This window comes from Brassica napus, chromosome C2 (genome assembly GCF_020379485.1).
Source record: "Brassica napus cultivar Da-Ae chromosome C2, Da-Ae, whole genome shotgun sequence".
Taxonomy (NCBI): domain Eukaryota; kingdom Viridiplantae; phylum Streptophyta; class Magnoliopsida; order Brassicales; family Brassicaceae; genus Brassica; species Brassica napus.
Genome location: NC_063445.1, coordinates 15,722,264 through 15,866,442, shown reverse-complemented (window position 1 = coordinate 15,866,442; position 144,179 = coordinate 15,722,264). Strand labels below are relative to the sequence as shown.

The window sequence follows — 144,179 nt, the reverse complement described above, 5'->3', positions numbered from 1 at the left end:
GGCAGAGGTGGCCGATTTGGATACCGAGGAAGAGGACGTGGGAGATTTGGATATCAACAGAATGGAGGTTACTATCGACCACAGGAGAGAGATGCATCAAGGGTAGTATGCTTCCGGTGTGACAAGATAGGACACTTTGCGCAAAATTGTCCCGATCGTTTACTAAAACTTCAAGAAGTACAAAGTGAAGAAGAAACTATGCATGAAGCGGACGAGTTGATGGTCAATGAGGTCGTGTATCTCAATGAACGGAATGTCATACCAAAACAACTCTTCACCACAACCGGAGATAGCCTGTGGTACCTAGACAATGGCGCTAGCAACCACATGACCGGGAATCTCGAGTACTTCACAAAGATTGATAAAAGCATAGCCAGAAAGGTGAGATATGGAGATGATTCTCGTATAAATATAAAAGGAAAGGGATCCATCCTTTTTAATACATCAAGTGGCGAAAGAAAGATACTCACCGACGTATATTACATTCCTGATCTCCGGAGCAACATCATAAGCCTCGGGCAAGCTACAGAATCGGGATGTGAGGTAAGAATGAAAGAAGATCACTTGTTTATCTTTGATCGAGATAAACATCTGCTGGTGAAAGCAAAACGGTCACCAAACCGATTATATAAAGTGGTTATGGAGGTAGAAAATACGAAGTGTCTACAGATACTCCACAAAGAGACATCAAAGTGGCACTCTCGCTTGGGACATGTAGGTCTAAGCAATTTAAAGATCATGGTTAACAAGGGTCTAGTGATCGGTATGCCGCGTTTTGCCATTGAAAGAGAAACATGCGAAGCTTGCTTGCGTGGGAAGCAAATACGAAAATCATTCCCAGAAGAAAGCTCATACCGTGCAACTGAGGTTTTGGAGTTATTACATGGCGACCTATGCGGTCCTATTTCGCCACCTACAGCCGGTAACAACAGGTACGTATTTGTATTGATCGACGACTATTCAAGATATATGTGGACCATAGTAATGAAAGAGAAGAGTGAAGCTTTCACCAAGTTTGAGAAGTTTAAAGCTCTAGTTGAGCAAGAGACGGGAGCAAAGATCAAAACACTACGAACAGACAGAGGAGGAGAATTCACTTCTTCAGAGTTTAATGATTACTGCGAGAGCTCAGGGATCAAACGTCACTTAACAGCACCATATTCGCCGCAACAAAACGGAGTTGTCGAAAGGAGAAACAGAACGCTGATGGAGATGACACGAAGTATCCTAAAGCACATGGACGTTCCAAACTTCTTGTGGGGAGAAGCAGTGAGACACGCAACGTATCTTATCAATAGGATAGTAACAAGGACCCTGCTGTTCCAAACGCCATACGAAAGCTTAAAGGAAAAAAAAACCTAATATTGCCCACATAAGAGTATTCGGTTGCATTGGTTATGTGAAGATAGACTCACCGCACCTGAGAAAGCTTGACGATCGTTCTCGCGCTCTGGCTCATCTTGGAACAGAGCCCGGAAGTAAAGCCTATCGACTAGTCAACCCAATAACTAAGAGAATTGTGGTTAGTAGAGACGTAGTTTTCAATGAAAGTCAAAGGTGGAAGTGGTCAGATGAGAAGAAAGAGGGCAACAATATGTCTGGTACGATAGACTTTGGTTTCAAAGTAATTAGTGATCAGGATATTTCTCAAGACGAAGGAGATGTCAAAGCGAAGGAAGAAGTTTATGATGCGACTCAAAATCCACAACAAGAGGCACCAGTGGAGTTGAGGTGTTCCTCGCGTGTGACCAAGGCACCAAGTTACCTCGAAGACTACGAGTTACTTGCTGAAGAAGATGAGATGTATGAGACACTATGTGAGATTGAGTGTGAACATCTGTTAATGTTGGTGAACGAGGAACCATGGAACTATGAAGAGGCACAGGAGCTAAAAGTTTGGAGAGATGCTTGTGAAGATGAGATTAGATCAATAGTGAAGAACGAAACTTGGAGCTTGGTCGATCTTCCTCCAAACTGCAAAGCCATTGGACTAAAATGGATCTTCAAGGTGAAGCGAAATTCTGATGGAAGCATCAATAAATACAAGGCGAGGTTGGTTGCCAAAGGTTACATACAAAAACATGGGATAGATTTCGATGAGGTCTTCTCTCCAGTTGCTCATATAGAAACCGTGAGACTCATTATTGGGATAGCGGCCTCTCGAGGATGGGAATTGCATCACCTAGATGTCAAGACCGCCTTCCTTCACGGTGACCTTAAAGAGGAAGTGTTTGTGTCTCAGCCTGAGGGATTCGTCATCAAAGGAAAAGAGACTAAAGTCTATAAGCTAAGGAAGGCACTCTATGGCCTTAGACAAGCCCCAAGGGCATGGAACGAGAAGCTCAACAACGTAATGCATGAGTTAAACTTCAAACGGTTCCTTAAGGAACCGTCACTGTATCGAAAGGAAGAGCACGGCTGTCTCTTGATTGTAGCAGTATATGTGGACGACTTGCTTGTGACAGGTTCAAACATGGACATGATAGTCGGTTTTAAGAGAGATATGGCAACAAAGTTTGATATGTCTGATCTTGGTAAGTTGAGTTACTACCTTGGGATAGAAGTTACTCAAAGAAAAGGGTGTATTGTGTTAAGCCAAGAGAAATATGCGGCAAAGATAGTAGAAGAAGCTGGATTAAAGGAATGCAATGCAGTATACATACCTATGGACGCGGGACTGAAACTTTGCAAAGCAGAAGAAGAAGCGAGTGTTGATGAGATGGATTACCGAAGGAACATTGGATGCTTGCGATACTTAATACATACAAGGCCTGATCTTGCGTGTAGTGTTGGTATTCTAAGCAGGTATATGCATAACCCAAAGGAGTCTCACAAGGCTGCGTTGAAGCAAGTGTTGCGCTATCTGAAAGGTACATTGTCATACGGACTGAAGTTTGGTAAAGCATCGGAAGAAGGTCTGGTTGGGTACAGTGATAGCAGTTATAACGTTGATCCAGATGACGGCAAAAGCACCACAGGCCATATATTTTATCTCGGTGGGAACCCTATTACATGGTGCTCTCAAAAGCAAGAAATAGTTGCCTTATCTTCTTGTGAGGCAGAGTTTATGGCTGCAACAGAAGCATCTAAACAAGCAATATGGTTGAATGATCTACTTGGCGAGGTGCTCGGATCAAAGTGTGATAAGGTGGTGATGAGAATCGACAACAAATTTGCAATAGCATTGTCCAAGAATCCAGTATTCCATGGCCGTAGTAAACACATTCACACAAGATTTCATTTTATAAGAGAATGTGTCGAAAAGGGCTTGGTAAGCGGTGAGCATGTCGCCGGAGTGAAACAGAAGGCAGACGTACTTACGAAAGCATTGGGGAGAATCAAGTTTAAAGAGATGAGAGAGTTAATCGGGATGCAAGATGTGTCAAGAGAAGATTTCAAGTTTAAGGGGGAGAATGTTGATTTAAACTTGAAGTAGCTTAGGGAATAAGCTACTACTTTCTTATGAGATTAGGAAAGAATATATGTTAGAGTTATCTATAAGAGGGGTTTCCTAATGAGTTTAGGAACTTAGTTTTATATATAAAGGAGTGTTGCATAACTTGTGAGATAAGAGAGAGCTTTAGTTTTGAGTTATTTTCTAAAGGATTGAGAGTTATAATAAAGAGTTTGAGTTTGAGATTAAGTGTTTGATTCAATACAATATACTCTTTCGCCATGGACAAGGACTACTCAAAATGTTTAACCGAGTTTTGGAACTCCCTACAAACCAAGCACATATTGGTTCCATCGATGGTAGAATTATTAAACCTACGACAAATCCTGAACTTGCTCGTTGGACTGCTACAAACTATATGATTGTTGGTTGAATTCATAACTCTATTAACCGTACCATTAAGTCGATTGTTACCCACGTTCCTGATGCTTTCAATCTTTGAGAACCATTGCAATGATGATTCTCTGTTAAAAATGGAGTTCTTAAATGCATGCTTGGGGATGATACTACTAATTGAAAACAAAACATGAAATCAGTCCTTGAGTATTATGGTTGGCTTTCCAAGTTCTGGGAAGAGCTTCAGAATGTTACTACTGCTATTATGTATACTTGTTATGCATCTTAAGCAATCGAGAAAGAACAAGAGGATGCTCGAATCCATAAGTTTCTTTTCAACCTTGATGAAACTCGTTTTGCTATAATTCGCCCTCAGATAATTGATGAAAGAACCCCTTCTCGATCTAAATTCTGGCTACTCTCGTGTTGTACGAGCTAAACAAACTATATATACTATGTTTGTGAAAGAAGCTAAAACTAAGCAATATGCTTCTCTGTTCAAACAGATTCTTCAATACCTTCTCTACCATTGGTCGCTACTGCTATTACTCAGTGAAGTCGCGATCCAAATAGTTTTTGTACACCTTGCAAGCATAGGGGTCATGAAGCGATTGAGTGTTTTCTTCTACATGGTTATCCATATTAGTTTTCAGAACAGCAACAACTAAAACGGTCTACTTCGTTCTCAAATAAGCGAGGTCGTAGTGGTCGCGTCTCAAACTCTGTAGGACGCAGAAGTGGGAGAGAATATTCATCATGAACAACTCATCTTCAGTGATAATAGTATATCAATGAGCTCTTCCGATCAAATTGTTTTTTGATCAATGTTTTCCAAAACCAACAATCTAAGCGCTCTACAGATCGGTTGTCGGGTAAAAAAAACTAACATATGTTATTATTGATACATGCGCTTCTTACCACATGATTTGACGGGGTATTTTTCTTTAATTCGGGATGTTAAAGACATTATCCCTTCTTCGGTTATGTTCCCAAATGGAAGAGATTCTCGTGCCATCAGAACTGGGACAAACTACACCTTAGTTCTCACTATTTTTTACTCAATGTTTTATATGTTCTAGATTTCAGTTTTACATTGATATTTGTGTCAAAACTTATTAAACAAACCGGCTGCACTGCTATATTTACTGATATATGTGTTAAAACGGACTCTAATTGGAGCTAATTAAAAGAGATAAGGATTAAAGAGATTTCCTATTATAATAAGTACTTAGTTTATTTGTAGTTATCTACTTTACATTCTCCATTTAGGATTATGAATATATATATATATATTCATAATTTATTCCCTAGATATTATTTAGAAGTGATTTGATTATGTATTTTCACCACAATCATTCTAACAAATAAATGATGACATCAATACTATTAAAAGAGAAGAGTCTTAAAAATCTACTTATATAAGATTGTTGGACCTGTTATGAACCGATTTGTGAATGCCATAACGAAATAGGCATATTTCCTTTCTACTTAGACAGTTTCATTTTCCTTGTATGCTTAGGATTTCATTTTCCTAATCACTTTATGATTTGTATACTTTCCATTTATCTATGACGGTCTATTGTAATTCCCTATATATATAAAGGGCTCCATAATTATGAGAAATAGACAATCTCTTTCTCCCATTAATTTACAACACGTTATCAGCACGATTGATCTCTAAAACCCTAAGATAAAATATCGACCATAAACCCTAAATCTCTCTCCATTGCTAAAACCCTAATCTATATCGATCATCTCTCTTTGATCATGACCCAGATCTGTATTCAACCACTGATCTCAACAAGATCGATCTGTGGACTGATCTCTGCAAGTTTCAGTACGCCTCAACTATTCCAGATTGTACGATCAGCCTGTTCCAGTCCGTGATCAAACTGTTCCATATCTACGAGTTCTTTGACTGCAAGTACCAGCTCGCGTACCAATGATCCCGATCAGCTCAACCTAAGCTGATCTCTATCTGAATCTCCATCTCTCTCTCTCTCTCTCTCTCTCTCTATCGATAAACCCTAATCACTTTCGATCTCAACTTGTACCCGATCTCAGCTCGCGGACTGCAACGAAACAGTTTGGACCAGTCCGCGTAAGGTTCCAGTTTGTACCAGTCCACGTAAGCTCATTCTCTTGGTGGTCCATTCAACCCATCAAAGGTTTAAGGTATACCTAAACTCTAAGAACCCAGAATCGAATGAACTAATGTTCAAAGTGAAACCCTAAAATCTGTATATCCTAAATTACGTGTGCATGGATTGTTTTATTTGATTGATTGAATGTTTCTTTGAGGTTTAAATCCGTGTGAGTTAGGATTGATAGTTTTCATAACCTGACTGAATGATTTGAGGTTTAATATTGCATGTTAGAATCTGTTATAATATAAACCCTAATTTGAATTGATAAACCCTAAAATAGAATTCGTGTATTGGATAATCCGAATTGAATGTTTTGAGGTTTCATATTATACTAGGTTGATAGTTTCATGATATAATCAACTGTTCTGAGGTTTAAGATTATTTGCTAGAAGCTGATTGATTGATAAAACCCTAATTTCGAATTAAAACCCTAAACCCTAATTTGCGTATTCCTAAAATCAGATTGCTTGATTCCAACTTGCTAATATCAGCCTTGAAACTGATAAATATCAGCCTTGAAACTGATTATTAAAATTGATAGAATCAACCTTGAAACTGATTGTTTTGGTTTTTCATGATTGAAACCCTATTTTTGGATCGAAACCCTAGATTGTGTAATGCTTGAATCCGTTTGATTATTTTTGATTATTGATCCAATTGCTAGTCTTGATAAAACCTAATTGAATCTGATTGTTAGTCTAGCTAAATCTCATACCTGAAACTGATTGATTAATTGCTAAACCTTGATAGAATGTTTTAATATTACCCTTGCACATATAGAATCCGATTGCTAAGATTGAGTGCATCATATCTACTTGGCCGTGTGGCCAGTTTGCATCATATATCATCATGACCAACATGTTTATGTTATGCGCATGATCTGATTATTATCACATTTGCATGATCTGATTGTTTTAAATTGAGGTTCCATAATTCCACTCATGTACATATAGAATCAGTATGATAGGTTTGCATTATAACCATATGGCCGCATGAAAACATATAGAAATTGCTTGTTTGGTCGATACCCTTGCTTGATAAATCTGTGTGACTTATTATGCATCATATATCACTTTGGCCGTGTGGACTTATTGCATTATATCACCTTTGGTCGTGTGGCTTGTTTGCTTATTAGAAATGTATTGACTTGATAGCATGTGTTGTTTATGACTGTATGTTAAATATTTTATGAGATCTAAAATTGATTGATATATGATTTGAGATGTCGAAAATCAACTTGGATTTTGCTGCCCTAAATCTCTCAGGAGATAATTATTTGAAATGGGCACTGGATACTGAGTTTATCCTAAAGTCAAAGGACTTGGTGAATGAATCACAAAAGGCGATAATGCCAAATGAGAAAGATTGATACATGACAATATTAATTATTAGTCATCATCTTATTAAGAGTCTCAAATATCAGTAACTGACTATAGAGAATCCTATAGACCTTTGGACAGAGTTAAAAAATCGAGATATGATCACCAAAGAACGGTGTTATTACCAAAGGCCCTATTTGATTGGAGGAATCCCAGAATCCAATACTATAAGTCCGTGGATGAGTCTATTGTTAGCTGAGCAAAATAATGGATTACTGATGAGAAACAATGAATTGAGACCTTCTGGATTAACCTCATTACCTGATACCAATAAGACCGCAGAAGAAAAGAAAAAAAAAGGTAACCATGTCCAGAAAGATAGACCACACGGCCATGGCCGTGGAGGGTGCCGTGGAGGGTGTGGGGATCACTATGGCAGAGGCCGTGGGTATCAACCCAATTTGAGCCATGGTCAAGGCACTGGCCGTGGTATATCCTTTAAACCACAAAGCTCGACCAAATCAGTGTGCCATAGATGTGGAAAGGGGAACCATTGGGATAAGATATGAAGGACTCCCAAACATTTTTGTGACCTCTATCAAAGAGAGACTGAAAGGGATGAATCCTGAAACCTACTTGGTCTATAAAGATGGTGAAAATAATTTCGAACATGATCAAGATGATCTTATGGACAGGTTGATAATCTGATTTCGACATCAAACTTGTGTGATTTCTTTGCTTGTATGCTTTCTCTGATTTTTATCTCTTTGAATTTCTTTCTATTATATTGTCTGCTTAGATTAAATGAATGAATGATTTTTCTATATGAGTATACTGAAAAACGCCAATATAAGTACTGAAGCAGGTATCGCCAGTCTGAAAGAAGACTATGGCTAGGCTAATATATTATTGCCTAAGGGTATGCAACTAGAAATCAGTGATGCCTTATATTCACCCAGCTCTAAGAGCAAGAGCAGCCTATTGAGTTTTAAAGATAAGAATGAATGGTTTCCATATTGAAACAATGGCCGAAGGAAACAAAGAGTTCCTTCAGATATATGCATAAAATCGCCCAAGGCCATAATAAGTCCTAAAGACTATATATGCATTCTCTACTGACCTAGACTATGCATATATCAGTATGATAGAGGCTAAAAGCCTGCGAAAATATACAGTTTATGGCACGACCGGATTGGCCATCCTGGTCCAAACATGATGCGAAAATTGATATTCAAAAGGCACACATTAAAAGATAAGAAGAGTTATCCCAAAGAATCTCACGTGTGTAGCATGTACACAAGGGAAACTCATTAGGCCATCACCAGTAAAACGGCTACGAGCCCCTTTTTCATAATAAAGACTATATGTCTAGATAATACTGGTGAATACATGTCCCAAGCATTTAAATGATTATGGTATGTCCATGGAGGTAAGTGTGGATAATTCTGTGATACATGTCCATACCAAGAACGGCTTGGCCGAAATCTTTTATTAAACGCATACAACAGATTGCTAGACCATTACTTATGAGGTCAAAACTCCCAGTCACAGCTTGGGCCACACAAAATTTACATGCATCTAAGTAATACGCATCAGGTCATTTAGTGAGCATAGATATTCCCCATCGATTAGATAAGGGGTCAAGAGCCAGACATATCCCATCGTAAGACATTTGGATGTGTCTTCTATATACAAATTACTCCACCACAGAGAACTAAGATGGGACCTCAAAGGAGGATGGGGATATATGTTGGATATGATTCTCCCACGATTATTAAGTACCTTGAGCCAAATATGGGTGATCAGTTTGAGGCCAGGTATACGGATTAGGGGGAGAAAATAATAAGCTGGTAAAAGAGTAAAAGAGATTACATGGAATCAACCATCATTGTCTTGGCAAGATCCTCGGACTAAAGAATGTGAACTAGACGTCCAAAAGATAATACATTTACAAAAGCTAGCTAATCAATTGCCAGACTCATTTGCTGACCCGAAAGAGAGTGACTAAGTCATATATACCAGCTTATAATGCACCAATTAGAAATGAAGTCCAAGAAGGACATAATCAAGTTGCTACAGAGTCTAGACAACGTTTGAAACGTGGTAGACCGATAGGTTCCAAAGATAAGAATCCTCGGAAACAAAAGAAATGTGCAGAGAATGATAAACAAATCCGAGGTCGAGGAAACCATCCTAGACATGAAAACAAAACCGGCGGACTCTAAGGTACCAAACACTGAGGCTTGGGACGCCAAGCTTCAGGGTACTAATGGTCCTGATAATAATGAGTTTGTAATCGATTATCTCATGTCTGGAACATAATGGAACACATAAGAATGTCGACACATAGATGATATATTTATACACAAGGTAGCACTTGAACTAATGGATATAAACAAGGATCACGAACCCACGTCAATATAAGAGTGCGCACTCGTAAGATCAGATTGGATTAAATAGAAACGTGGAGTTAGACTATTTAAAGAAGAGAGGCGAATTTGGTCATATAATATAGACGCCATATGATATAAACCAGTGGATATAAATGGGTCTTTGTGAGTAAGAGAAATGAATATGAGAAATCGTGAGATATAAAGCACGGCTTATTGCACAAGGATTCTCACAATAGACCAAGAATAAGTTATGAGGAAATATACTCCCCTGTGGTGGATACATATACTTTTAGATTCCTAATAAGTCTGGCTATATATATAAGAAAGGAAATTAGATGGTCCACTGGATAAAAAGATAGAAGTACCAGAGGTTATTGAGCTCAAAGATAAAACAAGTTCTCAAGAACAACATTGCATAAAGAAATTCGAAAATATCAGTGTATGTTGATAATCTGAACCTCTGGATACATGTCCCAAACAGCTGAATATCTTAAGAAAGATTTGAGATGAAAAACCTAGGCAAAACGAAATTATGTTTGGGTTTACAGTTTGAGTACACTAATAATAAAATCCTTGTGCATCAAATGGCATATACAGAAAAAGTACTCAAAAGATATGATAAAGAACAAATTCGTGTGCATGGTCCAATGAGAGAGGATGAAGAAGTTCTTGGTCCCGAAATGTCATATCTCAGTGTCATAGGAGTTTTGATGTATCTGGCAAGCTACACTAGGCCAGATACATGTTTTGTCGTGTATTTACTATCTAAACTTAGCTCATATCTGACCTAAAGGCACTGAGACGGGATTAGACATATATTTTTATTTATTTTATACTAACCATCCCAAAAAATGGTTAATTGGTTTTGTTGATACAGGTTATCTATCAGATCTCAGACAAGTTATGAAACAAACCATCGCAGCAACATTAGCCAAGAAATTCGTGAGTATTTTTGGCCGCAGGGTTGGAGGTCCATAAATCAATATGTACGATCAGATTGTGGTCGATGGTAAAGAAAGACCAACTATCATGGGGCAAGCCGTAGGCGCGTGTTGTCAAGGTCCATTCGATCAGAGTATAGGATGATCAACGGCTACGTAACATATTCTACCCAAGTTTTCTTCACCAACGAGTTCTAGAAGACGAGAGGGGTCCAAGTACTTCATGTTCATTCAAGTGACAGTTCAGAAGATCAATTCATCAAGTTACTTCCAACATCAGCCTTTCAACGAGGTTCAAATCAGGGGGAGTAATACGTGTTGTACTCTTTTTCCTTATCCATGGTTTTGTCCCACTGGGTTTTCCTGGAAAAGTTTTAATGAGGCAACATCCAAAGCGTATTACGAGCTCTTATGGCTATAACATTCAAGGGGGAGTATTATGAACTGATTTGTGAATGCCATAACCAAATAGGCATATTTCCTTTCTACTTCGACAGTTTCATTTTCCTTGTACGCTTAGGATTTCCTTTGCCTAATCACTTTAGGATTCGTATACTTTCCATTTATCTATGACGGTCTATTCTAATTCCCTATATATATAAAGGGATCCATAATTATGAGAAATAGACAATTTCTTTCTCCCATTAATTTACAACAGGACCCTTTTATTAGACTTAACTTTTATTTTGGTCTTACCTTATATGTCTGTAACAATATGTTACTCAATAACATTATACCATATATTTACCCAATTTTTACTCCTTTTGTTAGTTAACGACTACAACCATCGCATATGTTTTCATTTTTAATTTAAAAGTGGGAATGCAATCGAATATATTACAACGTAATAGACCTATTCTCTCAAAGATATTCCTTTCCTTTTCTTACTCATATTAAATTCTTCTTAATTCTTTTTTCTTTTAACGTCTGATTAATTATGCTATTACAACGCTGAGAAATATTACATAGACGATTCTACAGCCGACATTTCTACCGACATTTCTACCACCAGAAGAAATACACGTCTGACTGCATCACTCTGTGCCGCCCTATGAGATCCATATTCGATGATACGCCAAGTACCATGCCGAAGACCTCTTGTAATCCTTTTTCTCCATCATATGCATGATTTGCGTTTTCTGGAGTTTGAACCCAAGACCTCTGGATGTAGAAGCATTAATGAACCCTTAATCAAATCACTAGACTAAGGGAGCTTCTAAATTCTTTGTTAACAAAATCTATGAACAATATATTGTTTTTAACTTCCCGTAACATCCTCACTAACATTTTCCAGTAGGCCTGGGATTTTTGTCCGAACCGAATGGGCCGAACCGGTTTTTTTCGGTTTTCGGTTCGGTTCGATTTTTAATTCGGTTCAATTCGGTATGGTTTTGAAAATTAATTCGGTTTTCGGTTCGGTTCGGCTCGGTTTTTGATTTTCAAAAAAAAAAAATTTAAAACCCCAAAATAACCAAAAATAACCGAAAACCCGAACCGAAAATAACCCAAAAATAACCGAATTTAACCGAAATAACCAAATTTAACCGAAAATATCCGAATATTTTGGAAAAATTATACCAAAATTAACCGAAAATTTAAAACTTTGGTTATTTTCGGAAATAAAATTGAAAACCGAAATAAACCGATAACCGAACCGAACCGAAGCGAAATTTCATTCGGTTTATTTCAGAATTGTTTTTAAAAACTTCGGTTAACCAAAAACTGACGGTTCGGTTCGGTTCGGTTTCGGAAAACCGAAGTCGCAGGCCTATTTTCCAGCATTGCAAGGTATTTAAATGAGTATTGTTGGATCCAATTTCGGTCAGTACATTAATGGGCCGCGATCAAAGATATGGGCCTTAAGGAACTGAAGCCCATAGCAAACATATCGAGCTCGAAAATGAAGACTCCGAGGTCCGGAGATCGCAGAGCAGTTCCGGAGATCGCGGAGCAGTTACGGAGTTCACAAAGTCGACTTACTATAGAGAAAGGAGAAGAGACATGAAGAGGGACACGTTGAAAACCCCTAGAGAGAGCTACACACTTACATCGACCTTGTTCTCATCCCAATTTTAGATTCTTTCTTGACGGATATCATTTGTATCACTCTATCTAGTTCAGCTCAGCTCATTGTATTCGATCTTATTCGTCAATAAAGTCCATTTTTACCCACTGGAAACTGTTTAACATCGTTGTATTCTAAAGATACCGTTGCCTACATCATTTGTCTTCCCTAGATCAAACCCCGATCACTATCAAATACTTAGTGTAGATTTTAGGTTCTACATTTTGGCGCCGACTGTGGGGACGATAAACGAAAAACATCTTTGCTAAGAAACCGATCTAAGTTTCCTAAGCGTGATTATGGATCCCAACCAAACCGTCGGAACCACACCCTCAAGAGTCAACAACATCGATCCCATCGGATCCAACTCGGGACCAAAGCGACACCAGCTGGGTTAACGGGAGCCAATGACGCGACCGGAACAACCCAGATGCAACGAATCCCTCCGATCGGGACTTCAAGTCAAGATCGATCTCTCCCGATCAATCAGACATCGATCCCAGAACGGGTCGGAGCTCGAGTCTGGAATCGTCCCGGGGACAAACAATCAAACGATGACCTAACCCGATCTCAATTCAGACCAATTTCGCCGACCCCTCTAGCACAAACTCGAGAAGAAATGACCGAACTTCGAGGAATGCTCTCGTCTCTAATCGACGAAATTCGTAACCAAAGGATCGCCAATCAAACCATCGCTAATCGACTAGACAAGGCTGAGAGGGAACTCACAGAGCATCGAGCTGCAAACGTTCGAGAAAGAAATCAAAAGCCCCTCGATCTGTTACGAGGGACGTCGAACCCCCAAAACGCCGGTCTGTTCGGCACTCTGGAGATCCCAAGCGCTCGATTCGGACGCTACACGAGAGAGAACTCACAACGACCCCAACCGCGGGGCATGACCCACCGAAGCTTAAGCTATAGCGGAATGGACGAAATCGACACTGGGCTTCAACGTCCACGAAGTACTCCGATCCAATTCAAGAACGGATCAATGAAAAGGCAGGGGGAACCGAGAACACGGACCCTGCCGTCAAACCATTCGATCCCCAAAAATCGAACACCATCCACCACGAGGACCCTTCATCAGGCAGGATTCGATAACCTAACTGAACAAGCTCGGAAGCATGACCTTCATGCCCCCGTCAATATCGACCTCTAATGGGAAGGCCTAGGGATCCCGAGTGAAACCGGAGCGTTCCAGAATTATATCGAGAGGAACGACGCCGAGCTAAAGAGGATACATGCCATCGTACGTATGGCAACGAGCTCTACCCCAGATATCGACAGGGTCATCGAGGAAACAAGAAGAACTTGGTTTACAAACAAAATCGCCAGCGTGAGCCTGCATCATGTTGGGAAGTTAAAATTCCCCGAATACGCAGGAAACTCGGAGCCGAAGGCCCACGTACGAGCCTTCCGCCTAGCAATATCAAGAGCACACCTCACCGACGACGAAAAAGAGGCCGGTTATTGCCGCTTCTTCGCCGAGAACCTCAAGGGGGCTGCCCTCGAATGGTTCGCTGGACTAGAGGAAAACTCGATTGACAATATCACTCAGTTGGTATCTACGTTCCTCAAACAATATTCAGTCTTCATAGAGACAAGAGTTACCGAGGCAGATCTTTGGAATCTCAAGCAAGCGCCTTTTGAGCCGTTGAGAGCATACATAAACAAGTTCCGAGAAATCATAGCCAAGATTTCGCATCCGAACGAGGTCGTCACCCTAGCAGCATTGAAGAATGGCGTCTGGTTCTCATCCAAATTCAGGGAAGAACTAGCAGTACGAGCACCTATCTAGTTGGGTGACGCCCTACACCGAGTCTCTTACTTCGCCACCCACGAAGAAGAGGTCGCAGCCTTAAAAGAACAGTATAGCGCGAGCAAGAATAATGCGACTAAAAAGTCTACTGCTCCTAAGGAGCCAGCGACCAAAGAACAACATTCCTATGCAATAAACAACTCACCGCGAAAGTCTTCGACATACGAACTCAGCAAATATTGCGCCTTCCATGACCGCAAAGGCCATTCGACCGAAGAATGTCGAGCCGCGCTTCGCAGTCAGAACGAAAAGAAAACCACTGAAGAAACCGGAGAGGAAGAGGAAGAGCCAGTGACTCCAAAATCCAACCGAAAGGCCAAAGTCTCGACAAACAAAAGAGGCAGGGAGACCGAGCAGGAATCACCAAGCTCTCCACCCCCAGCTCCGAAGAAAAGAGTCGACATGATTTTGTGGGGGCCAAACAACAACACAACCGACGAAATCAAGAGCCAGACCGAATGGAAAATATGCTTCGAGATTACGGTGGCGATCTGCACATTGGAAAACCCTGATGAAGCTACTCTTCCTCCCAGTATCACTCAGTACCACCCAAACATAAAGTCGCCTTGCGGAAAAATCTCCAACTTTAAGCGCATGAACAAAATAACCGAAATTCGCGAGCTACTGGAAAAACCGATTGCCCTACAGATTCAGAAAAAAGACAGAATGCAGACCCTTAATCACAATCTGTCTGGGGGGGCAGAGACACTACCGACCAGCACTAACTAAGAGATGGAATTTTCCGGCCCACGACAAAGGCAAAAAACGAATCGACTTCATTTACGGAGGCTCCAAGCTCTGCAATTCGGTCAATTCAATCAAAGCGTACCAACGGAGAGCCAAAAACAACGTACGAGTGAGAGAGCCCCTATCAGGTCCCGATTATGAAATTACCTTCGACGAAAATGAGACCGCAGGTCTTGATAAACCACACGACAATGCTCTCGTGATACGACTCGGCGTCAGGGGTTGTGAACTATCCCAAGTAATGATCGACACCGGAAGCTCGGCCGATGTCCTCTTCTACGACGCGTTCAAAAGAATGAGGTTCACCAAAGCACTCCTAAAGCAAGAAAGAACTCCCCTCATCGGGTTCGCAGGAGAAACCAAATACTCCCTCGGATCGATCGAACTCGCGAAAACCGCTGGAGAAATTAGGAAAACCTTAGAATTCATCGTGATAGACCGTCCAGCCCCGTTCAACGCAATCCTTGGGAGGCCTTAGATATATAGCATGAAGGCAGTTCCCTCAACATATCACCAATGCATGAAATTTCAAACCCCGAAAGAAGTCGAGACTATCAGAGGAAGTCAGAAGAGCTCCAGGACATGCTACCTCGCAAGCTTCAAAGACATCGAGCAACACCCCTAGTCAAGCGGCCAAAACCAACAACAAACGTACCCATGTACACGAACCACCGAACAACAGACCCTGTCTCAGGGAAAATAATCGATCTACGTTATGACTTGATCCCTCGACGACGAGAGTATTGATCCCTCGACGACGAGAGTACGTAGGCAACTCACGAGACGAGTCCAGTCACCCTCCAACTACAAAACTCGGAGTGAGCAGATCACAACACCTGAGGAACAACGGCACGACAATATTAAACTGCTTTCTTTTCACAAATCTGTAACGAAACAAAATCCGACATATTAATAAATATAGTTCTTTGACATCGCTGTTCGAGCATATCAGATTTCCTATATCTACAAATCGCAAAACTATGACAGTCGACCAAAAACCAAGACCCTGATCAAGTCTTCGGTTGCGGCCAACTCCGCCAACGAGCGCGACGAAACTAGCAAACAAAATCTTTTGTTACAACATAACCATGGATAAAAGTATCTACAACAAATCGACTCACGGCTCCAAAAGTTCGGCCTCGCATAAACATAAAAATAACAGCAAACAAACCGGGACTCATGACCCCCTCTTTAATAAATAATAATAAATAAAGCAACAAAAAGGAAAAAGGAAAAACAGAAACAGAAAATCCCTAAGGCTACTCTCCGATGCCGAATTCACCATCCTCGAACTGACCACCCGAGCACTTCGTCACATCGTCACATCGTCCGCCGTAGAAAGAACCTTAGCAAAGAAATCTTCTGGTAGTTCCTCCAAAATGTGAGGCAGATCGAGATTCCCAACGGAGAAATCCGAAACCGCCATCACATCGAGCTCAGACCCGAGCTCGACCTCCTTCGTTCGAAGTCGCAACAACTCGTCCGAAGCCAGAAGATTGTTGTTCATGATTTCCTTCAAGAGATCTATATTTGCCATGACCTCCCTAAGACGAGCTTCACAATCAGTTGCGGCCTTCTTCTTCTCCCACTTCTCCTTCATAGATACCAACACATCCAAGTAGCTGTCCGCCAGAGCCTTTTTAGCGTCATAAGTTGTGCGAGGAAGGTCATCAGAGAACTTATTAGCAGGGGATTCAACCTTCGCTTCCAAAAAGGAAACTTGTTCGAGAGCCGATTTCCTCTCGTTACACACAACTCGCAGACGAGCTTCGAGCGAAACAACCTGATTCCCCAATTTCTCAGCAGCGGCCAGTTGAGCGGCATTGGCACGCTCTCGATCTTGAGTCATCTTCAGACCAAGCTTTAGCTCTCGAACGATCTTCTTTATCTCGTAAAGCTCGTCAGAGCGCGGGACGTCTTGCAGGCGCTTTTCCAAAGTCGCTGCGAACTCGTTGTTAGCCTCCATGACCTGGAACATAGCAAATCAGCACAGATAAAATGAACCAAAGATTCAACAAGGATCGAGTGTCAAAAAGAACGACTGTAGCATGAGCCACAACCATCTTCACATAAGCCTCGTGTTCCGTCATATTTCGCAAAGAAGGAAGCGGACACCCAGCAGGTTTGAAATGCCTCACCAAGTGAGCAACACTGTCCGGGTCTTCCGTAATAGGGCAAACCTTGGAGTGTGAGAACTGCCAATGAAACTGTTTAGCAACAGCCGCTACACCCGAAATACCGAGACGATGGTCCGAACCATTCGTTTTCGCCTTCTTCGGGGGGCGGTCACGCCTCTCAGAACCTGTTGGGCTACTCGACTTAACACGAGCAACAGATTTTTCACCCTCGCCTCTTGGGTTGAAGTCCGCAGAAGTCGGGTCTCCTCACAAAGAACTTCTGAGCGCTTCGCTCACGCCTCTGGATCGAATGCGTTCCGCATTAGGATTACCAGTTCGAGTTCGCACCCTATCAGAGTCGCGAGGGTTTGATCTTCTTGAAGCCATGTTCCTTTGACAAGCAAAACCGAAATTAAACGAAACACTATGGTAAATCCTAAAACAAAGTGAATCTTTATAAGGATCAAGGTCTCGCCGTATCTCAACGACCCAAACAAAGAGAATCTCGAAGGCTAAGGAAACGAAGATATCCCGAAACATTATGCTTATCCATTCAGAATATTCAAGATATCACGATCAAAGATCGCGGAAAACAAAAAGATATTAAACAAAAAAAAAAAGAAAAAAAAACTTAACTAGAAGCGGAATCATCGGGGACAGGCGACCCCCCGACTTGATCCACTGAATCGTCGGAGACTTGAGGAAGATCGAGCTCGGAGATCGACCAATCCGACACGGCAGCTGAAGCAACGTGATCCTCACAATCTCCTTCCATCTCCTTTAAACGAGCAAGCTCTGCGTCCACATTCAGACCCCCATCCTTGAGCTCGTTCAGAAGATCGATGTTGGCGATCACTTCGTGCAGCTGAATCTCAGCAAACACTCCCTTTTTCTTGCTCGTCCAGTTATCCTTCAAGGATTCAAGGATTTCTCAATACCGAGTCGTGATATCACGACGAGCAACGCGAGAAGCACGACGAATGTTCCGATCTCTCTCGACCTCGAGCGCTGTGATTCTTGCCTTCTGAGCAACCATCTGGGTCATAAGAGCCTCGTTCTTCTGGTGAATTCTCTTCCAATCCTCAGTGAAAGCCTTGATCTTTTCGGCATCCTTCTTCCCTTCTCGCTTGATGGCTTCGAGCTCCTTCGAAAGCCTCTTGATCTCGGAACCAATACTCTCGATTTCCTTGTCGTTCCGAGAAGCCACGACGTGATATTCCATCACCACAACGTATTCATTGAAAGCTTACATCACCTGAGAAGAAGTCATGATAAGCAAATAAGAACCTCGAAGCAAATTTTCAAGGAAAAGAAGGTGGGAAACGAACCTTAGAGCTCGCCACCGCAACCTTGGCGTAAGCTTCCTTCTCGGCTGAGGAAGCAAGAGATGGAAGACGGCAGCCTGCAGACCTCATGCGACCAGCGAGGGAAATTAGGTCACCTTGGGCTGCAAACAAAGAACCATCTCCCTCAGGAACAAACCTAGGACGAGATGGGCTGGGCAAGGCACCCTTCGACGACCGGTTTCGCTTGCGAATCACCTCAACGGTCTCGTCCTCCGAGCCAGTGCTCAACGAGACAGGAGATCGTCTCTCTTCCAAAGCGTTCTCATCGTCGGAGTCGTGAATCAAAATCCAGGAAGATTTTCCAGAAGCTCGGCCCCTCGATGCAGACCCGGAGGTGCGGAATGACGACCTCCTCATGAGCTGTCTAGTTAATCGATACGAACACTGGGCCTGAACAGAAGGAGTCGCTATGACTTCCTGTGAGTGTTCGGCCTCATCCTCAGAACCCCCAACAAGAGGGGCCCTGTTGATCCCCTCCGGCATAGTAAAGACGGTTCGAATCCGAGTTTGGTCGAACGAAGACCAGTTCAAACGACCTCTCCGAAGAATCCCGATCCAATCACGAATCCCTTCTTACATCGAAGAGCTTCCGGAAGGAGCTGAATCGATCAAAGAAAAATGAAAAGTTGAGTCACCTATTTCCCAAAGATAAAAATCGACACATAGACAAAAGAAAACTAACCGATATTCTCGGTCCAACTCTGAGGAAGCCGAGAGAAGTCGAATTCACCCATAGATGCTCGATCCAACTTGAAAACGAAAAATTGTTCGCGCCACATCTCATCGCGATAGGGGATGTCCTCGATGACGTGGTGACCTGGGCGCGGAGACACAAGGAAGGTACCAGGGTTCTGCTGGTTCTGCTTCACCAGAACGAGCTATCAGAACTCACTAAGGCCAAAAGAAAGACTTTCCTCCCTAGCCCTAACCAAGAAGGCGATAAGATACCTAAGAAAGTTCGGGAGGATCTGAGTAAGCGATAACCCAAGCTCCGCCAGAATCTCAAGTATCGGCTCCGGGACTGGGAAGATAAGACCACAGGAGTGAAAGAAAGAAAGATAGGCTCCTCAATAACCTTCCCGTACAGTTTCGGGAGTCTCAGTTGCGCCGGCCAAATCGAGAACGACGGCGCGATCAACCCCGTACGTCTTATAAAGATCCTCGAGATCATCGGTTGTTGTCGTCGGACGAGGGAAACTGAACGATGAAGACATCTCAAGCTCGGTGATCGGGAAATTTTAAGAGCATAAGTAAAACGAAAGATGCAAAAAGGAATTGAGGTGGAAACGTAAAACCTCACGTATTTATAACCATCCTAACGGCTCTATCATCATCCCCGAGAAAGATAATGATGACCTAGGTTTTGCCCTAGCGGCAGCTGATATAGCCGTTACGCGTTTTAAAAAAAAAGAGGAAAAGAGAGAATGAAATTTACGCGCCAAACAACGGTTTTCTGATAACCATCAAACAAAAATTGCATCGGTTATCAAACGACAAAACCCGAATTTATAACTAACCTCCTCTTTATTCTTTTCGATCAAATCAAAAGAGACTGGGGGACAAATGTTGGACCCAATTTCGGTCAGTACATTAATGGGCTGCGATCAAAGATATGGGCCGTAAGGAACTGAAGCCCATAGCAAACATATCGAGCTCGACAACAAAGACTCCGAGGTCCCGGAGATCGCGGAGTAGTCCCGGAGATCGCGGAGAAGTTACGGAGATCACGAAGTCGGCTTACTATAAAGAAGGGAGAAGAGACACGAAGAGGGACACGTTGAAAACCCTAGAGAGAGCTACACACTTACATCGACCTTGTTCTCATCCCAATTTTAGATTCTTTTTTGACGGATCTCATTTGTATCACTCGATCTAGTTCAGCTCATTGTATTCGATCTTATTCATCAATAAAGTCTATTTTTACCTACTGGAAACTGTTTAACATCGTTGGATTTTAAAGATATCGTTGCCTACATCATTTGTCTTCCCTAGATCAAACGACGATCACTATCAAATACTTAGTGTAGATTTTAGGTTCTACAAGTATGTCCCACGTAATCTTTTTTAAAATATGTTACATGCGATTTAGAAATTAAAACCCTTTTGGTTTTGGTGTTTTGGTTCTACCAATTCAGGTATTTACAAAGTATAATTTCGTTTCAGTTGAGTTAATTTGGTTTTTGGTTCAGTTCAGTAGTGAAGTTGGGTACGGTTAATATGCAAAAACAATTGGGTCTAATTCAGTTCCGTTCGATTTTGGTTTTCCGGTAATTACCGATTTATAGATAAAAATATCGGATATTTTGAGTTTTCAGTTTAAAATTCGAGTAACTCAAGTTGTTCGGATAAAAATATCTGATACTTCGGATAATTTTTAATATTTTAATACAAAATATTCGGGTAATTCGGTTTATAAATAGTATGTTTAGGATATTTGGTTATTTAGAAATTAAATATAATTAATAGTTTAAGCATATAATTTGTATTTTAAAAATTCAAATATCCATTTGATTCTCAGTTTGGTTTTAATTTTTTTTGGTTTCGAAGATATATGATATGCACGGTTATTTATGAAATTCATTTCAATTTTGATTTTGTATTTTTCATTTTGGTATGGTTTGGTTCGGCGTTCTGGATAAATATATCCAAATCTATACACTATCTTATATGGAAATTTATTTAAAATTTATTTAATTTCAAAAACAAACTCACGCTTTCCAAGCGCGGATCAAAATCTAGTGTCCTATTAAAAATGATGACATGGATAAATTATGACATTGCTTAACTCAATTATGACATAAAGTTCAATTATAGAAATTTAAATATAAAAAAATAAATACATGGTAGTTACTATAATTAAAAAAATTATAAGCAAAATAACTTAAATCTTAGATAAAGTATGTTATAAACTTACACACTAAACAAGTTGATAAAAATAAAAATAAAAATATTCATTTATTTTATAAGTACTTTATATATTTTCAATGTTTCTAATTAGAAACATTTATATATGGTAAAATTGTAATAAAATATTGTGTCCCAACCATATTTTTATAAATAATATAATATTTCTTTTTAGAAGTTATTATATGATGTTAAGATTATTTTAAGATTATTTATTTATTATAGATATTTACATTTTGACAAGATTTTTAGATTAAAAATAATTTACCCAATATAAAGAGAAATTGTCAAAAATACCACATTCATAGTATCATTTTTCATGTTTACATTAACTACTTTTACCTTCACCTTTAATGAAGGGTAAAAGACATTTACAACCATAGGATTAATTAATCTAGATTTAGGGTTTATAGTTGAGGGGTGGACTAGGGTTTTTCGATTTTTAAAAAGAATTAAAAAAAATAGTTCAAAAATTATAGAAAAGTTCGGATTTGAAAATGTATAATTCAAAAACATAAAACTTAAAAGATTCAAAGAAATTCATTTTTTTTTCATTTTTTTTTCTTTTTTTTATATTTTTTATTTAAATAATTTTTTTTATATATATAGAACAATGATATAAGAGTTTTTTGCCACTTAATAAAAAATGTATTTTTGAAAATGTCTCTTTAATAGTGGTAAACAGGAATAATGATACCAAGAAAGTGGTAAATATGAAAATTCTCCAAATATAAATTAGATATGATACTGTTAACATACAATACGACTATATATCAATAATTTTGAGAAACAAAATTGCTTTTTATCTTATGTGGGGGTTCCATCTTAAATTCATTTTAAATATTAAAAAGGTTAAACAAACTAAAAAAAGTTATAACTGTTCAATCAAAAAATAATCAGTTATATTTATAAATACGTAATAATATCAATTAGTTCAGAATAATTTAAAGTATGCTCAAATATAATATAAATTATAATATAAATAAGTAAGTATGCAAGTTAAAGTAAATTCAGACATAAATATAATACTCACAGTTGTCTCAAACTCGTAGTCATGCTTGTGATTGTTTTTCAGACAATCCTTGTAATGATTTTTTTCTACAAAAAAATTACAATAGCTTTAAGTTACATATTCATTTTTAAGTTATGTCTAAATTGATTTTTAATTTGTGTTTTAAAACACTAACCAATATAAGCTATAATTCAAAATAGCTAAACACATACACAGTAGCTTTCTATTGTTTATCTAAAGTTGAATTTTTTTTAGTTGATCAGCTATAACCTTTAAAATTAATGATATGTAGTCATATTTTATATTATTAAAATCATTTAATTTATATTTGATAAATTATTTTTAAAAACATATAAATCTAAAGTTTAGGTAAGCTGTTTTAATCTTTACCTTTGAAACTGAAACCAATCAAATAACGTATTTTCGTTACCAAGCTGTTCTAGATTCGTCGATTCGTCGAAAGTTAACCGCTAAATATTCACTAATAGATTTAATAGTTGATTTTCAACGGGTTTAAAATGATTTGCTCAATGAAAGTATAAGATTATTCGTGTGTAGCTAAAAGTTGATGACTGAAATGACGCATAGTGAATTTTAAATTTGAAAGTTAAGAGATTATTATGACGTTTCCCCGTTTTTTTCACGAAGTTCACTATATATTTTTGAAAACTAAAATTACATACATTTTCGGAAGAGGTCGTATTCCAGCTTTGAATATTTTCTAGAAAGAAAAGCTTTACCTAAATTAGTCAATAGACTTTCATTGTATTACAAAGACCAAAACAAAGGATACGTACTATTCAGCATACTCCAGATTATGAAAAGAATTCAAACTTTTATTAACACTGCATTTGCATAAGCACATTGAGTCAGTATGTAATGGAACAAGGTGATGCTTAAAAGGTTATAAATGGATTTCACCAAGCTTGATAGATTTTTTTCAAGGTTTTTTTCTTCTAAACTAAAAAGTTATATATATATATATATATTTATCCTTTTTAAGCTTCAAACATTTTCAAGATGGAGAAGCTTTACCAGAAGTCAAAGTACCTCTTTAAACAATGTATCCAACAGACCAATCAATGAGTTGTATTCAATATACGTCAAACTAAAATAAGAATACAAACTTTTCAAATAAATTTTCAATCAAATGTAAATCCCAACACACACAAAGGGATCTTAAAGAATCAAACTATTGTTAACTGCGCACTGATGATAGAAAAGAATCTCTGCATTTCACCACGAAGAATCTGAACCTGAAGAGACACCAAGAGGTTCACAAAAGAATAATCAGAATTCAAAAGCCAAAAGGATATGAATTCAACGTTCATAACAAAAACAAGAAAGCCAAACCAAAAGAACACCTTTCTCTATGATAGGATCACAAGCCCGAGATACAGCGACGCGCAAAGAAACATAAATGATATCATTCCCCTGAATATCAAAAACCAAATGGTCAGAAAAGAAGACGCCTTTCAGTTTCACTATTGTGTAATGAATTAGGACTAAAAAAATCTAACCAAATGACACCCCAGCCACAACCAGTGCAGCAAGGACAGATCTCTGCAAACTTCTCAGCATCGCTTGAGTGGACTCTCCGTGATATCAGATCATCATAGATATCTAATTTTCCATTGCAGCCAAAAGAAAATAAGAATTTTTTTATACTTGTTCATAAAATGAGAGAAAAAGTAACACATACCGTAAACTGAGAATAAGCTGTTCATCACACCTGCAATGTGAATCCGGTTTTTAATTTAAAGATGAAACTGAATGATGGAACTTTAATAGAGAGCTTACCAATAAAGAGAATGACATAACGGAGTATTTTGACAGTAGTTAACTCTTGTAGAACCCAAATGATAGCGAGGAAAACTATGAAACCTGAGAAACGTTTTCATTTACTGTTAGAAGTTTTTTGACCAACAAGAAGATGTAATGAGAGGAATCATGAGATAACACACCTATACAAAGACCACGAAGCGTCCACTGTCAAGATTGAAAAATTTGGATCTCATTTGTTTGATGTTAATGTGATAAAAAAAAAAAAAAAAACTGTTGGATAAGAGAGAAAAAGAGTTGACGTCTTACGTTCTTGGCAATGAAGAGGACGATGAATAAAGCAAGACCCAGACCAGCAGCAGCTATTCTAGCTGTAAGCAGATTGGTAGATGAAAGAATCAAAGCCATTCCCCAAAATGATGAGCCAAGATCTACAAAGCCAATTCAACAGAAACAAAAAAAGTTAAAATACTTTTAACCCATCAACAAAAAGTTGGACTCTGTTGTTGTTAATTTGTATAGAGGAGATAGATAGATAGATAGATTGTGGATTACAGCCAGCAGGTAAGATGAGCCAATAAATGCCACCACGGGTTGTTGTGGAACCTCCTTCATTTGCATTCACCTCCATCCCCTCTACCTATTGGTTCAAGAAGGAGATGGTTGTATTCAAACACATGGCACTATGCAAATTAATATCTCAATTACATACAAGAAAATATACACCCTCCCTAAACAGTCGGCGGCAGGGACATGTTTATAAACGCAGCCCTGAATAACAGCTCTCGCAAGAGCTATATATAATCTGTTTTATCCAGTCCAAGGGTAGTTACAGTAGACCTACTACATCTATGGCTTGAGTAGCTGAACTTGTGTAAGTAGTAGACTAACTGTGTGTCTTAGCTTCTTAAACTAATGAAAAAGCTGGTAGTATTTAGATATCATATACAAATCTGATGAAGCAGGGATAAAACAATGTTTGAGTTCAAGGAACCTAAAACTAGTCTGAGTGGCCTAAAGCATATAATTTTTCATGATTGCAGACTGAATCAAGATACCAATTAATATGATTCGTGCTAAACAGTCATAGAACGCTGAAACATAATTGCTCTCAAAGTGGATCACTAGTCAAGAGAGAGAGAGAGAGGCAGCTTGCTTACATCTCCACAAGTAAGCTTGCAAGCAACAGCATGACTGGCTTCGTGAAGAAACACCGTGATCAGTTTAAACGGAGTTAAAAGAAATGTCCTCCACAACTGCACACAAAAAAAAAAGGCACAAACTTTGAATCAAATTATTACAAGTCAACAAACATTAAAATCGGACAACTAGATTGCATGATTCGGATCTTCTTCAGTTGCATCGAAAAAAAGGTTCAGATTCTTTAAGATGGAGAAGAAAAAAGAGGAACTGACCAGAAGGATAACGACGGTGAAGATTCCGATGGTGATGAGGAACGCGTTCTGGTTTCGGTTACAGCAACCCCTCAGTTCCCAGTTCGGCGTAACCATCTTTCAAGTCTCAACTCAACTCCGGTTTCTTTCTTTCTTCTTTTCTTTTCGGAATCTGAAGAGTGATTGGGGAAAATTGGACGATTTTGATTGGTTTGGCTGTTGTTGTTTTTTTTTTAAATTTGTTTTCTTTTCTTTTCTAATTTTCTTCTTCGATTAGGTGACAACATCGATGACCAACAATGACCAAATCACGCGTTTAATTTTCCTATTTTTCTATCGCGATAACGCGTATTTTTTTTTTATTTAATTCATTTTCGAACAATTCTAAAGTTTTTTAGAGGCTTGTGTTCTTTGTTCTACTGGTACTGAAACTCACCACCATCTATTCTCCGAATGTACCTACTCCTCTGTTTGGCTTTACTTTGCTTCTCAAATCCGATTATTTCCTCCGATGGATTTGCACTCTGCGGCTGCATGGATTCTTAGCAACCAGCAACAAACATCCACCCAGGCGGCAACCATTCTCAAGATTATCTTCCAAGCATCCATCTATCTCCTTTGGAAGGAGAAAAATGCAAGGATCTTCGCGGGTATATCTACTTCAGCTGAAGGTCTCAAGCACAGCATTGACCGGTTAGTTCGCAACCGGCTCTTGTCCTTTCCAGCCACATATGCCGCTCCTGCCTATCTTCTCCAGTTCTACTTCTCTTATATTAGGCCCCTTTGAGGGATTCCAGCTTGTATTGGGTTGTTGGTGTTTCTTTCTTTTTTTGTTGGAATGAGTTGCTTGCAACATTGTAATTTTTTAAAAAATTGAAATTGGTATAAATTTTAACATTTTACCGAAAAAAAAAAAATTCTAAAGTTTTTTTTTGTTATTTAAATTAACGAATTTGCTTCTTGGCATCAAACAAACTTTCTGATGGAGGGCATGAACAAGATATCAGCTCGATAACTCTAGAGACATGCTTCTTGAAGAAGATGAATTTAATCGAATCTCTTTCAAGACTTTTCGAACAAGATGAATTGAATTAAATCTCTTTCAAGGTATAAAACACAAAGCTAGTTTATCAGAAGCGTGTCTTACAAAAGCCATAAGAGAGTTCATTATATAGAACTCTTAAACCGTCATTAAAATCCTTAACCTAAATAGAAAAGGCAAAACACAAACCCTAAGTAAAAAGGAAATAACTAAAACGGAAACTTATCGTTGAAGCAACTAGGATGCTGCTGCATCAAGTCCCCCGGGGTGAAGAGGATTCTTCTGCGAATCTTAAGGGACGTCCGGCGGAAAATATCGGGACAGGTACTTGACATTGAAAACATCAGAAGTAGTGATATCCGAAGGAAGGCGTAGTCGATAGGCGTTGTCATTTATATGTTCAAGAACTTCCACCGGGCCGATCTTCTTTGCCTTGAGTTTATTATACGCATGTGCCGGCATACAGTCACGAGTCAAAACCACCCAGACAAGATCGCCTCCGTCAAAGGCAAGCCGTCGACGATGTGCATCAGCTGCAATTTTATACTTTGACACCACAGTTTCCAAGTTGGCTTTAGTTTGAGCATGCGTCTCCACAAGCTGTTCCATGAATGTCTCTGCGTCTCCATGAAGACACTGGCGGTCTGGTAAGGTAGATAGATCAGTGGGCGCAAGAGGAACCAAACTGTAAACGATCTGAAACGGAATGAAGCGAGTACTCCGGTTAACAGCATGGTTATGAGAAAACTCTGCTTGAGGAAACTTTGAATCCCACGATTTGATTGAAGTTCCCACCAGGCTGCACAAAAGATTACCAAGCGAACGATTACCAAGCGAACGATTAGTAACTTCGGTCTGTCCATCGGTTTAAGGATGATAAGCAGAACTCATATCGAGGCTCGTATCCAGTAATTTCCATAAGGAACGCCAAAAAGGACCAAGGAAACGGGAATCTCTATCTGACACAATCGACAATGGTAACCCATGCAAGCGATAGATCTCGCGGAAAAATAATGTAGCGATTTGGACATCATCGGTTGTACGCTTACAAGGTATAAAGTGGACCATCTTGGAGAAACGATCGACGACAACAAAAATTGAGTCGAATCCCTTTTGAGTTCGTGGTAAACCCATCACAAAATCCATACTAATATCAGTCCACGGCTGTGTCGGTATAGGTAACGGAAGATATAAGCTTGCGTTTGAAGCTTGACCTTTAGAGGTTTGACAAATCACACAATGCTCCACAAATCGTTCAACATCCCAGCGAAGAGAAGGCCAGAAATACGAAGCTAAGAGCAATTGTAGCGTGCGATCTCGCCCGATGTGTCCCTCATTGTGAAGTTCTGAAATAAGTTATAAACGAAGACTGCATTACGGTATACATAATCGGTTGTCGCGAAAGAGGAACCCATCTTGTATGGCATAGGTCGTTGAAGATCCTGCTAACGCGGCAGTCCATATCGAACCAAAGAATGGGTCGGAAGGATACATGTCTGCAAAAGTGTTAAACCCTGGAATGGACACGTGAAGAACCGCGAGTAAACTGTGTCATCGGCTTAGAGCATCTGCAACTCGATTACTTTCACCAGACGTATGTTTGATGACGAAAGAAATTTTTTGCAGAAAAGCGATCCAAGACGCATGTTGAGAAGAAACTTTGTCTTGAGTGATGAGATGTTTTAATGCATTGTGATCAGTATAAAGGACGAATTCTTTGTGAAACAAGTAATGGCGCCAATGTTTGATTGCTTAAACAATAGCGTAGAATTCAATATCATTCGTGCTGTAGCGAAAACGGGCACCCGATATCTTCTCACTAAAGAAAGCGATAGGTCTACCCTTTTGGCTAAGGACCGTGCCAATGCCGGTTTTAGAGGAGTCACAATGTAACTCAAAAATCGTAGTGAAATCCGGGAGAGCTAGGTTTGGAGCCGAGCTAAGTTTCTCTTTGATAATGTTGAATGCCATTGCTGCGGCCGACGTCCATTGGAAAGATCCCTCGCGAATGCAATTGGTTAGAGGACCCATGATCGCACTAAATTGAGGAACAAAACGGCAATAGAACGAAGCAAGGCCATGGAAACTCCAAGCTTCAGAAATTGTCTTTGGTTCCGACCAGGACTTGATAGCGGAGACTTTAGCCGGGTCAACTTCAAGATCGTTTTCTGAAACGATGTAACCGAGAAAGTGAACCTAAGGGAGGCCAAACGCACACTTATTGAATGTAGCAAACAATTTATCACGCCGCAAGAAGTAAAGGACTTCACGCAGATGAGAGAAGTGGTCTTCCAAATTCAAGCTGAATATCAGATTGTCGTCGAAGTATACTACGAGAAATTTCCCGATGAAGTGTCTTAGAGCTTGATTCATAACACACATAAACGTACTTGGTGCGTTTGATAAGCTGAAAGGCATTACCATCCACCCGAAAAGTCTTTCGCGTGTTTTGAAAGCCGTTTTTCATTCATCACCTTGGCGGATACGAATTTGATGGTAACCGCTTTTCAAATCCAATTTGGAGAACACGCAAGAAGTTCCGATCTGGCCAAGAAGGTCGTCGAGGCGGGGAATTGAAAATCGATAGTGAACTGTAATTTTATTCACTGCTCGACTATCAATGCACATACGCCATGAACCATCTTTTTTTGGTATTAAGAGTGCTGGAACGGCACATGGACTCGTACTTTCGCGTAATAATCCTTTTTGAACCAATTCTTCAACTTGTTTCTGTAACTCTCCGTGCTCAGATGGGCTCATTCGATAGTGGGAGCGATTGGGGAGATTTGTGTCCAGGATGAAGTCGATTTGATGTTGAATGTCGCACAATAGAGGGAGTCCTGGAGGTAGATCTGAGGGAAACACATCGGCAAACTCTGTAAGAATAGCAGCAAACTCCGGACGCGGCTGGTGTGCTGGTGACGAGGAAGCATGCATTATCGTTAAAACAAAGACAATCTCTTCCTCACGCATAGTGGCTTCGAATGGTTTTTTGCATAACATCAGTAGCGGAGATGGTGGCACAGGTGGTGGAGTTATTGTTGATTGTAGGGTCGTAGGTGGGGCAGGCTTGAGAGTGAAGGTTCGGTTTTTAAACTTGAAAGTATAAGTGTTGAGAAAACCGTCATGAAGAACGCATCTATCAAACTCCCATGGTCGACCAAGCAGCAAGTGACAAGCATCCATTGGAACAATGTAACAATAAATTTGGTCATGATAGGCATCGCAAATGGAGAAGGCGACCAAAGCACGGCATTCGTTGGAGCCATGCTAGCTTATACGGAGCAGGGTGATGGTCATCTTGTAAAGAAAGTTTCTTCACAGCATCCTCTGCAATCACGTTCTCGCTGTTGCCTTAATCAATGATCAATTTGCACACCTTTCCGTCAATCGTAGAAGAAAGAGGTTTTTACGTTGTGGAAATTCATCCTCAAGACGAGGCGCCAGACAAGATCGTCGCAACATTAATGACACACCTGAATCGGCTTCAAGTTCCTCTGGGGTATCATCGCTGACGTCTTCGTATTCAACCTCGATATCGCGACCAGTGGAGTCAATTAGTACGCTTGGCGGTTTCGATTTGGGCAGGCAGACTGTCTGTGGCCGGGGTCACCGCAGGCAAAGCAACGAAGGACACCGGTTCGGGCCTGTCATGTTGGGTCAACGGAAGGATTTGCTGGTTCAGTTGTGGTGGTGATAGGTGATGTCGGATTCATTGCAGGCGTAGTGGTGAGTGGAGTGAGGCGTTGTTGGCGCGCTGAATTCCATGATGACAAACCAGATTTGTTTTTGAGCCTCTATTGTCCAAGCCTGTTGGTGAGCTTCATAAAGAGTAAGAGGATTAAACAAATTTAACGTGTGCTGGATTTGCTGTCCTAATCCACCAACGAAGCGAGCAACCAGTTGACTGACAGAATCGTGTAGGTCGATCCTGTTTAACAATAAGAAACATTTGGTGGCATATTCTTCAACCGTACGGCTTCCTAGACGTAGATTTTGTAATCGTTGAAACATAAGTTGATCATAGTTGTATGGCCAGAACGTCTTCTTCATATGTTTCTTCAATTTATCCCATGATGCAATCTTAGGTTTGTTCAAATGAAGTCTGGATGCTCTTAGTTGAGTCCACCAAGCTGTTGCTCTGCTTATGAATCGCATGGCTAACACAAGAACACAACTTTCAAGCGGAACTTGCTTGAATTCTAAAATCTCATCTACCGTAGCAATCCAGTCGAGTAGCTCCTCAGCCACTTGAGATCCATGAAATTCTGGAATCTCAAATTTGAAACTTCGGTCCCATTGTTCGTTGAGTTGAATGGGTGGAGCTTGTCGTTGATTTCCTCCGAGGAAAGCGAAGGGATTTGCATTGTCTTCATGATCAGATTGTTCTTCATCGTGTTCCTCAGTTGGGGCAGCGTTACGTTGGGCGTTCAGACCTTGCATTGTTTGTGTAAGTTGAGCAATTTGTGTCTGCATCTCTTCCATCGTTCGTTGCTGGATTTCAGCTTGGGTTTCCTTCTTGGCACGGGGATGGGCGCGTATTGAAAACATGTGGTGTGGGTGAATGTTTTGCTCTGATACCAACCTGATGGAGGGTATGAACAAAATATCAGCCCGATCTAGGGTTTTCGATTGAAAACTCTAGAGACCTGCTTCTTGAAGAAGATGAATTTAATCGAATCTCTTTCAAGGCTTCTCGAACAAGATGAATTGAATCAAATCTCTTTCAAGGTATAAAGCACAAAGCTAGTTTATTAATTATCAAAAGTGTGTCTTACAAAATCCATAAGAGATTTCATTATATAGAACTCTTAAACCGTCATTAAAATTCTTAACCTAAATAGAAAAGGCAAAACACAAACCCTAAGTAAAAAGGAAATAACTAAAAAGGAAACTTGTCATTGAAGCAGCTAGGATGCTGCTGCATCACTTTCCCATTACTAACTTGCTACAGCTAAGCTAACTTGAGGAGTTAACCAACATGGTGCAAAAACGTTTACAAAATCCAATCTGACTTCACGTGATCTGGCACCTTTTGCAAGGCTGTCCGCACGGATGTTTAAAGATCTTGGGATAAAAGTTACAGAGTAAGAGTTAAGAACATTAAAGTTGGCTCTTATTTCGTCAAGGTCCACTGCCAACGATGGCCAGTCTTCCTCTTTTGAAGTAGCTTCACCAATTGCTCAATGTCGGATTCATAATGTATATCCATGTGTCCAGTTTCAGCATCTCTTGCGCCGCCCATAGCAGTCCCTCAGCTTCAGCGTGTAGAGGTGATTTTGATTGGATGTCGCCTCTCGTCCCGTATAAGCAAGGAACGCCACCATCAAAAAGTACGAACCCCAACCCAGTCTTGTCACGTTCATTTACCAGGAGACGTCCACCTGACATCTCCATCTTCCCCGATCTTCTCTCTGTGTAGAAACAAAGTTTCTCGGTTGTTCTTCTTCGTCGTCAAGCCCGTTATCTCTTCTACACACTGGGCCAATTTCCAGCTCTCCGCTTCTTGCGATGCTATTTGAATTGTGTCTAACGGAAGGATATCTTTATTGTTCAAAACTTTTTCGTTACGATCTTTCCATATGTACCAAATGGTCCACAGAAAACCTAACATCTGTTGAGCACTCACTCCACGTTGCTTAGCTCTGAAAAGGAGATAGTCAAGATTCACATATAGAGATTGACACGGGAAAAACCCCGGAGCTGTGGGGACAGGGAATAGCGCCCAGCATTGGAGGGCCGGGGGGGGGGGATTCAAAAAGTGTGTGATTAATGGACTCCACCTCTGCTCCACTTCGTACACACGAGCTATCTCTGGTGCAATGGCGGGATTTTAACTTCTCTGCAGTTGCTAGATACCTTGAGAGTGCTTGCCATAGAAAGTGCTTGAGCTTCCTTGGTGCCTTCAATTTCCAAACAGCTTTTTTTCAATCTTGTTGAGCTCGGTTCAAGAACAGGGGCATATGTATTGTTTCTTCTCATGTCGTGAGCTACACTGTAGCCAGATTTCACCGAATATAATCTGGACTTAGTATGGTCCCAACAGAAACAATCCCTTCGTCCTGTCTTACTGATGCGTATCGAGAGAATAATTGGGATATCAGCTGGGTCTACAAACTCGTGAAGCATTTCCAAGTTCCAGGTCTGAGTGTCATAGTCTATAAGATGGTGAACACTTAGGTTTGGGTCGCAGTTCAAGCCATTTCCATTAGCTGGGCGCGCTGGAGTTGTTAGGAGCCAGAGATCTTCCCAGACATAAGTATCAAAACCATTGCCTATCGTCTTCCTCAGTCCATGTTGCAAGATCGGGCTTGCCGCAATAATGCTCTCCCAGCCGTTGGATGGATTGGACACAGCTCCAATATTCAAGGGATTGGAGTGCCTGTAATATCAACCCTTCAGTACTCTTGCGAGCAGGGAATGAGTGTATTTTAGGAGCAGCCAGAACTGTTTTGCGAGTAAAGAAAGATTAAAATCTCTAAAGTCTCGAAACCCCAATCCTCCACATTCAAGTGGGACACAAATATTATCCCATGCAACCCAGTGCAAACCTTTGTTATTACGCTTAGTACTCCACCAATATCATGAGACTGCACCTGTTAGGTTCTTAGTAATGCCTTGCAGTAGCAGATAGCAGGACATAACATAGGTAGGGATCGCCTGAGCTATTGACTTAATCTGAACTTCCTTACCACCATTCGAGAGGAGTTTTGCAGACCATAATCAGTGGTTGTTCCATTTGCATTTTTTATTCATTTCTGTAACACACAATAATCATTAATAAAGAAAATAAAACTTTATAAGCAAGTATATTATGATTATATATTTTATTATAAGCACACAATATTCTATATTACACAATAACTATACATTAGTTGTTTTGAGAACAATACTATTTTGAAAATTGAAATACATAATAGTAATAGTTATATGGTATCACTGGGTATTATTGAGCTTGATTACAACAAGCATTTAATTATCTCGATGTGTAGTATCATTGAAATCGCCGATAAAATTAGAGAGATTCAAGGTATGTCGAAGTTGTACCCGCAAAATGTTCATTAAGATTCACTTCCTTTACCTTGCCATTGATAGTCTCTTGTTACAACTTACATAGGCGTTGAAGAGTTCGACACACTTGAAACCAATGTCCATTCGATCCACATCTGTAACAGACATTCTCATTTTTTCGGGTATGGTTTTCTTGGGCTTTTTTTCCTTTTACTCGATCAGATCGATTCCATGTGTTGGATCCCCTTCCTTTTGGATTGTAACTCCTTTCATGACCACGTTTAAATTGATGGCCACAACCACAACCACGGTAGGAATAATTTCCTTTTTCCGGATTTTTTACATCCGTTGCATTTACCTCAAGAAATGCTTTGGCTCTCGTGGGTCGGTATTGTTGTTTTTAATAAGGAGTTCGTTATTTGTCTCCATTATCATTAGACAGCGAGTTTCATGAGTGATTTACTTTTCTTTAGTATACACTAGTTTTCTTAAATTATAAGAAATTGCACTTTATTTTGTTATTTATTTGTATTAATTTAGAATTTATTATCTATAATACTTAGATTAAAATAAAAGCTACATTGGATAAGTGTTTATAATGAAACTATATGTTTAATATATAATTTTATCTTAATATTACTGAAAATAAATACTTAATATCATAAAATGCTTATCTTTTTATCTAATTTAAATATTTCATTAAATAAGATGTAAAAATTAATGATTAATGTCATTTATTTTAAAATTATGGTATAATTTATTTTTTAATTATATATTTAAATATTTTTATAAATAATATAATATATATTGTGCTCCATATTAATTTATTTGTTAGATCGGTCCCTATATATATAACAATATATATATGTCATAGGAATTACATCCTTGATATAATACTTTTGTTCAGTTTACATGGTGCTAAACCAGCTTTCTTTCCTTTTGAACAAAACCATAAACTTATTATGAATAATGTGGATTGCCATTAACCAAGACAAGAAGAGATGGCCAATCAGGCCACGACCAGGCCCAACCACAGCCGTGTCCAAGAGGGGAGAGAGAGCCGACTACAGGTGAGAGATAGGCGGCTTAGAGAGAAAAGGAAACCATCTTTCTTTTTTCCTATTAGATGTTATCTTTCCTTTTATGTATTTAGTAGATTTCCTATTTCATGTAGGATTAGGATAAGTACTCTTTCCATTTATCTCTATCTTGTAATCCTTATATAAGGAATCCTTTTTGATGATTAATAATATACACTAAATATTCAGTCTCAAACCCTTCGTTCACAAAGCGTTATCAGCACGAGGCTCTAGACCCTGAGACAAAACCCTAACCTAAAATCCGTCACACATAAATCTTAATCCAGTCGTAACTTAAAATCAATCTATCTCTCAAACCCCGAGGAACCAGACGACGAGCCACATATCAAATTGAAGCTCTGGACGAGACGAATCTATCAGCGAAAACCGTTCGTCAATCCGATCTCAGACGCGCCCACACTCGCAGAAACAATAGACGGCGCCGCCTTGGTCTTTTGGAACCCTAATCCCGAAGAACCCTAATTCGTTCTTGATTCCGTTCCAGCAAGCATTACCGTCTCAGCTTCATCCCGATCTCAGCTCAGACGAGCCCTTGAACTCAATCCCGTCTCGCGTTCCCGTCTCTGCCTCAGCTCGATCCGACGATCAGCTTCAACCCGTTCGCGAGAGACAACCAAGGCGATTGCGACCTAACAAACCTAACCCGATCGCATCCTCTCAGCTCGCGATCCCGAAGCAGCCAGCTCGCGTCCGTTCGAGGTTCATCTTGGTGGTCCGGTTTCTACAATCTGCAAAACAAAGGTAATCCTAATTCTGAGAACATGAATTGAACATGGTTGTTTTGTAAAGATTGAAACCCTAAAAGATAATCTCTAAAACTAAAAGCCATAGGATAATAGATCAATACCCTATGAGTAAATCGAAGCTCTATAAGTTCGATCTAAACCTAAGAAAGAGATTGATCCATTGATCAATTAAAATCAGAGCCTTAAAGGTTTTTGAATCTCAATTCAAATCCCCTTGATCAAAGATCAAATTTTTTGAAATCCCCTAAAACCCTAATTAGAAAATCGGTTTTAAAATTTGATTTGAAACTTGAGTGTTTTTGATTGATCACCTAGAGCTGTAATTAGGATTGTTTCAAAAACTTGAATCTGAATCTTGTTTAAACTGAAACCCTAATTTCGAAGTTAAAGATCCTAAGGCCTTGAAACCCTTAATCAGTCACTTGAATGTTTTAAAACCCTAATCTCGATTTTAAAATTCTAAAGGCCTTGAAACCTTAATCTTATTTTGCTAAATCGATTTCTACTAAAGTTTAAATTAAAACCCTATATTTTATAAAGTAGAATCTAATTGATTAAGGTTGATTGCATAAATGAGAGTTAGGTTGCTAGATTACTTGATACTAAAATCTAGTTGAATATTACCAAACCTTAAAATTAGTAAACCTAATAGAGATGCAACTATACAATAGAATTAAATACATTTAGATTAATAATCCCCTATTGTATATAGCCGTATGGCCTAATACATTGTACACACTTGCGGCCTTGTGCCCTTGATTGATTAAAAGCCGTGTGGCTTAGTGTACATCTAAAGAGGCCGAGTGGCCTAGCATCCAGATAGTCATATGACCCGGACTGCATCATGATCCGATCCTTAAGATCGTTGTATCACATAATAATCGTGAAAGTCTAAGGCAAAGCCGTATGGCCTTATATCCGGATTGATATATAAACCGGATTGTATCATGAACCAATCTCTAGGATTGTTGTATCACACTAACATGGCCGTGTGACCTAATTGGCACCATGATCGATTGTTTTCATAAATGCGTAAGACTTGTTTGTGGCCGAGCTTGATAAATACCATGCGGCCACATGATCACATTGTGAACCTAAATTTTAAATGACAATGTAACTCAGATATCGAAAAGGGACTTGGTGATACAATCACCAAGGACAACAATGAGAATGAATCGGTACAGGGCTATAAGCATTATATTCCATCATCTCATTGAAGGTCTAAAAGATCAGTACATCACTATAGAAAATCCACTAGACTTTTGGGATGCTTTACAGCATAGAAATTACCACCAGAAAACGGTGTTGCTTCCAAAGGCTAGAAATGACTAGAAGAATCTAAGATTCTTGGATTACAAAGTCATGGATGAGTACAACTCAGTCTTGTTTAAGACAGTCTCGATGATGAGACTTTGTGGTGAAGTAGTAACCAAGGAAGAGTTACTAGAGAAGTCCTATTCCACATTCCATGTGTCGAAAGTCATACTGTAACAACAGAATAGAATAAAAGGCTTCGCCACTTATACTGATCTGATTTTCAAAAGGACCAAATTTCGATACGACTAGTCTTATTGCTTTATGATTGCATTCGTGTTTACTTTAACCTAAGGATCATTCATGATTTATATGGAAATGGTTTTAAGTTTATTAAATCTTGTCTGATCTTACTTAAACATATGAATGTTTTAAAGAGTTGCCTAAAGGGCATAAAACCAAGTAAGAAATCATGAATGGTATAGAAAGCCTAGTAGGAAACTATGGCTAAGGCATTTGCCTATAAGGCATTATATACACCCAAAGAAATGTGGTCCATTGAAGTTATAATGAATGGTTTCCAAATAAGAAACAATGGGCAAGAAAGGTAACAAAGTTCCTTCAGATCTTTAAGAATAAAAACGCCTAAGACCTTTGAAAGAAAGTGGTCGAGACTATACCGATGATCTCTACTGATTTATACTATGCTAAGGATCAGTATGATAAGAGGCAAGAGATGTGGTGACCATATTGAGAAACACCACGAAATTTTACATGGCATGATAGGATTAGCCATCCTAGTATAGATCTTGATGCAAAAGATCAATATTGAAAAGGCACAGAGTTATCCCGTAAGGATCTCACGTTGTGAAATATGTACACATAGGGAAACTCATTAGGCTTAATTATCCCAAAGCACCACGACCTTATAGTATGGTCATGAGGGGGAGAGAGGATAAACCCATGATCAATACTACAAGTTCGTGTACTATGGTCTAAACACCATGATATATGGCTCGGCCATTACTAAACCATAAAGGGCCATTACCCGGCCAAAGAGAGGCCATGATACAAACAGCCAAACCAAAAAGGCCATCACCTATAAACAACTTGGCCATGACTTGGCCGTGACTTGTCTGAATAGTGCAGGCTTGTCCGCACACAGTCCATGACTCGGCCAAAGAAGCCGAAGAGACCATGAGAGACAACGGTCTGGCCGCAAAGGCCATAACCGGCCGGAAAGGCCATTACCTATAAAAGGTTCGGCCGTTACCTATATGCTTGGGGACATTATGAATATACATGTACAGAATGATAATAAGCATCAGGCCATATAAGTGAGCATAGATATTCTCATCTAAAGAATGAATACGGGTCATTAAAACCGGACAAACCATCTTAAGAGATTCTGAGATAAAACGACCACATACATATATGTGCCGTCTAAGATGGAACCTCAGAAGAGGATTGGAAATATATGTTGGATAGGAGTATTACTTTCTCCCCGAATTCAAAGAAAGCTTGAGCCAAAACATGGGTGATTAAAATAGTGGCCAAGTACGGATTGCATGATCAAATGGATCCGACTATCCAAACATTAAAGGAGAAAGATTATAAGCTGGATAAAGAAAGAGTAAAGGAATGATAAGAATGGTTTAACCATCATTGTCTTGGCAAGATCCTCGGACTATACATTATGATATAAGACGTCCAAAGAAAGATAATATAAAGATAGCCAATTGAGAAGCTAATCGAAATGCCAGACACTGACCCGAAAAAGAATGACTAACCAGCTTAGCACCAAACGAAATTTAAAGTCCTAGAAGAGACATAATCAAGTTGCTATAGAGTCTATGCAAGATAGACCAAGTGTTCCATAAGAGTAAAGAAACTCGGATAGAAAGAAAAGGTGCATAGACAGATCCGAAGTCATGATAAGAGAAACCATACCAGACATAGAGATAAAGGTTGGCCAGCTACACATCTAAGGTACCAAACCAAGTAGTCTTGGGACGCCAAGCTGCTAGGTAACAAAGGTCCTGGATAATGAAATCTCAAAGTGATCAGATCATGTCTGGAACATAGTGGAATCACATGAAAGTGTCGACACACACATTTGTATAAAGATACATAAGAGAATAGCACTTGAACATAAGCGAGGATCATGTACCCACGAATGAGTACTCATCATACAATCATAGAATCATAAAGATTATAAAGAATAGAAAGATAAACGTGGAGGTTCAAAGTATCTAAAGAGAGATGAGCGTATTGGCCATGTACATATACAGAAACGCCATCTGATAAACCAGTGAAATAGATGGATCTTGTGAGATAAAGAAACCATGAGAGAGGACACATGATCACATGGCCTAGAGTGTCTATGTCTTCATATTAACAGCATTAGATCATAGCTTGTTTACACAAGGTACTCACAGAGATCAAAGGAACAGATTATAAGGAGATGAACTCCTATGTGGTGATTGCTGCTACAGATTTTCGATATTAAACCAAGTCTGGTCATAAGAAAGAAAATAGATACACTAAATGTAGTAAGCAGCATATGGATCACTGGATAAGATAAGATAAGAGAACAGCTTTGTTCCTAAGATGATTCATGGACTGAAGCAAAAGCAGCTGCATAAAGTATATAAAAGAAATTGATCACACATGATCATTGATCTTGGAGTTGTGTAAAAGACAATCCAATAACAGTCCATATACATATGAGAATTTATAAAGAAATTCCTTGTGCTTATACTAAACCTAAAAGAGGTTAGAAGAATGATACAAAACATATCTGTAGGCGTCCAGCACATTGGCTGAGAGCGTCCGGTCCTTCAAACTAGAGACGTCCGACTCTGTCCGTCCAAGGGCGTCCAGCTCTTCAGCAAAGAGCGTCCAGATTTTCTAGACACGTCCGGCTTTAGACCTAAAAGGCGTCTGACCCTTCTTCTTGGTCACGGGCTAATAGAAACTAAAGATCAACCATCAGGTTGCAATCCGACATTAGATCCCTTAAGGATCCAGCATAGCAGAATGGTCTGCTGCTGTATGAACTCCATAAAGCTTTGTCATAAGATTAAAAGGAGACATCTAATATGTCGGATACCAAAGAAGTATTGTAACCCATAAAGCTTATGAGATCTATGACCTAAGGTCATTAGGCGTCATTAAGATATGAACGCAAGGAACAAAACATTACTTAAAGAAAATAAATTGATGTCCACATGTGAGATACATGAGAGTGTGTTCGGCCGAAGAGCCATGATAAGAGATTATAAAACCTCAAAGCAATAATCATTGAACACTCATAAGATTAATAAGTGGACATGTATGGACGTGGTCTATGGACTGGACATTGATCGACCAGATTGAAACATGGCAGAATGGTTACCATAGTTAACCAAAAGTAAATAGTATAGAAGTAGATGATCACGTCTGAATCATGAATACATGCAAACACGTTTTGCAAAGACCAACATGTGATTCCCGAGGACAATGTGGTTCACATTGCTTAACACACATGCTTTAAACGGGACACTCATTGTCAAAGGACATGAGAAACGACCTAAGAGGTCTTAATTACGGTGCAGTAATGAAACTGGCCGATTACTCCCTTCCTACACAGACAGGATAGATCACGCATCAAGATGCGTAGTATGTAGAACCTACACCGAGGTTCACATCAGGGGGGAATAGTGCGTGTTGTACTCTTTTTCCTTCATCATGGTTTTGTCCCACTGGGTTTTCCTGATAAGGTTTTAATGAGGCAACATTAAGCGTACTACAAATCCTGTATGGTTATGGCATCCAAGGGGGAGTGTTATGAACAATGTGGATTGCCATTAACCAAGACAAGAAGAGATGGCCTATCAGGCCACGACCAGGCCCAACCACAGCCGTGTCCAAGAGGGGAGAGAGAGCCGACTACAGGAGAGAGATAGGCGGCTTAGAGAGAAAAGGAAACCATCTTTCCTTTTTCCTATTAGATGTTATCTTTCCTTTTATGTATTTAGTAGATTTCCTATTTCATGTAGGATTAGGATAAGTACTCTTTCCATTTATCTCTATCTTGTAATCCTTATATAAGGAACCCCTTTTGATGATTAATAATACACACGATATATTCAGTCTCAAACCCTTCGTTCACAACAAAACTAGCGTTTTTTTTTGTCATTGACTTAAAACTTGTAAACTAAAACAACCAGAGTTAGACCATAAAGGGCCTAAGACGTACGTTAACAAGAAGACAATAAAAGCATACACCATTAGGTGATGACTTAAAACCCACAAATTGGGTAAAGAAACAGAGACCCTGAGGACAAAACAGAGGTCCTATGATACGAGAGAAGCCAGACGCAGCGAGCCATCAACCATGCAAGTTCTCACATAACAGCATTGGACACTGCTTCAGAGGCAATTGATGATAGAAGCCAAGATGGTCCTCCATGAGCTACATAAGATTGGATTCTAAGGTAACGGGTTACGCTACGTGAGATCTCGTTGGCAATCTTGTTCTCACTGAAATGGACACAAGTCATATGATATGCCCCCTGCCTTGAGGAGTTTAGAGATACTATCAGTCCATGAGCAACTCCCCTGAAAAGGATGGGGATTGATTACTCTCTCATAAGCTTCCGCAGATGATAATTCGATTATCACTCTGTCCATCTTTAGGCTTCTCATTGAATCAACAGCACATAAGATGGCCCCGAGCTCTGCTTCCAAAGTGAGGAGATTCCTGTATATGCTCTCCTGCTATGTGAAAGCACCCTACCTTGAGAGTCGAGAATATTCCAAGACGCACCTCCCGTCCTCAAATCATTCCTCCATGAAGCACCAATGTTGCATTTTAACATGTTCCAAGGTGGAGTTTTCCATTTGAGTGGGATCACAGGCCCCGATGGCTCGTAAACTATTAGCTAACGTAAGAACATAAAAAAAAAATCAACAATGCTGCGACTAGAAAAATAATAATAGAATTGTATCCTAAAACATGTACATTGTGAAAACAAAAAGATTATTCCTTCTGCTTCTAAAAGATCATTATTTGTAATAAAATTTTATTTCAAAAAGATTTATGTTTACATTTTGGGAGGCTCAAATGAATAAGGTACGTGGCTATGAATATGCGACGAAACCTATCACCTTTTCGAGCCAAAGGTGAAGCATTTATTTTGGCAATGGAATGAATGAAGATTCTACATATTTTAGAGGTCGGTCCGCATTATATTGTTATTAATTGGAGAAGATGGTGTCTATATTGATGAAAACCGTCTTTCTCTACCCACTTAGACGAATTGCAACGATGAAAGGATTTATTCCCCAATTTTATAATTTGACAGATTCTAATAACAAAAAGAAAATAGCGGATAAGATTTCTCGAGATTCTTGAAATCTTCTTTCTGCTATGGTTTACATTGATTCAACACCATCGATTTGATTCTCTTGACCAATTACTAGTTCGAAACAGTAAAGTTCTTTCTGTTGAAAAACAATAACTAGTTGCAATTATTCAAATACTATTAATTTAGAATTATAGAAAATAGTTAATTGCAGAAAATAATGTCATAAAAGTTAGATAATATATGAAAAGGATTAAGCACAAAAAGGAGAGTATAAGATTTACCATTTTTATCTATATTTGTACTTTAATTTTTACAGTCCGATTGGAATACGATTTTCAACGTGATTGTGTAGGAATAAAAGTACATAAATGAAACTAATATAAGTTTTTATTATTATTTTAGTGATTGGGTAGACTGATAAGAAAATCTCTACTTTTCCACTTTGATCTATGTTTTTTTCTTCCTTACTCATAAGGGGTAGTCATATGGTGTAGAAGAAAATAGAAAAAACTTACAATTTACCATAACAAACTATTAAGTTTAAAAAACTTACTCGTAGTTATTAACCAGAACAAATATTTTAAAAAAAAAATTTAATAGCAAAACAAAACAAAAAGAGAGAAAATAGGTTACGTAGACTATGGAAGTCTCTAAACACAGATTCAATAAGCATAAATTTTATTTGTTGCACTCAAAATAAGCTTATGTTATTATAATCAAAATCGGAAGCAGATAAATTAGGTATTAAATGAAAAGTTTATTTAGTGCTATTTGCACGTTTCGAAATAACTTATGCCTTGCACGCAGCAGTACATTCTTCTCTGCTCTTGAAAAAACTTGTCTTACGCTCAGAGGGACGGTAACAGTGAGCACAACTGCGAGTTTTGTCTTTAGCGTCGCAAGGGATTGGTGAGCAAAATGTGCTAGGTTGGTTGCCCGGTTTAAGACCTTGGCCACCGACAACTATATAAACAAAAAAATGTAACAACAATATCACTTCGATATCAGGATGTGATTATAATGATAATAATGATATATGATGAACAAAGGAAAACTAGTATTAGCACATACAATCATGAAGAGGAAATAAAGCAATTAGGATTATGCAAAAGATAACGAACTGTGATGAAGACATATCATTTTTCGTGATATTCTTACGATAAAGACACGTTTATTAGAGTTTTTACTTTTAAATTTACTAGTTTGATGGTTGAAATTTTTATTTAAGATGGAGATTAATATATAGATAGAATAATGTAACTAGTAATGCATTTTTTCATGGCAATCCTTTAAAATTGGTTAGATATGTTTGACTTGTTTTTTCCTAAATATTGTGCGGTTATCATATTGGTGTTCAGCTTTTTTTTTCTTATTAAGTTGTTTATAGAAATTGAAACTATTGTGTAGTAATCATATTGGAAAATTATATAAGTATATATTAAATGAATAACAAATAACTAAATAAACTATTTCTTTATAGATATTTGTGATCTCACTAACGAGTCTCTTAAAAACATTAAGACAGGAAATTTAGTAGTTTCAAACCATTTGAGCTACAAATGAATTTGGTCAACTAAGTGTGCAAGAACTTCAGTGGTTTTAGCTCTTTTCTCTCCTTCGCGATTGTCATTCCAAAATTTGACCCCCATCATGATTTAATGTAAAAGAGAATGAGACACGCACAAAGAGTGAAAGAACAACAGGCTTCTCCATTTGGCAAAGAAAGATTGTTCCTCTTCCAAGTATCAAAGAAAAAATATGTTGTTTCTTGTCATAGAAATTAAATTTATTTTAAAACAATGTCGCAAACAAAATTCTGGATACATAGGCAGAAACAAATATGTCAAAGAAAAAATTATGTTCTTTCAAGTGATATAAATTAAATCTATTTTATAACAAATATCGCAATTTAATTTTTGATGAGTTTGAAATTTTAGTAGTGGTATATATAGTAAATAAAGTTTTCAATAAAAAAAGATAAGAAAATAGATATCAAAATTTAGCCAATAACTAAAATAAAATAAAATAACTAATCTACTATTAAAACAATGAATTTGTGCCATAGACATAATCTTCCCCTCAGTAAAACCTTATTCTAGTATACTACCTAACGTAAATCTAAAGCTAAACACACAGACGCATACCTAACCTTATAGCATCGGTTATACGCTAAAATATACTTTCTCTGTTTCATATTAAATTTCATTTTAACATTTTTTTATTATTATAAATAGAGTGTCATTTTAGAATTTCAATGGAACTTTCAATTCAATATTAATTGTAAATGCACTGATTTTATAAATAATTTCATTTATCTCAAATACTATTTGTTGAATATATATAATTAATAATAACTTCAAATTTATTTCAATCATTTTTTAATCTGTGTAAAAAATGTAAAAATTATGAAACGGAGGGAGTACAACGCAAGGCTTTAGGCGCTAGCATATTTAACTGTTGTGGACATGTAATCCTATTTCTTTGGTGTAGTGGACTGTATATGTTGCCATTAAGATCTACAGGTGCAAGTTGGAGTGTCATTCAATTTTTGTATTTGTTTTCTATATAATGACAATAAGTAAAAATATTTGAGCCTATAATTTAATCCCATTTTAAAACAATTTCAGTTTTATTTTTATTTTATTTTAAACAATTTTAGTTTCTTTATATGTTTGTCTAAATTATAATAATTTAGAAACCACACATTAAATAATAATTAATCATTTTTGTAACCTTAGCAATTGAGATTTTCTCTCTTCACTTGTCAACATTTTTTCTCTCAATCATTGCCATAAAAACTATAAAAACTGGGTATACATTGAACATATTTTGGATAGGTTACAGCCGTTTTCCCCTTCTGTATTTGATCTTGTTTTGTCGGAATAGGTGTCGATTTACTTAGGTTCCGTCTTTGTTAACGGCTTTGGGCTTTGAACGATTCCTGAGATATCAACTTTTGTTTCTTCGAAGGTTTCTGAGAAGAAGTACATCAGTGAGGGATGTGTACCTGAGTTGCTTTGCTTCTTTTCCGCGAGCCTTCTATGGTGTTTTGGCGATTTCGAGGAGAGCAAGTTTCATTTTTCCAAAGAATTTTTGGAGAACGTTTTTGGTTGAACCCCTTGTTGCGGTGAGATCTCTTTAGCTTGGTAATTAGACGATTTTTTCAGGGTTAGATAGTTCCTATCATTTCCATTTTCTGCGAGTGGTATTGCGGTCTCGTTAGCGACATTCAACATCTTTCCAATTCGCACTGTCAAATTTTATGATGGAAGAAAGCGTAGGTTTCCTTAAGGGTCCGTATTCTCTGCTTAGTCACATAAATATAAAAAACGAAAAACACAAAAAGAGATGTAACAAGGTTATTATTGATTTCAGACTGAACCTTACGAAAGGCTGCATATGTATCCCTTTATAGGAACAAGAAGAGGTCAGATGAAAAAGAGTTGAACAAGAAATTGAACTGCTTAGCGACGTTCGTTTAGTAATCGAGTTCAAGCAATAGAAAACAAGGTATGGCGAAAAATAAAGCGTAAGGTTTCTAACTGCATAGAGTATATGTAGTGACAAACTTCTTCATTTCTTCTATGCCTCGCCTCTGTTTATATACTCCTCCAAGGTCGGCTGAATTTCCTTTTACCACAGATTTGTATCTTCCTTTTCCTTCCACTTTGGCTCAATTTTCAGGATTCGAGCTTCTCCTTCCTGGAAATATTCCAGTTTATCTTTTTGTCTTCCACTATCCTCTCCAAGTAAGAATAAACCATCATTATCATTGGGCCGCTTAATGTCCTTAGTTGTAAGTGGGCTGTGCCGTGTTTTAACCATTACAGACCGCTTTACGACTTATGTGTCTTTACGATATTTTTCAGAAAATCGTCAATTTGCTCGAAGTTTCGTTTTTTTTTAAATGATAAAATCATTTTTCTGCCAGAAGCCAATTCCTCGCAGATCGTTAGTCGCAAGAAAAAAATGCTCACGATTCCCTCGTAAATTTGCGAGGGAATTAAGTTCCTCACAAATTTGCGAGGATACTATGATCTTGCAAATTCCTCGCAAAAATGCTAGTGATTTAAAATATATATTTTAAATTAAAATAATAATTAAACATAATTAAATTTTAATAAAAAAATTATAATAAAATAGATTTTAATTTTTAAACATTAACCCAAAATTCATTATAAAAGCATTAAAATAAAAAATAATATTAAATACTAAATATTTTCTAAAACCAAATCCTAACTGAAACCGAAAATACAAAACCTAACCGAAACTCTAAATGTCATCATATCCTTTGGCTTGACAGTTCCTGGGATGTCACTTTTCTGAAGAATGTTTGCCACATTCTGATCTTTTTAGCCAGAGACGGGAAAACGGCATTGTACCTATGAATTTGACAGTTTATTTCTGAATTTCCTTATCTTGATCGCTGATGACCTTCACCATTACGGTGGTTAGTTCATATGCCGAGCGGGGTGGTATTATAGGCTCAGATAATGGTTCTATATACGGTTTTTTGGTGTCTGGAGTACGAAGAACATATCTACTCCGGGACAAGAACTGTCTTTAGGAACATCTTGGTATCTGCAAAAACAGATTTGAAAAAAAAAACTTATAGATCTAATAACTGTAAAATAATCTAACTTTGTAGTGGTGGCTTGCCTAAGGTGAAAGAGTGTCGAGGATCCCGGTCTTGGCATTCGCCTGCAAGGCTAGAACGGATCTAGACAGTTAAATCTAATTACATCTAAAATTAACCAAGAATATAATTAATTTACAAATTTTAATAAAATAATTAAAACTCTAAGCAACTAAACCCTAACCGAAGCCAAACCTAAAATAAACCTTAAGCTAACTCTAACCAAACCCAAACCAAACCTTAACCTAAACCCTAACTGATACCCTAACCAAGCCTTCAACTAAACCCTAATACAAAATATGAAGAAGAACAAACCTCAACCTTGAGAGTGTGATGTGGCGGCAGCGAGTCACTGGGAGAGTGACGGACGCGGCAAGGAGTCAAAGGAGAGTGATGGCGGGGGTGTGAGTGCCGGTGAGAGATAGAGAAAGATCCGGTGATAAGATCATGCAAATTTGCGAGAGAGTTGCAATGGATACCTCGTAAATCCCTTGGAAATCCATACTTACTCTGTTTTAGGTTTTGTTTGGGGTTTTATTAAATTTTTGGTCGACTTAAATCCATTCTTTGTATTTGGTTTTGAGAAAATTTATTTAAAGGGAAGATATGTTTAAAAAACATTTCGGCAATTTAGTTAAGGTTTATTTATTTAATAGCTTATATGGTTTGATGTTCGGTAATTCAAAAATATTAGATCAAGTGTTCAGAAATGAATTCAAAGCCATAACTGATTACATTTCCAAAAATATTTATTGACATACATGTTAAACGCTAAATATTTTTATTAATTGTGCTATTTGACTCCAAATTTTTTTTGAAGAAATCCCAAATTTTTCAAATGCGAGAAACAGGGAATTGCAAAGGAAGTTGCAGGGGATCCCTCCCGAATCCTTAATGAAACTCTGAACCGTCCTAAGTGTTGGAAACAAGGTTTTGTGAGGGAATTGCAAGGGACCCTTGCAATCCGTCGCAATTGTGCGACGGAATAGATTCAATTCCCTTGCAATTTTTCGTGGGATTAGCGAGGGTCCTTTACGATTACCTTGCAATTCCTTCATTAAATTTTAATTTTAAATAAAAAATACAAATACAAGAAAAATACAACATATATGTGACATTTTGCTTAATCATACTCATTTTGAGATACATTTTCACTGTTACTATTGTCAGCCTCATCATTTGTGTCCTCTTTGTCGGTTTCAACATCAATTTCGGCATTTTCTGAAGTAGAGCCTTCAGTTGAATCATCAACAATGTCCTCTGTGTCTCTGTTATTTGTATCAAAATGTATGATATTCTCTGTTGATTCAATTGGGATGGAGATTTCAGAAAATCTTTCGGTATGCGTTGACATCCATCACCCCCAAAGTTATTTGTTTGCAATATTAGTTCAGGTGTCATGACTTTAGTTTATTTAATTTTTCAAAATAGTTATCGACGTACATGTTAAACAGTAAATTTTCATATTAAATTTGTTATCGACACCAAAATACTTTACGAAACCCCCTCCCCCAAACCATTCAAGTGCTGGAAACATGGATTTGAGAGGGAATTGCGAAGGATCCCTTGCAATTCCCTCGCAAATCCCTGTTTTTGAGCTTCATCTTTTATTACATTTTTGATTTTCAGAGAATTTATTTAACGTGAAAATATATTTTAAAACTTTTCAGCAATTTAGTTGATGTATATTTATTGTATAGATCGAACGGTTTTGATGTTAAGTACTTCCAATATTAGTTCTAGTGTCAGGAATTGCGTTCCCAACCGTAGTTGATTAACTTCGTAAATAGTTATTGACGTACATATCAAACACTATAAGTTTCTACTAGATGTGTTATCTGACCAAAATTCTTGACGATACCCCAAACCATTCACGTCGCGGAAATATGGATTTGCAAGGAAATTACAAGGGATTAGGCATGACTCGCAAAACCCATCACAAATTTGCGAGGAAATTACAAAGCACCATGATTAATATATATACCCAATTTTCACAAATCCCACACAAATTTGTAAGAGAATATCTCTCTCCTCAAATTTTTGTTGGGTTTGCGAGGAAAATACTTTTACTCGCAATTCTATTGCATATCTTTCACAATTTTTCGAGCAGGATTTTTATTTGCAATTTTCGTAAAAAATAAACAATATTCTTTCTCCTTTCAGATGAAACTCACGAGTAGGTGACAATCGAACATATGTGTGTTCTTAAGCATCTTTTCTCTTTTTTCCAGTCTCACTTTTATGATTTTATTGATATTTATTTGATTTTTTTTGTTGGCAATTTGTATTTTATTTTATATATTGGATTTTTGGCGTTGGAGCCAATCTTTTAGTATTAATAAAGTAGAGATTTCAAAGATTGGGTTTATTTAGAAAAATAAAAATGGGTGTTGTAGAAAAATTTCTACCGTAGGTTGAGGTATACTGCACTGTAACTGTATTTAATTTTTTGAGCAAGCCCACAACCATCTCTCAAACGAAGCTACCTTTTTTTGTTTGAATTATACAAGGGTATCTTGGTCCCTACCGAAGTGAGTCCAGATTAGCCACGTGTTAGCAGAGTACGTTATCGGTCCACGTCTCGGTTCCATGTCCTTGGCGATGCCAAAATTTTAATTTCCAGTGGCCGGGACTCGAACCCAGGTGACTTCACCGTATTGGGCTTCGCCCTCAAGTTAATCCTCGGTTAAACGAAGCTGCCTTTAATAGGCATACGACCATATCTCTAGGTTTGGATTAACAGATCTTAGCGATCGTATATGATTTTGGCCATTTTAAAATTTATCAATAAATCGGCAACAAGACTAGAGATGTGGTATTTAAGGGTTAGATGGTTAGTGCAAGCAGTTGGTTTTACGTCCTAGGTTCAATCTGTTTGGGATATGGTTAGTCCAAACTCCACAAAACTATACGTGATGTGATTCCAAACTTCGAGATTAAATTCGGAAGAAATTAGAGAAAAATACTATTTGATGACTATTTTATGCATAAAGGAAAACAACTTTATATTTTATTTTATTTTGATAAAGAACAACTTTATATTTTACCCTTCCAACTTTGATAATCAATTTCTGTAGAAAACAAGGCAGTTTGATTGTTTTTGTTTTTGGTCTAAAAAAAGTAGTTCGGTACTTGTCAGCAAAACATCACCGATGCTGTTTGTCGGAATGGACCATCTTTATTGTCTAAAAGGATCCGAAAAATCTGATATGTCATACAGGTCCGTCATCATAACCAAACCCTAACGGGATTGGACAGCTTCCTGTTAGTATTATAGATAGCTGCCAAAATAAGCAAAGTGTTCAAGAGGAGTAGACAATTTTTGGTTGGATCCAATTGGGTCGGGTTGGTCTCAGCCCCTCAGGTGGGCTCAACAGCGAGCCAGTGGTTATGAAAAGAAATGTTTTGGGGAGAAACGTGGACCATTTATCAGCCTTTCAGTTTCACTTAGTGATCATGTCTACTTTGTTTTTCTGTTTCATATAATTCATATATATTATAAATTCCCTTTCATGTTCTAAATAATATGCAATCTCCCTTTTTTCTCCTTTTCTTTCGATCACTTAAATTTCTTTACTTTCAATTTAAGAAATTATCAATTTCGATTTGATGGAAAGCAACTCTGCATACTCACCTGATCCGATTTTAATATTGGACTTTTCTCACACAAAAAAAATCTCTACGATTAGAATAGGTAGAGCATCTCCAATGATGTTCAATAATTTTTTTTTTATTTCACTTTAAAATAGAATAATTCTATTATAGAGTTATTTGATTATAGAGTGAAATATAGACAAATATTGTTTTTTCACTCTAAAAATAATAGAAAGAAAAAAAATATTTTTTTATATTTTACTCTATTATAGAGTAAACCATTGAAACAAATTCAACTATATAATAGAGTTATTTTATTTTAGCGTGAAATATAGAAAAAATTGTATCATTGGAGATGGTCAAGTGGTTTGACGATGGAAGCAAATAACTTTTTTTCTACTGCACTTATAAGAAATATACAAAGGAACAAAATAAATAAATGAAATCTTATATATATATATATGAATGAGCGAACCACTAACAGTGAAAATGAAAAAAAAAACATAAAAATCTTAGATATGTACCAATTATTTTTTACAGAAGTGGATAACAATGTATTTTATTTTTATTATGGTCTAACATAAAAAGACTTATCTTCTTGACATATACCTGACATGTGTATGCTCGTATGTTTGTTTGGAGATATCAACAATGCCACCGTATTTATTTGTAATCATAGGCTTCATAAGTTTATATAAATTATATCATGTAACCATTCAACCCTATATGAGAATCCTAATATAGGGTTCTACATCAGCCAAAAAAAAGTTCGCTTAAAAAGTACAATAATAAGACAATCTGGTTTAGCAGTTTTGTTCCTAATCATTAAAAGTATCGTAGAATAGATGTAGTTAGTTAAAAATGCAGTAGTTGGTACTGTTTAGTATGATCGGTATAGCTATTGCAAATGAATGGTGCAGTAAAAAACTTGAATGGCGAATTAATCAGAGTAAGTAAATACATCAAACATTTACTATATCACATCACTGGTTTTGTTTCAAATATGTGACAGACTTTTATCTTAATTTACATTGACAAAACTTTGGTGTCTGATGGTTAAAAGTCTCGGGTCGGTGCACTTTGCAACACGAGTCTATATTCAATGCTTCATCACATTAGTCAACACAAATCTCACCGTACGTTGACTCTAAACATTCAGACATTGCACATGCCCTTTTGACTTTAGAGTCTTACAATACACAAAGTAAGGGAGGGGGTTATTGGATCATTAGATTTAGATAATCTGTTCTATCTGTGTTGGCTTTAGAGTACATTGGTTGTCATAGGATCCAAAGTTGGGGGGGGGGGGGGGGGGGGGGGGGGGAGGGGTTATTGGATTAATCTGCATCGTTTTAGAGTACATTGGTTGTCATGGGATCCAAATATTTTCTGACACTTATGATTTTTAGATTATGAATAATATAATGCAGTATTTTATCACATATACAACAGTTGGGGTCAAAACCGGTCACGACGGAATCAACGCATGAAAGTATCCGGAGAATACTTCTCGAAAAAGTAACTTTCGTATAATTTTCAACAAAAAAATTTACGATAAGTTTTGGAATAATTTTGTCCACAACTTCGGAAGTCGACACTAGTTGTCCGAAAAGAACTCAAAAGAACGACCGAAACATCATACGGCGACCAATCGGTTAAACAAACCAATCGCCAAATGGCGACCGGTCGACCACAGAACCCAGTCAACATATGGCGACTGGTCTTTCACACAACCAGGTCGCCATATGGCGAATGGCCCGTTACTCAATCGGTTCACCATGTGGCGACCGGTCCACTACGAAACTGGGTCGCCATATGGCGTCCAACTCGTCATCAGACCGGGTTGCCATATGGCGACCGGTTTGTCCCAAACTCGGATCGCCAAACGGCGACCGGGACGTTACAAACTCGTGCATTCTCATCTTATCCTCGTTTCTCTCCCTTACGAACCAAGACTATATCGTATACAAAAATCTTTACCTTTTAATAATTTTTTTTGATCATTTTGACCCTTAAAACAATTTTGTGATAAAACTTTTTAGGGATATTTAGAGTATTATTCTACAAAGATATATTTGAATATTTATAGAAAAATAGATATGAAGATAAAAATGATAAAATATTATAAATAAATTATCTGTAAATTTTATAACTGTAAAACCAGAATAAAATAGTGTTTTAATTGATGATCAAAATATGAGTTTAGTTTCCCTATAGTGACTAGAATAGAGTCATAGAATGCTAAAAACCGTTAAAATGTTGAAATGTGTATCTATCAAAGAACCCTAACAAAAATATATTTTTCTATCAAAATTTCCATGGATGATGTATACTAATACAACTAAGTAAATATGTTTTTTTAATCTAAAAGAAATACATAAAAGAATTATTGTAGTGGAGAAAAAAAAAGGTACAAAGTGAGGAACCAACAACATGTAACCTTTTTTGGCCCATGCATGTGAATATGTAGCAAGAGACACGCTTCTCTGTCCCCTCTTCTATTACCATTTTTATTCCTCTCTTTTCCAGTTTCTCACCCGAAAAAATCCTTTTAATTATTTTCGTATTTTGACTACTATTATTAAATATCAAAACTTCTTCTTTATTCACCTATAAAAGTATAAATTAAAATCTAATCCTTCCTATAGTTCCGCCTTCCCTTCTCCTAAAAACTTCTCTCCACGTCTCTCTCTTTTTCTGCAGAAGCATTCAACAACTCTCACGATGATGGCGGTGGATCTTCTATCGGAAAACTCTAACATGAGTCCAAGAATCTCGTTCTCTCGTGACTTTTGCCAATCCGATGCAATACCGGTCGAGAAACGTCCGTTACGATCATCGTCGAATTCCAAACCGTCGAGTCTCAATTCAAGCGTCGATTTCGATTTCTGCATTCCCGGCGGCGTAACTTCCGGCGAAAGCTTCGACCAAGGCTCTTGGTCCGCCGACGAGCTCTTCCACAACGGTAAAATCTTACCGACCGAAATCAAGAAGAAGAAACCCGAATCACCACCGCCCGAGAAACGCAATCCGGGTAAAAAAGTATCCGATACCGGTCCAGCCGAACCGTCTAAACCGGATACTAGAAAACCGAGAAAACCGGTTGAAGAAGAGGAAGATGACGTCGTCATAACGGAGGAGAAACCAAGTACGAAGTCGTTTTGGGGGTTTAAGAGAAGTAGCAGCTTAAACTGCGGGAGTAGTTACGGACGGAGTTTATGTCCGTTACCGTTACTAAACCGGAGCAATTCGACCGGTTCGACTTCCAGTAAACCGAAACAGAGCTCAAGGAAACACACAACAGAGCATATAAAGCTACAACAATCGTCATCGTTATCATCTTCATCTTCGGGTTCATCGAGTAACAGTAGCTTTCAGAAACCGCCATTGAAGAAGAATTATGGAGGCTACAGTTACGGAAGCCATGGAAGTGGAACTAGAGTGAGTCCGGTTATAAATATGGTTCCGTCCGGGAACTTGTTTGGTTTAGGTTCTATATTCTCTGGAAATGGAAAAGACAAGAATAAGAAGAGATAGGTTTGGTTCTGATTTGGTAAGAGAGATATTATTCCTGGGTTTACTGTTTGATCCTGCTTCTTCTTCTTTCTCTGAACTCTGAAGATTTCTGACAGTGTGTTTTGTGGGTCCTATTGCCAACTTCTTTGTGTCTTTTTTTAGATTATTGTGGTGTAATTGTTTTTTGTTTGATTTGTTAGTTTGTCTTTTATCAATGTTTAAATCTAGATTTTATATTTCAAGAGGCTGCTAATTTCAGATACACATCGTTCATGATTGGTAACGTCTTTACTCCATCTCCAATCCAACTCAATCTCTCTCTTAACATTATTTGAAAAATGATTTAGGGTATCACCACATTTATTTTCACCCAAAAAGATACAAGGCATACATGACGCTTTAAACCTTTTTTTTTAGTCATATGTGACGTCAAAATTTTTGCATAATATAATGACAACAGACTTTATTTACCCAAGTTACAAAAAAGAAAGACTTTATTTACCCTTTATATATTCAGTCTTTTTTGACAGTCAACAAGTTCAAGTTTCCGTGGAATTAATTTGTACCCTTCACTTTTACAAGAAGTGAACATTTTCACTGGAATGAATTAACACACAAATTAATTAGAAAATTCATCTATCCACTATATTAGATAGTCCACCAGCTATTTTCGAACTTATACACTCAAAATGAAGAATGAAGAGATCAACGAAAAAAGTTATTTGAAAAAAGTTATTTGAAAAAAGTTTTTGAAAAAAGTTTTTAAGAAGGATTTTAACACTAATTTTTTTTTGTACGTCAATTCTCAAATGAAGAACACAGAAACTTGACTTAAAAATTAATGGAGTATTTATGTATTTTTTTTTGTCATGATATAAAATAGCTAAGATTAACAGAAATTGGGATCCGTAAAATTTGACTGAAAAATGATGATAACAATGATCTGAAATAAATTATCAACACTGAGCCATAACGATAAAGGATAAAACTTTTGAAATATATTAATAACTAATAAGTTATTTTTTTGTTTTTGACAAACTTTTTAAATATTACAATGACTAACAATTTTATAACATCATTTAAAAGTTAATTTTTCTATATAAATATTCATTTTTGACAAAACTTTTGAAATATAATAATAACTAATAACTTATATATCACCATCAGAATAAAATATATATATCATATTAATAAAAAATATAATTACATTTAAATTTTTACATTAACTTATATATCATATTTTGTATAAATATATATATTATATTAAAATTAATTGTAAGTGTGCATTAACAATACAAAACTATAACAATAGTAATCAATTTTTTTTTTGTTGATGATTAAATTTTTAAAATTTTATTACCATTTATTGGAACATTAGATTAATTAACAAATTTGATTTTTACAAGAGTTTCACGTATTTTAACAATAAATTTAAACGGAAATTAAAATTTTATACATTTAAACATAAATTCAAAATTTATACATTTAAACATATACATACTTTAAATTAGGGGATAAGGAACATATTGAAAATAAATATTTTAAATATAATATAATATAAATAAATTTGTATTTATATAAAATATAATTTTAACTGTATTAAAACTCAAATAAATAAAATTAAATAAATAAAACAAATCAAATGAAACAAGATTACAAAAATAGTTATGGTTTTACTTTTTTCAGACTGATGAAGAGAAAAACATAAAATAATAATTTCAAAATGTAGACTATTTTTTTTTTAAAACTAAATAAATTAATATTATTATTAAAAATATTACTTTTGCGCATGGCACAAGAAAACTCATAGTTATCAAAGTAAAAAACAATATTCCTCTAAATTTTCCTAGAGTAACTATATAATAGAGTTATACAAGTAGAGGAAAATCACCTCTATAATAGAGTTAGTCTATTTTTGACCAAAAAAAATAATTGAGTTGAAGATGGTCTTAGTTTTCAGACAGTAGGCTGTAGCAAGAAAAAAATAACATGCATTACATAAACTAAACCAATTAAGCTTTCCTCCTTTTTCCATAGCTAATTAATATTGTTTTTTAAATTATTTATCAATAAAGAATTTTGTAAGACATCAGTTTGATTTTAAGGAGATTATATATTTTCATTTATTTAAACGACACAATTAAAAACTTATATTTGTTTCATAAAAATGCATGTTATAGAAAACGTTTTTTCAAAATATTTTTTTATATTTTTAATACATTTGTATTGACTAATAGTGATTAATTATAAAATTTAGAACAATTATTACATTTATTAAATTTTACTGGTTTAAAACGATGAAATAGATAATCGCAAAATTATGCATTTATAACTAAAATTTAAAATATTTTATTATTATATGTGAAAATTCTAAAACATACATTATTTTAAAACGGATGGAATAAATTTTTAAATCTATATATCAACATATATAAAATATATTTTATAATATTTTAAAAATATATTATATAAATCATAATTAATTACACTGAACAATAAAAATAATTAAATTATGTTTAGTTTCATTTCCAGTAATCATATATATCAGAATTTTTTTATTTATTGATAAATTTTATTTTTAATAGTTATGGACAAATTCAGCAGCTAAAATTATATAGATACATCCAATATCATTACATCTTAAATTTGACAGCAAATAAATTATAGCTTTATACGAACTAATCATCCACATTATTATAGTTTTAAATTCACACATAAAAATTAACATTCGATAATTAAAAAGACATTAAAAAAACCCACATATCATATTTTTTTCTCACCATTGGGAAGTAAGAATTTTTCCTTTGTCGTTTAAAGTTGTACTTAATACTTGTTTAAGTTTACATTGTTTTCTAGAAATTTTGGACATTGCTGCTATAAAAACTATTGACTTTGACTTTATCTCTGTCTAAGACCATCTCTAATGTATTTTGTTGTTGTTGTTTTTAAAATAGGCAAATTCTATAATGAAAATGGATTTTATTCTAATTTATTTTTCTATAATAATGATCTTTGAAATATAGAGTAAAAAATGGAGATTGCTATTTTTTCTTCTAAATATACAAAAAATAGTAATCTCTATTTTATATGAAAAAATAACAATGAGAATTGGAGTGAATTTGTCTTTAAATGCTATCATAGAGGTAAAAATAGCAATAGGTTAGAAATGCATTAAGAATTTTACTCACTTTGTTTCATTTTAGATAGTGTTTAAAGATTTATTTGTTGTAAAAAAAGTTATGTTTTCATTATTTTAGATAAAAAATTTAATGATGTTTGATCTTTGTAACCAATTACACAATATTTCATATTTTATATTTGTTGGATTCATTTTATTTAATAATAGTTTCATATAAACAAGATAAATTGTATAGAAGTTTGTACTTTGTGTGTGTGCATTTATCTTAAACATCATTTAAAGTGAAACAGATAGAGTATCTGACTCATTTTCTAATTTTTATCCGGGCTTGGTTTATTTTCTTATAACCAAGAAATATGAGCATCATACTGAAACAACTTAATTAGTCAACTCCTTAAGGCTTTAATTAGTTTTATTGTTTCAAAAAAAATATTTTCTTTGGAAAATTTGTGGATCAGGTTTCAACCGGCCGTGGCTTTCCAGGTTTTCAATAAATGATTCTAAATTGTTTCATTCATTTGAATACATCTAAATTAGTGGTTGAAAGTATATAATAGAATATAAGTAAGAGAGAAAAGACTACCGAGTTGAAACTGCATTACATCTACATTTGGTGGCATTGTAATTGAAAGAGAAAGACAAGTACGAACCAGACGTTTTAATTGAAAAGATAATCTTGGTTGAATTTTCAATTTTGCCGCACAAGCTATATTACTAAACTAGTTTTAGTAATTTAATAGTGACTAATTAATGATAAATCTTTTAATAAAACAATAATAGAGTTCTCAAATACAATTAGAAAGTGCGACAAGACAAGTGACAGGTAAACAATTCTCTTTCGAGCTTGTCCTATTCTGTTCCCTTTTGAATATTTCTCACATGGTGTGTATTACCAATTAATGTGAATTATCACTAAAGCAACGCAAAGGAAAAAAAAAAGAAAGATAAATAATTGACGTGATAACTACTTTTCCTCTTATCATTCCGTGTAAAGTTACGCTTAAGGTCGTGCCAATTATTCCGTTATTATATTTATTTTCTTTTAAAAGAAATTATTCCTTTACTGTTTTTTCTTTTATTCCTTAATAAAAGAAATTTTTATTCACACTAATTTCTTAGGGTAAAATTAAGTGTTTAAACTTGCTAAAACGGAATATAAATTTAATACCTTACCGGTCTTACTAATCAATTTCACACAACTCATATCAAACTTTTTTTTTGTAATCGCTCGTATCAAACTTTGTTTTAATCTTTCCAACAATGACATGTACCAATGTAAGGGATTTGACATAATACTTGTCTGTTATTGTATCAAAATAGTCACTGCAAGGGCATAAGATGTTATTAATTTTTGAGCCATTAACAAACGTTGCTTTTTCTGATTCACTCTTGAATATAGAATTTTTTTTTATGCTGAATAAGCATATAAATGACTCAAGTAGCTCTATTGTAGCTTTACTAGTTGTGCTGTAACATTATTGAAATTTATTGTTTGAAAAAACATTATTGGAAAAAGGGTTTTTCACAAGTTTGTAAGAAATTTGAGGAGCTCATTTTTTAAACCGAGGATTTGGGACCTTAAGTATATGCAAGGGTTCATATGCAGACGTTACGTATTTGCAGTTTCTTAAAGCGATGTTGATCAGAGATATTAAATAGTTCAAACTCAAACTCCTTTTATATTTTCTATAAAGCAAAACTGATCTTCAATTATTTACAAAATTTGGATTTAGTTTACAATGGTCCTATATTATAAAAGATGTAAACTGTAGTTATCATTGTGAAACTGTTATTAGATCACTTTTAAGGATGGATGACAATTATAATCCGCAAGATGCCAACCGCCACATGGTTGTAGGGTGTACTAAAAACACTTTAATTCTATTTTCTTCTGGTTGTCACTAATTTTTTTTGCTTTTCTTTTCCGCTTTATTTTATATAAATTAGGTTTTCTAATGATAAATATGCTTACTATTTCTATTTGTTACTTTGTGTCCTTTCAATAAAATCCTTATACATGATAAGTTGTTTTGAACTTCTGTGTTACTTTGGGCCAAAATTAAGAGCAATTCCCTGCAATTAGAATGGTGAAGTTGATTTAACTGGTATCAAATAAATATGGCAAACACCACATGATTGTACGATAAAATGCTTCAATGTTGTCGTATGGTAGTTTTTGTAACTCACACTGACTGCGTTTACTAGTTAAAGCTTTTGGTTTTACACACTTTTTGTAATGAATACATACTACTTACGTCGTAGAGTATATATATGATATCACTCAAATTATCTTAATGAGTGATTTATATTCTCTCAAAGTCGAGTTGTAATACTTAGGGATTGAATTCTCAGGGAGCTAAGAAACCTAATAAATCTAATTAAGTTGATTAAGCTAGGTTTGTTTATGTTTTAAATGTAAAAGACAGGTTTGTGAGCAAGGTAATTACTCGATTGATTGATTGGGGTTTCAGTGGAAGGATTGTTTGCTAGACTTAGGGTTTCTATTCAGGAAATCAGTATTATAATCCTACAGATGCCTAACAAGTCGTATTCATGATATTATAGAGTTCTACACTTATAAACAAACCATTAGGCTCTCGCTTTCTAGGTTTGTCTATTGACCTTATATTAGTATCGATCGATGATTTTATAGGAATATCGATCGATGATTCTATAGGAATATCGATCGATACACTTGTTGAAACGTCGACTGATTATTTGATTAGAATATCGATCGATGCGTTAGGTCAAGCTTTAACGTGCGGGTTGAATGTGCTCACTAAGTTTCCTAGATCAGCTCTCGCCTTACTCTAGCAATCTTAGCTCAATTAGGATAGATTCAGGGTGAGATGCAAGCTATCGCTTATGTCTACAACTCCTAGGGCAATATCTAGGTAGCTAATCTAGAAACAAACATTAATGATAATCCTAATGATGAATATCACAACTTAGCAATCTATAGTTGGGACTAATCCCTCATAACCTATCTGAACCCTAAACCTAACAGGTAGATCTATTCAGACATGAAATTTGTCACAGGAATCATACATGAATAGATGAATAACATAAAATATAAATAAAACCAAAACCAATGGAGTTTCAAGAGGACTCTGAAGGAGTTCCTCTCTTCTCTCCAACCCTAAAACTAAGAAAGAACAATAGAATAAAGTTTAGCCGTCAACAATGGCTTAGAAAACACATAAATAGGGTTTTAGGTCGTCCAAGGGTATTCTGGTAATTTGTGGTTGCTTCTGGGCTTCAGTCGGTCATAAAATATGCTCAGCCCATATTCTGGCATCACCGTCGATCGATGGCAAAGGTGCACCGTCGATCGAAAGTCCTTCATCTTCAAGACAGCTTCCTCTCGCGAGGCAGACTGACCACCCTTCAGTAAAACGGACATAACCTCTCCTATATGATGTGGATTGACCTAAAACCGGTGGCATTTGAAATCTAACTCAATATCTATCTTGTGTAAAAATATGGGCTCAATATAACGGTGGGAGGGTCTTCATCCATAGCTAAACATATGACGCGTTTGTGCAGCTCTGCACTCAAAAGGCTCCAAAAGACACCAAAATCACCACATTTCTCCAAATCGTCCCTAAACCTGTAAATACTCTAAATAGACTCTATATCGTAGTAAATATATATTAAAACACTTATAAACCATGGTTAAAAGTGAGTAAAATTCATGGCCTATCAATTCTCCCAGACTCGTCCTTTTGCTTGTCCTCAAGCAAAACACACAGGGCAGTCTTATGAAAGAGGTTTGAAAACGGCAGGGACTCACAGATTTAAAACTCAGAATCAACACCTTAGAAAGCCATAATCTCAGAAGTACACTATATCATATCCGAGTCTAGCAACCAAATTCACCTAGTCAACAACTTTAGCAAATCATGTTTGACAATCAATCCTCTTCACCAACCTCAATTCTTGAATAAATAAAAGTGTAGGCTTTACCTTGGGAGTATCGATCACATGATGCAAGGATGCTCAAACAAGTATATGGACCTGTAGGTAAATAAGAGTTCATTTTCTCTCTCTCTCTACTAGTTTCTCTCTCAGTCAAAGTCTGTTTTTATTGCAGGGTCATTGACAAAGATTGGACAGACTTCCATGAATCAAGCTTTAATGGTTTTAGCCACCAAATCATGTTCACTTCTTTTTGACCTATATCCTAGGATTCTTTGTGAATCAAGCCTTATTGGTTGTAGCTCCCAAGTTCTGTTCGAATCCTTTACGTATAGAATTCTTATGAATCAAGCCTTAATGGTTGTAGCCACCAAGTCGTGTTCGAATTCTTTTCCTAAATTATCATCTATAATTATATATATATTTTTAATTCAAATTTCGAAATAGAGACAGAGAGGGTGATAATACAAGGCTTTACCTTCCAGACTTGTTTAAAGAATCCGATCTCATGTATACCAAGCCCCAAGACAAGCAAAGTTGAGCTCAATTCGGTTGGAGGTCAGCTTTGGTTCCTTCAAACATTCTTATCGAGTGTAACATAGTTGACAGGTTGATCCACTTTTGTATCTTTAGTGCTATCTGCAACTAGTAAGTCTTGAATGGTGTGGTTAGATAACAAGCAAAATCAATAAGTTCAATGTCCCCTTCTTGACTCAATAAAAACTTCTTTTTTAAAACATTTTAATAAGACTGCTCGCTGATGTCAGTGTCGATCGACACAATGAAGTGAAAATCGATCGTTGTTGCTGAAGTGATGTCGATCGATATCGAGCTGGCCTCATCGGTCGATGTGCTGAGGAATCGTTTACTCGGATCTGTTTTTTTTTCATATATGCCATTGATGTGAGTATCGATCAACACAGTTAAGTGGCGATCAATACTCTTGAAGCTCTGTCGATCGACACAGTTAAGTGGCGATCGATAGATGCTAGTGATGCTCCGTCGATCGATGCTGCACAGCCATCGTCGATCCTCGCGCAAACTCGTCTTCCTCGGATTTTTTCTTTTTACCTAACATAAATAAAACATTAAAAGTCAGTAATAGATAACTAATAAAACCAATACAATTTTTTTTATGAACAGTAACTGCTACAGTAGCCCTGCTACAGTATCACTGCTACAGTAACTCCCGATTTTTCTGCTACAATGTCGGTCGATGTTCTTAATACAGTCTTGTTCGATTTTCTTGCTACAGTGTCGCTCAATTTTCTTGCTACAGTGTCGCTCGCCGCTGCTACAGTATCGTCGTTACTGTAGCAGCAGCGAGCGACACTGTAGCAACAACATGCTCCAAAAACAAGTCTTTTAGCTTGACTTTGGAGATCTGATTTAGTCCGGATGAAAATGAGAACATGCTCCAAAAACAAGTCTCAATGTCTGCTCTCTTTGAAGCTTTATCATTCTTGTGTGAAAGCCTCCTCCATAGACTCCTCTCCTTTGTCTATCCTCTCTGCAATAAGGAGTGCTCGAACCCTTGCAAATGGCCTTGCGAAGCATCTGCTGCGCACTCTGGATTTCTTGACACCATCTGAGAAGTGAGGGATTAATGATAACTGAGAACCTCTTTCGGTCCTTTTCCACACACATCAAACTCCTTCTGCTCTGATACGCGCCCAGTGTCGAGTGATGGAGAAGTGGCAACGTCGATCGATGTCGGATTGTTGATGTTGTTCGATATTGCATCTGTGGTGTCGTTCGATAGTATCCGGTCGGTGTCGATCGATGCTGCTTCCGATGGGCCCTTATCGACTTCATCTCTAAATCGCAACCCTCTCTGAGAAGCTTCTACGTGCTGATGATCATCCAATACCTCAATGTAAGAACTGATATGCATACTTCTATCAGGTGGAATAGGAGATTCAACTTCAAATACAGCGCATGGAACCACAATCTTCACAATATCATGTATCCTCTTCACTCTTTTGTGAAACCCAGCAGCTTCTTCTGTCCAGATAGGTGGTCTATGATGTTTAGGGACAACAAGGTGTGAGGACTTAGACATGTACATCCTTTCCTCAATCGGTTCCTCCTCAACTATATAACCTGAAAGCTCGTCCAACCCTGGGTGTCGATCAATATTATCAGGTGGGTGTCGATCGATGCAATCGGGTGGGTATCGATCGATGTCGGGTGGATGATGTCGATCGATGCTAGCCTCTGATGAAGTTTCCAGATCCTTTTCTGAAGTGTGCTGATAGTCAGTCATCAAGCTTCTTCTCCAAGTTGTGATCCAGATTCTCAGGTTGTGCCTCATCCTCTAGCTTCAAGAAATCTTCCATAGTGATCTCTCTGCCTACATCTGGGAAAAGATCACAACTTGATACATCGGTGCTCTTCTGTGTCGAGGCTACACTGTCACAAAAACAACTCGATCTGTCATGGATTTCAAGAGGTGTCGATCGATAAGAGGATATTGTGTCGATCGATGTTGAGGCGCTGGTGTCGATCGATGTTGAAGGCCTGATGTCGATCGATTGTGAGGCCGGATCCCTTGTATCAGCTTCTTCAACTCTGCTCGGCCCTCCAGATCCATATTGTTCATCATATTTTACCATATATTCCAGCAAAGATCTCATCTCAATCTCTAAATTTGCTGCTGCTTCATAGATAAATTTGTTGAAAAAGGCACTTGTAATGTCCTCCCAGCAGATTAAAGATCCTGGCTGCAGCTGTCTAAACCAGCGGAATGCATCTCCCGAGAGAGAATAAGGGAAGATCTTACAGAGTATGTGGTCTACAGATATTTCATTATGCTCACTCCTTGAAGCTAAATCCTCAAGCTTCTGGATGTGGTTTATGGGATCTTCACGAACAAAACCCTGGAAGGGGTCTTGACTTACCCAATCATATCATTCTTGGCTCAGCTCAAAATCATTCATCTCAGCAACATCAATCACATCAAGGATCACATCACCCTGAGAATTAATCAACTGTCATGCGCTGTTGCGAGTTCGACCTGCTTCATCTCTTAACAACCCATTCTAATCGACCTTAAGTATGAGCACTTCGACCTTCTCTGTTTCCACACAAGTGGTGTTGGTCATCGGATGAACAGTACCATGATGAACAATATCATGATGAACAGTGTCTCGGTGAACAGTGTCATGATGAACAATGTCGATCGACGTGTGATGAACAGTATCGATCAACGGGAGATGAACAGTATCGATCAACGGGAGATGAACAGTGTCGATCGACGTCAGATAAACAGTGTCGATCGAGGGTGGATGAACAGTGTCGAGGTGAACAGTCTCGAATGAATAGTACCTCGATGAACAGTACCTCGATGAACAGTATCATGATGAACATTGTTTTTCGACACCAGTTGAATAGTATCGATCGACGTAGGTTGAATAGTATCGATCGATGTAGGTTGAACAGTGTCGATCGACGTCGGGTGAATAGTGTTGATCGACGCGGGATGAATAGTGTCGAACGATGCTTGGATTTCTACGCTGCCAATCGCTGCTTGGAGGGTGTCGACTGCCCTCTTAGACTTATGGATCACGCGTTCCAAATCCAGTGGCTCTACTAGTAAGAGCCATATTCCCTTGTTGCTTCTGGTACTCATATGTATGTACCGGAAACACAAGAAAACAAATTTATCAGTTTTTTTTTAACAGTAGTAAAACCTAGACTAAATCTAACTAGACAAGATCTAATGGCGATCAAAGCTCTCCGGCAACGGCGCCAAATATGATATCACTCAAATTACCCTAAGGAGTGATTTATACTCTCTCAAATAAGAGGTCGAGTTATAGTACTTAGGGATCAAATTCTGAGGGAGCTAGGGAACCTAATAAATCTAATTAAGTTGATTAAGCTAGTTGTGAATGAAGAGGGGAACTTGTGTGTATTATTAGGTCGACCAACTGGTCTTTATATACATATGGTAATGACAGTCTAAGTACTGGATCGACATGAGATCGTACTTATCCTTAACTAGATAATGACTAGCAATACGTAAGATAAACACCAACTATAATGTAGATAAACACAAGAGTAGATAGGCGCCAGTATGATCCTGCGGATGGGCTTGGCCCGTCTTGCTACACGGGCTGATAAATGGGTCGATCACTAAATGGTTTATAACACTTCCCCTTGATCGACACATCCGGTCAAGGTTCATTCATGCTTTGGATGTTTCCTCATTAAAACCTCTCTTGACAAACCCAAAACCCAATGTGGTAAAAGGGAAAACAAGACAGGAAAAAGAGTACAACACATGAACTCCCCCTGATGAATGCATCACCGAAGATCCTTCAGTCGACGCATGCCTATCTTCCATATGAGCTTCTTGAACGTTGAGGTTGGTAGTGACTTGGTGAAGAGGTCGGCTGAATTCTCACTCGAACGGACTTGCAATACTTGGACCTCTCCTGCCTTCTGAAGCTCGTGTGTAAAGAAGAACTTAGGAAGAATATGTTTCGTCCTATCTCCTTTAATGTATCCATCCTTAAGCTGTGCGATGCATGCTGTGTTATCCTCGTATAGGATGGTCGGTGGATCCTTTCCTTTGATCATACCACAAGTGGTACGAATATGCTGTGTCATGGATCTCATCCATACACTCTCACGGCTGGCTTCATGCATGGCTAATATTTCTGCGTGGTTAGAGGATGTGGCTGCCATGGTCTGCTTCATGGACCGCCAGGATATAGCTGTCCCACCGTGTGTAAAAACATAACCAGTCTGAGATCTAGCATAATGTGGATCAGAGAGATAACCTGCATCAGCAAAACCAACTAAATCTTCCTTAGATTTGTTAGTAAACATAAGACCCAAGTCTTTCGTTCCTTGTAGGTAACGAAGTATATGTTTAATCCCGTTCCAGTGCCTTTGGGTCGGACAGGAGCTGAACCTAGAAAGTAAGTTCACAGCAAAGCTGATGTCTGGTCGTGTGTGGCCAGCTAAATACATCAGAGCTCCTATGGCACTGAGATAAGGCACTTCGGGACCAAGGACTTCCTCATTTTTCTTCTTCGGACCAAATGGGTCAGTGTCCGGACCAAGACTTCTCACGACCATGGGGCTAGTCAATGGGTGAGACTGGTCCATATTAAATCTTTTGAGTACTTTTTCTGTATATGCCTTTTGATGCACAAGAATTCCATCTTTCATATACTCAAGTTGCAATCCCAAACAAAACTTTGTTTTTCCAAGATCTTTCATCTCGAATTCTTTCTTGAGATATTCAACAGTTTGGGAAATTTCTCCAGAGGTTCCTAGGATATTTAAATCATCTACATATACTGCAATGATTACAAAACCCTTATTGAACTTCTTTATGAATATGCATGGGCAGATCTGGTCGTTTTTGTATCCTTCTTTCAGGAGATATTCGGACAGTCTATTGTACCACATTCGACCTGATTGCTTTAATCCATAAAGAGACTTGTTCAATCTGATACAATGTTGTTCTCGAGAACTCTCTTTGTTTTTCAATTCAATACCATCTGGAATTTTCATGTATATCTCATTATCCAGTGGACCATATAAGTAGGCAGTTACAACATCCATTAACCGCATATCAAGACCTTCTCTTACAGCCAGACTTATTAGAAATCTTAAGGTCGTAGCATCCACCACAGGGGAATAAGTTTCCTCATAATCTATTCCTGGTCTTTGTGAGAATCCTTGTGCAACAAGTCGTGCTTTATATCTCACAACTTCTCCTTTCTCATTTCTTTTTCTCACAAAAACCCATTTGTATCCCACTGGTTTTATGTTGTGAGGTGTCCGGATGATCTGTCCAAACACTCCTCTCTTTTTCAGTGATTCTAACTCCACATTAATGGCTTCTTTCCATTTCAACCAATCTGGTCGTTGCATACATTCTAGTATAGATGTGGGTTCTAGATCCTTATTATCCATCAATTCGACTGCTACATTATAAGCAAATATATCACTCATGTCGACATGTTTTCTGTTCCATTTCCTTCCAGACATGACATAATTTATTGAGATCTCATTATTGTCAGGAACTTCATTACCTTGATTCTTAGCGTCCCAAGTATCTTTTGGTGGTACATGAGTTTCCTTTTCCATGTCTAGAGTTTCCACTTTGTCGGATTTCTTTGCACTCTTTCTTTTCCGAACTTCTTTGTCTTTGGAACCTACTGGTCTACCACGTTTCAATTGTGGTTTAGACGTAGTAGCAGCCTGATTATGTCCATCACGGACATCAAGTCTTATTGGTGCATTTGCAGCTGGTATGTATGACTTGGTTACTCTATTTGGGTCAGCAAAGGAATCTGGCAATCTGTTAGCTAGCTCTTGAAGATGTATAATCTTCCGGACTTCTAGATCACAATCTCTAGTCCGAGGATCCTGCCATGTTAAGGATGTTTGATTCCATTTTATATCCTGTACCAGCTTACCATAATCTCCCCCTAATGCTGGATACTGGGATTCATCAAAATGACAATCCGCGAACCTGGCCTTAAACAAATCACCTGTTGTTGGCTCTAGGTACTTAATAATAGAAGGGGAATCGTATCCAACATATACTCCCATCCTCCTCTGAGGTCCCATCTTTGTTCTCTGTGGTGGTGCTATAGGCACTTGGACGGCACATCCAAAAACTCTTAGATGGGATATATCTGGCTCATGACCCGTTAGTAGTTGGGATGGCGAGTATTTGTGCTCACTAGATGGCCTGATGCGAATTAGCTCAGCTGCATGTAGTACTGCATGTCCCCAAGCTGATACTGGGAGTTTGGTATTCATTAAGAGTGGCCGGGCAATCAGCTGGATCCGTTTTATAAAGGATTCAGCCAGGCCATTCTGAGTATGGACATGTGCTACAGAATGCTCCACACTTACCCCCATGGACATACAATAGTCATTAAAAGCTTGGGAAGTGAATTCACTTGCATTGTCTAGACGTATAGTCTTTAATGGAAAATCTGGAAAATGTGCTCTCAGTCTTATTATCTGAGCCAGCAATCTTGCAAGTGCTAGATTACGAGTTGATAGGAGACAAACATGTGACCATCTTGTGGATGCATCAATCAGGACCATAAAATATCTAAATGTCCCACAGGGTGGGTGTATTGGTCCACAAATATCAACTTGTATTCTTTCTAGGAAATTTGTCACTTCCTTATTCACTTTGGTACGTGATGGCTTAGTAATTAGTTTCCCTTGTGAGCATGCTTCACATGTGATATTCTTAGGGATAACTCTTTTTGTTTTCAAACTGTGACCATTTGAATTTGATATGAGTTTTCGCATCATGTTCGAACCGGGGTGTCCCAGCCGATTGTGCCAAAGAGTGAACTCTTCTTTGAATTCTTTATTCAAGACGGCATTAGCCTCAACAAGACTGGTCTGGGCATAATAAAGACCAGTCCCACACGCAGGTATAGTCTCAAAGACTTTCTTATTGCCTTGGGTGATTTTATAAATCTGTAGGAATTCTTTACTTCCTTCACCCATTGTTTCGATGTGGAAACCATTCAGTCTTATGTCTTTAAAGCTCAATAGACTTCTGTTTGAGCTAGGTGAGTACAAAGCATCTTCAATCTCAAGATGTGTACCTTTTGGCAATAAGATATTGGCGTGGCCATAGCCTTCAATTAAGCTAGCCGTGCCAGCTATAGTGGTGATGTTAGCTACCTTATGTGTGAGATTTATGAAAAAATCGTTTGTCTCTCAAAATGGTGTGGCTGGTGCCACTGTCCACCACGATTGTATCCATTCCACTTTTCATTCTTCAAAAACAATAATCATAAAGTTAATGAACAATAATAAAATTTTCAGAGATGGTATCTTTAATGATCTAATTCTTAGGCATATGAGAAATAAAAAAAATTATTCATTCATAAGGATAAAGTTAAATCCAAAGCCAAACACTGATAAACAATCTTAAAGAACACCAAATCCAGGGGAAAACAATAAAAAAAATGATATGGAATTTTAATTCCTTATTTCAGTATGTCTGAAGTTTCAAACTCCATGTGATCAACTTTGTCTGACTCGTGCTGGTGATCCTGGACGTCTTCCAAGTCATCATCATCATCACCATCATATCCCGGGTCTCGAACCATGTTAGCTTCTGGGTTTCTTTTTAAGCTCTCCATGTAAAGCTCACACAAATGCTTAGGAGTTCGGCAATTTTTTGCCCAATGATTACCCATACCACATATGTGGCATCGATCAGCTTTGATCTGTGGTTTAAAAGACACACTACGGCCTCGGCCACGACCACGGCTAAAGCCGGGTGTGGTACCGCGACCACGTCCTCGCCCGTGTGCTTTAAAAGAACCACGACCTCGTCCTTGACTTCTTCCACGGTTTGGACCGGGATGGTCATTGTGTTGGACAAGGTTACTCTCTTTCTTTGGCTCTATAGCCAGCTTAGAGATGTCGGGTAATGGAGCTGTACCAGGAGGTCTCATCTCACTGTTTTTCAATAACAGTTCGTTGTTAGCTTCAGCCAACAAGAGACATTCTATCAACTCAGTATATGTGGCGAAATTCCTCTCTCTGTACTGCTGTTGCAATACCATGTTGGTTTGAGGAAACGTGGAGAGAGTTTTATTAAGCATCTCTTCCTCGGTTACTTTTTCACCACATAACCTTAACAAGGACACAATTCTGAACAGGACTGAGTTGTACTCGTCTACTGATTTGTAGTCCAAGAACCTTATGTGTTTCCAATCATATTGAGCCTTTGGAAGCAACACCGTTTTCTGGTGGTCATATCTTCGCTGTAAAGCGATCCAAAGGTCATATGGATTTTCCATGGTCATGTACTGAGTTTTCAAGTTCTCTTGGAGATGGTGGCGTATCATGTAGATAGCTCTATACTTGTCTTTGTCACTGGAATTGTTGTCTTTGGTGATTGTGTCACCAAGATCTTTTGATCGCAGCATGATCTTTGCATCAAGCGCCCATTCCAGGTAGTTGTCACCATTGCTTTTCAAAGCACTGAAATCAAGATTCGCAATCTTTGACATCTGAAAAATATTTGTAGTTTATCCCCATTAGTAAGAAAATAATCGGATCATTCACATACTCTTTCAGTCGGATACAAGCAATGCAAGTAAATAACAATATTTTTTTTTCAATGATCCAAACGATTTCATGTATATGCAGGAAGGTAAAGTTAAACCTATACATCTAGGATAAAGTTAAATCCATTGCATGAAATCTGATCAGTTTTATCAATTTTCGACATGAAAGTAAACTAATCAGTATGAATGATCTATCCTAATCAGATGATTTCATGTGATATGCAGGAAGGTAAAGTTAAACCTATACAAAATCGAGATAAAGTTAAATCCATGCATGAAATCAGATTAGTATACATTTTCAAAAAAAATGCAATCATTTCTTACTTTTATTTGTTTTCGATATTTATCAGATTAAATATAATGATTTGATAATGCTAGTATATCAGTAATAATCCGAAATTTATTTATTTTCAGATAAATACTAGCAATTCCTATTCCTAGTAGGATTAGGAAAAAAATAAATCGATATTTTTCTGATAAATACTGAAAATCCTTTTTTTTTTAAGATAAAGATATAAGGTTTAAACAATAGGAAAATCGAATTAAAATATATAATATATTGTTTTCAGTCGGATTTATCAAAAAAAATCGGATTTATCTTTAAAATTTCAGATTTATCTATAAGAAAAATCTGATTTATCTTAAAAATATTAAAAAAAATTCTTTCAAATTTGAGACAGGTTCTAGTCGATTTCAACATATCAGAGAAAGACTTTAAACATTCAAGAACAAGTTTCTAATGCAAGCAAACAATCAGATTAAGTTGATGCAACAGTCGGATATGTAAAAACAAAATTGGTGTAATTGTCAACCTAAAAGGTTCTAGCAATTAACTCACATCAGGAAGATTAAAAAAAATCAAACAAGCTTAAACAGGGTGAAACAAGACGAGATTTAAGCTTTGAAAATAGATTAGGGTTTTAGATTTTATTCTGCAAAGACATACGGCTAGATGTAGCTGTATGTATGCGGCTGAGGGTTTAAATCCTTTTTGGTTTTGTTTTGAGTTTTCTGAAGATACCTGAACCTTTTGTGATGAGTTGAACGGTCTGTGAGGAGAGAGAGCTGCTGCTGGTTGCTGACAGAGAGAAAAGGAGGCGACTGGAAGAGCTTTAGGAGTCGCCGGAAAATAGCAAGAGATCGTTTGGTTTCTGATTTATGGGTGGTGGATTTTTTGGAAGGGTTTAGAGACAAGGTCGTGCTGATAACGTGTTGTGAATGAAGAGGGGAACTTGTGTGTATTATTAGGTCGACCAACTGGTCTTTATATACATATGGTAATGACGGTCTAAGTACTGGATCGACATGAGATCGTACTTATCCTTAACTAGATAATGACTAGCAATACGTAAGATAAACACCAACTATAATGTAGATAAACACAAGAGTAGATAGGTGCTAGTATGATCCTGCGGATGGGCTTGGCCCGTCTTGCTACACGGGCTGATAAATGGGTCGATCACTAAATGGTTTATAACAAGTTAGTTTATGTTTTAAATGTAAAAGACAGGTATATGAGCAAGGTAGTTGCTCGATTGATTGATTGGGGTTTTGGTGAAAGGATTGTTTGCTAGACTTAGGATTTCTATTTAGGAAATCAGGATTATAATCCTACAGATGCCTAACGCGCGGTTTGAATGTGCCCACTAAGTTTCCTAGATCAGCTCTCGCCTTACTCTAGCAATCTTAGCTCAATTAGGATGGATTGAGGGTGAGATGCAAGTTATCGCTTATGTCTACAACTCCTAGGGCAAGTTCAAAGTAGCCAATTTAGAAACAGACATTAATGACAATCCTAATGATGAATATCACAATTTATCAATCTATAGTTGGGGTTAATCCCTCGTAAACTATCTTAACCCTAAACCTAACAGGTGGATCTATTCAGACATGAAGTTTGTCACAGAAATCATAGATGAATAACATAATATATAAATAAAACCAAAACCAATGGAGTTCCAAAAGGACTCCGAAGGAGTTCCTCTATTCTCTCCAACCCTAAAACTAAGAAATAACAATAGAATAAAGCTTAGCCGTCAACAATGTCTTAGAAAACACATAAATAAGATTTTAGATCGTCCAAGGGTATTCTTGTAATTTGTGGTTGCTTATGGGCTTCAGTCGGTCATAAAATATGATCAGCCCATATTCTGGCATCACCGTCGATCGATGACAAAGGTGCACCGTCGATCGACAATCCTTCATCTCCTCGATAGCTTCCTCTCGCGAGGCAGACTGACAACCCTTCAGTAAAACGGGCATAACGTCTGCTATATGATGCTGATTGACCTCAAACTGGCGGAATTTGAAAGCTAACTCAAAGCTCTATCTTGTGTCAAAGGATGGGCTCAATCTAACGGTGTGAAGGTATCCATCCATCGCTAAACATCTGACGCGTCTGTGCAGCTCTGCACTTAAAAAGCTCCAAAAGACACCAAAATCACCACATTCCTCCAAATCGTCCCTGAACCTGTAAATATTCTAAATAGACTCTATATAGTAGTAAATATATATTAAAACACTTATAAACCATGGGTAAAAGTGAGTAAAATCCATGGCCTATCAATATACAAAAGAATATCCTAACTAGCTAAGGAGAAGGAACTAAGTAGATAATTACAAGCATATTATATGTCATTATCGCTAGCTATGTATCATTATCTCTATACTCTCCCCCCCCCCCCCCCCCCCCCTTTTCTTCCCTTAAGTTGGCGGAAGACTTCTTGGATCCCCAATTTGGACAGTAAGTAAATAAATGAAGGATCGACAATGCTTTATTAAGTACTAGGGTCGGCCCGCCCTACGGGCGGGAAGTTATAATAAAAACTATTTTATTATGCCGAACAATGTTTATCTTCTTGTTTAAAAACTAATTTTAAGTTAGCACTTAGAGTTTTGATCCAAAAATATTACTTATGATAAAAGATAATTCCATTTGTAGTAGTTTACAATGGTGTGGTGATTTTGTATTAGTCGCTTGATGATGTTGCAATTTATTTAAAATGAGAAAGTTATTATTAGAACTGTTGCAACACTTTTGAGAGTCAGATATTTAGTTACCATTAAGAATTCTATAATGTATGTGAGGAAATATTATTTATTGAACAATGCAATGTGTGATATTTCTTGTGTAGACGAATAGTTTAAGTACTATTTGGAAACGTAAACGGACTGGCTAATAAAGATATAACTAAATATAAAAACTTGTTGAGTGGAGTTTATATGATCTTTTTTAGCCTATCTTCTTAAATCAATCTTCAAGAAAGTGTGTATATTCACCGGTTTTTTCTAGCTTACAACTTTATGCCTTAAACACTTGCACCATTTAAGTGATTTTGATGGGAAATTTTGAAAGTTATAGTTATAGAGAAAGAAATTGGGTGTTGAAAATTTTGTTTACCTATGGTGGTCTGCGCTACCCGTATGATGTGATGTATTAGTTTTTATCAGTGATATAATTTATGTGTAAATTTTCTTTTATTTTCATTTAGTTATGAGTGTGATTATGTTAAACAATCAGTGTTGTCTACATCAAATTTTAGTTATATAACTAAAAACGATATGTGAGCATATTCAGTATAATCGCTGATTTGATTCAGAGTTGAAATTTTTATAGTGTTATAATACTTTTAACACTTCTCTAAATTTAAATCTTGAGCATTATTAATTAAATCGATCAAAGTCAAACACAATAGAGAAACCTTGTTGAACCCATGGATCATAAGAGAAACCTTTACGGCTATATAATTTTCGTTTGATAGAGTACCGAAGTTATTTTATCAGGCTGACCGAAGAAATCAATTCTTTTAGCTAAATTGTTGAGTGGGAAAGGTTAAAAAGATTGTTTGATCAAATTGCAAGAGAAGTAAGTAAAAAGTAAGTAAAATGAAATTGGTAAACATGATGTGTGATGTATGTAACTATATAATTGTATTTTTTGTTTGCGTGTGTTTTATGTAAGCTTTTGTAAAAACAGTATGTAATAGCGTTTATGGTTTTACATAATGTTAGGGTGTGTGTAAGAATATTAATAGATTGCAGCGTATAACATATTACAGAGGTGTAGATGATCGTTTTTGTTGTATGTTTTTTTATAATTAAGAATCTATATATGATTGGTTGGTTAGTTGTGAGTTGCTCTTATTTGAGCTCTCAAGAGTGGGAATTTGATTCTGATGATTATAATGTGCAAGTTTGGTTTGGGCATTATATGATTGCATTTTGTTACAGTTCATGTTTGATATAGAATAGTTGATTCAAATTTTGAAAGTCTAAATCTATTTTGTTTTCTTTTTATTATAAATTAACACTTACATGTATATTAAGTAATTTATAGTTCAAATATTCCAATTTTTTAAAGGTTGTTGCATAGCTGTAAAGAAAATACCTTTGATGTAATCTATGACTTTTAAAACGCGGTTTTGTTTATTTTTTATTAAGTAAATAGCTTTGTTTTTTTCTATTTGTTTATTTATTTTTAACAGTTTTTTAATTTATTTATTTTTTGTTTTTATAAATGAATTATGATATTGTTAAAAAAATTCAATGTAGTTAATTTTATATTTTAAATAATTTTTTTATTTTATGGAACTAAAAAATATTCAACTAAACAATAAAGATGATGAAGACATATAGAAACTGTTTTTTTCTTGCATGTTGTTGAACACCGCAATTATTTTTTAATTGTCTCGAGCTCTCTTGAACGCTGGTTCGGAGCCAAGCATTAAGCTTAATGTCTTGTTCAAAGATATCTCTCCATCTAGTTCTGTTTCCGATCTATACTTTTGTTTAGGAGTACAATTTAACCACTTTACCATTACAACAGATTCTGTTAACCGATGATTCAGCTTCAACTTTGGGCTTCACCTAAAATGTGATAACAATATACCTTAAAACCAGTAGGAAGCTCATAACATGGAGAGAGAACACAAACTTCTTGTAATAAATTTCAACATAATAACTCTTGCGAAAATATACAACAACAGAGGAGACTGATTATATAAGGATGATCACAATATCCTGATTTATTTATTAACGGTGTGTTTTTTCTTAGCCGCTTCGTACTGTAAGAGAGATAAAAAAATGGAGAGTGCTCCTTCTGTAGAAACGATGTAACTCTCTATTTCTTGTTTGTGGGTTGCCGTGAACACAATCAACATATCTGCAAAAGAAATGTAAAAAAGATAACACAGCTTGGTCAAATATAATGTATTCCATTTAAATTAACTTAAATGGCCAAACAGAGAAGAGAAGCAAAGAAGCTAACCTCATTGAGCGAGTGACAAAGAGCTTCCTCTCCCAAAGATGAATAGATAGTAACCACAGTGACGTTGCGCCTGAAGCAACCCTGTAACGGAATGAACCACTCTTCTCTCATATCCGCAAAAATGGCGACACGTTCCTCCGATTTGTGTCCAATCTGAACCAAACCAGAAGCAAAACTACACACAGCTTCAAGCGTCTGCCCGAATGTCTTGCACTCATAATCACCAAATGAAGTTTCTCAAACACTTTCCCGTCTTTGCTAGTCTCGACCTCTCTAGCGATCAGCCTCCTGGTCCCGAGGGAAAACCTGTAGCTGTGGTTCTTGCACGAGATCTCGAAGAGCTCTGGGAGAGTGGAGATGTCTTCCCAGTGAGAGCTGACGGGATCTTTGAACCGGTGGTTCCTAACGGTATGACCTGGCTCTCCACCGACGTCCTCGTTTCTCGTCTTTCTTAGCGTTTGCGGACCAAAAGGGTTAAAGCTAGAGGGACAATGACACCAGCAGCGTAAGGAATCATCTTCCACTTCCTGAAAGCAATGGTAAACGTGTTTATTCACAAAATGTATACAGAGAGGAGCTAAAAGAGTACACATTAGTTAAAAGCAGAAGACAGTCTCGTAAAGTTAGAATCTTTTTAAATATGATTTAGATTTGAGACAGATAAGAGATAACAGAACAAAAGGAATAAATAAAAACAGAGATGTGGATGCTGCAACTTAGATTAAACTTCTTTGACATCAACATTATCTCATCTTTCATCATCGATTTTCACTCTCAAACAAAAGGTCCAATAACTATAAAACATTTTGTTACGTTATATGATTGACTCAGTCTATAAGTCCCACATTCAGTCCATGGGTTCCATTTTCGTAAATGGTGTTCTCTGAAAAACTCATTTAGATTTCTAGACGTATCAATCCTACAAAGAACGGAAAATTATGTGTTCAGTACAGTACTGCATCTCTAACTTTTCCTATAGGGTTACACTACGGCAAACACGAATTTCTTCTGGAGAATTCTTGAATCTAAATATGTACGTTGTTGCATATAGCTAACCAAATATTTAGGGTGAAGATAATCAGTGACCACAATTTTTAAATGGAAAATAATAGGGAAGATGAGAAGGCCAACCTTTTCACATCGGATAGTAGGGGGTGGGAAGTAACCATTCCAGCTGTTTAAGCTTATTCTTGTCCAGGAAGCAATTGTGTGATGATTATTTGTGGTGAAGACGCTTTTTTTTAGCAATATGAAGGAATTGTGTGAGGCAATGAAATTTGGGGAATTTATTGTCACTATTTATAGGATTGATCACTGAAATTCATAGAAGGTAGTGGTAGAGAAAATTAAATGTTACGTAGTGGGAGAGGTGGCTTGAAGAAAAAGTCACATCTCAAACTGTTTCAGAGATTAGGAAGATGCTCAGGCGTCGCCAACTCGCCTCTCGTCGCCAACTCGCCTCTCAAAGAAGAGGAGTGTCCGACCCCAAATTTTTTTCTACTTCATATGAGTTAGGGTTTTCTTTCATGGGCCATCGGACAGCATTAAACATATAAATTCATCAGCCCAAAATAACAATAGAAATAAGCCTAACCGTTATAAGCCCAAATAAATACAACATAAATGAAGTGATGCGTTTCATAGAAGACGGACACGTGTCGTCTCTATAGGAAAGGAGTTTCCACGTGGACACACAGGAGAGACACCAACAATTTTATATATATATAGATGTATGTTGGCTTCTCCTTAGTAGTAATGTGGTCAGTAGTAATTATCTTAGCATGTACTGTGTCGTGAATTTGATGACAATCTCGTTTCATATGCTTCGTTCTTTCATGAAAAACAGGATTCACGGCAATATATATAGCAGATTTGTTGTCGCAAAATTGATGCATAAGCTCTTTGTGTTTAATTCCAAATGTTTCCAGAACTTGATTGACCCACTTAAACTCTCGTAATGCATAGGCCATTGATCTATATTCTTCTTCAGCGGAGAAGGCTGAGATGACGTCCTGCTTCTTAGTCTTCCACATGACATGTGAGTTGCCAAAAATCACTACATAGGCACTTAGAGATCGCCGAGAGAGAGGACATGATCCCCAGTCAGCGTCACAATAGGTTGTGACACGTAAGTTAGAATCAGCATGGAGTAGTATACCTTGCGGGGGAGAGCCTTTAAGATAGCACACAATGCGTAAAGCGACATCTTAGTGGTCATGCAATGGCTTTTGCATGAACTGAGACAGGATGTGGACGGAGTAGCACAATTTAAGGCGAGTAAAAGTGAGATATATCAATCTTCCAACGAGATGTCGGTAAGCTTTGACATCAAATACATGTGCACCATCTGCTTTTGCAAGCTCATGATTATATCGAGTGCATACTTGCGATGAGAAAGGAAAATTTCTTCGCTACTACGAGCTACTTCGATACCAAGAAAGTATTTCAACTTTCCAAAGTCCTTCATGTGGAAGCATTGACTGAGATAATTCTTGAATTTCTGTAAAGTAGACATATAATTGCAGGCTATGATGAAGTCGTCAACATAAATGAGAATGTGCAACTCAATTTTTTCACGTAGGAATGAGAAGTGAGAATAGTCAGACCGATTTTACAAAAAGCCTTAGTAGATTAAAGTGTTGCTCAGTTTAGAGAACCAGCACCTAGATGCTTGCTCAAGACCGTAGATGGATTTCCTTAATCAGCCAAGTTTGGTAGGATCGGAACCTTGGAAACCAGGTGGTAGTCTCATATAAAATTCTTCCTCTATGTCACCATGTAGAAAAGCATTATGAACATCCATTTGATGGACTTCCCACTTCCTAACAGCAACAATTTGAAGAAGAATACAGACTGTAGAAGGCTTAGCAACATGAGAAAAAGTTTCTTTATATTCGAGCCCCTCTTTCAGTTTGTTACCACAAGCAACTAAGGTGATGTTCGTTTGCTCACCCAGGTGATCCATCTGGGTGAAGATGCAAATCGATGTTCGTTTTGTGCATTATAATGTTACATCCAGATGGATCACCCAGCTGAATTTTTAAAAACTCATCTCAAATTCTCACCCAAATGAAGGTGAGTCTTGATGGCACATCTGGATGCAGATGCATCTAGCTCAGTCCAAAATGATAAATGACAAAAATGACCTTTCAAAATCAAAATATTATTTTCAAACCGTAAATTCTATTTTTTGGATATACATTTTTCCGCTATAACAAAAAAATGCATTTTCCCGCAAAAACTGAAAAACACACTTTTCCGCAAAAATCGCAAGATGCATTTTTCCACAAAAAACGTAAAAAGCACATTTCCATAAAAACACACTTTTTGGCCAAATCAGTAAAACCACACTTTTCAACCAAAACCGAAAAAACGCATTTTCCCGTCAAAACCGAAAAAAACACAATTTTCCCGCCAAAACCCAGAAAACACATATTGCTGCCAAAACTCCAAAAAGCATTTTCCGGCCAAAACTGCAAAAGCATTTTCTCGCCAAACCCGGAAAAATGCAATTTTCCCGCCAAAACCGGAAAAATGCATTTTCTCGCCAAAACCGGAAAACACAATTTTTCCGCCAAAACCGGAAAACGCATTTTCCCGCAAAAACTGGAAAATGCATTTTCTCGCCAAAACCGAAAAATGCATTTTCCCGTCAAAATCGGAAAACGCAATTTTCCCGCCAAAACCGGAAAAACGCAATTTTTTCGCCAAAACCGGAAAAACGCATTTTCCCGCCAAAACCGAAAAAACGCAATTTCCCGCCAAAACTGGAAAAACGCATTTTCTCGCCAAAACCGGAAAAACGCATTTTCCCGCCAAAACTAGAAAATGCATTTTCCCGCTGAAACCGGAAAAATGTATTTTCCCGCCGAAACCGGAAAAAATGTATTTTCTCGCCGAAACCGGAAAAATGTATTTTCCCGCCGAAACCGCAAAAATGATTTTTCCGCCAAAACTGGAAAATGCATTTTCTCACCAAAACTGGAAAATGCATTTTCCCGCCAAAATCGGAAAAACGCATTTTCCCGCCAAAATCAGAAAAGTGCATTTTCCCGCCAAAACCGGAAAAACGCATTTTCCCGCCAAAACCGGAAAAACGCATTTTCCCGCCAAAACCGGAAAATGCATTTTCCCGCCAAAACCGGAAAAACGCATTTTCCCGCCAAAACTGGAAAAACGCATTTTCCCGCCAAAACTGGAAAATGCATTTTCTCGCCAAAACCGGAAAAACGCATTTTCCCGTCAAAACCGGAAAAACGCTTTTTCCCGCCAAAACCGGAAAAACACATTTTCCCGCCGAAACCGGAAAATGTATTTTCCCGCCGAAACCGTAAAAATGCTTTTCCCGCCAAAATCGCGAAAAAACTTTTCCCGTCAAAAACACTTTTCCCGCCAAAACCGCAAAACACACTTTTCCCGCCCAAACCGCAAAAAAAAGTATTTTCCCGCTAAACCCATAAAAACGTATTTTTCTGCCAAAACCACAAAAATGCACTTTTTGCCAAAAACACATTTTTCCTCAAAAACCGCAAAAATATTTTTGGCCAAAACCGTAAAAATGCTATTTTTCCGCTGAAACGTAAAAAATTATATTTTAGTCATTTTATTAACAAGTCCACCTGGATTGCATATGGAAGTTAAAAAATGAAAAGCAAACGAACGTAGTTGCGTTCAGATGATTCATCTGGATGCATGGACGAAATGAAGAAACGAACAACACCCAGATGAAGCATCTGGATAAGACATTTTGATGGACCATCTGGATGCATCTTCCAGATGTACAAACGAACAGGGCCTAAGTGAGATTTATGTCTAGAGATTTTGCCATTGAAATGGTATTTGGTCTTCTAAATCACATGTTGTTAATGCACTTTTTGCCTCGAGGGAGAGTAGTAACCTCCCATGTTTAGTTTTGTGTATGAGTGGTATGTTCCTCAGACATGGAATTACGTTAAACCTCATCCCTACTGCGTCATTGTAGGATCTTGGTTTGACAGATGAAGTAACAGCTGCAACAAAAGCATTATGGCTAGCCGAGAAGGTCACATAAGAAATATAATTCGATAGAGGGTATGGAGTGTTACCTGGGGTCGTAGTACAAGGACCATTATCGAAGGCAGATGCATAATGAGGAGAGTGTGTATTATCAGTGTAAAAAGCATAAGTAACACAGTTTTTCAGTAGAACCGAAGGTTGACTTTTGGCCGCAACCAAGAATTTCAGGGAGGACCGGAGAGTGGGCCTTAGTAGGAGCCATAAGAGATTGTTCCTTAGTAGTAGGTGATGTAGAAGTAGAAGAGTCAGAAGTAATCGCAGCAGGCAGAGTTGATACAGTAGGAGGAGGTGCAGAGTTCATATTGACATGTTGTTGTGGCTCCGTAGTTGAAAAGGGTTGTGAGGCAGAGGGTATATGTTGATATACCATGGATTTTACCAATTTTATGTTATGGCATATGATTGTTTTAGAGTATATTATATGTTTTTGTAGTATGTTTTAGAGTGTTTTCAGGATCAGGTACGTTATGGATAACTTTAGTGATTTTAGAGCCTTTTGAGGTGCAGAACTGCACAGATGCATCAGAAGTTTAGCTTTGGATGGAGGTCTTACCATGGTGAGATTAAGATGACCGTTTAACAAAAGATATGACATTGAGTTATCTTTCCAAAGCCACCGGTTTGAGGCCAGTCAGCATCCTATAGAAGTAGCTATGCATGTTTTACTGAAGAGTGGTACGTCTGACTCGCGAGAGGAAGCTGTCGAGAAGATGAAGGAGTTTCGATCGACGACAGATCCTTGGTGTCGATCGACGGTGATGCCAGAAGATGGGCCGAGTCTATTTCATGACCGACTTAAGCCCAGAATCCACCACAAATTACAAGAATGTCCATGGATGACTTAAACCCTATTTATGTGTTTTCTAAGCCATTGTTGACGGCTACGTTTTCTATACTTTCTTTTATTCATAGTTTAAAGTTAGGAGAGATAGAGGAACTCCTTCAGAGTCCTCTTGGAAATCCATTGGTTTTGGTTTTATTATTTATTTCTATTGCATCTATTCATCTATGATTTCTATGACAACTATCATGTCTGAGTAGATCCACCTGCTAGGTTTAGGGATTTTCTAGGATTTTGATTGAACTTCTGAATTATAGAATTGCTGGGTTATCTATAGATATTACACCAGGGTGGCTTGAAATACTAGGATCTAGAGTAGCTAAAAAAGCACGAGAGTGTGACTGATTATTTGAACTTAGAATCATAGGACAATTGAGAGGCACGAGAGTGCAATTGATTAACGGAACTCAAATCCTGCTGGATTAGATACCTAGGTGCATACGAGAGTTGGTCTAGGAATTTAGTTGAACATTATCGATCTGAGCGTTAATGCTTATTTGAGGAAGCATCGATCGATACCTAGTCAATATTATCGATCAACGCCCATTCCTTGTTCGCATCGGGTACATGACTGACAGTAGAACGAACCGTAGGGTCGATGGAAGTTTATATCCAACCAGCGATCATAGAATTAGCTGAAGTCCACCGAGCAAGATCTGGATTCGTCAATGGTTTTGTAATAGATCCATCAATGAACCAATCTTTTGCTTGGCTTGAAGAGAATTCCAAAATTTGGTTGCCCATTCAGAATATTTGTCTCCCTTGAGAATCACAAGTGTGAGAGTTTCAGGAGTATAAGATGTAGTAGGACCATCATTAGTTGTCATAATCGAACTAGTAGTTGAAGACATAGTAGAACCAGTAGTCGGAGAAGTAATACAACTAGTAGTATCCATGATTGAAAATTTTAGTCAATCACGTGTAGTGTTCTGCGGAAGTGATTTGTAGGATTTAGGTAAAAGATACATTTTTCTCTGATACCATGTAATGAATATGAACTGTGTGTTGTATTGACTTACATGGTAGAGTATATATACAAGATAATATCCTACACATATGCCTGTGGAAAGTATATGTTTGTAGGATTTAGGTAAAAGATAGATTTTTCTCTGATACCATGTAATGAATATGAACTGTGTTGTATTGACTTACATCGTAGAGTATATATACAAGATAATATCCTAACTAGGTAAGGAGAAGGAACTAAGTAGATAATTACAAACATATTATATGTCATTATCGCTAACTATGTGCCACTCATCCGACAAGATGGTAAGTTGATTTCTTAGAAAAATGAAGCAAGTAGTATTTATTAATTAAACTAGTTTAATTGGATTTTCCGAAAGAAAACATTGTCGGTAAATGTTCTTTACAAAACCTACAATAAATTTTTCACAAAAGGATGCCCCCCCCCCCCTTCATTAACAACACTGTCAATTGCAAATACTTGAGAAATTAAAAAGTCCATTTCCCTCGTATATTAGGATATTTGCTTTGCTTTTGGTTTGATTAATTTCTACTTTGTTTGCTTTTAAAAGCTCAAGGAACAATCAAAACTTGTTAAAACTCGTTTCGTCTAGTGGTTTGACCAAGTGTTCATTAATGTTCTTTTTTTATCAACGTTCATTAATGTTCTTACACGAGGAAGTATGAGTTTCGAGTCTCCGAAAAAATAAAATTTTGAAAAATTAATAGAGAAAAAGTTTACAAGAGATCTGCAGCATGGTGCAAGCAGTACTGTCGGACGTAGAATCTTTTGTAATATTTTTCATAGTATGCGTTAAACTTCATTTATGGAAGGAACAAAGCATAGAGAAAGGCTAGTTGAGTTAAATGATCATTAATTATACGTTCATGACTAAACCAGAAAATAAAATTACAAATATTTGCAACACCAACATAGAAACTTTAATCACTAAAATGCAGACTTTTGAATAGCCTTAAAATGTTAGGTTGAGTTGTTTCACTGCTTCTATAGCACGAACTGAACAGAAAGCATGTGGTCCAATCTTGCTTTTGACATAACTGTTTTGTGCTACTGGAGCTATCCACCTTAGATTGTGTTGTAGAATATCTTATACTGCAGGTGTTATGAAACCTAGACTAATATAAGTGAGAAAAGTTAACATATGCAATTATATTTTTGTTCTTAGAGAGTATTTTACTTTAACGAATGAGACTGAGATCATTTGATAATGCGTTTAGCTTTTCTGCTTGTAAAGGTCGAGGAGAAGAAAATATACAGCAGAGTTTCACAACATTCCAATATATTTTCTGCTTCTCCTTTTGTTTTGAATTTTTTCGGTAAATAAGAAACCAATTCGTGAAAAAGTAACTCATGGGCGTGGAAGAAATTTGATCCGCGAACCAAAGCCCAACATCTCTTGTGAATGCGCAAAGAAAAAAAATTAGGTGCAACACTTATCTTTTTAAATGGGTTTCTCTTTCTCGTCAGCTGTTGTGGTCGGCTTTTTTTTTTTTTTTTTAAACACCAACTGTTGTGGTCGGCTATCACTAGAAAGATATTAGTTTTGGCCTTTTTTCTTATTAGTTTATAGAACCAAAACTCACCGGCTGATTGTTTGAAGATTCTGCACTAGTTTCTGGTTTTTGATTTTTCAAAAACCAATTTTTATCCAATCATGATTTTGACAAAATAGATTTCCTATTTTTTAGGGAATCGGGTTTTTGCTTCATTTTACTCTTTCTTTTTCAAAAACCAAAATCTCTATTCTATTGGATTCTCCTTAAGAAAAGCTAATACAAAAAAAAATGATTTTTTTTCTCTTTTTTTTTGTTAACTAATTTTAGCTAAATAATATACTATATAAGACAGAGCTATTTCACTACAAACACACAAAGCAAAGCAAATCAAACGTAAACCTTAAATAATGCATCCAAGTGTCGAGTTTTAGGAAGCTTGCTGATCATACACATTTCGTTTCAAATCTTCTTCTCTACATCCAATCGAGAAGGTATTTTACTCCCTGGAAATAAATTTTTGTAGTTATCTATTAATAAATAAATATATATATATATAATATATAGTTATGGTTATTTTTATTTTAAAAATTATGGATGTACACATTTTACTTTTTGTTTTAAAGGTACGGTTTCTATCTATATTATATCTACAATAGAGAATTAAAATTTTATTCTAAAATATAATTACAGCATAAATACATGCATTGTTATATAATTATTATAATAACATGTACGTAGGAATTACCTCTATAGCTATTAGTAGTTTATTTATAATATTAAGTTACATAAGTTTAACTATTAATGGTGTATTTTCTTATAGGTATGGCACAGCAAGGACAATCATCAAATGGCAAAGAGGTATTTATTTACTAAATAAACTATTTTAATTAACTGATTATATAGTTTAATTGACTAACTTATGTATGATATTACTATTAAAGGGAAAAATACTATGGAAAGTTCATATATTTCTTGAAATATATGAAAATGAAATGGAAAAAATAAATTGACGTACCGGTCCTTTGAAAAAAGAGATTAAAACGAGAATTAGAAACGAATTTCAAGAAGCAACAGGTCAAAATCCAGAATGGCTTCCATTCAAAAACAAATTTTATTCTATAAAAAAATGTATGACATTTATCGCCGATTGGGCCGTATGACTGGGGTTTCATTTCACGAAACCACAAAAGCTATTCAAATGGATGATGAATGGTGGAATGATCGTATTCAGGTAATCTTTAAACATCATAACTCATCACCTTTTTTTAATGTATAATAAATTAATATTAATTTTTTTTTAATTTAGGAAATATCTGATGCTGCAAAGCTCCGGGCACACCCCCTCACTGATATCGACAGATTGGATCGACTTTTTGGAGGCAAACACATTTCAACCGATGATGATATTATCCAGGTTCTGGAGTGGATCAGAATACCGAGTCTGAGACCGTTACCGAGAATGAACACGACACTGTGAATCTAGAAGATGATTCTGATGTGCCTTTAAGAAACCAAAAAGAAACACCGTCTTCCTACAACCAGAGTCCAAACGGGTGTACAGAAACACTTCGCGTAGTTCATCTTCAGCACGTAAACGAGGAACATCAAAGGTTTCATATGACTTCGTGACAAATGAAGCCTATATGAAACGAACAAAACTTTATGAACGAGCCCAAGATAACAAGCTTGAACGTGCAATTGCCTCATTACAAAAACTCCCAGGTCTTCAATATGACTCTTCGTTATATTGGGGAGCAGTGACTGTGCTTCAAAGTAATGAGACACATGCACGTGTTTACCTTACACTACCCGATGATGATGCTAGAATTAAATATCTCGAAAGAATGACAGGAATCGATCGAGAAGCTGAATAAGAAAATTAAAAAATATTGAATAATTTTCTTTTGTCGTATTTTATTTCATGTTTGATTTTGAATAACTATTTCTTGTTTTTTATTTTTTTATTTATCAAATAATATTTATTTATTTTAATACATTACTTTTTGTTTTTTTTTGTTAGAAAGAAGCATTTTACCGAATGCTTGAAGATGATGAAGCAGAAGATGGAAGCATTAATTTTGGAGAATCCTTCATCGATCCTTACTCTGTGAGTATAGAAAGGCAACGCATGAACCTGGATCCAGAACGCGGTCGAAGATATGTATATGAATTACTTCACGGCCACGACGTACAATGCTATAACATAATTCGAATGTATCCACCGGTATACATTCAGTTATGTGAAAAGCTTAAGGATGATTATCAGTTGAAGGAGACTGACAATGTAAGCATCGAGGAAAGTGTTGCAATATTCCTTAACGTATGTGCTCAAAATGCAACTCAGAGATATGTTGGGAAGATATTTGGTCTTTCATAGGAAACTATAAGTAAGAAATTCAATGAAGTGTTGAGTGCTCTTGATAAAATGGCAGTTGATTTGCTTAGACCTGGTCCAAATGAGCTCACGCAACCTCATCCTAGGTTACAATCCAATAGAAATTATTGGCCTTACTTTAAAAGATTTATTGGTGCAATTGATGGAACACATGTTCCTGTCATTATTGCGGGAAAAGATTCAGAAAAATATTGGAACAGGAAAAGTGATACCAGTAGAAATGTTTTAGCTATATGCAATATGGACATGTTGTTTACATATGCATATATAGGTATTCCGGGATCAGCTCATGATGCAAAAGTTTTAGCACTAGCTATGGAGGGACCTCATCAATTTTCAACTACACCTTTTGGAAATATTATTTAGGAGATTCTGGTTATCCTCTTCGACCTGGATTTCTTACTCCATATAGAGGGAAAAGATATCATCCTAGCCAATATGATGGAGCTAGTCCGCCCAGTAGTTATAAAGAAATGTTTAACAAACGACATTCTTCGCTGCGATCTGTTATTGAAAGGACTTTTGGTGTGTGGAAAGGAAAATGGCGGGTTTTAAGAGAGAAGCCAAGATACAACATACATGTTCAAAAAAGAGTTGTTGCAGCTACAATGGCTTTACATAATTTTACCAGGCTATCAAATTTAGGAGATTTTGATTTTGATTCGGACTATCCAACTGATAATGTACCAACTGAAGACTCTGATTCAGATGAAGACGAAGAACATAAAACACTCATGTGCACTATATGGAAGGCATTCGAGATCAAATTTCTGCATCTTTATGGGATTCAAGATACATTTTTATTTTATAATTGATTTTTTTTTTGTTTTAAAATATTTTTTTTTAATTATGTATGCTTTGATGATAGTATTTTATTTTTTATTTTTCAATAATAGATATTTTACTATCATAATATTTAAAATTTATTATTTTTAAAAGCAAAAACCAGAAACTAAAAACCAAAATCAAAAACCACCAATCAAGTTTTTCGAAAAACCAAAATCTACTGCAAAATCAAAAACCAAAAACTAAAAACCAAAAACTAAAAACCAAGAACCAAAAACCAAAAACCAAAAACCAAAAACCAAAATCTAGAATCTATCAAAACAATCATCACCTTAATTTGTATTGGCATTTGCAACACTAGGAAAAATGTAGATACACCAAAACTTTTTAAAATTTAGGAAATCACAATGGTTATCCAACCATAGCCTTGAATAGAATAGTGAGCAAAAAATATTTGAACGTAATTGTGAATTAGGAAAAGTTTCAAAAAGAATTTAAATCCTGTTACAATTTCCAATACTATTAACTACTCCCTCCGTTACACAAAGATAGACTTTTTAGAATTTTCACACATATTAAAAAACACATTAAACTACCATAATAAATGTATCATTTTCTGTAATTTTCAATTTTCAATAACTTTTAATCAATAGTAATTCAATAAATTCAATTAATTTTCTTGAAGTTTACAATTTTTCATAGAAAACACAAAAAATATATTTTTCTGAAACAAACTTTTTTTCTAAAAAGTCTATCATTAAAGAACGGATGGAGTATTTAATAATTCTCTGGTCACGTTATACATTGAGATTTATTTGAAATGAATTATAATGGGAGGGGGCGTGTGGACAGTTTCTTTTCTTCTCTCTGAAGGGTGATTTTGAAAACCCATTTCTGCATTTCTTCAATCTCGTCGATCTCTTTAGGGCGACCGGCATTTGTGTCTGTGGCTCTCCCCCCCCCCCCCCCCCCCCCCCCCCCCCCCCCCCCCCCCTTCATTAATTAGTTTTCAATCATATAATTTCACAGAAACAGTTGTGAGAGCAATCCAAAACAAAAGCATGAATCTGTGTTTTTATAAGATTTGTTGCTGAGTGCAATCTCTAAATATTACTTTCGATATCTTTCAGCATTTATTGCTGAGTCCTTGTCAAATCTGACATATATTGTTGGTTTTGTTGTAGTTTCCGGTGGTTATCATAAGTGGGTGATGACTATCCGATGTTTAAAACAAATCTGAAATCTTATCAGATTTGTTACGGAAACAACGGCCACCAGAGAAACCGCCATGGATTCATGCAGAATATGATCTAGAGATAGAAGCAAGACGGAGAAGAAGAAAACACATGGTACAAGATGTAGTCTCAATCGTACAATCGTTGAAAATTGGTCGTTCCAATATTTATTTCTTACGGTTGAATCAATACATTTGATTCTAAACCGAAGAATATATATAGATCTAAATTGGAATAGGGCCGATGTAATACAACAAAGAGAATCAATGTTTATAATGCGACAAAGATTTGAAGATCGCAAGAAAACTAATAGAGTTTTTACTCTATTAATCAAGACCTCTCAAAGAGAATCAATCTTAAGTTATTCTATGTGTTCTATCGTTTTATGTATCATTTTATTTGTTGTATTTTTTATTTGTGTAAAAAAAAAAGAAATGAATTATAATGAAGTAACATTAGGATTGTGTTCAAAAAAAGGAAAAAGAAGTAACATTAGGACATTATATATGTTAAAAAGAAGTTTAAGTTATATTGCAGAGATTTTAAAATCTACACTATTGAGCAAACACTAAAAAGGAAAACCTATGATAATATATATCTTATATACAATTACAAAATCATTTTTCCTGTTCGTTTAAAATAAAAAAATCGCCATAATTTTAGTTTTCATCGTGATGTTTAGTCAAACGACAGTTCAAGAGAAAAGTACCAGGAATTATTGTTTTTCATGTTCGTCAAAATGTTACCTTTCACAAATAGTAAGAATTGCGTCAGTATTTTTCCTATTATGACAAATTGGAAACAACTGCTTTTGGTTTCCTTTAGAAATTGTCTTGACTTTGGTGTGTCAAACAGTTATGTTATTAACTATTTTCAATTTATAGCTAAACAAATATTCACTACAAGAAAACAGGGGGATTCTGATGGCCGAAATCGTCGGAAATTCGTCGGAATAGACCGATTCCGACGAATTTCCGACGAACCCGTCCGTCGGTATCGTTTCGTCGGAAAAAAAAAATTCGTCGGAATTTCGTCAGAACTTCCGACGACTTTCTGACGTACCGAGAAACGTCATTCTGACGAACTTCCGACGATATTACGATGCGGATACACGAGACCAGAGTTCATCGGAAAACTACGTACCGACGAAGAACGTTCGTCGGACAATTCCGACGTAGAATGTTCCTCGGTTTATTCCGACGGACAACGGTCGTCGGAATATACCGACGAACCACGTTCGTCGGTATATTCCGACGGAAATGTGGTTTGTCGGTAAATTTCGACGGATATATGTCCGTCGGTATATTCCGACGACCATTGTCCGTCGGTATATACCCATTTTTTTTTACAAATTAATTTTGCATTTTTATATATTTTTTGATATTAATTAATTTAAAAAATCGGAAATTTAAAACTAATAATATTATAAAATTTAAAAACATAAAAACCGAAATAGGAAAAAAACATTCATAAAGTTTAAAATTCATACAAACCGAAATAGAAAAAAAAAACATTCCGAAAGTTTTAAAAAGCCGAAATAAACTAAGATGAACTCGAAGACATCAAACGATCTAGCTTCTGCATAATCTCGGTGTTGAACTTCTTCTGGGATGCCAACTCAGCAAGGATAGTGGCATTCTCCGAACGGATAGTGGCATTCTCCGAAAGGATAGTGGTGTTCTGCTCCTCCAATGCCCCAATCCGTTCATCTTTGTCATGTAGCTCCTCGAGAATCATGGGATCGGCATACGGAGCTTGCGAAGAAGATGCCGGATACGAAGAAGCACGACGGGCCAACCCAACTAAACGGCCTCCTTTCCTTTTAGGAACCGCCTACAAAAATATTTAAAGTAAGTAAATAGGGACAAGTAAGTAATCGACATTATAAAAAAAATATATTAATAAAAAAAATTACCTTTTCAACCATCTCATTTATTTGCAATAGAGACAGGTTGGTTGAAGCTCCCGTGGAGTCGCCGTCATCAGAGAGAGGCTGAGATTGAGAAACTATCTCAGCTTCCACCAAATCAACTACACCTTTGATCACGGGGTCCTGAATTTGACCCGTCGTCTTGTTAGTGTGAGCCACCTTAATGAGTTGGAGACGATCAACGGGATTACCGTCATTTGCTTCGATCTAAAAAAACCGCCATTATTAGCCAAGAAATATATAAAATATTTATTTAAAAAATATAAAGATAAATAATAATAAAAAACTTACAAGTTCATCCTCCTTAGTAGACATGGAGCAAGCGCCGAGGTTGTGCACATACATACCTTTCCCGCCACGATCGCTCTTCCGGTTCCTGGAGTTCCTAGAAGACGTCTCTGCAGTGTCTTCCTTCTCCCAATGAGCTATCAACTGCTCCCACACCGTCCCGTTGATGAACCGTGGCTTCTTGTTCTTCTGCCAAACTGTCTTCCACGCGTTTATCTGCTTTGTGTAAGAGTCCATGGCCTTTTCGTTGAATTTCTTACGGACTGTTTCCGTAAGATCGGAGTGCCAGTTGAACTCTTGCTACAAAACAAACACAATTTAATAAGTAAATATATGTAAAAAATGTAAAAACTTTAAAAAAATGAAGAGTTACTATACCGCAAACTGACGAAACCACAACTCTCGTTCGTCGGAAGGGATCACACTCCACTTTGGATATCCAAAACGGAGCATGGAGTACATCATCTGGTTGATGCTCCGGCTAATGCCATTTTTCGACTTGGTGAACCTTTAAAAAAAAATACAAGTTAGCAAGTTAATTAAAGGAAAAAATATAACGGTACAAATAAAAAAAATACTAACCAAGTGCTATGGCCTCGTCGTGGGTTGGGTTGGAGAAACGGGAGATGCTCTCGACCTGGTTGTTGAACCAATAGATGAACCGGCATGACCCCCGGATCCTGTTGAGCAGCAGCGTGAGGGGCAGCGTGAGGGGCAGAGGGAGCTGGAGCGGGAATATATGCGGGAACCGAGTCATGAGACGATACCGATGCACGGGAACCGCTCACCGAACTACGTCGAAGACGGGCTGCGGGGCGGGCTTCATCCTCGGCCCTAAAAAAAAAAATTAACCCATCAAACATATTTTCATTTATATATTTACAAAAGGTTTTATAAACGTTTAAAAAAAACTATTAAACCTTATATATATATATATATATATATGTATACAAAATTATAAAAAATTTATAAATATAGAAAAATGTTGTTAAAAATTTATAAATGAAGAAAAATGTTGTTAAATATTTATATTTTTTTAAAAAAAACGTTTTATTATACATAGTTTATTAGTGGAAAATTAAAAAAAATTATAAAAAATTTTAAAATTTTTATTATACATGATTTACATATATATATATATGTATACAAAATTATAAAAAATTTATAAATATAGAAAAATGTTGTTAAATATTTTTTAAAAATTTTAAAAACGTTTTAAAAAATCAAAAAACGTTTTTAAAAATCAAAAAACGTTTTTAAAAATCAAAAACAACGTTTTAAAAAATCAAAAAACGTTTTTTAAAATCAAAAAACGTTTTTAAAAATCAAAAAATGTTCCAAAAAAACTAAAACAACAATCCAAACAACAATCCTAACTTATATATCCTAAACTATCCATTCAATCCTAAAATTTTCAATCAAACAACCTAAAATCCGAGATCAACTTCCAAAACCCTAAACAATTGATAAAAAAAAGGTTTGGGATGATTCTTACATGATTTGGGGTTTGGGGAAGAGATATGAGGGTGAGGAGAGAATTCGCCGGTGAAGAGAGGTGGAGAAAGGCCGGAATCGCCGGAGAGGGGGAGAAATCGCCGGAGTGTTCGTGAGAGAGAGAGGCCGCGGAGATAACGAAGAAGGAAGGAGAAGGGTTTTTATTTCCGAGGATTCCGACGGACACGGGTTCGTCGGTATTCCGTCGGTATAATTAAAATATACCAAATGCCGATTCGCGAAAATTTTCAAGCGGTTTGGTTCTCCCGGGCTAATTGAAATTCCGACGGAACGTGTCCGTCAGTATTTTCCGACGGACACATTCCGTCGGTATATTCCGACGGAATTCCGACGACTTAGTGTTTAGGGTGTTCATTTCAAGTTTCTAAATGCAAAATCCAAATCTTTGATAATATATATAGTATTTGCATAAAGATTTAACAATAAAAATGTTTTATAACACGATTTTACACAACAACTTTTTTGTAGTGTAAGCTTATATAAATATGATTGTATAAGTATATAATGTTAAGATGAGATGTTATGAAAACAATGATATGCATACATAAATATTTTAATGAGTTGTTATATTTGAACGGTTGCGATCTAATACTATACTAAACACTTATTATGTGTTATTTTCATAGTTTTGGCATCTAAATTTATAGATTTTTATGATTGAAACTTTATAGAAAAACATGTCGTCGGTATTTTCCGACGAAATACCGACGACCTTTCCAATTTTCAATGAAACCCGTTGTCGTCGCTATGTCGTCGGTATATTGCGAGGGATTTCCGACGGACCATTAAAAAAAAAAAAAAAAAAAAAAACTAATCAGAATCTTCTGAATCTTCATCAAACTCCCCAACCTCGGCTTCCGGCTCTGAATGTACGACAGCATCATGTCCAAACACAGTCAAATTCTCAACGAGTTGAACATTTTCCAAATCTTCAACTGCCTGGGCGTTGCTGGTAGACTCTGGTTGCAATGGTTCATCATCATCAGAAGTTCCATCCACTCGTCCTCTTGGGTTGATTTGCGTTACAGTAACCCATGGATCGTCTCTGTACGTCACCCGAGGGTAACTGATGTAGCACACCTATACATATCAATTATACAAGTATTAGTTCAATATATAACATTAATTAATTATATTGGTAAAAAATTATGAATAGATTGACATACCTGATCAGCTTGCGAACCAAGAATGAAGGGATCATAATATTGAAGTTTCCGCCGCGAATGAACTGATGTAACACCAAACGCATCAATCTTCACTCCTCTATCTGGGGTGGTGTCATACCAATCACAATAGAATACTACACAACGCAATCCAACCATTCCAGGAAATTGGATTTCCAATATTTCTTTTATGTTGCCGTAGTAGACATCGTCACCAGAAGAAGATGAAACACCAGCATCATATGTTGTCTTAGAATGACCTTTCCTTGTGAATGCATATCCTCGCGTACAAAATTTAGGATATGATTTGACCACATAGTTTGGTCCCTGCACAAATTCGCGTATCCAATCATCGAACACAAGACCTCTGGCCAAACCATCATTCACCTATAAAAAAAAACATATATGATTGCAAAATTAATTAGTTTATATATATTAAATTTAAACTAATCATTTGCATAGGGTAATATGATATATGACTCACATAACTACGAAGCCACGCAGCAAATCCGTTATCTCTAAGTTGTCGAAGCTCATCTTCTGTTGCATGCCTGTGAGTCATACGCAACTCCGCCATATATACACTATATACAAAAATATTATCAATATGAAATAAATTTATTGAATATTAATCTAACAATAAATGAATAAATATTTTTACCTCTCATATTGTAGAACATCTTCACAGTTGGTGAGCAAATATGTTTGCAAATGAGCGTGCTCAGTGTCCGTAAGTCTCCGCTTCGTGAATTTTCCACTAAGTCGTCCTATTTCCTTGAACATGCTTGGGACAGTAACATGATATGTTGCTCTCTCCCCTCTATCATCATGCCGAGCAGGTCTTCGGTGTTTTGTTTGCACTTCTGGTGGAAAATAATTTTCAGCAAAGATTGCAGTTTCTTCATTGATCACCTGTGCCACTATAGATCCTTCCACCCTGCTTTGATTTTTGACCATCTTCTTCAGATGATGCATATAACGCTCAAAAATATACATCCATCTGTACTGCACAGGACCACCAAGTTCCAATTCTCTTGCGAGATGAATAGCAAGATGTTCCATTACATCAAAGAATGATGGAGGAAATATCTTCTCAAGGTTGCACATGCTGACTGGTGCGTTTGTCTTCAAATTATTAATACCCTCTTCAGTCACTACTCTGCTGCATAAGTCGCGGAAAAAAACACTAATCCCTGCAATTGCTTCATGAACATTACGTGGCAATAATGCTGAAAAAGCAAACGGAAGGAGGCGCTGCATAATTACATGACAATCATGACTCTTCAAGCCAGTAAACTTTCCTTCGCTTCTATCAACGCAGTTCCCCAAATTTGATGCATATCCGTCAGGAAATTTCACTTTATCTGTAATCCAATCAAAGAACTCTTCTTTTCTAGCACCATCTAGCCGATAAATGGGAAAAGGGGCCGTACCGTTCTCATCAACGTGAAGTTCAGAACGATCACAAATATCGACTAAATCCAACCTTGACTTCAAATTATCCTTCGTTTTACCTTGGATGTTAAGGACTGTGTTCATCAGATTATCGAAGAAGTTCTTCTCAATATGCATGACATCTAAATTATGCCGCAATAGATGACTCTCCCAATATGGCAGATCCCAGAAAATACTCTTTTTGTGCCAGTTATGTAGCTCTCCAACCGCATTGACTCGAATGTTTTCATGTCCACCTACATCTGGCGTCCTTTCTGCATCAAAATACCTAAACTGCTTCAACAAATCTTTCCCACTAACTTCCTCAGGTGGACCATCAAACACCTGCTTGTTCTTCGTAAACGAAGTCTTACTCCTGCGGTATGGATGATCAGGTGGTAGAAATCGTCTGTGACAGTCAAACCAACACGTTTTCCTTCCGTTCTTTAGTTGGAAAGCATCTGTGTCATCTTGACAATATGGACATGATAGCTTCCCATGTGTTGTCCATCCAGATAACATACCATATGCTGGAAAGTCACTTATTGTCCACATAAGTACTGCCCGCATCTGAAAGTTTTCTTTGCGCGAAACATCGTATGTCTCAAAACCATGCGCCCATAGTTGTTGCAACTCATATATTAGTGGTTGAAGAAACACATCTAGTGATCTTTTAGGATGATCTGGCCCGGGGACGAGAATTGAGAGAAACAAAAACTCTCGTCGCATGCACAAGCTCGGCCGTAAGTTGTACGGTGTCACAATAACTGGCCATAGAGAATACTGCCTTCCATGCTTTCCAAATGGGCTGAAACCATCAGTAGATAATCCAAGATAAACATTTCTTCTCTCTTCCGCAAATTCTGGATATGTTGACTGGAAATGTTTCCAAGCCTTTGCATCTGAAGGATGTCTAATCTCACCATTTGTGGAATGCTCTGCATGCCATCTCATTGCTTTTGCTGTGCGCTCACACTGATACAACCTCTTCAATCTTTCCGTCAAAGGCAAATACCACATTCTTTTGAATGGGATCGGAACTCTTCCCCTCGTCTCCTGATAACGAGGTTTCCCACAAAATTTGCATACATTCCGTGTCTCATCCGCTCTCCAGTAGATCATGCAGTTGTCAATACATACATCTATCACTTCATACGGTAGTTGAAGACCTGCAACAAGTTTCTGAACCTCGTAGTATGAACCCGGTGCAAGGTTATCCTCAGGTAGAATACCTTTGACAAAATCAGTAATCGCATCCATACATTCTTCAGCCAAATTATAGTCTGTCTTAATACCCATTAATCTAGTTGCAGATGATAAGACTGAATGACCATCTCTACAATTTTGATACAAAGGTTGTTTTCCTGCATCCAACATGTCAAAAAATCTCCTAGACTCGGGGTTTGGTTCTTCCCCTCTATAATGATCATGTACCATCTGCTCAGTACCTACACCATAATCTATATCCGTTCTAGATTCTTCTAACCTAATATCAGGCTGAGGTTCACTAACAGGCTGAGGTTCGCTAGTACTACCATATTCATAACCAGTTTCCCCATGAAGGTACCAAACTTTATAATTACGTGAAAACCCTTTCATATACAAATGAGTCCAAACATCAAATTCTTTTATAACCTTATTATTATTGCAAGAAGAGCAGGGACATCTTAACATACCACTTTTTGCATCCGGTTGCTGTTGAACAAGCCTCATGAATTCTCCAATCCCTTGAACGTATTCTTCCGTAAGCAAATTGGTGTTCGGATCCAAATGAGGTTTATCCATCCACGAACGATAATAAACTTCTGAAGACATGATTTTCACGGAATTGTTATGACTAAAGAGAATGAAGAGAGAATGAAGTGTGAATGAGTTGAATGAGGAGGGGTTGTATTTATAGGAAATTGCTTACGGACCTCCGACGACTTTCCGACGAAATTCCGACGGATGTAAAGCAGTCCGTCGGAATTCCGTCGGAATTGTCCAATCCCAAACGGCTATACAACGGTCATATATATTTGTCGGCAACGGTCACATGGTTCGTCGGAATTCCGTCGGAAAATACCGACGGAATTCCGACGACTTTGCTGTTAATCGGAATGTCGTCGGAATTCCGTCGGAATATACCGACGAACTTCCGACGACTACAACGGTCACATTTTTCGTCGGAATTCGTCGGAAAATACCGACGGAATTCCGACGACTTTGCTGTTAATCGGAATGTCGTCGGAAATTCGTCGGAATATACCGACGAACTTCCGACGACTACAACGGTTACATTTTTTATCGGAATGTCGTCGAAAAGTCGTCGGAAAATTCCGACGAACCATATTTCGTCGGAATTCCGTCGGAAATGGCCGACGGAATTCCGACGACTTAATTTTTTGGATTTGGTCGGAAATTTGTCAGTATTCCGTCAGAAATGTCCGACGACCTTGGTGTCCGTCGGAACCTCCGTCGGAATTCGGTGTGTTTTCTTGTAGTGATTGTTTATATTGACTGTATGTATATTCTTTTTTTTTACTGTATGTATATTCAGTGGTGGATGTACAACCAACAAGGGTGGGGCATATGCCCCCTACGCATTTTATATTAAAAAAAAACAATTTTTGTTTACTATTTATAATGAATTTTGGAGAAATTGGTCACCCTTATAAAATCTCAAATGTGGAGTTAAAAATGTCGTTTTTCTTTAATGTGTGAAAATTCCTCTCCCCCCACATACTATTTTTTTTAGATTCCCACTCTGTGTATTGTCCCCTAGAAGAAAACAGTTGGTAAGTAGTGTATTTGAATAGAACTGTAGGGATATGCTAGAGATTCATTCCTAGCGTGTATGGGTTATTTTATTTGTCCGTGACCCATCTCAGAATCGTCAGACCCAGACAAAGACGCAACTCTGCTTTTCCTGTCTGACCACACTTTTTTGTTTATTTAAATTTTAGGGAAAAGTTTTATAACTTTTTGCGTCAGTTTCCGGAAAATATATGGTTCTGAAGCTCTTTTTTATAGTTTTCAAAAAAAGAAAAACGGTACTACAACTTTTTGAAATAAACCTTCCAAATTTCTTTTAAAGGAAATTGTATCCTCTATTAAAAACATAAACACAAATTCATTAACTAACTAACTAACCTTCTAATCAAATTTTCCAATTTTTGGTTATTTAATACCTTTTGAAATATTTTGTTAGTTTTCCTTTTCTAATAGTTTTCCAGATGTTTTTACAATTAACGTGCTTATCATCAATGAACATTATGCCATGAAATGGAACATTTTATTTTAATATATTTAAAACCCATTTTATTTTAATATATTTAAAACCCATCTTGTTAATCTATAATATTAAAACGGGAAAATCACATTTTAAAAATTCATAGTGTCAATTTCTATCACTTTAAACACTGAACTTTTTTTACTAGCACTTTAAACTTTCAAATTGACATTTTTATCATAATTAACCTCCAAAGACGTTTTTCTGTTCATAAACGACTGTTACTGTTCATTTTACATGTCAAAATGATGACGTGTCGGTTTTAAAAAAAAAAACAGAAAATACAGAAAAATTCGAATGAAATTGGAAAAAATTGTAAAAAATTAAAAGCAAAATTAAAAAAATCTAAAAAATTCAAAAAACATTAAAATTAAAATTTCAAACTTAAAAATAAAACAAAATATTAAAAATTCAAAAATAAGATCTAAAATTAAAATGTCAAATTTAAAAAAGAAAATAAAATTTTAAAAATTCTAAAAATTCTAAAATAAGATCTAAAATTAAAACTTCAAACTTAAAAATTAAAATTGTAAATATTTAACCAAAAAAATTATATTTATTTTAAAATTCCATCCAATGAAAGTGACTGTCACTTATGATGATATCAAAACTTGCCACCATCAAAAACAATATATCAAAACTTCCTACCATCAAAAACTTTTTTTTTGATAATCCGGATATCCAGACACCTTACATAACCCGACTATCGCCTAAATACACTTCGCAGAAAGCATCTCGGGAGTCGCCAATTTTACCCTATGTTAATTGATGGTGGCTACGCGCAGGACTAATAATTCTCTCAAATAGATTATTTTGAGTTTTGTCCCAAAAAAATTTTCTTAAAAAATAAAATGACCAAAATTTTCATTAAAGATGCAAAAGACTCTTATGCTCTAAATATATAAATACAAATAAATAAAGAAAAATTTCAATTTTTTTAAAAAAATATTTTAGCTCTTATTTTAGAATTTTTAGAATTTTTAAAATTTTATTTTCTTTTTTAAATTTGACATTTTAACTATAGATCTTATTTTTGAATTTTTAGAATTTTTAATATTTTATTTTATTTTTAAGTTTGAAATTTTAATTTTAATTTTTTTTTGAATTTTTAGATTTTTTTTTGAATTTTTTTTTGAATTTTTTACAATTTTTTCCAATTTCATTAGAATTTTTCTGTATTTTTTTTAAAAGAAACTAACACGTCATCATTTTGACATGTAAAATAAACAGTACCGGTCAACGATGAACAGGAAAACGTCTTTAGAGGTTTATTATGATAAAAATGTCACTTTGAAGGTTTAAAGTGCTAGTCAAAACAATTTAGTGTTTAAAGTGTTAGAAAGTGACACTCTGAGTGTATTAAAACACAAGACCTTTTTGAGATTTCTTTGTGTTTTGTAAATATTTACAGTCATGCCATTGCCTTTTAAATTAAATCACAATTAATGTGTATTAGTTACCTAAAAATCAGTAAAGATAATTATTTAATTTTTACTGATTTTTATAAGTTAAATCTTTTTACTGATTTTTCATAAATTTAATTTTTTTTACTGATTTATTCCTAACTATGTGATCCTAATTAATTTTGACGAGTGCTTTTTATTTAAAATGATTTGATTTCTAATTAAATGCACACTATAAAATCCTTCAAAATTGAGACCAATACAATACATTGTGGCATATTAGCATAATTTATATTGCTTTCTCTGTACATTAAACAAATGCATCATGCTTTTTAACAATGTGACACAACATCTTCATTATATAAAAACCTATATTACATTTATTTGCTTTTACCCATTCACATACTTTTGATACATCTTTTTATTATAATTTGTTTCAAGTTATTTTTACTACAAAACAATTACACTTTAGGTTTTAGGGTTATGAAATATTAAACCCAAATTGTACTATATACGGGTCGCAGGTTAATGGTGAACTTTTGAATTTTTATTGAATTTTAAGATTATGAAATATTAAACCTAAATTGTATTATATACATGTCCCAAGAATTAATGACAGACTTTTGAGTTTTTACTTGGTTTACCAGGTTTTATCAGGTTTTTAATTAATAGAGTTTTTTCCTGAATCCAAACCGTATTATATATGATAATATATATAGTATTTGCATAAAGATTTAACAATAAAAATGTTTTATAACACGATTTTACACAACAACTTTTTTTGTAGTGTAAGCTTATATAATATGATTGTATAATTATATAATGTTAAGATGAGATGTTATGAAAACAATGATATGCATACATAAATATTTTAATGAGTTGTTATATTTGAACGGTTGCGATCTAATACTATACTAAACACTTATTATGTGTTATTTTCATAGTTTTGGCATCTAAATTTATAGATTTTTATGATTGAAACTTTATAGAAAAACATGTCGTCGGTATTTTCTGACGAAATACCGACGACCTTTCCAATTTTCAATGAAACCCGTTGTCGTCGCTATGTCGTCGGTATATTGCGAGGGATTTCCGACGGACCATTAAAAAAAAAAAAAAAAAAAAAAAACTAATCAGAATCTTCTGAATCTTCATCAAACTCCCCAACCTCGGCTTCCGGCTCTGAATGTACGACAGCATCATGTCCAAACACAGTCAAATTCTCAACGAGTTGAACATTTTCCAAATCTTCAACTGCCTGGGCGTTGCTGGTAGACTCTGGTTGCAATGGTTCATCATCATCAGAAGTTCCATCCACTCGTCCTCTTGGGTTGATTTGCGTTACAGTAACCCATGGATCGTCTCTGTACGTCACCCGAGGGTAACTGATGTAGCACACCTATACATATCAATTATACAAGTATTAGTTCAATATATAACATTAATTAATTATATTGGTAAAAAATTATGAATAGATTGACATACCTGATGAGCTTGCGAACCAAGAATGAATGGATCATAATATTGAAGTTTCCGCCGCGAATGAACTGATGTAACACCAAACGCATCAATCTTCACTCCTCTATCTGGGGTGGTGTCATACCAATCACAATAGAATACTACACAACGCAATCCAACCATTCCAGGAAATTGGATTTCCAATATTTCATTTATGTTGCCGTAGTAGACATCGTCACCAGAAGAAGATGAAACACCAGCATCATATGTTGTCTTAGAATGACCTTTCCTTGTGAATGCATATCCTCGCGTACAAAATTTAGGATATGATTTGACCACATAGTTTGGTCCCTGCACAAATTCGCGTATCCAATCATCGAACACAAGACCTCTGGCCAAACCATCATTCACCTATAAAAAAAAAACATATATGATTGCAAAATTAATTAGTTTATATATATTAAATTTAAACTAATCATTTGCATAGGGTAATATGATATATGACTCACATAACTACGAAGCCACGCAGCAAATCTGTTATCTCTAAGTTGTCGAAGCTCATCTTCTGTTGCATGCCTGTGAGTCATACGCAACTCCGCCATATATACACTATATACAAAAATATTATCAATATGAAATAAATTTATTGAATATTAATCTAACAATAAATGAATAAATATTTTTACCTCTCATATTGTAGAACATTTTCACAGTTGGTGAGCAAATATGTTTGCAAATGAGCGTGCTCAGTGTCCGTAAGTCTCCGCTTCGTGAATTTTCCACTAAGTCGTCCTATTTCCTTGAACATGCTTGGGACAGTAACATGATATGTTGCTCTCTCCCCTCTATCATCATGCCGAGCAGGTCTTCGGTGTTTTGTTTGCACTTCTGGTGGAAAATAATTTTCAGCAAAGATTGCAGTTTCTTCATTGATCACCTGTGCAACTATAGATCCTTCCACCCTGCTTTGATTTTTGACCATCTTCTTCAGATGATGCATATAACGCTCAAAAATATACATCCATCTGTACTGCACAGGACCACCAAGTTCCAATTCTCTTGCGAGATGAATAGCAAGATGTTCCATTACATCAAAGAATGATGGAGGAAATATCTTCTCAAGGTTGCACATGCTGACTGGTGCGTTTGTCTTCAAATTATTAATACCCTCTTCAGTCACTACTCTGCTGCATAAGTCGCGGAAAAAAACACTAATCCCTGCAATCGATTCATGAACATTACGTGGCAATAATGCGGAAAAAGCAAACGGAAGGAGGCGCTGCATAATTACATGACAATCATGACTCTTCAAGCCAGTAAACTTTCCTTCGCTTCTATCAACGCAGTTCCCCAAATTTGATGCATATCCGTCAGGAAATTTCACTTTATCTGTAATCCAATCAAAGAACTCTTCTTTTCTAGCACCATCTAGCCGATAAATGGGAAAAGGGGCCGTACCGTTCTCATCAACGTGAAGTTCAGAACGATCACAAATATCGACTAAATCCAACCTTGACTTCAAATTATCTTTCGTTTTACCTTGGATGTTAAGGACTGTGTTCATCAGATTATCGAAGAAGTTCTTCTCAATATGCATGACATCTAAATTATGCCGCAATAGATGACTCTCCCAATATGGCAGATCCCAGAAAATACTCTTTTTGTGGCAGTTATGTAGCTCTCCAACCGCATTGACTCGAATGTTTTCATGTCCACCTACATCTGGCGTCCTTTCTGCATCAAAATACCTAAACTGCTTCAACAAATCTTTCCCACTAACTTCCTCAGGTGGACCATCAAACACCTGCTTGTTCTTCGTAAACGAAGTCTTACTCCTGCGGTATGGATGATCAGGTGGTAGAAATCGTCTGTGACAGTCAAACCAACACGTTTTCCTTCCGTTCTTTAGTTGGAAAGCATCTGTGTCATCTTGACAATATGGACATGATAGCTTCCCATGTGTTGTCCATCCAGATAACATACCATATGCTGGAAAATCACTTATTGTCCACATAAGTACTGCCCGCATCTGAAAGTTTTCTTTGCGCGAAACATCGTATGTCTCAAAACCATGCGCCCATAGTTGTTGCAACTCATATATTAGTGGTTGAAGAAACACATCTAGTGATCTTTTAGGATGATCTGGCCCGGGGACGAGAATTGAGAGAAACAAAAACTCTCGTCGCATGCACAAGCTCGGCCGTAAGTTGTACGGTGTCACAATAACTGGCCATAGAGAATACTGCCTTCCATGCTTTCCAAATGGGCTGAAACCATCAGTAGATAATCCAAGATAAACATTTCTTCTCTCTTCCGCAAATTCTGGATATGTTGACTGGAAATGTTTCCAAGCCTTTGCATCTGAAGGATGTCTAATCTCACCATTTGTGGAATGCTCTGCATGCCATCTCATTGCTTTTGCTGTGCGCTCACACTGATACAACCTCTTCAATCTTTCCGTCAAAGGCAAATACCACATTCTTTTGAATGGGATCGGAACTCTTCCCCTCGTCCCCTGATAACGAGGTTTCCCACAAAATTTGCATACATTCCGTGTCTCATCCGCTCTCCAGTAGATCATGCAGTTGTCAATACATACATCTATCACTTCATACGGTAGTTGAAGACCTGCAACAAGTTTCTGAACCTCGTAGTATGAACCCGGTGCAAGGTTATCCTCAGGTAGAATACCTTTGACAAAATCAGTAATCGCATCCATACATTCTTCAGCCAAATTATAGTCTGTCTTAATACCCATTAATCTAGTTGCAGATGATAAGACTGAATGACCATCTCTACAATTTTGATACAAAGGTTGTTTTCCTGCATCCAACATGTCAAAAAATCTCCTAGACTCGGGGTTTGGTTCTTCCCCTCTATAATGATCATGTACCATCTGCTCAGTACCTACACCATAATCTATATCCGTTCTAGATTCTTCTAACCTAATATCAGGCTGAGGTTCACTAACGGGCTGAGGTTCGCTAGTACTACCATATTCATAACCAGTTTCCCCATGAAGGTACCAAACTTTATAATTACGTGAAAACCCTTTCATATACAAATGAGTCCAAACATCAAATTCTTTATAACCTTATTATTATTGCAAGAAGAGCAGGGACATCTTAACATACCACTTTTTGCATCTGGTTGCTGTTGAACAAGCCTCATGAATTCTCCAATCCCTTGAACGTATTCTTCCGTAAGTAAATTGGTGTTCGGATCCAAATGAGGTTTATCCATCCACGAACGATAATAAACTTCTGAAGACATGATTTTCACGGAATTGTTATGACTAAAGAGAATGAAGAGAGAATGAAGTGTGAATGAGTTGAATGAGGAGGGGTTGTATTTATAGGAAATTGCTTACGGACCTCCGACGACTTTCCGACGTAATTCCGACGGATGTAAAGCAGTCCGTCGGAATTCCGTCGGAATTGTCCAATCCTAAACGGCTATACAACGGTCATATATATTTGTCGGCAACGGTCACATGGTTCGTCGGAATTCCGTCGGAAAATACCGACGGAATTCCGACGACGTTGCTGTTAATCGGAATGTCGTCGGAATTCCGTCGGAATATACCGACGAACTTCCGACGACTACAACGGTCACATGGTTCGTCGGAATTCCGTCGGAAAATACCGACGGAATTCCGACGACTTTGCTGTTAATCGGAATGTCGTCGGAAATTCGTCGGAATATACCGACGAACTTCCGACGACTACAACGGTTACATTTTTTATCGGAATGTCGTCGAAAAGTCGTCGGAAAATTCCGACGAACCATATTTCGTCGGAATTCCGTCGGAAATGGCCGACGGAATTCCGACGACTTAATTTTTTGGATTTGGTCGGAAATTTGTCAGTATTCCGTCAGAAATGTCCGACGACCTTGGTGTCCGTCGGAACCTCCGTCGGAATTCGGTGTGTTTTCTTGTAGTGATTGTTTATATTGACTGTATGTATATTCTTTTTTTTTACTGTATGTATATTCAGTGGTGGATGTACAACCAACAAGGGTGGGGCATATGCCCCCTACGCATTTTATATTAAAAAAAAAACAATTTTTGTTTACTATTTATAATGAATTTTGGAGAAATTGGTCACCCTTATAAAATCTCAAATGTGGAGTTAAAAATGTCGTTTTTCTTTAATGTGTGAAAATTCCTCTCCCCCCACATACTATTTTTTTTAGATTCCCACTCTGTGTATTGTCCCCTAGAAGAAAACAGTTGGTAAGTAGTGTATTTGAATAGAACTGTAGGGATATGCTAGAGATTCATTCCTAGCGTGTATGGGTTATTTTATTTGTCCGTGACCCATCTCAGAATCGTCAGACCCAGACAAAGACGCAACTCTGCTTTTCCTGTCTGACCACACTTTTTTGTTTATTTAAATTTTAGGGAAAAGTTTTATAACTTTTTGCGTCAGTTTCCGGAAAATATATGGTTCTGAAGCTCTTTTTTATAGTTTTCAAAAAAAGAAAAACGGTACTACAACTTTTTGAAATAAACCTTCCAAATTTCTTTTAAAGGAAATTGTATCCTCTATTAAAAACATAAACACAAATTCATTAACTAACTAACTAACCTTCTAATCAAATTTTCCAATTTTTGGTTATTTAATACCTTTTGAAATATTTTGTTAGTTTTCCTTTTCTAATAGTTTTCCAGATGTTTTTACAATTAACGTGCTTATCATCAATGAACATTATGCCATGAAATGGAACATTTTATTTTAATATATTTAAAACCCATTTTATTTTAATATATTTAAAACCCATCTTGTTAATCTATAATATTAAAACGGGAAAATCACATTTTAAAAATTCATAGTGTCAATTTCTATCACTTTAAACACTGAACTTTTTTGACTAGCACTTTAAACTTTCAAATTGACATTTTTATCATAATTAACCTCCAAAGACGTTTTTCTGTTCATAAACGACTGTTACTGTTCATTTTACATGTCAAAATGATGACGTGTCGGTTTTAAAAAAAAAAACAGAAAATACAGAAAAATTCGAATGAAATTGGAAAAAATTGTAAAAAATTAAAAGCAAAATTAAAAAAATCTAAAAAATTCAAAAAACATAAAAATTAAAATTTCAAACTTAAAAATAAAACAAAATATTAAAAATTCAAAAATAAGATCTAAAATTAAAATGTCAAATTTAAAAAAGAAAATAAAATTTTAAAAATTCTAAAAATTCTAAAATAAGATCTAAAATTAAAACTTCAAACTTAAAAATTAAAATTGTAAATATTTAACCAAAAAAATTATATTTATTTTAAAATTCCATCCAATGAAAGTGACTGTCACTTATGATGATATCAAAACTTGCCACCATCAAAAACAATATATCAAAACTTCCTACCATCAAAAACTTTTTTTTTGATAATCCGGATATCCAGACACCTTACATAACCCGACTATCGCCTAAATACACTTCGCAGAAAGCATCTCGGGAGTCGCCAATTTTACCCTATGTTAATTGATGGTGGCTACGCGCAGGACTAATAATTCTCTCAAATAGATTATTTGAGTTTTGTCCCAAAAAAATTTCTTAAAAAAGAAAATGACCAAAATTTTCATTAAAGATGCAAAAGACTCTTATGCTCTAAATATATAAATACAAATAAATAAAGAAAAATTTCAATTTTTTTAAAAAAATATTTTAGCTCTTATTTTAGAATTTTTAAAATTTTATTTTCTTTTTTAAATTTGACATTTTAACTATAGATCTTATTTTTGAATTTTTAGAATTTTTAATATTTTATTTTATTTTTAAGTTTGAAATTTTAATTTTAATTTTTTTTTGAATTTTTAGATTTTTTTTTGAATTTTTTTTTGAATTTTTTACAATTTTTTCCAATTTCATTAGAATTTTTCTGTATTTTTTTTAAAAGAAACTAACACGTCATCATTTTGACATGTAAAATAAAGAGTACCGGTCAACGATGAACAGGAAAACGTCTTTAGAGGTTTATTATGATAAAAATGTCACTTTGAAGGTTTAAAGTGCTAGTCAAAACAATTTAGTGTTTAAAGTGTTAGAAAGTGACACTCTGAGTGTATTAAAACACAAGACCTTTTTGAGATTTCTTTGTGTTTTGTAAATATTTACAGTCATGCCATTGCCTTTTAAATTAAATCACAATTAATGTGTATTAGTTACCTAAAAATCAGTAAAGATAATTATTTAATTTTTACTGATTTTTATAAGTTAAATCTTTTTACTGATTTTTCATAAATTTAATTTTTTTTACTGATTTATTCCTAACTATATGATCCTAATTAATTTTGACGAGTGCTTTTTATTTAAAATGATTTGATTTCTAATTAAATGCACACTATAAAATCCTTCAAAATTGAGACCAATACAATACATTGTGGCATATTAGCATAATTTATATTGCTTTCTCTGTACATTAAACAAATGCATCATGCTTTTTAACAATGTGACACAACATCTTCATTATATAAAAACCTATATTACATTTATTTGCTTTTACCCATTCACATACTTTTGATACATCTTTTTATTATAATTTGTTTCAAGTTATTTTTACTACAAAACAATTACACTTTAGGTTTTAGGGTTATGAAATATTAAACCCAAATTGTACTATATACGGGTCGCAGGTTAATGGTGAACTTTTGAATTTTTATTGAATTTTAAGATTATGAAATATTAAACCTAAATTGTATTATATACATGTCCCAAGAATTAATGACAGACTTTTGAGTTTTTACTTGGTTTACCAGGTTTTATCAGGTTTTTAATTAATAGAGTTTTTCCCTGAATCCAAACCGTATTATATATGGTTCACCGATTAACCTGTTCGACTTCGAATCCAAGTGATATATGAAAACACTACCGTGGAATATGAAAATTAATAGGTCAAAATAAAAATAAAAACTTCTCAATAATAGACATAACACATCAAATTTTTAAGACCAAATGTTAATTATTTTGATATTCACTAAATAAATTTTTTATATCAGATATATTACACTACATGCAAATGAAACAATCCAATGTACGTGAACATTATACTATGCTTAAATAATGTTCGGGATGATTTTGTAGGATTGTCTTTGACAGATAGATTTTTGCATCTGTTGGATTGTATGCTTTTAGGTGAAATAACTGCCGAGGCAAGAGTAAATGTGAAACACCCAATCTCGAAATTTTAGGAAATATGTTAAAATTTTAAGTTAAAGTTAAATAATTTCCATCAAATAAACTAAGAAAATAACTAGATTTTATTAATGAAATATGACACCAAATACTGTACCGTTTATAGGCTACGACAATAATGTTGTAAATCTCAAATAATATCATCTAACTCATAAATAGGGATGTTAACTACAGGGAGTCATAAATCATGATTCGATGATCTTTGATAGCTTTGTGCTCCAATCCGTACAATTAATCTTCACATGCACCACAAAAGATACATGAGTATACAATTTTTTTGGTGAGGGTGCTCAATTTTTCCCACATGCAACTCATAACGTAAACAATCCATTTTACATATTCAGTTCTAACAACTTAACACTTCGTTTTAATCATTTCTTTACCTAGCCAATTTTCTTAATATTGTCATTTTCACACTAATTAGCCATTTTACACATATGACCGAAGGTCACCAATCTGATGGTCCATACGATTAAAGGTCCACTCATTGGAAGATCCACATGCCTTGAAGGTCCACAGAATATATGGTTCTTACGATCGAAGGTCCATCGAACCGGTGATCCATACAACACATATGTTCATCCTACCAAAAGTTCATGGACTCGACAATTCATACACATCATCAGTTTAACATTTCCATATTTATCTTATTCGTAAATTTAGTTCTTTAACATTTTATCAATGTTTTGAAAACCAGATCGGACTTGACTCGGCATTGTAGACGGGTCAATGGTCGGACCGGTCCAACCGGGTTTTAAATTTTATATTAAGTAACTATATATATATGTATAACTAAAAATTTATTTTTATAAAATTTTATATCATTGTTAGAATCTTAAAATGATATGAAAATAAAGTGAAGACTTTAAAAATAATATAAAAAATAATGAAAAATAATTTACTAGGTAGATATTTTAAAACAATATGAACTTCTTTATGAAATCTTTTTAAAATTTGCAGTTTTTTTAAAAAAAATTGCTTGAATTTGAAAAAATCGGATTTTAATATCGAACCGGGTCACCGGTTTAACGAGTTTTACTTTGCCGGTATAACTAAGATTTTGTTTTTAGTACAATCTGAAACCGGTTAGAAGGCCGAGTCACGGTCCGACTGCCGGTCCTGTCTAGTTTTCAAAACACTGCATTTTATCTTAATATGCATTAAGCAATCAAGATTAAACCATAATTTTCCACAAACATAGTACTTAACAATTCAATCACTATAAAGAAATCCATCATGTATTTCCTAAGAACAAGAAGAATGTTCTTCCAACGTTGAAGAATCACCTAAGAAGAGCGAAGACAATTGTCAAACTTGTCTTGCTTAGAACATGCATTATCCAGCAGCCGAGCTTTCCTTAATTGACTTTGCGCTTCCGCTCTTTTGTTACTCATACCCCTATCTTTCCATGATCGGTTACAAAACGAACCAATGTCGGTTTAACCGTTTAAGTGTTCACGGAAAATTCAGTAATACTAAGAAAAATAATTATTTATTCATTTTAAACGCTTCTAAGAGTTCCAACACTTTAGGCAAATAACTTCCTTACATGAAAACCTCACCGATCATATACTTTTAGAAACAAAATTATTGCGAGCGCATATCATTACAAAATGTATGCCCACTAGAAAAATGAGAAGTTGCTTCTTTGGAGGACTTTTTAAGTCAGTTCTTTGCATGCTGCTGCTTCAGGTGTATTTAGATTTTGTGCATGAAAAAGCGGAATTAATGCCATTTAAAGAAATAAGGATTTTTTTTTCCGAAGGCTCTATGGTACCAAAGTTAGATAATGATGAACCAAGAATGGTGGTTTAAAAAATATGTGTGGGTTAAAGTAGAAACTACATCGAGAGATCAAAGCTACTTAGTGCTTGGCTATGTGTAGGATAAAAAGAAGATGTTTAGGAAACGAAAAAACTGGGGTATGTTTTATGGGTTTTCTCTTACACTACAATTGATGATGATGTGTCCTACACGTGACAAATTCAATCCACTTGGTGATTATGTGTTATTTTTATGAGAACTATCACTACATCAGTAGCAATGCTAGATTGAAAACTTTTCGGGCTGAGATCATGAAAGTGTTTCTGTGGGTCACATGGTTTTTGTGAAAAACAAAAATGACATTTGTGTTTGAAAGACGTGGATACCAAGACAGTGAGATTGTCTCAAAAGCCAAAGAGGAAGCTGAATCGTGGTTTATGGCGCACGAGCTCAACGTGTTAAGAGGAACGTAAAATTAATGCTGAAGAAAACAATGTCCTCAGAAGGTAGAAATCTCCTCCTAATGCTTGGCTCACATGTAATATGAGGGCAACATGGGCAGCAAGATCTAAGGTTGGAGGAGATGCTTGGGTATTGAGAGTCCAACTCAGTATGTATTGATGCACAATGCATGTGCTTTCTCAACCCTAACCTCTTTACATGATTTGAAACTTTGAAGTGTTTTTGTGGACTGTTAGATGTATGATCATGAATAATGAATGTATACTTGGAGTGATAACTTGACCAAGGAGATGGCCATCTTTCAAGTTTCTATCTTTGGAAATCATGATAGTCAGGGAAGGTATTGAGTGAGTAAGTAAAGAAGATAAATGTACCAATGGAGGGGCTGATCTCATTGTCCAAGGTGTCACCTAAAAAACCAAGTCTTGGTCATATGTGGTTGTAAATGCTCCGCAATGGTTAAAAATGTTCTTTGAGACGAGAAAGTCTCACCCTATACATCGTTAAACTGGCGAAAAAGATGTTTTTTTTTACTCTTTTTGTTTTTTTATATGATGTTTTAGAAGATGTTTTTGTTTCAATATGTATGATGTTTTGAAACTTTTTTTATGTAAAACTATTAAAATAAGTGTTTAAAATAATAAATGTCAATATGTTGTTTTTGTCTTATTAGTTCAAAAAATAGCAATGATTAGTCATTTTTGGATATTTTTTAGGGCAAATCTCCAAAATAGCACATTTCTAAGTTTATATCACAAAAATAGCACTCAAAAACTAAAATGACCAAAATAGCACCTTTCTAAGTTTATCCTTTGAAAATTTTAATTATTTTATTTTTCAAAATTTGAAATCTTATCCCCAAAACCTCATTTCTCAACTCTAAACCCTAAACCCTAAACTCTAAACCCTAAACCCTAAATCCTAAACTCTAAACCCTAAACTCTAAACTCTAAACCCTAAACCCTAAACCCTAAACCCTAAACCCTAAACTCTAAACCCTAAACCCTAAACTCTAAACCCTAAACCCTAAACCCTAAACCCTAAATCCTAAACCCCACCCTTTAAATCTAAACCCTAAGTTTGTGACTTTTGATAAAACATTAAGTGCTATTTTTGTGACTTTTGACTTTGAGTGCTAGTTTGAGAACAAAAATTTGATTTAGTGCTATTTTTGTCTTTTTCTCTATTTTTTATTGTAATCGAGTGTTTTTAGTAAAAGTAATTTTTTTTAATTTATGTGAAAACTAAAACATCATATAAAAAGAAACAGAGAGTATTTGTTTGCCTTTCCTGTTTTTCATTGGTACAAAAAAATTGTTGGTAGTAGATGCAATAGCTTAGATTTAAAAGCAGTGATGAACATATCGATCTTACATTCTTTTTGGCTGTATGTAAATTGCTAACCACGCTGGTGTGGTTTTTATTTGACTGTGGTGATCTTTGGTGATTTGGAAAAAAAAAATTGGTTAGTTTTTGTATTTGGAACAGAAACCGATGCAAGAGTTGGAAGTGAGAAATAGACTACGGAGGAAACTGGATTCGTCAGAAACGAGAAACAGAAACCTCGAGCCTGTAAACTTACTGTTATGCTCTTCGATTCTCACAAGTCACAACCACAATTAACGCTTAAACAAAAAACTTATTCGATCATACACCTCCTTCACCACTCTTTTAATTATATACTATTTATATTACCAAACGCTTAAAATTAGGAATCCTTAAAATTACAAATAAATATTTCATTTTTTCTCCTCGATAATTTTTACTATATCGTACTCTAGTCTACTACTTCTATCATCAGCTAACTTAACCTTTCGTACGCATGCTCTCTCTCTCTCTCTCTCTCTCTCTCTCTCTCTCTCTCTCTCTCTCTCTCTCTCTCTCATCTAGTCTTCTGCAAGTAAAAGAAAAAAAAAGGCTGTAAAACAATCTCTCTCGAGCCCCTTTCACCGCCAGTGACAGCAGAGAGAATCACACAGTAAAAGGATTTTTAACTCTCTCATCTCTCTTTCAGTCACTTCGTCACTATCGTTTAGCTTTTGTCTCCTTTCACCTTTTTAACTCAACTGCGAATATTACCCGTTGAGTTGAGTCCCATTTTTTGATAAAACACTTTTTTTATCTTCTTTTTAAAAGCTCAGTTTCTTTTTTGTAATAAAAAATAAATCAGAGTGTGTTTCTTCTTCTTCTTCCACTGTACAAATCGTCGTTTTGCTGATTTCCATCTGTCTCCTTTCTTTCCCCTTTCTCGTAACTTGTCGATATTTTGCTCTAATGTACACTCTTCTTCTCTGCTTTTCCTAAAGAGATTCTTCTTCTTCTTCTTCCTCCTCCTCCTCACGAGCTCCAAAGTTTCAGAAAAAAACTGACAATCTTTTTTTTCTTTTACAGAATCGCAATTCAAAGAAAGTCTTTTATCTTAAGCTGTGAGCTCAGATTCTGTCAAGATATTCTTTCACCAGAGAATGATAGTTCTTAAGCTTGAGCTTCAGATTCTGTCTAGATATTCTTTCACCAGAGAATGATTGTTCTTCTCCGGTGAAGTTATTGGAATGCGAAACGTTTATCTGTGAGGTGTTTCCTTCTCTCTGAGCTTTTGTGTCGGTCGTTAGGGTTTGGTGGTAATGACGGGTGAGTTACAGGAGACGGTGGCGCCGTGTGGGGCCATAACTGAGAAACGGCCAAGCCGACTCAGCGGTTGCGTCGGCGTATTCTTCCAGCTCTTCGATTGGAACCGACGCTTCTCCAAAAAGAAGCTCTTTTCTCGCAAATCTCTTCTTCCTGGTTAGTGCCTCGGTTTATTATCTACACGGTTGTGTCTGAAAATGAAAAAGAGATTCTTGTTTCGTTTTTTTTTTCTCAGGGAAACAAGCTTCTAAGAGGTTTGGTGGGAATGATAAACTGCTCAAATCTAAGCTTAACCTGGTGATTATTTCCCCCTTTTTTAGTTAAAAGTTTAAATCTCTAGTTTGGTTTGAGTTGTATGTCTCTTTTGTTTTGAAGATTGATGATGAGAAGAGAGGAAGTTTCCCGAACCGAGGTGAAGTTGTGGACTTTAAAAGGCATGAGATGAGACCTCCTAGTTTGGTAGCACGTTTGATGGGACTTGAATCAATACCTTCTAATCACAAGAAGAAGAAGAAGTCATCACATTTGATGAATCAGGACAAGGATAAATGCCTTTTGTCTGAGGAGGAAGAAGAAGAAGAAGATAGTGGTTTGGATAAGTCTAGGCCACAGAAGATGCAGAGAACAATAAGAGGTGTGTGCGACAGGCGTGTTATGGTGAAGAAGTTTGGATCAGACGCCATGCAGATCAAGAACGTTTTGACCCGAGTAAGGAAACATCATCACCAGCATCAGAATCTGGCTTCTCCTGTTAAAAGCCCGAGGCTTCAGAGGCGTAACTCTAGGTTGATCAACGCTGCTGCTAGGATTCTGGAACCGGGGAAGAGAAATTCGAAATACAACGCTATTGCTTATCCAAGTTCTTCCAGGACTATAAGGTGTGGAAACGTTGGGAAAGAGACTGCTGTTTCACCTGATTATAACACTAGTGTTGCTTCTTGTAAAGCCTGTGGTAGCTTTGTTGATGTTCATGGTTCTAGTTCTGTACCTGAAGAGAGTGGAAAGAGCATGGTTTGTGTTTCTGAATCAACTCCCTTCGAGAGGAGTAAAAGAAGTGTGCATTGGAGAAATCAAGAACCATCTATGCCTGTTTCTGGTAAAGGCAGAGGCTGTATAGATCAAATGGAGAGGAAGGCTCTTCACCGTGCTCGGTTTCCTCCTGTCCCTGAATCTTACACCTTACAGAGAAGCAGAGGTTCGTCTTCACCTGCAAATGCCATCAACTATAAAGACAAGGACTTTATTGCCATGAATAGAGGTTCAGCTAGCAGAGCTAAATTTGAAAACTCTGGTTTGAATCTGCAGAGAAGGTCTCACACTAGAATTGAGGAGTCTTGTAATAGATCAGGTCTGAACACTTGTGCACGGAAGAGAAGGCCAGCTTGTGAAACCGCGTTTTCTCCATTGAAACTTGGTTCCCCTCAAAGAGATTATAGCCAATGCTGCAGAGAAACTAAAGAGAGAAAAAGACCGCCACGTGTTCCAAATCAGATGGGTCAGAAAAGAATACAAGTTGATGCCGGTACTGTGGGTTTGATTCAGCAGAAGTTGGAAGAAATCACTTCTCAAGAAGAAGATGCATTGCCCAGTAAACCGGCCTCTTTGATCCTCCATGAGTTGCTTTCTTCACTAGCACGCGAGCAGACTTACTCCAGGGATGTTGATAATCGGGTATGTTTTATAATACTCTGCAAGAATGTTTTAGTATTTTTTTTTTCATTTTCTATTCATTCTTCTTTCTTAACTCTTGCAGAAGAAAGGCAAAACAGAGATGTGGAGTTCCATTGGAAATGCAAACAGTGACTACACAAGCCCTGGTTCTGTACTGGATGCATCTTTCTCTAACGAGAGTTGCTTTTCCAATAGCTTTGACAATATCTCAGGTTACATAAAGATCTATTCAGACAGTAATTTAAGTTCTTGAATCTGAAACCTGAAACTGCCGTTATGATTTGTGTAGTTCCAGGACAGATGAGGATGCCTCTAGAGCCAGTAGAGCCCGATTGGGACGTTCTTGAAGACTCCGCGACTTTGTTCAAGAACTCAACGAGTGTTGGTAACTATCAAGCGATCACCAGTCTGGTCAGCCATGTCTCCAACGTCCTGCGAAGCTTAAGCAACACAGGTCTCATATTAACGCTGCAGAGATTCACCAACGCAAGAGAAGTAATAATCCACACCGAGCTATTGGCTGCTCAAGACAACTACCTCATCGGGCAAGAACTCTTCGACGAACTTATGATTTACGCAGCTCGTTCCGATAATCTGCTTAATCTCCCTGGAATAACCGGAGGGTTCCTTGTTGATGCAATGGTCGAACACTTGGAAGAAATAAACATTTCCTGCGGATTAAAGCCTTCGAGTGCTGAAGCATCCGAGTTGATTCAAGGTGTTCTTGGGGAAGTTCCAAAGTGGGCAGCATTGGCACGGGTTGAGATGGACGAAGTTGTCGGTATCGAGATGGAGAAATGGATGGATCTTGAAACCCATTTGTTTGGAGTTGGATCAGAGATTGCGTATGAGATCGTTATGTGTTTGGTTGAAGAGTTAGCTATGGATCTACTTTAGTATTTGTGTAATTCACACTATTAAACCATTTGAATCATATGATCAATGCTTATTGTTAGAATAGTATCACAAATCAACAAACCAAATCATAATAAAAACAAACGATTCAATCTTTATCAATCAAAACCTAAAAACAAATCAAATCGTGTTCGATTAGACATTAAGTTTGTCTGTAACCTAGAATAGTCCGACCACCACCACCACCGCTGACTGATTTCCTCCTCCCTCCTCCTCCTCCTCCGCCGAGTGACTTCCTTCCACCGCCATTAATGGCTGAAGCTACGGCGGTGGAAATTTTCTTCAGATCTTCGACGGTGGCGTAGCTCTTACGCGCATTGATGATCCCTTTGCTTTTCTTCTCTCCCGCACTCGTCGATATGCTTCCTCTAATGGAAGAAACCGATCCGGAGAAAACAGAGGCGGTTCTGCTCTTAGACGGCGGCGGCGGAGTGAGATCCGTCCTCCGTGGGAGCAAGTTCGAGTTAGCCGGACGGCGATTTTCCTTGCGGATCATGGCGGAGAAATCAGGAACCGATTGAGCCAGTGAAGACGACGACGACGACATTCTACGCGGATTAGGGTTCGCCGGAACATAGTTAAACCCAAATCTCTTCTTCGCCGGCGAAACTTTGATTTCATCTTGTCTTGTAAAGCCGATTCTCGTTTGTTTCTTGCCTCCGCGGAAGAACCTCTCTTCTTCTTCCTTGAGTATCTTCTCGTACTCTCGCTTCAGTCGAAGCTTCGCTTCTCGCAGTGTCGCGTATTCTCTGTATCTGGGTCCTCTCTCGAATCCGCAGAGATTGTTTTGAGTAAGGAAGAGAGACATCGGATCGACGGAGAATAACAGAGGTTCCATACTAGGGTTTGAAATCGTATCCTCCATTATGGATGGATCAAAATCTTGATTCAAGGTTTTTGTTTTTTTTTTGGCACTATGTCGTCTTCTCGCAAAGCTTATTGCTTCTTTTCTTTTCGTTCGTAACGGTCTGATTGAAAGAGATGAGACCCTTACAAACATTTTGATGTGTGGACGCTTTTACCCTTTATCGTTTTTGACTTTTGTAACGGTCTTAATTTTGGGTATGTGGGACCCAAAATATCCTCCGTTATTAATTCGTCAAGCGATTATTATTTACTTTTCGATTGCGTTACTCATTCGGTTAAATACTCTGCGTAGTTTAAGAGAAAGCTAAAATACAAAAGATATGATCATGGAAAATAAAATGGGTTTTCTGCGAAAAAAACCATCGATCATGATTTTTTTCGTATTAAACCGCAAACTTAAAAACCCACAGATCAAACCACAAAGACATGTGAGTTTTTAAGTTTGACGGTTTAAACGCAAAAAAAAAAATCATGTTCGAGGTTTTTTTTGCCGAAAACCCAAATAAAATAGCTGGTACGAAAGACCTTAATTATGCTATTGGCAAATGCAATTCAAAGATACACATATTTGACGAATTTATGAAGTCTTAGATAAGAAAGAATATTCAAAAAGTAATGGTCAACTGGTCAAAATCAACCGGTGAAAATCAGCGCATTAAAAACGAACCAATCGTGAGCCGCCAAGTGTTAGTAGGGCTCGCGAAACCGTGCAAACATCGATACTTAATCTGGCGTTTTTGACATTCCTTCTTCCTCTTTTATGGTAGACCCCACCACTAAGCTTAATAAAAAACTAAGTTATAGACAAACCCAATAGATAACACTAAAAATATGAATCACAAAAGAAATCCATAAAATAATTTTCATTAAACAAGAAAAAACTCAATTAATCCAAATCTTACCTATGAACATGTGTTTATATACTAGATGCACTGACTGCTCTGTATACTAAGCCGGCCCTGAGAATAGTATGTGATGAAGAGTCTGCTCCATAGCTAACTTATAGAAGAGTTTGCTAACGACTTTAGAATGGTAGAGACCATAGAACTTGCAAAAATAGAACTGCTGGTTATAATCTCTCTGGTTTTGCTTACAATTCACTGGAAGCATTTTGTTTGTTCTGGTTTTCAATTAGTGATGCTTGAACTCTCCTCTGAAATCCAAGAAGTTTCAGGAAGAGGCACTGTAGGAATTTGCCAAACAGGCTTAGGAGGGACTTCAAGAGAATCAAGATTTCCTTCCATCATCTCCACAACTCTGTTCATTGGTGGGCGGTCTGATGGAGAAGACTGAATACACCACAAACCCACCAATGTCATCTTCTTTGCTATCTCCTCTTCCTCGTTGCTGATTCCGTTACCAACAAGCCTTTCATCGTCTCCCTTCTCAAGATCCTTATAGATCCATTCTGGAAAGTACATCGAGCTTGTGTCCGATGCATAGTTTTCTGCGGATGTTTTGTTCCTTGCTCCTATCATTTCGAGGACTAACATTCCATAGCTGTATACATCCGACTTGTGGGAAACACTCCCATAAACTCTAGAGATCATCTCTGGTGCGATGTAGCCTATCGTCCCTCTCAAGTCTAGTAGTGACATGGTGCTCTCTTTCTTCTTGCAGAGTTTAGCAAGTCCGAAATCAGACACTTTGGGACAAAGATCATCATCCAACAATACGTTCTGAGGTTTAATATCGAAATGCACGATCCTTGTTTTGCAGCCATGGTGCAAGTACTCTAGACCACGAGCAACGCCTAGCGCGATTCCATGCATTGCCATCCAATCAATGCTCATTGAGTTGTTGGTTGAGATGAACCTATCAAGAGACCCGTTTTCCAAAAGTTCATAAACAATTGCTCTCTTGGAACCTTCGGAGCAGAATCCAAGCAGAGAAACAATGTTAACATGAGAAGTTCTGCTCATGCTCACAACTTCGTTAACAAAGTCTTCACCATTACACTTAGAGTCTTTCAGGACCTTCACCGCAACCATACTACCATCAGAAAGACTTCCTCTATAGACCGTTCCAAACCCTCCTTCCCCAACCACTTCCGCAAATGAGTTTGTAATTCGTTTGACTTGTGCGTAACTATAGTGTTTCAGTGGAATAAGGGTCTTTAGATTCTGTTTTCTGTTGTCATGTGATGCTTTTCTCTTTCGGAGAATTGGTATGAGTATTACCAAGAGCACAAGAACACCCGCTACTAGTACACTCAGACCTGGACAAATATAGAAAAGGATAGATTTATAAACCTTTTATTTTCCTAGGGAGATCAAAAACAATTTGAAATCGACATAAAACCAACCTATTAGAATTTTTGTAATAGTACCTGTAAGCCATGTAACAAGTAAAATTTGTCAGCATGAAGCATACAAAATGGAACTAACTCGAGAGAAAACAACAGTGTACCATGAGGCTTTCCGGAACTGCAAGTACGGCTATGAGGCCCATTGTTACAGTAACAGACGAACCCTCTTGTGGTTTGATTATATCCACAACCACCCCCAGATTCCATGCACATGGAACATTCTTGGTTAACTCCAAGCTCGAAACCCTCTTCAAGCGCCTTCTTAAGATTATCTGAAGTCTGAAATCTCTGTAGTGTGCTCAACGCAGGTCCGGACGCAGGAATGCTGACGATTGTTAAGCACAGTACCTTGAGGATATTTAAAAGATCTCTAACTCCGTCAAGTAAAGGGGACGAGAGGTTTCTCGTCACATAGTAACTTCTTCCGAGTTCATCATCACAACCAAGCTCTCTGAAGTAAGTAGGATCATAAGCAGGCGTTGAGAATGAAAAGTCTCGGCAGTCATAGTAAAGTGTTAGCAGGTCGGTGTTAGGTGAGAATTGAAGGATGTTTTCGTTGAATGGCGCATTTGTAGGATCTTGGGGACAAAGGTGGCCGATATAATCAGATCTGGCAAGTCTTATGATACGAGTTGTGTAGTTTGCCTCTAAGATTCTGAACTTCACAGAGGCGATATTAATCTCTGAAAATCCTCTGTCACAGGTGAGCTTGAAGTCAGGGTGACCACATTCTTCTCTGCCAGGAATCCAGAAAGGGTATAAGAGACCAACCTGATCTCCACAGATAAACCGGGTACTACAGCGGTGGTAAAGATCAGCAGCTGAAAAAAGAAAAGTAGAAAAAAAGCTCAGCAGCTGAAAAACACATTGAGCAAAAAGACCATCCATATGATTGTATTAGGCAATGCAGTCTCAAATAATTTTTAAACCTTGCTCAAAAAATTATTAATAATATATTTTAAAAATATTGACATATTTGATATATTAGTGTTTTTAGTCTTCTTCTATCAAGTCAAAGTATCTGTTTCAAAGTTTTAGTTTTATGCCTCTTTACAAGGTTTATTTAAATAAAAGAGGCCGAATTTGACAGAAAAGCAAAGCAGAAGATTTAGAACTGTGCAAATGCATTATAAGTTTAATAATGGATGAAGGACTTCACGGTTGAGCTCAAATTTTGACACAAGATATAAAATTGAATAAGATTTACAATGTTGCCGGTTTAAGATCGATCTGTCGGTAAATAAAAAGTTATATAATATAATACAAAACATACTTAAAGATGATATGTGTATTTGATTATAAAAATACTTTCATTATTATAATGTATTCACAATATGGATTGTCGATTTCAAAATGAAAATGAGTTTCTCCTTATACAATAATATACTAGGATAAGACCCGCGCCTTGCGCGGAATTAAGTTATTATTTTTATTATATTTTGGAGAATGAAACAATAGTTTGGCTTCATTTGGATTAGGGGTGTTCAATCCAGATATCAGATTGGTTTCGGTTCGGTTCGGTTTTTTCGGTATTTTGGTTAGTAAAATATAACTACTATTCTAAATCCATATTTACTTTGACTTTAATCTTTCACATACTTTTGAAAGATTTCAACTGGACAACTAAATTGATCAGCCAATCTTGTTGCTTTAAATCATTAGTATTTATATATATATATATATATATATATTTTTTAGTTTGAATATTTATTAAATAAAAATTCATATGCGTTATATTTTATGATCATTTGTAACTTATTATAACAAAAAAAATAATCTATTGATCACAAAATTTTCAGAGTGAGAATCTTCAAATTTCTAATAATATATAGACGTTTTGAAAAATTCAAAATATAACATATAAGAAAAAATATAAATGTTTTTATTATATATTTAATGTGATTTTTTAATATCTTTAATAATATAAAATTTAAAAAAAGAACTAAGATACCAAAATTGTTATCAAATATTTATTATTCATAATAATTAATTTTCATATATACGTTAATCATATTAGGTAATTTCGTAGCTTCTAATTAAGGAAAGTGCAAAAACAAAATTTGGTAGATTATTTATCAATTCGAATATTCGATAGTTAGTTTAATAAAAAATATAATGTAAGTTAAGATGGACCAACCTATTTTTTTAAGAATAGTATATTTTATATAGTCATTTATTAAATGAGAATTTATAATCATACAGTTCTATGATCATTCATATCGTTTTATAACTGAATATTTAAATCATCGATAACAAAATTTTCAATGTGAAATCTTTAATAAGTTTATAATTTATAAATGTTTTTGAAAATTCATTGAAAGTTTTAATATTAAAATATTTATGTAATCTTATGGTATATAGTTTAATCTATATATATATATATATGTTTTATTATTAAATGATATTTTTTACTCATATGGTTTTAAATCATGTGTATCTTCTTATAATATTAAATAAAAGTTCATATTAATACAATTTTATGATCATTTGTAACTTATTATGACAAAAAAAATAATTTATTGATCACAAAATTTTAAGAGTGGGGATCTTCAAATTTCTAATAATTTATAGACGTTTTGAAAAATTCAAAATATAACATATAAAAAAAATATAATTTTTTTATTATATATTTAATGTGATTTTTAATATCTTTTAATAATATAAAATTTTAAAAAAGAACTAAGATACAAAAATTGTTATCAAATATTTATTATTCATAATAATTAATTTTCACATATATGTTAATCATATTAGGTAATTTCGTAGCTTTTATTTAAGGAAAGTGCAAAACATTTTTTGGTACGTTATTTATCAATTCGATAGTTAGTTTAATAAAAAGTGTAATATAAGTTAAGATGGACCAACCTATTTTTCTAAGAATAGTATATTTTATATAGTTATTTATTAAATAAGAATTTATAATCATACGGTTCTATGATCATTCATATCATTTTATAACAAAATATTTAAATCATCGATAACAAAATTTTCAATCTGAAATCTTTAATAAGTTTATAATTTATAAATGTTCTTGAAAATTCATTGAAAGTTTTAATATTAAAATATTTATGTAATCTTATGGTATATAGTGTTTAATCTATATATATATATATTTATTTTATTATTAAATGATATTTTTTACTCATATGGTTTTAAAATCATGTGTATCTTCTTATAATAAAAATGTTAAACCATTGATCATTAATTTTTAACATAATAATTTTAATAGTTATAGTCATTTATTGTCGTTTTTAAAAATTCAAAATATAACATATACGAAAAAATCTAAATTTTACTTTTATAGCTAATTTGATTGTTTAATTTATTTTAATAATATAAAATTAAACAAAAAATGATGGAGGAGATATAAATTGTTATCAAATCTTTATTATTAAAATCATTAATTGTCATATATATATTAGTCATTTATGGTAATTCCGTAGGTTTTATTTAAGGAAAGAAAATAGCATATCATATCATTATATCATATAGTTTGACCAACTTATGTATCTAACAACATATAAAAATCGAATGTGGACCTACTTATTTTTCAATTGAATGTAATTGACTACCTAATTGAGTGCCACCTATGCATTGGGGCCTATTTTAATTAATACAAAATTGAGGTTACATCTTTTCAAATGTTTCTCAATTAATATATAGGGGATTTATACCATAGTTTAAACACTGATAGGATTATAAACCCAATAAAGTTTTATTGGTATTATTGTGTGTTTTATTGTAAAATAACTCAGAATTTTATAATTACATAATAATTTTCTATAAAAGTTTTCAAATTTTTTATTTAATTTATTTATATTTTGAATTTTTATCTATGAATGAAATGGTTAATAAATTTATTAACAATTAGTATGCTTATTTTAAAAGTTATTATAATAAGTTATTGTTAAATAGTTTAATGGGCTGGAGCAAGATTTTTTAAGAAATTACTAACTGGAGTATATTAAGCTCCAAATGAGCTTTTGAAGCACAACCCACTTAAGTAATACAAATTTTAAACAGATAAACCTGGCCCAAATGGTTAAAATATTTTTTATTTAAATAAAAATGAGTAATAGAAAACTGACCGTTCAGTTTCGACCAAAAAAAAAATCAGAAAGAAAAATTAAGTAAATAAGAAAAAAACTCTAGCAAGTTATGTTTTGACCAGTGTTTTTAAACCCGGACCGGCAAACGAAAACCCGGACCGGCAAACGAACCGGAAATGTAAAAGAACTTGGTTTATTCAAGTGAAGATAATCCACTTTAGGAGTTGTATTTGTTAGTATTATAGTTTACCTTCTGATTTGCAAATATGATTTTGAATGATTCACCAAATTGTGTATCCAGGTGTGGATTATCTTCACTTGAATAAACCAAGTTCTTTTAAAAGATTTAAATCAGAAAGATAAGTTAAGCAGCCATTTTTACTTTGTTAAAATTCAAATTTTGTGTTATTGATTGATGGAGATTGAATTATTATTTACAGTGAAAGGAGATGTAGGTTAAAGCGAAGAATATTCGCTCAGCATTTAGGATGATTTCAATCGTGATTAATGGGAAAATTTAGTTGAAGATCGTCAATATTTAGTTGCTATATTGGATGTGTAGTAGTTGCAAACCTGTGATATTTTACTTGTCATATATTTCGAAGGGAATATATTCTTGGACATCATTTGATAAATATAAACGATTAGGTTTAAGATTTAATAATAAAAAAAAATTCAGGAAAATAGTTTAGGATAGTTAGTTGAATATTTCCAGGATAGTTAGTTGAATATTTTCAGGCAATTTTAGATTTGCAATTTTATTTGTTTCAATAATTATGTTTACATTTTATTAGCCGAGGTTCTTTAGATTTTAAAATTTCTAGACATGCATAGATAATATTTTAGTTTATATATTAAGTTGGACGAAAACTAAATAATTAGCCTGCCATTTTTTTAATTTTATTAATTGTAATTGGACGAAAATTTACTTACCCACTATTTTATAAATTATGTATACATATATATATATATATATATATATATAAATTTTTTTTAAAGATTAGGGTTTTGTAACTTAGGGTTTAGGGTTATGCTGTATACATATATGTGGAGGGATTAGACTCCAACGTTTGATAAATGTATAGCTGTAAATATTTTTAATGTAAATTCTACGTACTATATATATAAATATATAAATCAATAATATTAAACTTAAGGTTTTAGAAGGCGACTATATAAATTATAGAGAAAAAGACAAAAATAGCACTAAATCAAGTTTATGTTCCCAAACTAGTACTCAAAGTCAAAAGTCACAAAAATAGCACTTAATGTTTTATCAAAAATCACAAACTTAGGGTTTAGAGTTAAAGGGTGGGGTTTATGATTTAGGGTTTAGGGTTTAGGGTTTAGAGTTTAGGGTTTAGGTTTAGGGTTTAGGGTTTAGGGTTTAGAATTTAGGGTTTAGGGTTTAGAGTTTAGGGATTAGGGTTTAGGGTTTAGAGTTTAGGATTTAGGGTTTAGAGTTTAGGGTTTAGGGTTTAGAATTGAGAAATGAGGTTTTAGAGATAAGATATAAACTTAGAAATGTGCTATTTTGGTCATTTTAGTTTTTGAGTGCTATTTTTGTGATATAAACTTAGAAATGTGCTATTTTGGATATTTGCCCTAAATTATACTATGAAGTCGTTTATGATATATATATATATATATATATTACCAGTCCAATATATATATATATGAACTGAAAATATATAGACATCAATAATTTAACCAAATTTTAATATATTGTTATGAAAAATACTTTAATGGTGATGAGAAATTCTAATATTGACTAGTATAGAAGTCGTGTTTTGGACTAATCAATATAATTATAGTAGACATTATAGAACTATATGTTTTGTCTTGAGAGAAATGGGTAACGTGTTACATATGTTTTATTATCTTTAGTATATTAGGCATAATAGGTGTCGACATATTTATGTGTATTGTTGGTCTCTTTTCCAATCTCCAAATCAACCTTAATGAGATAATGGTTTTTATACAAAACTATAATATCACAATACTAAAAGGAACATATAAACCTCCCACATTGCTCTTCAGATTAATTATAATCAACCAATCAGAATTCATTATTTTTGCCATGTCACACTCAAATTGGGCTGATTTTGTTGCTGATCCGTAAGCCACAGCATTGTTGGGCTATATTAGTTATTGATGCACCTGGTTTGTTATTAATTAGTATATATGATATTTAGACCCAGTAGCCCAATGCACCCGAATCCTTAAAACGCAGATCTTTAATCATTTCGTCGACATCCTCTCTTCATCGTTTCATCTTTTTTTCTTTTTGAAAGATTCATCGTTTCATCTTTCTCAACGGTTCGTCGATCAATCGACACACTACTCCATAATTGATCAATGAATCCTCCAGAAATCCCATTTATGTCTTCCTTTCACCTTCCTTCCTCTCAATTTCTATAACATTCCTCCCAATAGATAGTAATCCACCAGAAAGTCTTCCGTAGCCACTGGCAATGCCGAATTTCTAGATCGAACGAACACACATGCCTTTCATATGTTCATGTCTGCCTTTCTTCAGGTTCCAACTCCCTTTTTCACAATATATAAACATATCCTCTGATTCTATGCTCCACCATCATACACGACAAATACATCACGGCGAGAGAGGCATGCTTATTGGGTTAGAACTAATTTCGTGGACAAGCATGTATAGACCCGTAACTATGATGAGATTATTTGATTCCCTCAGACTCTATACGCTTACTATTGGTTCCGCTAATTCACCATAGTCATCACCCAATTCTTCAGTGATGTATCTGCAGGCTTGGTAGAAGCGGAGCTGCGTTACCAGTGAATCCATTTCGGTCAAACAACAGTCTCTGAAGCGGGTCGAATAATGGTATGTATATCCATTCTGTTACTCTCCTCTCCTCATAGCTGAACCGTCTATTTCTGCAATGTTTGTTTCTTTCTTATTTTCACTTTGTGGGTTATTCTTCCGATGATCTGTTTGCTTGGTTTGTTGTTCCTTTCAGTTTGTGAACTGTATCTTTCTCTATACCCTAATATTGAATGTTTCTATCTACATCAGGAACCAAAAGAGAATAATAACCTTCGTCAAAATACTTTGGCACTGTATTGTCTACATGAGATAACAATGGTGAGTTTCACATTAGCTTTTACTTTTGGAAATCTGTGAACCGTTTTGACAAGGTGAAGCATAACGTTTTCACATTAAAGTTTTTGATAACCTCCTCGAAGACCAAAAAAGAGATCAAGAACTGTTCAGAAACAAATGAATGTAATGTTATAGCACAAATAATGTTATAGCTTGCTTTGTTGCTTAACATTTTCATTCTTGGTTGCTGTCTCTTTTCCGGATTTAGCTAGCAGAGCAAGTAACACAGGCTCTTATGAATCCCCTGAAGCTGCGGAAACATGATCAGAGGTGTGATTCCTTGCTTCGGTTTTTTTCTTCGGTTTCTTCAATTTAGTGTCCACGCAACTTCACATTGCCACCATTGATTCCAGATTATAATAATTCATTGTGTTTTGGAGTTCCTGCTGTAGATATATGTCTAAGCCATTCCTCATGTTTCAATGTTTGATATATTGTTATAACTGAAAGTCAACTGGTACAAATATTATTCTAGGTATTATATATTGATTCAATATTTTTGATCCAGTCACTAGAAAGACAAAAGTGAAACTGTGAAGAAAGGTAATAGTACTCTTTGATCAATATAAGAATTCCTTTCTTGGTTCGATGAGTGTGCTAATCTCACATGGATCCTCGACAATCTTTTACCAAAAATCCAAACTAAAAGTTGGTTGTTATAATACAAGTTTTGTTCGTACTTAAGGGAAATGTTATGTTAACGAAATAGAAAAAGAAACTACAAGTCTTACAAACTTATTACTAACCAAGTATTTTACTATTATAGTTTCAAAAAGAAAAGTATTTTGCTATTTTCAATCAAATGACATTTTCTAAAAAATATGATATTATGAGTACTAATCACTGAACATTTAAACCTATACCGTTTCTAAGTTAGTTAAAATACATTTGATCCCCCTTCTAAATCAACACATATATTACTAAAATATTAATTTCATATATTTAGTTATTTACAATATATAAAGTATCAATAATATTTTGGAAGCAAAAATTTGATCAAATAAATATAAGGGGACATATTTTCAACCCATATATAAAAAAATCTCAACACGTTAAATAATAATAATGTAATCAGTGAGTAGTTAATCAAAAATTTAAGACGAAACATTTATAATTTTCTTATTTTAAGAGTGTGAACAATGGTAAAGTAAAAATATCTCTTTGTATGCTTGAGTATATGATATATATTATATTTGTTTAGTAATTTTCACGACACTATTAAAAAAAATCCATTTCATCATAAATAATATTGATTATTCAAAATTTCAATCAAAAATGAAAAAAAACTAAAATTTGATATTATATCATATATGATATCAAAAGAAGTAGCAAGAGAAAAAAATAAAAATAAATCAACAACAAAGAAATTATTCTATCAACAACAAAGAAATTACTCCATCTACAACTCATGAGATAATAATCAAAGAAATACAACTAATAACAACTTCTCAACATCATCCGGACTATTTATGTATTCATAACTTAGTTTTGGTATTTTAGAAAACTAAAAAATATATATTTTTGTTACATAAAAATGCAAGAAAAAATTATATGTAACATTTAACCAACAAAAAGAGTAATATGTTCACATGAAAGTTCTACAATATTCTTCATAAATTAAGGTTTATAAATAATTAACCCGGGCGTAGCCCGGGAAAAGACCTAGTGACCTTAAAAGTAATATTCCATGAAAAGTAGAAACAAATTCAAAAAGAAATTATTGTTTTTATTATATTGATGATTATAATCTTTTTGATAATCCAAAATCCAGTGGATAAAAAAAATATATTTTAATAGAATAGATATTCTCATATATATATGTTTAACTTTTTTTTTGAAAATATAGACTCCAAATTTATTAGTATAACTAAAAGTTTAACATTTAGGTTTAAAAAGATAAATCTGGCCCAAATGGTTAAAATTTAGGTTCTAATTTAACATTTAAGAAAACCGAGATGTAGAAGAAGCTTACAACTTGGTTGAGGCTTTGGTTCGCAGGTGATTCCTGACGTTGAGTTTGTCTTGCAGCAAACTTGTGTGGTACCACTGAAGCTGCAGATTCCACCAGAGGACGAACATTCTTGACAAGTTATCTCATCTATCTCCACTTTCACCTCGAACCCTCCTCTTAGAACACTTTCCAACTGATTCAAATTAAACTCTCTCTCTTCTGGAAAGAAATTCATCGGAACATTCACTGCGAAACTCTCATTGCAGGAAGACTGTGTCTCAGGTCTCAGAGACACTGACCCAATACCCTTTAAAGGACATGTAAAATTTGATGAAAGGTAAGGATTACGAGGATCGCAGAGGTAAGAAACTGTGAGGTTCTTGGCATTTAGTGAGAGGTCAAGGATATCGGTAGGCAAGGTTGTGTTTTTAAATTTAGCAGAACAAAAAGAGCCTAGCATGTCTGTTCTGGCAAGTGTAAGAGTGTATGTTTGATCTACATCAAGAACACAGTACTCTTGGTCTGAGATGTTTAAAGATGTATTGTTGTTGTTATTGCAGTGAAGCTCCAGCAATGTATGACCGCAATAATCAGGACGTTTCCCACCCCAAAAAGGAAAACCAGCGGTTATGTTCCCACACTGAAACATATCTCCACACCACCCAAGTTCTTCCTGACTTGAAGCACAAGGAAGGTAGTACAATAAAGAGAAGATGCAGAATATAACCTGATAAAAAGTGGGTTTTGAGAATCGGATGATTGCTCGAGGGTTCATAATTTATTTCTTTGATTTATGGGGTTTGGATTGTGTTAACTGCACCGGAGGAATTCGTACAAAGGAGAAGACAGAACACAATATTGAGCAAGTTGAATCGGCAAAGCCGTCTGAGGAAACATGTAACGGATACGAATAATAATGATGGTAAAGCTGAAAAACATTTAAAAGTCTCGAAGAAGTTTCTCCGAAGCTGAATAAAATCATGAAATTACCAGCATGAGCGAGAGAGACGTGTTGGTAAGCGAGACAGACGTGTGGGTGTAAACATACGCCAAAACTGTTGACTTTTTCAAGTCTTCAGAGTTGATTTTTCTTAAAATACAAATACTTGGTTAGCAATTTGATCAGCTTTCTTAATAACAACTATAAATTAGCGCAGGTATGAATTTTCAGTTTTTAATTATTTATTTTATTAAATGATGTATTTGTAATATTCGTTCATATTATATTCATTAAGTAAATATTTTTTTTTACATCTTAAACTATCTATTTTTTTTACGAATGTGTGATATCATATAAAAAATATAAAAAAAGTGAGTATAGAGTTAATTAGATAATTTTAAAAACAGAAATTTTTCTTTCGTGTGCGATATCATATAAATAATGATCCGCCCAGTTAACAAAAATCATGATTATTTTATGTATAATTTTTTTTTATTTTGACCATTTCCTTAAAACTATATTAAATTTTACATATTATAATTAGAATATTTTTAATATATTTACCTTTTTATTTGAAATGCAACTCAATATTTTTTTAACAATTATAACAAAATATTAAAAAAATATTTTTAGAATTTGTTTGAAAAATATGAAAATTACATTTTAAATTAAAATTATCCTAAAATATGATAAGTTTTGATGTAAACGAAAACTCAAATTATGTCAAAAATAATGATATTCAATGATAATAACAATTTTAATTGATTATTTTTTTTAAAAATACATTTACAAAAATATTGTTTGAAAGAAAATTTATTTATCTTTCAAATATAAAATGAAAATATTATAATTAAATAATAAAAAATATAAATAAAAACCATAAATTTAGCAAATGAAAACTGAGTTATATTATGCTAAAATTTTTTTTCTAACAATTTATCAAATGACAAATGAGTTATGAGCAAATAATACCATATAATTTTTTAAAACATAGCCATTCTTAAATATTTTTTGAATAAATAATTATTTTTAAATTTAATCATCTAAAAATAATATCCGTACAATTGTGTGAGTCAAATTCTAGTTTTATTGATGCATGTTATATATTAGTGCTGCATGTTTTAGGAAACATTTTAATGATGCACGTTTTTAAAAATCTCCATTATTAAAATTATGCACGTAAGGATAACTCATGAATTTTTTTGGTTGATTAAATGACATTATGTCCAAATTTATTTAAGGATATTTCATTAAGGTAACTGAAAAAGACAAACAATAAAATAAGAAGTTTAAATTCATTTAAGCATATTTCATTAATATAACTGAAAAGACAAGTAATAAATTAGGCAGTTTTATTCGTTTTAGGATATTTCATAAATGCAACTGAAAAAGACAAGCAAAAAAAAAAGGGAGTTTAATTAATGAAGTAAGAACATTTTCAAATGGGTACTTCTCTTTTAATAATATAGAATAGTTTATTTTTCGGTCAAAGTGTCCACTAAAACCATTTTTTATTGGGAAAATCTTATTTTAAACCCTAACAGTGTCACATTTTTGCACTTTAAACAATGAACATTTTTTACTAATACTTTAAACTTTGAAAGTGATAACTTTATCATAACAAACCTCATTGGAGGTTTGCTTCTTTTCCAAGTCAACTAAAGTGTCATGTACAGTTCATTTCGTGAAGGCATGTCAGTTTTTTTTCTTTTTTCTTTATAAAATAATAAAATACATAAAAAATTCAAAAAATAAAATAAAATAAAATCCAAAAAATTCAAAAAACCGATTTATTTTTGAAAAAATAAAAAATTCTAAAAATTAAAAAATATAAAAAATCAAAATTAAAATAAAATATTTTTTAAAAAATTAATCCAATTATAAACCAATAAATATATATAATAACTTAAATGGTGATTCTAGATTCTGTTTTTTGGGTTTTGATTATTAATTTATTTATTAATACTTAACTTATTAAATTTTTGTGAAACTAGAAAAAATCCCATAAACCACTTAAAATGTTTTTGACCTTAACTAAAAGATTGTAAGTTAGTTTGAAATATAATTAAGAGATATAGAAGTATGCCTCTAGATTTGTATATGTTAGGTTTTGGTGTGAGTGGAGCTTCTTAGATAAGTAACATATATTTTAGTTTTTGTAAAGTTTGATTAGTAATTTATTTAGTTTCAAAGTTATTTATTATTTTTAAGTACTTCACTTATGAGTTAATTTCTTTTTTAAACAAAATTAAAATTACTAAAATAAATATCATTTCAATAAATATTACCAATAATTGGATTAATTTTGAAAATTTAATAAGTTAAGTATTAATAAATATTTTAAAAAAAAATCAAAAACCAAAAACCAGAATCTAGAATCACCATTCAAGTTATTATATTATATATATTTATTGGTTTACAATTGGATTAATTTTTTTAAAAAATATTTTCTTTCATTTTAATTTTGAAATGTTATTTTTTATATTTTTTGAATTCTAAATTTTTTCGAATTTTTTTATTTTTTTTTATTTTTTTGAATCTTCTATGTATTTAAAAAAAACCCGATACGTCATCACGAAATAAACAGTACATGTTACATAATTGACTTGGAAAACAAGTAAACCTCATCTGAGGTTTGTTACGATAAAAATGCCACTTTCAAGGTTTAAAGTGCTAGTAAAAAACGTTCAGTGTTTAAAGTGCAAGAATGTAGCACTCTCAGGGTTTAAAATACGATTTTCCCTTTTTCATTCATTACTGAAAGGTCATATGAGAGAGGCTTGTGGTTGAGGGTAAGAGTGTAGAAGACATTATGAACTTGTAGTTCTGGAAAAAGAGCATATGCATGGGCTTCTTAAGATTCTGTAATTATAACCAATTTTGAAATATTATACATAGCGTTTTGAAAGACAATTCACTTTTATTAAATTTCACTTCTTGAACTAAATAATGAGAAGGAATTAAGCAATCACTTGGAGAAGAACCATAACTACAATAGCAAAAAAATATGGTAAATTTTTTTTAAGAAGTTGACGGTGCGGACCGAGGCTTAAATGCGTCGGTAAAGCTTTTACTGGAAATTCAGACAACTGAGAATTATTCACTTTTTGTTGTGACGTTTCACCAATGTGACGAATCGAAGGAATTTTTTACATTTGGAACCAATTTTATACTTTCATATTACATTCCAAGCCACTTTATGCCGGAGACACACAAATTCTGATTTTAGAAACTTTGGCTGGTATCAAAAGCTGCAGAGGCCATGTCAGTTATTCATTTTTCAATTTTTTTATTTTAAATAATGAATTTATTTTAATTATTTTCTTTCATGAAATAAATAATAAAAAGTTCAAAAATGGTAGGCAATATGGATCTTAAAATGACAAGGAAAAAAGTAGTTGATTGATTCATAAAATAAAAATTGTAATATAACTGATATAAGTTTATATAAAGATTTTAGTTATGATGGGAAAAGAAAAACATTTTTTAAAAAAGAAAAATTAGCTTTTTGTTTTGAAAGCCATGTTTACGAGGCTTTAGAAAAAACGGCGAAAAATAAGAGAGGAAATTGAATCTTGACTTTCAGCACTTTAGAGCACCATTATTGGGGTTTATAAAAATGGGTTTCTTTCAAAAAAGCAATGTGACACCAAACCATAAAAACCAATCTTTAAAAACCCCTTGTGGGGGATTTTTTGCACTGTTTGCGGGCCCCACCGAAACGTGACGGTCCGCGATTGATGTGCTTTTTATTTTTTTTTTAATCAAACAAAAACAGTAAAAAAAATAATTTTTTTTTGTAGAAACCCTTAAATGGGTTTTAGGGATAATGGTGCTCTTAGAGTACTTAATGTTTAAAAAAACTCGATTGGAGAAAAATAGGCGGTTGGGGCTGTCAAACATTCTAAAGCTTTGACAGTCTAAACACCAATCGAAGCCTAAAAGACTGTTACGTCCTTGAAGTAAAAACCATTGTGACTAAACTATCTTCTCCTTAGAAATTCCAATTACGAAAGCACAAAAAACCTAATGCCGATTAAAAATTAGAAAAATCCTCTCTTTCCCTAAGACGACAAAAAACCATAGTCTCCGAAAAACCCCCAATCTCATCTCAATCGATTGAACAATATTACTTCGATTCCATTCATCATCTCGAGATCTAAATTCAACTCTAATCAAATCTACATCCATCCACATCATGACGAAGATCTCCGACATGCAAGATCTATTACTCTCCGACATAAGGTAAAGGCTTCTTCGATTTTTCTCTCTGCTCAAACTCACAATATCATATCTTTCTCATTTTGATTGATGTTTAATTGCAGATAATTGATCAATTGGGCTGAAGAAGCCAACTGCTCATGTTGGAGACGACGAACCCACCGCTTTCATCTCTAGTTGGTGGTGGTACTAAATCTAAGAAAGCCGTTCAAATCGATGACGATGATGATTAGGACAAGCTCCTTGCAGAACTTGGAGAAGCACCTGCTGCTGGAAAACCTACTTTATCCCTGCTCTAAGGAGAGAAAGTTCTGTTAAACTATAATCTAATCTCTCCTTGATACATTTACATAAGTTAGTTATTTATGTTATTACACAAAGAGTTGTAACTCTTCATGTTAAGAGGTGTGTCTCTTAGCCTAATAATTCATTCTCTATATAAAGATCAATCATTTGATGTAACATCAACACAAGAATCTCAATAATAAAAAGTATTTCAGATAAGTTACATCATTTTCGGAACCATCTGAAGTAAGCCTGTAACATCTATCTTATTCTTTCTCTCGAACTCGTGTGTAACACACAGTGATCAATGTGTAACATAAGCGGTTGGTAAAAGATTAACATGGTATCAGAGCTCTTCGATTGAGAGGACGAAGAAGAAAGCACTAGTAAGAGAAACACTTGGCGTGGAGAAAAGGAGGCTAGAGGATCTTGTCATACGATTTCGGAAGCACACGAAACGATGAAGAATCAAGTAATCTCCATATTTGATGGAGAGAAGTACCACTTCTGGAGCATCAAGATGACAACCAATCTCAAGACCAGGAAGTTATGGTCCGTGGTTGAAGAAGGCGTAGCATCCCCACCAGCACAAGTGGAAGAAACCCCTGAAACGGCAAGGGCAAGATCGCTTAGAGAAGAAGCGATGATGAACGATACATTGGCGTTGAAAATCTTGCAAACTGCTGTATCGGATCATACCTTCTCACGGATTGCAGCAGCATCAACATCCAAAGAGGCGTGGGATGCATTGAAGGAAGAGTATGAAGGCTCTTCTCAAGTTCGTTTGATTAAGCTTCAAACGTTGCGAAGGGAGTACGAGAATCTGAAGATGTATGAGAATGAAGACATCAAGGTCTTCACGGATAAGATAGTTGAATTGGCAAATCAATTAACTTATCATGGTGAACAGAAGTCGGATGTTCAACTCATACAGAAGATACTCATCTCTCTCCCAGCCAAGTTCGATAGCATAGTCAGTGTGTTGGAGCAAACAAGCGATTTGACTTCAACAAAGATGACAGAGTTGATCGGGATTTTGAAGGCTCATGAAGCAAGGCTGGCTGCAAGAGAAGAAAGCACCAATGAAGGAGCATTCGATGCTCGTGTTAAGCACGGAAATTCTGGTGTTACATCAGACAACTCAAAGCGTCGAGGAAGCAAGAAGTGGTGTGGTTACTGCAAGAAGAACAATCATACCGAGAGCGAGTGTCTGAAGAAACAGAAGAAGAATGATCCAAAGAAGGATCACCGAAGTAAACCCGTTGATGGAAGCCGATACTTTTTGCTATTCTTGGATGATCATACTCACATGTGTTGGGTATACTTCATGAAGCAAAAGTCAGAGACATTCTCACTGTTCAAGAAGTTCAAAGCAATGGTGGAGAAGCAATCGGATTGTACCATCAAGACACTGAGATCAGATGGAGGTGGTGAGTTCACTTCACGAGAATTCAACCGGTTCTGTGAAGAAGAAGGAATCAATAAGCAAGTCACATTGCCTTATTCACCACAACAAAATGGTGCAGCGGAGCGCATGAATATGACCTTGGTGGAGATGGCTAGATCGATGTTGGCAGAGCAAGACTTACTGCTCAAGTTATGGGCAGAAGCGGTATACACTGCCTCATACCTTCAAAACCGTCTACCATCAAAGGCGATAGAGGAAGATGTCACTCCTATAGAGAAGTGGTGTGGACACAAGCCATATGTGTCACACATGAGAATGTTTGGTAGCATATGCTACATACATGTCCCGGATCAAAAGAGGAGGAAGTTAGACGTCAAGGCAAAGCGTGGAGTCTTTGTTGGATATAGCAACCAATCCAAAGGCTATAGAGTTCTCATCTTGGAGAATGAGAAGATTGAAGTATCAAGAGATGTCGAGTTTGAAGAAAGCAAGAAGTGGGATTGGAAAAAGGCAAGAAGAAGTAAGGAAGCATTGGAGTTGTCTAGAAAAGACTCTCACTTGCCTGAGGAACAAACCGAAGTTACATCCAGTCCTGAGGAACAAACCGAAGGTACATCCAGCCCTGAGGAACAATTTGGAGGTACTTTCGGTCCTGTTCTCTTTCAAAATGATGATCATGATACTAGTAGTGGAGATGAAGAAGCTTCTGAGGCACCAAAGAAGTTCAGGTCCATGGTTGATATCATAGAAAGGGCACCGAGAGTAGAGCTTGATGAAGCGGCTCAAGCTATAAAAGCTTGTCTTCATGCAAATGAAGAACCATACACTTATGATGAAGCGTGTGGTACCAAGGAATGGAGAGAAGCGATGAATGAGGAGATAGCCATGATTGAGAAGAACAAGACGTGGGAACTAGTGGACAAGCCAAATAAGAAGAATGTGATAAGTGTGAAGTGGATCTACAAGATCAAGACCGATGCAAACGGGAATCACATCAAGCACAAGGCGCGGATAGTTGCAAGAGGGTTCTCTCAAGAGTATGGTGTTGACTACCTTGAGACGTTTGCTCCTGTCTCAAGACATGATACAATACGAGCCATACTTGCCTATGCGGCTCAGATGAAGTGGCGATTGTACCAGATGGATGTGAAGTCAGCCTTTCTCAATGGCGACCTCAAGGAAGAAGTGTATGTCACACAACCACCTGGGTATGTGACACACGGGAAGGAACACAAGGTGTTAAGGCTACACAAAGCTTTATATGGTTTAAAGCAAGCCCCAAGGGCATGGTATGGAAGGATTGATTCATACTTTCTTCAAAATGGTTTTAAGAGAAGTATGAATGATGCGGCTTTATACATCATGAAGCAAGGAGGAGATGTGTTGATCGTGAGTCTATATGTGGATGATATAATCATCACAGGAAGTAACATTCAGAGCATCAACACATTCAAGGAGAACATGAAGAAAGAATTCGAGATGGTGGATCTTGGATTGTTGAACTACTTTCTTGGAATGGAAGTAATTCAAGACGATGTAGGCATATTTCTTTCACAAGAAAAGTATGCAAACAAACTTGTAGACAAGTTTGGGATGCGAGACAGCAAGAGCGTAAGCAACCCACTTACATCACAAGGAAAAGAAGTTGAAGATGACAAGGAGTATGGAGATCCGACTAAGTATAGAAGCATCGTTGGAGGGCTTTTGTACTTGTGTGCATCAAGACCTGATGTGATGTATGCAAGTGCCTATCTCTCAAGATACATGTCATCACCTCGCATGAAGCACTACCAAGAAGCCAAAAGGGTGTTAAGATATGTCAAAGGAACATCAAACTTTGGAGTGTACTTCACAAGCGTGAAAGAACCAAGACTTGTAGGCTACACAGACAGCGATTGGGGTGGTTCTAAGGAAGACAAGAAAAGCACTTCAGGTTATGTGTTTACTCTTGGATCAGCCATGTTCTGTTGGCAGTCAAGCAAGCAACAAACAGTGGCGCAATCAACAGCTGAAGCGGAGTACATAGCCGTGTGTGCAGCAACAAATCAAGCAGTGTGGTTACAAAGACTATTTGATGACTTTGATCAGAAGTTTGAAGGAGGCATTCCGATCTTATGTGACAACAAATCAGCAATAGCAATTGGGAAGAATCCGGTGCAACACAGAAGGACAAAGCACATAGAGATCAAGTACCATTTCGTGAGGGAAGCTGAGCAGAAAGGAATCATTGAACTGAAGTATTGCAAAGGGGAGGATCAACTCGCATACATTCTCACAAAGGCATTGGGCGGTTCAAGGTTTGAAGATTTAAGGAAGCAGCTTGGACTCAAGTCGAGATATGATTAAGGAGGAGTATTAAACTATAATCTAATATCTCCTTGATACATTTACATAAGTTAGTTATTTATGTTATTACACAAAGAGTTGTAACTCTTCATGTTAAGAGGTGTGTCTCTTAGCTTAATAATTCGTTCTCTATATAAAGATCAATCATTTGATGTAACATCAACACAAGAATCTCAATAATAAAAAGTATTTCAGATAAGTTACATCATTTTCGGAACCATCTGAAGTAAGCCTGTAACATCTATCTTATTCTTTCTCTCGAACTCGTGTGTACCACACAGTGATCATTGTGTAACACAAGCGGTTGGTAAAAGATTAACAAGTTCAACCTCAGCCTCAGCCAGGTTGTGTTCTTAAACAATTGCTAAGCTAAAATAATTGAGTTAGTGGGATTTTTAGTAAAACAGGAACCTCAATATTATCTTTTGTAATAAATCTTAGGAAGTCCATACGGGAGAGAAGAAGAAGAAAAGCAGAGGAGTTTCTATATAAATCAATGGTATCCCTTAGAAGTTCTTGGCAGTGCCAACCAATTGTATCAAAAACATATGTATTGGTTTTGATTCAGTCCACAAGTTGTTGTATCAAAACAAAGAAGTTAAAGACTCGCCAGGGTTACGAAGGAAATAGACATTATGAACAGAGAGGAGATGATATCAAAGGCTGATTACAGAAGCAGAAGGGAAGCAAAAACAGAGAGGCAAAGAGATAGAGTGAGTCGAGTATGTCCGCTAGGCCTATGTGTTTGTGCATTGGTTGATGAGGATGGGGATTTTTCTGTAGCCGGAGGTTGTGGAGACTCAGTGACATCATCTGCTGTGAAAACCAGGTATGGAGGTTCTGCTGGAGGTAAGGACTTAGGATTCACAATGCTTAAGAGGCCACCGGGTTTTAAAGGGGACATGTAAGATGGAGTTTGTTTTCTGCCCAAACATTGGTTCCCTGAATAAGAGAAACAAAGTTAGGAGTTTGTGAGACATTTCGTAGTAATTTTAAACCACTTACTTTTGTATCTTGCAGCTGTGAGAGGGAACTCTGTGATGGTTCCGTTGAGACCGGCTCCAGTGATATATGTGTTTATCTCAACAGTTGCATCACAAAAAAGTCATATGGTTGGGATACAAACTCATTGTGAAAGAGTTTCACGTAAACCAGGAGCTTAGACTTCTGCAGCCTCTCCACAACATTGGTTTGCCCAGTGACAAACGAGTCAGCGACTGGAAAGACTGATGATTTTCTGAGGACAACAGCGTTAGCAAATTTCTTTATATCTTCAATAGCAGAGTCACTAATATCACCAATATTTTTTTCAATTTTGTAGACAGTCTCGTACTTGCTCTGCTTCTTGAAGTCAACAAGAACCGAGCTGTGCGTTGACTGAATCATGACCTTGGTTGTGATTGTTCCATTGCTGTAACCAGTTTCCGTGAGTGTCTCGAGAACCGCTTTAACCACGTCGAGCCCTGCTTCTCTCTCAGGTACACTGCATCCTGAAGGACAAAAAAAAGTGATTTGGCCATTAGAAGACGTCACAGTCTGGTTGCTAAAATCTTGAGTATTAACTATTAAGAGATACAAGAACTAACCTCTAAACTGATCAAAACACTTGAGAGAGAAGTGGAGTTCTTTGCCAAGTTTAGGAATTCAGAGAGTGAGATAATCCTCCCAGAATTTTTCTCATTTGGATTCCTGAACATATTGTATAATCTGTAGGGGTTCATAATCGCAGCTGCCCAAACAGATGGGAGTATATTTATGTAACTCTCAAGTACAAAGATCATGTCAAGTTATGATGTAAAGTTGTCAAGAAACGAAATATTTTGTGTTAAGTAGGAGTTGGCCAAGTGGGGAAACTTACGAGTCAAGCTCTGGATCTCAGGCCATGTGAGACTAAAAGTGTATATTCCAGGATCTGAACTAATCTCAGGAATAATTGTTGAACCATTTCTAAAAGGACTTTGGATGACCATTGTACTTTGCGTGAGATCTATCGAACTTGAGCAAAAGGGTGTACCTTCGCTTGACATTTGGACCGAGCAATCGATAACATCAGCACCATATTGGATTGCCTTCTCATATGCCAAGTCTGTACATCCAGGATAGTCCCCACTAGCACCATTTTTACTTATGACAAGAAAATCCACTGAAAGATAAACCATTTGGTAGATGACAAAGTCAATTATATTTATATTATTTGGTAAATTTTCTTTTTAAAAATCAAAGTAATTAATATCATTACCCTGTTTCGTAGCGTGTCTGCTAACATGGGAAAAGCAGTCTGAAATAAAAAGATATGAAGAGAAAATCTTGGATTTTGAGAGTAATTCCAGAAATTTTCAAGGAGAAGATATTTGTAGAAGAGATATTGCTTACCAATGGATGCAGATGCAGTTATGGGAAAATCAGAGAGCACACCATCCACAGAGAAATGGCCATTGTCCACAAAAGATAGATACTCAGACACTGGATCGAAACTGTAGTTATATGCAATATTAGCATCATTTGCAAAACCTGACACATATAGTTGTAGTCCTGCTTTGTGGGCATCGTGAACTAATGATGTAGGAGGAAGCAAGTACGGCTTGTCATCGAGTGGATATATGTACGATTTGGGAACAAGAATTCCTGAAGCAAACTTCTTGACATGAGCTAGGTTACTTAAGATAGAACCATATGTTCGCTTTGTTGTCTGCTCGAATTCTTCTTTCCCAAGAAACTGGAACACCAAACTCGGCCCTTTACGCCCGAAACGGCGAGCAATTTTTCTAAAGAAATTCACTTCAGGGGAAGAGATGTAGTCAATGGAAACAGTTCTCGAAGCTGATATCAGAAAACTGCTTATGCTCAGATTATGTTGAGCATAGAACGCATCGTTCTGAACATTTAACCAAAAACTTTCTGGTTTTATCTGCACGGATACATCTTGAACCGTTAAAATCGCATATATTCCGTCGAATTTTTCTAATCTGGAAAATATTCCTCGGATCACTGCAAACATGTTAAAACAGAAATGACATTCGTGAATAGTAACAAGATAAATACAAATTATGTTTTTACAGAAAGGTAGTTTTTTTTTTTGAAGATAAAAGGGTTAAACCCGAGTCTATTAAAGACACAGAACTAACCCCGGGTATAGGTACAATCCACGGATAGACCCTCTCCTGGGCATTCAAATGAGCCAAAAGCAATAGCTCATATCCGTGTGGTCAGCGGAGTTCGAACCAGGTTTTGCCGTATTGGGTTTATTCCCTCAAGCGCCACTGGACTAACATCGCTGGTTCACGGAAAGGTAGTTGAGTCATAAATACTTACAAGAAACATTCTTGAGATCCCTCAAGGCGAAATCAATGGTGAACCAACCCTGAATAGTGACTCCATTAACCGGGTAAGATTTTTGGCGATTTGGGTAAACATATCCAATACTTGAAGCATTGTTCAATTTTAAATCAGGGAAGCAAATCCCATGTCCATCTTTGGTTAGCTGAACATCACACCATAGAACAGCACCGGCTACACTTGTCTGCATTGCGTTGTTGTAAGCATCGATACTTGAATCTGGAAACAATCCAGAAAACCCACCACGAGCAATCACAAGTGGAGCATCACCTGGTAAGAAACAGAAAAGTAGTCACAACCTCTTCTACTGCATATATGTTCTACTTTCTCTAGGTTTTTCCTATTTTTCTTGGAGATTCATGCAAAGAAACTAACAAATAGATAGAAAGTGAGAGAAGTCTAACCACTGAGAGTCTGCCATGGACTTTTTGATCTTTTAGCATCAATTTGAGCCGCAAACAACTGAATCAGAACAACACTACTGAGTAGAACTGTTGAAGCTCGCATTGTTGGATTACCAATCCGGGAAGTCACTGGTAACTTCTTTGTTTTCAAATACAGAGAATCAAGAGTTTTTTTTCTAATAAAATGGCTTTTTAGGTGACTCTGGAAGTCGTCTCGTCCTTCAATATTTTAATAAACACAAATTTTCTTTTTCTTTTTTTCTTTTTAATATGAATAAGAAAGTAGAAAACCCAAAACAAATGAATCATATTCGTCATTTACCCGATCAGCAGCTATAAAAATAGAGAATATTACGCCCAATGTCACTTTCCCACTTATTAATATCACTTTAAGTCACATGTTTATACTAGGACACTTTTTCACAACCACCTGTTGAGATCTAACCTAACCTTTCTAGTTCATGTTCAACCATCACCTGACCAACTTAACAAATAAATGGGCGGGATTGATTTACAGCCATAGATTTAGTGCAATTTTGGACGGCCTAGATCTAATGTTATAGATCATGACAAAACTGATATATCTCCTATACAGATCTAATGTTATTTTGATTTTATTAGACTCATCTCTGCTCCTTTGTCATCGTTCTTTTTTTTTTTTTTGGAATCTCTACAAACCAAATTTTTTTTATCATTAATCTGTTGGTTTCCCAGATCGGAAAAATCTAATGGGTAGAGAGAGCATTTGACTTAGAGAGAGGAAGGAAGAAGATGAGTTGTGCTCAAGTCAATATCAAGAACAAAGAAGCGTTACGCACACTCTGTTTACGCTATGACTCTCACAAACACCGGAGCTGCTCTCAGCATTACGCTCATGCCGAGTTCTAGCTAGTCTCTTCTCACTCTTCTTCATTCGAGGCCGCCACAATCGGTAACATTCCCTCAATTGCCACCGTCATGTCTTCTTCTTCTACAGCTGCGATGATCTGAAATGTCAAGAGACAGAAGAAGAAAGGATCAAAAGGGGATGGTTTCTCTACTGGGGAGGGAGTTTAAGAAACAGAGTGCTTAAGCTTGCAGATTTTGGTGTTCAATGATTGTAAAGTTTCGATCTTGGCCTCAATGTTAGTTTCTCTTTCATGTGACTGAGAGTCTACTAATGTTTGTCACAATTTTCGAATTTATCCTTCTTGTAAAGTTTCGATCTTGAATCAAAAAACCTAATGTTTTGCTCTGTGGAGTATTGAGATATTGTGTAATATAACATCAAGTACATATGTACACCAGATCATGTATACAACAAAATTGCACAAATCCATGCGTACAACCAAATCGAAGACAGCCACTGGAATTTCTCCATAGACAAACATCACATGACAAGGATTGTGCCTCTTCGTATTGGCATACCCTTGACCTTTCTTATCCATGCTAAGCTCAACTCACCTTTCTTATACATGCTAAGCTCAACATTACCCTTGTACACATATACAATTACCAACATGTACGAATCATGGTTACTCGGTTCTCTCGTACACAACACTCAATGTCCATTCATTCTTTTTATTGCGTGTACAAATTCTACAGTCCGATTTCACCTGTTTTAAAACAGTTTACATTCACATTCTTGGGCTCAAGCTTACTAAACATCATTTACTCTCACCTCTTGCAGGTTGTCCACCTCACCTTTCTTATCCATGCTAAGCTCCACATTATCCCTTGTACACATGTACAACTACCAACATGTACGAATCATGGTTACTCGGTTCTCTCGTAAACAACAATCAATGTCCACTCATTCTTTTTATTACGTGTACAAATTCTACAGTCCGATTTCACCTGTTTTTCAAACAATTTACATTCACATGACTGACCTCAATCTTACAAAATATCATTCACTTTCACCTCTTATGTTCAAATACACACATTCCTTACATTTACACATATTTCGATGTTACAACCCACTCGTGCAGCTAGCTATGGTCGTACCTATTGTCATCTACTAAAATTGGCATTCTAAAGTACGTGCTAACCCGTCTTTGCTTCAACACATGCCCTTCCCCTGCATTGGTTGTCGAAGCAGCCCCCTGCTTCTTTCTATTCTTTTCTGCCTTACGCTCCTGGTGATTGTACAGAACCTCTTTTGCATCACCCCATTACCACTTGGACTTCTTGAAGTTATGTCCGCCTACAATAAGCCCAACCATATATTCCACTTTCCTATCTTCTATCTCATCTTCCCATTTCCCCACCCATATGACTTGTTTGTGCCAATCTCCATCACCGGCTGCACAATAAGCTGCACCCAAAAAAATATAAGCATATTAGCATACCAACCCGTACACGTGTGCAGCACCATAGTGCACTAAACACACTTGTACACAGTTACCCTTACACCTTTAACTCCCATAACGCATAGAATCAAATGCAAACCAATTACACCTTTACCTCTGAGCCGGTAAATCGAACAGCTTGCCAAAGTAGGAACCCAAAATCCGATCCATCTCAAGCGTACCTCGAAGGACATCCCTCACAAAGACGAGGTATTCCAGTGTCGAGTAGACATTCAGTCGCTTGCTAGGGTATCAGTCCCTCGCAAATAGCCACTCCGGCAATCTCCTATCGGGGCCATCCCCTTTATTTCCCTCCTCTGTAAATCGAGATATATTGCATCAAACATAGGATAACACTGGTACCAACGCTCATTTTAACCACAAAACATCTAACAAAACCCTAGAATCCCAAACACCCACGATTGAGAACAGTTTTAAAACTCATCGGCTGCAGGTTCTTGGTTCTTGCCCTGCTCGTCTCCGTCTCGTCGTCATTTCAGTATCTCCTAAAGCCTCCACTCAAATCTCGTCGGAAACGCTTTCCCTGTCGCCTTCGTCGGAGCAAACAGAGAGAGCTCTTGGATCTGTGTTCGCGAAAATGAAAACGGTTTGCTCCCCCTTCGTACCCTAAAGGAAATTAAAAAAAAAACATTTTCTTACGGAACCCAACCCCAAGACCCAAATCAGATTTAATTTTTGAATTTCAAAACCCAAAAAAGTTCTAAAGACCAAACCTAACTAAACCCACTCTAGTTTGCCTTTACAAGGGTAATATGGTATACAACCACATAATAAGTGTCTTAGCAGTCCAATGTGACTTTTCATGATAGACAAAGTGCGAATGTGACCCACTACGTAAATCACTCATAAAAATAACCTCTGCCCTTCGTTTTTGTTACTTTTTCCAAACCTTTGTTGATATTACATAAAAGCCAGTTCTTCCGGAAAATCTTCACGGTTATATGAGAAGGACGTGTTGGCAAACCTATACCATACTATCTCCAAAATCGTTTGTCTTTATACGTTTAACTTATCCACCATGGGGAAGCTAAAAGACTAGAAAAGTCAGAAATTTGATTAGATTTTCAACCGGCAACGTCAAAGACTCAAGTTAAAACTGGAAAGTATCTTAATGAAGTATACACCAGATATTCGAAAACTGGAAGGTATCATAATGAAGCGAGCATATGGTCTGATTGCCAAAACTATAATTGCCTTAGACTAGACAAGTCATGTAATATATTGCTTCCCTGTCCAAATCT

The 144,179-nt window shown here is 36.0% G+C and overlaps 9 protein-coding genes, 1 long non-coding RNA gene and 1 pseudogene across 14 annotated transcripts; 4 read left to right on the top strand and 7 right to left on the bottom strand.

Moving 5' to 3' along the window:
- Positions 1–13,910: 13,910 nt before the first annotated feature.
- Positions 13,911–15,203, top strand: LOC106377959. The gene is made up of 2 exons (XM_013818172.1): positions 13,911–14,399; positions 14,454–15,203. The coding sequence occupies exons 1-2, from the start codon at positions 13,911–13,913 to the stop codon at positions 15,201–15,203; spliced, it is 1,239 nt and encodes a 412-aa protein (XP_013673626.1).
- An 8,427-nt stretch (positions 15,204–23,630) lies between these two features.
- BNAC02G17120D lies at positions 23,631–26,723 on the bottom strand. The gene is made up of 10 exons (XM_013820925.3): positions 25,798–26,723; positions 25,543–25,638; positions 24,938–25,022; positions 24,692–24,813; positions 24,565–24,589; positions 24,401–24,484; positions 24,303–24,332; positions 24,121–24,223; positions 23,965–24,034; positions 23,631–23,856 (listed from the first exon to the last, which is right to left on the bottom strand). The coding sequence occupies exons 1-9, from the start codon at positions 25,891–25,893 to the stop codon at positions 23,971–23,973; spliced, it is 705 nt and encodes a 234-aa protein (XP_013676379.1). The 5' UTR covers positions 25,894–26,723; the 3' UTR covers positions 23,631–23,856; positions 23,965–23,970.
- A 386-nt stretch (positions 26,724–27,109) lies between these two features.
- LOC111203058 lies at positions 27,110–28,312 on the bottom strand. Its single transcript, XM_022696449.1, has 2 exons — positions 28,230–28,312; positions 27,110–27,617 (listed from the first exon to the last, which is right to left on the bottom strand). The coding sequence occupies exons 1-2, from the start codon at positions 28,310–28,312 to the stop codon at positions 27,110–27,112; spliced, it is 591 nt and encodes a 196-aa protein (XP_022552170.1).
- Positions 28,313–53,018: 24,706 nt separating this feature from the next.
- Positions 53,019–54,268, top strand: LOC106381067. The gene has a single exon (XM_013820927.3). It carries the CDS (start codon positions 53,235–53,237, stop codon positions 54,045–54,047), a length of 813 nt encoding a protein of 270 aa, XP_013676381.1. The 5' UTR covers positions 53,019–53,234; the 3' UTR covers positions 54,048–54,268.
- Positions 54,269–69,071: 14,803 nt separating this feature from the next.
- LOC111209420 lies at positions 69,072–70,106 on the bottom strand. The gene has a single exon (XM_022709311.2). The coding sequence runs from the start codon at positions 70,104–70,106 to the stop codon at positions 69,072–69,074; it is 1,035 nt and encodes a 344-aa protein (XP_022565032.2).
- A 4,980-nt stretch (positions 70,107–75,086) lies between these two features.
- On the bottom strand, positions 75,087–76,949 carry LOC125582063. Its single transcript, XR_007319912.1, has 3 exons — positions 76,561–76,949; positions 75,430–75,956; positions 75,087–75,324 (listed from the first exon to the last, which is right to left on the bottom strand). It is a non-coding gene; the product is annotated as an uncharacterized LOC125582063 (long non-coding RNA).
- A 6,910-nt stretch (positions 76,950–83,859) lies between these two features.
- On the top strand, positions 83,860–87,094 carry LOC111202566. The gene is made up of 4 exons (XM_022695405.2): positions 83,860–84,300; positions 84,630–84,667; positions 85,830–86,093; positions 86,476–87,094. Exons 2-4 carry the CDS (start codon positions 84,632–84,634, stop codon positions 86,509–86,511), a joined length of 336 nt encoding a protein of 111 aa, XP_022551126.1. The 5' UTR covers positions 83,860–84,300; positions 84,630–84,631; the 3' UTR covers positions 86,512–87,094.
- A 25,109-nt stretch (positions 87,095–112,203) lies between these two features.
- Positions 112,204–115,376, top strand: LOC106381071. Of its 4 annotated transcripts, XM_048748182.1 has the most exons (7): positions 112,217–112,395; positions 112,511–112,693; positions 112,762–112,903; positions 112,983–113,044; positions 113,123–114,418; positions 114,501–114,630; positions 114,708–115,376. In XM_048748182.1, exons 5-7 carry the CDS (start codon positions 113,189–113,191, stop codon positions 115,313–115,315), a joined length of 1,968 nt encoding a protein of 655 aa, XP_048604139.1. In that variant the 5' UTR covers positions 112,217–112,395; positions 112,511–112,693; positions 112,762–112,903; positions 112,983–113,044; positions 113,123–113,188; the 3' UTR covers positions 115,316–115,376. The 4 variants fall into 4 exon arrangements, with proteins under 4 accessions (XP_013676384.1, XP_013676385.1, XP_022551757.1 ...); XM_013820931.3 differs by having other exon boundaries at positions 112,211–112,395; positions 112,511–112,903; XM_022696036.2 differs by having other exon boundaries at positions 112,212–112,693.
- LOC106381072 lies at positions 115,336–116,333 on the bottom strand. Its single transcript, XM_013820933.3, has one exon. The coding sequence runs from the start codon at positions 116,331–116,333 to the stop codon at positions 115,476–115,478; it is 858 nt and encodes a 285-aa protein (XP_013676387.2). The 3' UTR covers positions 115,336–115,475.
- On the bottom strand, positions 115,336–128,927 carry LOC106381073 (LEAF RUST 10 DISEASE-RESISTANCE LOCUS RECEPTOR-LIKE PROTEIN KINASE-like 2.7). Of its 2 annotated transcripts, XM_048748180.1 has the most exons (4): positions 127,669–128,922; positions 118,610–119,329; positions 118,506–118,529; positions 115,336–118,418 (listed from the first exon to the last, which is right to left on the bottom strand). In XM_048748180.1, exons 1-4 carry the CDS (start codon positions 128,420–128,422, stop codon positions 117,328–117,330), a joined length of 2,589 nt encoding a protein of 862 aa, XP_048604137.1. In that variant the 5' UTR covers positions 128,423–128,922; the 3' UTR covers positions 115,336–117,327. The 2 variants fall into 2 exon arrangements, with proteins under 2 accessions (XP_048604137.1, XP_048604138.1); XM_048748181.1 differs by lacking the exon at positions 118,506–118,529 and having other exon boundaries at positions 115,389–118,403; positions 118,574–119,329; positions 127,669–128,927.
- Positions 128,928–137,309: 8,382 nt separating this feature from the next.
- LOC106422366 overlaps positions 137,310–144,179 on the bottom strand; it is a 6,952-nt pseudogene continuing 82 nt past the window's right edge.

Bases quoted from the DNA above. Each gene is read 5' to 3' on its own strand.
- BNAC02G17120D (XM_013820925.3), bottom strand. From the start codon at position 25,893: ATGGTTACGCCGAACTGGGAACTGAGGGGTTGCTGTAACCGAAACCAG. The intron at 25,639-25,797 runs GTCAGTTCCTCT...TTTTGTGTGCAG, and splicing joins TCACCGTCGTTATCCTTCTG to TTGTGGAGGACATTTCTTTT. The intron at 24,590-24,691 runs GTAAGACGTCAA...CAATCTTGACAG, and splicing joins TCCTCTTCATTGCCAAGAAC to TGGACGCTTCGTGGTCTTTG.
- LOC111203058 (XM_022696449.1), bottom strand. From the start codon at position 28,312: ATGTATCCTTCCGACCCATTCTTTGGTTCGATATGGACTGCCGCGTTA. The intron at 27,618-28,229 runs GTTCCTCTTTCG...TCTTTTGTGCAG, and splicing joins ACCTATGCCATACAAGATGG to CCTGGTGGGAACTTCAATCA.
- LOC106381072 (XM_013820933.3), bottom strand. From the start codon at position 116,333: ATGTTTGTAAGGGTCTCATCTCTTTCAATCAGACCGTTACGAACGAAA.
- LOC106381067 (XM_013820927.3), top strand. From the start codon at position 53,235: ATGATGGCGGTGGATCTTCTATCGGAAAACTCTAACATGAGTCCAAGA.
- LOC111202566 (XM_022695405.2), top strand. From the start codon at position 84,632: ATGGCACAGCAAGGACAATCATCAAATGGCAAAGAG. The intron at 84,668-85,829 runs GTATTTATTTAC...TTTTTTTGTTAG, and splicing joins AATCATCAAATGGCAAAGAG to AAAGAAGCATTTTACCGAAT. The intron at 86,094-86,475 runs GTAAGCATCGAG...ATGCATATATAG, and splicing joins AGTTGAAGGAGACTGACAAT to GTATTCCGGGATCAGCTCAT.
- LOC106381073 (XM_048748180.1), bottom strand. From the start codon at position 128,422: ATGAACCCTCGAGCAATCATCCGATTCTCAAAACCCACTTTTTATCAG. The intron at 119,330-127,668 runs GTAAGCTTCTTC...TTCTTTTTTCAG, and splicing joins ACCAAAGCCTCAACCAAGTT to CTGCTGATCTTTACCACCGC. The intron at 118,419-118,505 runs GTTGGTTTTATG...ATATTTGTCCAG, and splicing joins TATTACAAAAATTCTAATAG to GTCTGAGTGTACTAGTAGCG.
- LOC106377959 (XM_013818172.1), top strand. From the start codon at position 13,911: ATGGCAACGAGCTCTACCCCAGATATCGACAGGGTCATCGAGGAAACA. The intron at 14,400-14,453 runs GTCTGGTTCTCA...GCACCTATCTAG, and splicing joins TAGCAGCATTGAAGAATGGC to TTGGGTGACGCCCTACACCG.
- LOC111209420 (XM_022709311.2), bottom strand. From the start codon at position 70,106: ATGTCAAAGATTGCGAATCTTGATTTCAGTGCTTTGAAAAGCAATGGT.
- LOC106381071 (XM_013820930.3), top strand. From the start codon at position 112,744: ATGACGGGTGAGTTACAGGAGACGGTGGCGCCGTGTGGGGCCATAACT. The intron at 112,904-112,982 runs GTTAGTGCCTCG...TTTTTTTCTCAG, and splicing joins TCGCAAATCTCTTCTTCCTG to GGAAACAAGCTTCTAAGAGG. The intron at 113,045-113,122 runs GTGATTATTTCC...TTTGTTTTGAAG, and splicing joins TCAAATCTAAGCTTAACCTG to ATTGATGATGAGAAGAGAGG.